The sequence below is a fragment of the Furipterus horrens genome, unplaced genomic scaffold, assembly GCF_987537825.1.
Source record: "Furipterus horrens unplaced genomic scaffold, mFurHor1.1.pri manual_scaffold_6, whole genome shotgun sequence".
NCBI classification, from domain to species: domain Eukaryota; kingdom Metazoa; phylum Chordata; class Mammalia; order Chiroptera; family Furipteridae; genus Furipterus; species Furipterus horrens.
Genome location: NW_028327176.1, coordinates 90628804 through 90759494, shown reverse-complemented (window position 1 = coordinate 90759494; position 130691 = coordinate 90628804). Strand labels below are relative to the sequence as shown.

Below are 130691 nucleotides of genomic sequence, written 5' to 3'. Positions count from 1 at the left end.
CAGGTTTGTTCCTCTTCTTAACAGAGCTTGGAAGCAGTGACTGGACTATTTATGTCACTTAAAGGAAAAGGGCATTTACTCTGGAACTTACCCAAAAAGCACATACTCCCTGGGCTGAGAGGTAAAATCTTCTCTACCTAATCTCTGAAAATGGATGCGTGACTAGTGCCTAAATTAAACAAAATGAGTGAGCTAGAACATGCAAACACTGAGAAAGCACTGGAAATATAAAGTTAAGCTTTACAGGTGAAAATATCCTAGACATTGATATGAATTGATTTGAGCAAATACATGAGAGAGCATTGAACCTGATAAAAATAGCTGCCCTTTATCTGGTGTTAATTATATTAACTGTGCTAAAGTATCTACATTTCTTTGTATTTTATTTATTCATTTTTTTTTTATTCATTGATTTTAGGGAGAGAGATGGGGAAGAGAGAAACATTGATTTGTTGTTCCACTGATTTATGTGTTCTTTGGTTGATTTTTATATAGGTCCTGACTAGGAATGGAACGCTCAACCTTGGTGTATTGAGATGGTGCTCTAACCAACCTTAGTGTATTGGGATGAGTCACCCGGCCGGGACTAGTATTTACATATTTTAAAAGATCTAATCCTCTGATACTGAGGGAAATAGGGGTTGTTATCCCTATTTCTAATGTGGAAACTGAGGCAAAAATAGGTTAAGTGACTATCTCACAGTCAAAGGCAGTTTGGGGATTCGAAGCCAACTCTTTGAACTCCCAAGTTCATGACTGTAACAGAAGCTTAACAGCCTTTCGTATTTCAGAATCAAGAATCTTGAAGCTGAGGATCCTAGAATACCCATTTTAATTACCCAGACCCTGATTACCGCTACTAAAAAGGAGTTTACTAACTCATGAGACAGCCTGTTTCATGCAGCTATATTTAAGTGGAAGATTTTAAGTGATAAATTAAAATCTGTTTGTAACTTTTCTTCAGTTGGTCTTCATCAGTGGTACCCTCTGGAGAACAAACCTACTTCTGTCCATGAAGCATTTTGGTATAGAGACAGAGCTCACGCACTCCCCTTCCCCCATCTTTGCACTGGTCTCAGTCCCAGGGGATCTCAGTACTGCTTAACTGTTCAACTGTTAGACTCACTGGTAACACAGAAGAGTCCCAAAGGGCCACCTATATCTTTCAGATATCTTGGGTCTAAATTTGGGTAATAGGTTTGATCCCAATTACCTACTCAGGTACCTGTGAAACATCACCTTAGTAAGTTGCATGACTCCCCTATAAAAGCATGAAATTAACCTAATATAGCAGATAATGGCTAACATTACTGAGCCCTTTCTATGTGCCAGGAAGAGTTTTAAGTGCCTTATAATAACACTCCCTCCTCCATGCCACTCTTTGAGGCAGGTACTGTCATTACCCCAGTTTTACAGATGAGGAAACTAAGACCTAGCTATTCTGAGGTCTTCTGCTCACAGTGGCCTGTCTTTCTTACCCTATGAGCGTGAGGAGAGAACAAAGGCAGGACAGAGCTTGCTGTCCCCAGAGTGAGACTTGCAATTTCCCATCTCTCTTGGCATATACGTTGCCTGCTCATTTTGGCTCTTTTCTTCACAAACATTTAATGAGCACAGTTTAACGCTTATTCTACAGTGATTAGAATCAGGACAAAGTATGCAGAAAAAGCTATGACACCCTCTAAATCTGATCTCTGGGTCAAGGAAGGCTTCTTAGAGGTGGTAGTACCTGATGTGGTCTTGAAACATAAATAGGAACAGAGGAATTAACAGCCAAAGGATGAAGAAATTCAAATTTCAGCAAGAAGAACAGGCATGTGCAAACAGCCAAAGGCATGAATTTGCATAAACATTCTTGTGACATTAAAGAAAAATGGTATTTTTCAGTTGGATCTGTGCCGTCACAAAAAGTACACAAAATAAGGATAGTGAAACTCATTATGTACACAACTGACTGCTCCATAGGTGGGGTTCAAATGATCACGAGGCAGTCATTTCCCAGTTGCCCCACCACCACATCCCTTTTAAAGAGATCTTCACTCTGCCCCTATTTGAGAAAGGTAGCAGGTGTTTGGTAGAGGATTGTCAATTGCATTATATGTGAAATTCACCTAATCACAGACTTCTACTTTGTGATGAGTATGGTCCTGGAGTGAAAAAGGAGTGGAGAGAAATTCAGTAGTACAGGTGACCATAGGTGATTACAAAGACCTGTGTGTGCCATTTTGATGACTATGGATTTCATCTGAATGGTGACAGTAAACTATAGAAGGGTTTTGAACAGAGCCAACTCAAGTGCCACCTTCTGTAATAGCATTCTCTGGTCACCACACTTGCTGGGGAATGTCTCTGACTCATGTGGCTATATTGTTTGGTCTCGTCTTCCCTTAAATTCAATACCCTGTCTTGCATTCTAAATATATTTGTGGTTTGAAGGAAAGAAGTGAAGAGGACCCAAGTTTTATCATCCGAAAGCTGCCTTTGGGGATATTGATTTTTAAGCTGGTTATTAAGAAACAAAAGAATCAGAAATAACTTTTAATCCTCCCCTTTTCCTGCCTAAGAGATTCAGATGGGAAAACCTGCTTCAGGAAGGGAACCTTAACATAATCACCTTTGCTTTAGACAGGAAGATTCCAAGCGGTAGCCTCTTGACTAAATTCCCTGGAGTCCCATTGTGTTCCGGGTTGCCTAGCAAAAATTTACCAGCCATGTGTTTTCTGCTCCTCTTCACTTACCTGCAAATAGCTCATTTTCACTTTCAAACTCTAAAATCTGTTCCCCACCTTTTCTCCTTTGCCCAAAATGACATATCTACCCATTTTTGCCCGTCTTTGGAATTTTCATGCTGACGTGAATTCCCCATCCCCACATATTAAATTTTTAGTTTCTCCCATTAATCCACTCCTGTTAATTTGATTATTAGCCCATCTAGAACTTAGTAGGTAGGAGAAAAAAGTGTTATTATTTCTTTAGCTCCCAGAGGAGCAAACGGAAAGGGATCTTCCGGGTTCCTCTTGTTTCACAATTCAATTCATTGAAGTTGAGTTCACAATATGGATGGACTAATGAAGTTGTAGAGACGAAACAAAAATTTTAATGTGTTTACAAATGTGAATGAGATTTATACAAAAAGTTTAATTTAAGTGAAAACTTTACCTTTTTATTTGCTTTTTCTATTGAACTCAAAAGTACTTGGGACTGTGGGGGACACAAAGTATGTGAATGTGATATAAGTATAATGTTGACCATGGATGGTTAATGCTTTTTGGAAAACTGGTGGAAGTGTTAAGATTCATATCTAGGCTTAATTCCACTGTCGAAATCCCAGTGATAGCCCTTAAACTTCCAAATCTCCATACTTCAACCTGAGGGAGGGTGCTTAGATTCTACAGAAACCAAACCAAATTGTAGGAAGAACCCACTCACTGTCCAGGCCAGTGGTTCTCAAAGTGTGGTCCCAGAAGTAGCAACAGCAGTTCCTGAGGACCTGTTTGAAATGCAGAGGTGCAAGTTATCAGGCCCCACTCCTGCAAACCCACAGTCAGAAATTCTGGGATGACCCCACCCCATTTTGGCAATCCGAGTTTTAACAAGCCCTTGGGGTGATTCTGATGCCGGAAGCTCAAGTTTCAGAACCGCTGTTTCCGGTTACTTTGGCTGGTTGCCCTTTGCTGCCCTTTGCAAGGGAACAGTGGAGATGGGGAGTGCGGGAACCTCTTCCCAGCTCTTCAGGGATCCTTATTATCTATTGGTTTGCTTTGCCATTACCCTAATACGGCTGGAACATAAGGCCCATTAGACAAAACATGAACCAGATCTGTTCCACAGAACTGGGGAGTCAGTTTTCCTTGGCTTTGCCTTCGGTCACTTCTTTAAAAAAAGTATTGCTTCATGAGCCACACTGGTCTCTGAACTTTTCCCTTTTCTAGTAAAAGTACAAATTCCAGCTGGAGTTCTTGACCAACAACATCTTTGTACAGAAGTTGCTATCTTCAATGCTTGCTGAGTTCCAGAGATAAGATAAATAATTTACCAAATGTAGGTTTCTGATTACTCACTCTATTAGCATTTAGAGCAGAGAGCTCTGGCCCCTGGGGAGTTTGACTCGTTCAGATGCAGCCCATCTGCTTTTGTTTTTTCATGGGCAATGTTTTTAGGGGTGGGGGTGGGGGTGGGGGTGGGTTGTCTGGAAAAGCCAGGGAGCTCCCAGCATCCCACACATACTTTAGGGATGAACTGCCTAAATCTTATGGGTTTTACTGGAAATTCTGGGAAATGCTATTTTCTCATTATTAAAAAAAAAACCGCACAGCTGTTAAGACTTTTTTTTCTCTTTCTCCCCTCTTTTTTAATGCTGAGTAAAAACAAAACTCCACAATTCATTTTCAAATATTATACAAAATAAGACATCTAAAAGGGTACTTTTAATGTTGTGCAATTTTAGTTATCATACATTCATTCTCCACCCTACGAGAGTAATTTCAGGGAATTTCATAGAAGGGATTAAGTAGTGCTTCTCCTAAATCAAGTGACACTGGGGAAAGAAAACAGAACAGATATTACGCCAAAGCTTCATTCTTCACACACACAGTTTCTGAACTATAATAGCAATATCAGCAATGATAGGTACAATAGGAGATTTGTCTCTGGAGTTATTCCATGGGTTCTTTTCTTTATAGTAAATGTATGTCATTATTATTTTATACAGGTCTTACGAGTGAACAGCGGTATAGAAAAAATCATAACAAACGTTAGCGGATTCTGAGGATGGTTCATAGCAAATGCAGAAGAAAAGATTGAGATGAACCCAAGAAGTGATGCATTGGATATACATTAAATGCTCTTTTATGTCCTTCAAGATGACTTGATCAACGATTTACTTCATCCCTTTTGACAAGAAACGTTGAACTATGCTTCTGGGTGATATAAATACAGCATAGTAGTGAGTGGGTGTTATTTTGGTAATCCCTACGACATAGAAATTGTGTTTAGTCTCCCATGTGAGATTTTTGTATTTTCATGGCCTTTCTTATTGCAAAATCAAGATTACACATTCTACTTTCGATGGTAAGCGCCCTGTGAATAAGTAAAACAATAACATGATGGCATCTTACTACAAACTTGACTACTGTTTTCCTCTCTGTCAGTGATTTAGTGAAAAGTTGATTGTCAAAACAAAAAACAAACAAACAAAACGTTGATTGTCTCCCGAAACCAAGTCATACTGAAAGTCCCTTGCATGGAAGTGAAAGTTGTGGATAGGTTTCAGGAGTGCACCTCACTGAGCACTTACCTCAGATACAAGAACAATATATTAGAGCTGGTGATGCCCCTAAGAGGTTGAGAGAGGTAAGGAATTCTTTGTGCTTCACAGCTCTGGGCTTGAAGCAATTAAAGAGTGAAAGGTGTTAAAAATGCTACTTGCTATCTATTTTGTGTTTCTCTGAGAGATTAACCTAGTTTTTTGGCTCATTTTCTTCTTCCTACATCTGTTGGTATAAAAGCTGTGCGGTAGCTGGCAGCCTCGGATGACTGCATCTGCATCTGGGATCATGGTTCCGGGCCTCTCTGGGACACAGAGGAATTTACCGCCATTTCCTTTGCTTTCTCCTCACAGCAGGTAAAAAAGCTGCCCTGAGTTTAGATACTTTCTCCCTTGTCATAAGAATCTGCTAAGCCAATGATGGTGAGTTAACAGTTGAGCGTGTGCTCCTCTCTCTTTTCCCGTCTTCTGACAGATCCAGGCGGTTAGAGCGGTCAATCTAAGGGTGGCATATAAGTACACACACACACAGACTCTCTCTCTCTCTCACACACACACACCTACACATGATCATGAGGAGACCTCGTACCCAGCCACTTGTTCACTTCAGCTTGCCGTCTGCTGTATTTTAGGTTTCATATTGCTCCTGCAACTTTTTTTTTTTTTTTTGGTTGGTTGGATGGCTGAATGAAACCCAACCTTCCCTGCAGACATCAAAGCCTGTCTCCAGCACAGCAAACTCCCCATCCAGTCTTTTCGTCTCTCCGGCTACATTCCAATTTCACCGGGGCTGCCTTGCATGATAATCAGGCCTAATTACCACTTTCTCCGTTGATTGTTGTGCTGAGTTTTGGAACTGCGGAGTTCTTTTCTCAGTTTGTTCCTGCCTTCCATCACTTGCCCTCCTATTATTTAACGCTCTCACCCAAATTCTCAGATTTCACCTTTATAATTAGCAAATGGGCGAAAAGGGCAGGATTGTGCCTTTGGGATATCAGCACTCTGTCCACTTAGAAAACTTGAATTCCTCTCACAACTGTGGGAAGACCTTGCCGCGTACAGGATATTCTGAATACCACAGGAGCTTTAAGAGATTACTGGGTTAAAGACTAAAACAAAGGCCATGAGAGATAATCTCCTTCCCCAGAGGTATTTTCCTACCTTCTCTCTTACCACACACCCACAGACACAAAACCAGAAGGAAAGGAATGTAAACTAAGCCTTTTGGAAAGATTTTCCCAATTCTTTCACTTGGTAAGATGCATTTTGAGGCCTTAATTTCTTTAACTGAAAAAGGAGTCACAAGCAAAGAATTGCAAAAATGAGAGATCAGATAATCCTGTTTACCTCCAGTTTAAACCGTTCAAGGAGATGATAATTTATGTTTTACTACTAACGTTCTTTTAAATTTACTATTGTATTCATTTACTGCGTATCTCTGTGTGCCAGGCAGTGTTGGTTCTGGGCATTCCAAGACAATAGGACGCAACTCTTGCCCTGAAGGGCTAGCTAGCTGAGGCTTCAAGGACTAGAAGCTGTTAGATGAAGGGAACCAAGGCGATTGGGAGGGTCTAGGTGTGAAGGTTTTTCAAAAATATAATCTAAGTCAAACAAAATTGGCCTGGTGTTGATTTGTTGAAGATGGGTATTGAAACACAATTGCTCATTATTACTCTTGTTTATTTTTCATGTGTCTGAAACTTTCCATAATAAAAAGTTAAAGGAGCGCTGGCTGGGTAGCTCAGTTGGTTAGAGCATTGTCTTGAGATGCCAAGATTGTGGGTTTCATCCTCAGTCAGGGCACATACATGATCAATCAATGAATGCATGAGTAAGTGGAAAAACAAATCAATGCCTGTCTGTCTGTCTCTCTTTCTTCCTCTGTAAAAGTCAATAAATAAAAATTTAAAAAAAAAAGTTGAAAGAAAATGTAATCTGGAGACCATAATCTGTAGAACAATGGGAGGAAGCCAGCTGAAATGCAGATGCTCTGGCCCCAATCCCATCCTACCCCATCCTACTCTGCATTTCTTGATTGGGTTCCAGAATCTGTATTTTAAATAAATTCCTCATGCAAATCCAATGCTTATTGAAAATTGAGTTCCTTGGCAAAAGAGACAGGATATGCCAAAATTGGAGGCGGAAGAAAGAAGGAAAATTATTTATCAGAGGAGAACTTTCTTGGAAACCGCTTAATGAGATCAGCCAATTTCAGAACTCCAGAGAGGACCTTAGAGATCCCCTGTCTAGGCCAGAGCATCTCAACTTGGAAAGTGCACAGGAATCACTTGGGGATTTGGTTCCTAGGCAGTAGGTCTGGTGGGGTTTAAAATTCTGCATTTCTAGCTAGCTCTCAGGTGAAACTTTGCTGCCAGTTTGGGGATTACACTTTCATTAGCAGAGATTCGTATTTTACAGATGAGGAAACTAAGACCCAGGGATGATCTAAGGCACTGCCATGTAGCTATTTTGCCACAGCCTATTATTTCTTATCTGCATCTTCTAGCTCAAGCCTCTTAAAATTCTTCTTAGAATTAATTCCATGAGACTTCTTTTATTTTATTTTTTTTTTAAGATTTTATTTATTTTTAGAGAGAAGGGACGGGAGGGAAAAAGAGAGGGAGAGAAATATCAATTGGTTGCCAAATGGGTACCAGACCCACAACCGAGGCAATGTGCCCTGACTGGGAATCAAACCGGGGAGCCTTTGATTCACAGGCCAGTGCTCAAGCCACTGAGCCACACCAGCCAAGGTTTCATGAGACTTCTTGACCCAGTGTACTAACATGTGCCCAGATTTTAGTATATTTTGGTCCAATGTTAATGAAGCAAGTCAGCTAACTATCCTGAGTTTCAAAAACCATATGGATTAATAATCTATCATATATACACCCGAATATCAGGACTGGGGAGCACTTCTTGACCCGGGAAATCCTGTTTCACACAGTGGACTAGTAAACTCAGGGACTGATTATCCTAGAGCTGGTACAGATTCAAAACAGCTTTCACACCCTCTTTGAAGGATGGATAAGATAGCTTAATGAGAGCGGAGGTTTGGGGGTACCCTAACCTTTGAGGTTGAGGTCAGAGAAGCTGTCCCTGCCCTCAGTCTCCCTTCACTGACAGAACTCAGGACAGGGCAACTAAAGAACTGACCCAGGCATGTTTTGTAATCACTGATTTCCAGGTAGTGAAAAACTATAATAGGATATTTCAACACAAGAAATTAACAGAATTAATTTGTTACCAGAACCTCTCTCCCCAGACAAACAGACACACACCCATTTTCTGTCTATGCCCTCAAATAAGCATCTTTTCCTTTGGCCTCAAAACAATTCCTATTGGAGAAAAACGTCTCCAGGTTAGAATGGCCTGTGATCTTTCCCAAAGACATGAGCGGGTGTCTTTGAAACATCACATGTTACATTTCTATCTTTCCCCCTGAGCCAACAGCACATCTTCCCTGAGCACTCTTCTCTAGAAATGCTAAGGAGGGCACAGATGAATGGTAGGAAGAACCTCCTATCCGACGCAGTCCGCATCAGAGTGACGTTGAAAAGCACTCCTTAAGATCGGAGTCCAGGGAAAAGTTCATTTTTGGTTCTGGGCATGTGGACTTCGGCTTTTGTTTCGGTGAGGAGTAAGGATATGAAATAAGTAATTGTTCTGAGGCGGGAGTGGCATAGGGAGTAGGGCCTCCCTGGAGCCCTGGCCATTAGTAATCTGCTTTGTGAATGGAGTTACAGGGGGAGGGGGATGCACATACTTGGAATTCCTTTATCTGGGTGGGCTCCTTCTCCTCGGATTTTCAGGATGTGGGAAATGGAAGATGAAAGAAGCTGCATTTCCAGCCTATCAGGTTACAGTGTGTAAAATGGAGGGGGCTAGAAGTTGGGGGTGGAGAGGGGGCCAGGACAAGGCCTCTCTGACAGGGACCAGGGAAACCTGGTTTGGGAACTGGCTGGGGTGAGTGAGAAAGAGTGCTTGGGGCGTGCAGATCACGTTTCCCATCACATCAGAGCTGTGGAATTTCCTCTCCTCTGGGGGCAGGCCGGTGAAGATGAAGTTGGTTTAAGGTTAGTCCGTGATGAATAATAGCTCAAAGGCGGCTGGTGGAGGGTGTTACTAAGTGACTGGTGTTCACAAGCAGAGATTTCGTGGTGAGGAAGGGGGGTGGGAGTGGGCCCTCCTCATTCGGAGCTGTTAACCAATTCTGTGACCCGAGAGTGGAGTCCATGTATGGATTTTATTTGTGTCTGACCTCTGTGGTATGCAGAGCCCTGAAGTGCGGGCTGAGAAGGGAATGAAAGGAATGGGAAGGTAATTAGAAAAGGCCGGAGAACCTCCTACGTGGGTGAGGGATCCCGAGACCCTGGGGCAAGCTCAGAATTTTGCCTGTGTCTGGGGCATCCTGCCTCTGCTTCTGTTCTGGTGAAGCCACGTGCTCCACACCACACAACTGTAACCCGCCCTGCTCTCCAAAGACCTTCCCTCCCAAGAGACACATTTATTTTAAAAATTCTACCCAGGCAAGTGTCTTTCCTTGTCGCCTGTTAGGAGAAAGAGAACACCCACGTCGGAACCTCCATCCCAAGCCTTGGAACAGAGGTGTGAACCTTGTGTGAGGAAGTGGTAAGTGGTTCCTAGGTCAGGGACACTTTTTTTTTTTTTTTTTTTTTAGGGAAGAATAAAAACTTGGGTTAAATTTGGATCAAAAACAAAATCCTGCTTTTGCAGAGATAAGTCTACAGGAGAGGGGATGGGAAAACATGTGTAGAGAAAAGGAGCATTAAACCCTGATACCAATCATAATCAAGCAATGTATTGTTCTAATATTATGAAGGGTAGAAAGTTGTTCTGTGGCATATAACTCACCACATACTACAGATGACAGAATTGTTCCTTGTTTTTGAAAAATTAGGATACAATAAAATACACTTGTCATAAACCATACCAAGCTTAATTTATTCTTTTTTCTGGCTATTTCAAAAGCTGTTTAGGATTTCGCAGCCTACCAGGGACATTGTTCTCAAACACCTATTAGTGCCATATTGTAGTCTTTTGAGAGGTTCAGTAATAAAGATGTCTGGTTGGTAGATTGCTAGAGCAAACAGACTTTTGCATTATCTTCTTTGAATTGCTACTGTCCATTTTAAAATAATTTTACAAACCATATACTCACATTCTCACTCTTCTCATTTCCAAATACCCTCCCCCAGCAGTTTACGATAAATAAATGAATAAATAAGTAAATATTAGAATATTTCCTTCTCTTTGAATTATTTGCTCTCAGCTACCTTTCCAACAAAAGCCTTGAACCTTTCCAGACTCAACTGAACTTCCCTAATCCATGCCTTTTTGTTGTTGTTGTTTTGTTTTTGTTTTTTATTCTAAGAGAGCGGGGAAGGGAGGGAGAAAGAGAGGGAGAGAAACATCAATGTGTGGTTGCTTCTCTTAATGCCCAAATGGGGACCTGGCCCGCAACCCAGGTGTGTGCCCTGACTGGGAACTGAACCGACGACCTTTGGATACGCAGGCCAGCGCTCAATCCACTGAGCCACAACAGCCGGGGCCTTGCTATTCTTTCCTGACACACTCAGTTATTTTCTAAATGTAAGTTGTTTTTTTTTGTTTGTTTGTTTGTCTTTTTTCTAAAGTCTCATCAATTTAGGATGGGTACTATTATTTGAACTAGTCCTTCTCGATTTCTTAGTGGTTTCCTAAGAGCAGGTAAGGGTAGTAACTAAAGTGATATTTCCTGTGTGCCCAAGTAAAGTAAGCTAACAGCATGTTTTTCTATTCTCAGTTGAAATGAAAATTAATTTTTGAAAGTCCTATAGTTAGCTTAATCCATCGTAACCTAATGTTGACCTTAGTGGTGGAGGATCTGAGGACTCAAGTGTTAAAATTAGCACTGACTTTGAGTACTGGCCCTATTTACCAGCTGGGCACTGTATTTTTATTTAACTAACACACAGCATTTACTATGTGCCAAGCGCTGTTCTAAACATTTCACAAATATTTGCTTGGTGAATCCTCATAGTAGTGTTATTATATAACACTATTATGCAATAGTGTGGTTATTATCCTCACTTTACAGATGAGGAATCTGAGACATGGAGCTGTGAACTCATCTGCCAATCTATGAACATGACTTCATCTTGCCTCCCTAGCACGTCCTCTATTGGTGGGAGATGTTTCCACATCCGGCACCTTGCACCCTTGGCCAAGTCACTCAGTAGTGCTGGGGCCATGTGGACTGTGTGAAACCCTGGGCAGCAGGGAAGACAACATTTCACAGACATGAAAAACCACAGCAAAGCCAGAAGAAAGGAAGCTTTCATAGGCTCTGCCTTCCACCCCCATCCCCATGTAGAGCAGCATAGCAGGCCTCCAACCTTCTTGTAATTCAATTCACAACCTCAGTCCTGTACCATTTCCGTTTCCTTGAACTGCATCTAGACATGATTCTGGTCCCCACCAGCTTCTGACCTCATTACTCATTCTGTTTACAGCTTGGCCTCACCCTTCAGACTGTCCTGATTTCCCAGGTAGGAATTTGGCTGCCCTCATTGACTACAATTCAGATTTTTGCCCCAGGCACATGGCACCAGGGCCTCTGTGTATACAGCCCCCTGGGCCCCCTCCTTTCCTCCTCGAAACCCCTTTCATGGGTAGAGCAGGCTCTGTGAATATATCCCATTCCTGAGAGTTAGGGCAGGGTCATGGAAGACACTGAATGAAATATGGGGGGGTTGCAGCTGGGGATAAATATTGTAATGAGTTGGTTTTAAGACAATGAGGCTGTTGAGCAGGACAGGTTGGAGGAAGGTAAGGGTCGAGGCAGGGGCTTTTGTGAATAAGGTACAAGTGACAAGGGAGGCCAGAGGTGAAGTGCTAGTGGAAACAGAATCGTGTATGGGAGGGAGACAGGAGGAAAATCTCCCCACGCTTGATTGTTGCCTGGGTGTGAGAGTGGGTGGGTGTGGAGAGTCAAGCACTATGATTCTCCAAGATCCCCATCTGAAGCATCTGGAAAGCTGATGCCTCAGTCCACAGGAGAGAGTAGAAGGGCTTAGCATAGTACCTGGCAAGCAGGCAAGTCTAAAAAATGTTTATGGAATATGATATATTTATGTGGAATCTCTACATCTTGTCATTAAAATATTAATGCCCCCTGGAAAGATAAAACCTGGATCCTGTACACCTTTGTCTTATAGGAAAGAGGGAAGACTTGTAAGGAGAGCCTGAGGAGGGGTTAACCCAGGGAATGAGGTATTTCCTACCAGGGCTCTGCTGTTTGGGTAAGAGGAGCCCAGAAGAAAAGCCTCAGTTTTGCCCTTATCAGAGCTTCCTTTAGAACTTCACCGGAAGTGCCGGATGAAGGGCTCAGGGAGGAAGGAGAGGTAGGGCTGAGAGTAGTAGGTTGGGCGTGAGGGGCGACCTTCAGTCCATCACTGTGCAGGAGTGCATGTTTGGAGGGTGCGCCACAGAGAGGCCTGGAGGCAGCACAGGTCAGACATGGGAGCCACTCTGACCAGGTGGTGGCAGCTGTTGCCATTGTCTTGCCAGGTCTGTTCTCTGCCTCTGAGATGGAGAATTAGTCTGTGGGCCTTTCCAGTTTTAGAGAAACCCCTGCTCTCTCATTCCTCAGTTATTTCAGCCTCCTCCTCCTTCTTGACGTCACTTCATTTTCCATCCACTGTCTCCTTGCAGTCATGACACTTAGTCCTCTCACCCGTGTAACTTTTTCTCTTATCTCTCCTCCTTGGACACGAAGGCCAGACATGAAAACAATCCCCCTCTAAAACTAACTTTTAAAATGTATTTTTCTGTGTCCATGTTGACCACAGACATGTTTTCTTATCTGTCTCATCTTTAACTCTGGGTTGTGAGTTATGGAGGACTGAGGACTGTCCTGCTTTGTAATGAATACATTGAGCCCTCCCTCCCTCCAGGTAACAGTTTGATTGACAGAGATGATTGTTTTGGTAGCCAGCATTTATTTTTCCATTGCTAGTTGCTTTGTTAATTGATTTATATTCATTCTCACTGAATCCTCTCAGCGACCCTGTCAATTCCAAGGGTCTCTCTCTATTACACAGATGAGGAAATGAACACTGGAGGATTAAGTAACTTGTCCAGTTATAGTTGTGAGAGTTGGTTCCAGACTGACATTTACTGAGCACCGGGACTTGCCAGGCTCTCAGTGCTTCCCACTGAATCCTCAGGAAAACACTATGAGATAAGTTTTCTTACTGTCCTCACCTTCCCGGTCAGGAAGCAGGCTCAGAGAGGTATGATAAGTAAGGTGCGAATATCACACTACTAGAAAGCAGGCTGTCGGTGTAGGTGGTGGCACTTCTAGTCTTTGCTCTTTGACTGCTGCATTTGGTTATTAAAACACCAGAAGAAAGTCTATGCAATTTAGTGTTATCCCTGAAGTGATCCCAGGGCAGGACCCTCAGGACAGAGTTACATCCAGGTTTCAGGGGGAGGCCCTGGCTGGCTGTGGAAGAGAGCTGAGGGCTGCGAGGATGAAGAGGTTAATGTGCGGAGGGAAGGCAGAAGCAGCGCCGTGGTGGTGTCGGGGCTGCCTCTGCCTGCCCTGGAAATGCACTCGGCATTTCCAGGCTGGCCTGGGTGGCTGGCGTGAAGCCTGCTGGAAGGGAAGCCCCATCTGAGGAGCCTGCGCTGGGCCCTGGAGCGGTGGCTTCCCCCTCTCCGACCTTTAGCTTGAGCTGATGAATTGGCAGCAACTGTGTGACATCAGGGAGACATTTTCTTCTTTGTGAGTTCAGCGCTTCCATTTAAAAATTCCTCAGTCACAAGACGAGACTGCCGAAGCCCAGGCACACTTGTGGCGGCAGCAGGTGACAGGCACTTGCTCCAAGTCCTGCAGCAGTCTGCGTAATCCTGGGGATGGCCATGTAAGGTGCGATCGCTGGCCTTATTTATCCCCGCAGGGCTGCCAGCTCTTAGGAGCCCTGCAGTGACGTGATCACGGTGGCTGGGCACACCGAGCAGGCGCCATCAGCCACGGCCCCGCCCACAGGTTTCTGCCTGACCCCACTCTGCTTGTCCTCACCCCTAGTGAAAACTTGCACTCTATTTAAGTGTGCTCGAAAGTTACCCAGATATGTTCTTTCTTCATTTCTCTGTGTGATATGAGTGTGTTTGGGGTCAGGGGTGGGGAGTGAGGAATCTAATGCAGAAATCTGAGTGGTAGAAGGGGCCTTTATTTTTTTTTTTTTAATTATTGTTATTTAGATTTTATTTTAATTTATTTTTAAAGAGAAGGGGGTAAGGGAAGGAGAAAGAGAGGGTGAGAAACACTGATGTGCAAGAGAAACATCAATTGGTTGCCCTCACATGCCCCCAGCTAGGGACCTGGCCTTCAACCCAGGCGTGTGCCCTGACTGGGAAACGAACCACCGATGCTTCAGTTCAGAGGCTGGTGCTCAATCCCCTGAGCCACACCAGCCAGGACAGGAGCCATTATTTTAATATGGCAGAGGTCACAATTGAAGGGAACTTAGATCTTTAAATATTGCAAGCCCCTTATTCTACAGAGTAGGAAACTGTAGGCTCAGAGAGGGGAAGTGACTTGCCCCAGGCCTCACAGCACATTCGTGGCAGAGGCAGGACTAGAACAAAGACCTTGAGCAAGTTTGTCTCCCTGCCTTAGTTCCTTCACTGATGAAATGACACAGTGGGATTTAACGATATCCAAGATTTCCCTGTAGATCTTGAAGTATAAAATTATAATTGAGTGACTCTCCAATGGTTCTTTGGAAGATCCTAGTGGCTCGAATGGAGCTGGGCCACAGACAAGGCAGGATTCATGGCTACAATGGTCAGGCCCTTTAATGAACAGATAACTCCCAGACTTTGGGGCAGATGATTTCATTACCTTGATACCCACTTCAGTCCCTCCCCCACCATCCTTGCCTTCGGAGGCCAACATGCATCTTAAAGCAGCCTCCCTCCCCCTTTCTCTCCCTTCCTCACCCACAGACACATGTTCCCTAATTTCTGCTCATTTACAGACCCCTGTTTCTCCTGCATATATCTATACCTTCTCACTACCTTTACTGAGGAATCACTATGTGCAGGGTAGTGCATACTGTCCACATAAGAAACGTCCAAATCTGTAGAGTTTTTATGTGAGTTTATCTGAGCCAAACTGGCAACATACCGGAGAGCAAGATCTCAAATGCTGTGGAGAGTAACAGTTTTGCAGTTTCTCTTATGCGTTTGAAATTAAGGAGACAAAGATTAAATGGAGGTGAGAGAAGGCAAGGTGGGGTTGGATTACAGGATAGTTAAGATTTATGTGCTCTCCTGCGGGTTAATATGCCCTTCAAAGGGCTACTACTTCTGGTTTTTTAAATGTATGTTAACCTAGATGCACAAGAGCAATGGACAGGGTTGGCCCAAGATCTTTCACAGAAGCTATAGGCCTGGGGTGTGACTATCCACCATGACCTGCCCGGTTCGGAATTCATGATCAGATCATCCTCTGAGGCCACTTTCCATAGACCTCTCTTTTTCAGGTCAACAGTACTTTATTTTACATTGTCACATTGAGTCTTCTGACCTCCATCCTCTGACTTAGGTTGTCATCCCCAGAATGTAGATGAAGAAATGAGGCTCAGAGATTTACAAACGTGCACTGCACGTTCCCATAGCTAATGAGCGTGGATTGCTAAAGTGACTCAAATCTGACTGGAGGCCAGGCTTCATTTCTTACATTACCTCTTGAACTACCCCCTGTGTTATCTCGCTGGCAGCCCTGAAGCTCTGGCTGTGGCCCTTTCGTTCACTTGGATGTAATAGGTGCTAAAGAAACTGAGGTCATTGATTTTGTTCCTGTGAGGACCCAATATCTTCGTTTTATTCCAAGACCACAGACTGCCTTTGAATTTGGCCCCTTCTCTCACAATGAATACTCAGGATTGAGCTCAGCAGAAGAACAAGGATCATTTGTGTCTTTTATGACTACTGGACAAAAATTCAAAATAATTAGTTATCATTCTGTTCCTACTTTGTTAGATTCCAGGAATCCATCAGGAGTGGTGATTCTTCTCATACACGTGTGGGCAAGGGTCTGAGGGCTGAGAGGTTGGGTGGGTGGGACTTGGTGTGAAGCCATGCAGACACCCTCAGGGACCAGCCATTCCTTTTGAGTCAGATCTGGGACTGTGTTGGATGCTGGGAATTTCAAAATGAATACTCAAGAAGTCAATATTCTAACTCCAGAGACCAACATATAGGCAAGCCATTATTATACGATATGAAAAATGCTATTCTGGAGCTATGGTTCCTTAGGAATGAGAAATTAAGGTGGTGGTGGGGTTAAAAAGCTGGTTTGGGAAGGGCTCGCTGGGAAGGTGTCCTTTGAGCAGAGTCTTGAGATAAGAAGGGTACATTTCAAACCCAGAGAAGAGCTAGAGCCTACGTGAGCACAGCTGATCCAAGAACTTGGAGCCTAGCTAGTTTCGCAGAGGGCTGGCAAAGAAAAGCTTCTGCAGGTATCCGTCTATATCACTATCGTCATCAAAGCTAATATTTATAGACCTTACCATGTGCCAGGCAGTCTGCTAAGAGCTTTACTCACATCTTCTTTTTAAATACGACAACCAGAAGAAGTAGGTGTTATCAACACCATTTTACTGGTGGGAAAACTGAGACTAAGAGAGCCGATACTAGCCCAGTTTAGGAGGCACCTACGCTATTAATTATTGCACTCTACATTCCCCATTTGTTTTGCCTTCTCTTTGTAGATTTTTTAAAAGAAATGTGCTTTTGCTCAACTCTGTGTGTGTGTGTGTGGGGGGGGTACATCCAGGCCCCTTCCTGTCTAGTGGGGCACTCTGGAAGGTCAGCAAACAATTCCACATAAACTGAACTAAGCCTGAAGTTCCCTTTTTTTTTTTAAGCTCTTTTTTTTTTAATGAGAAAATTAAACCTAAGGAAGAAATAAAACATACTCAGAAGAGTTTATTGTGCCACTGCTACTGCCAAAGGCATCTGCCTTGAGACCAAGTTAGCCAAGTTGGGGTTATTACTGGAAAGTGGTCTTTAAAATATGTGTGTGGGGAGATAATGGGGCGTGTTACAGATTGGAAGTTAATTAGGTTCAGATTTTGGAGAGCCTCATATGCCCTTTAGAGAGTTTGAACTTAATTTTATGGTGGTATAAAGAAAAAGGGATGGGAAAGGAGTGTCTGCTCTGCCTGGCACTGTGCTAGCCTTCCGCCGCTGGGGTGTGGGGGCGGTCAGTTTAAGATGAACCCGTGTTGGATGGAAGCAGAATTGGAAGGGAAAGGGTTTAGAAGCAGAGACTCCAGTTTGCAAGTCTGGGGGTGAGGGGTGGGGATAAGGTCCCTGAATGATGGTAATGCTGATAACAAAGAGGGGACATTTTATAAAGATAGTAACACATGGTAAGTATATTTTACACATAAACTCTGTTTTTTCAGTTTTCCAAACTTGATTTTCTGTTATTAGGTTTTTTACTGTGGACACCACTTGCGTCTTTATCTTACATTCTCTTGTAAATCTTTGCCTTGAGTGCAGGATGTCACTTGTTGCCTGTACCTGAATGAAACCCAGATGTGTAAAAGCTTGAATCTGAGTCTAAACTTAGCCCCTACTGACTTGGAGAAATATCTACACTTGGCAAAATGCCTTCATCTCTCTTCAAGCAGCAGTCTAAAAAGTAGCTCTTTGCACCCCCCCACTCCCCCCCCCCAACTAATGAACTATATCTAATAGCCTCTCTTTAGAGTCCTTTGAGAAAGGGATGGCGTTTGTTTTTGACCTCATTATCCATTTCAGCCAGTCCTTGATGAAAATAATCGCCCCTTAGGCAGGTACATTCCTCACATTCCTTCCTCAGCGAGCTGCAAGACGTTGTTAACCCCAGTGACCATGGGAAAATGCTGCTGTCTACTTCAGAGAGGCGGAGGGAAGTGGGTACAAGATAACAGGAGGTGAAGAGGTCAGAGTGGAAAGCCCTTTCATCTTTTCAGGCTGTTTCCAACCCAGACAAAGGATTCTGTCCAGGGGTGCAAGGCCCACGCGGCTTTATTTTATAGTCTGGCCCTGAAAGGGGGTTGGGAGGGCCATGTTATATCTAGATATTGTTTTGGAGGCAAATGCCTGGCTCCTGGGAAGTTCTGGACTCCTGGGGGAATGATAAGTGGAAGGAAAGGCCAGCAGCCTGTGCTTTGGCGGAAGCGACCACCCAGCTATCTCAAAGGAGAGTGTGAACGGCTTGAATGGAATGAGCTGTCCTGCAGCATTTATCATTCAGACAGTGCGATTAAGGGTGTGAGGCTGGTTAGAGGTTTCAGATCGGGGTAGCTCTAGGATTCACAGCAGAAAAGAGAAAGGGGAGGGGCGAGTGGAGGGGGAAAGGGAGGCAGGGTTGGTGTGGAATGAACGGAGAGGTCAGGGCAGTTTGGAAACCTGTGTGCATGCCTGCTTGTCTATGGGTGCACTGGGGGAGGGGTGAATCCAGATTTCCTCCCAGCTTGCCACTAACTTGCTTTATGACTTTGAACAAGTCATTTCCCTTTTTGTACAATGAAGCCATTGGAAAGATACCAGAAGGCGCCTCAGGGGGCTGGCTGCCTTGGAGTAAGGGGAGGGAAGGCTTATGCAGCTCCACCTCCTCCCGCATATACTTCCTCAGCTTGCCTCATTGATTGTGTTTTATTAGGAAAGCAACGTAGCCACATTATCAATAATTGACAGCCAACAACTCTATACCTCACCAAAATCCCCAACCCACTCTCCAACACCTTCAGACAATAATAATTGCCTTTTGGGTGGATTTCCCACAGATCTTTTTCCCCTAAATGTATATATATTTTAACATCTCTGTAGTATAGCTACAATTTAGCATCCTGGTATGTGTGTGCTCCCCACCTCACCCCCATATCTTCTGTTTGCCCCTGCAGGTTTCTCACCAAGGAGGCTGCTGTGCGCTCCTTGCCCTCCTCTGGCTCCTGGCTGGGTTTCAGGGCTATGTCTTCCCCTCCTCCCTCCATTCCTGAGCACCGCAGACTAGCTGAGTCCTTCCATGGAAGGCACAGCTCCGTCTGGGGGCACAGCTCCCATCTGGGGGCCGCTCCACTAGATCTCTCTCCTTGTCTCAGCAGGGCCCCACCTACTGCTTCAGGCCCAGCCTGGAAGTGGACACAACTTCCCTCTTCTCTGATGCTTTTTTCAAACACTGCCCACACCTTTGTAAATAGCCCCTTTATTAACCTTACTTTCTTTTCTTTTTCTTTTTTTTTTAAGATTTTATTTATTTACTTTAGAGAGGGGATGGTAGGGAGAAAAAGAGGGAAAGAAACATCCATGTAAGAGAGAAACATACACTGGTTGCCTCTGGCACGCGCCCCGACCAGGGAGTAGGCCTGCAAACCCAGGCATGTGCCCTGACCAGAAATCAAACTGGTGACCTTTTGCTTTGTGGGATGATGTCCAATCAACTGAGCCACACTGGCCAGGGCTAAACTTTCTTAAAATTTCCCAATTTTGATTGGGCCAACTGTTTCCTGGTGGAACTCCGACTGTTACAGGATGTATATTATTATTTTCCAGATTACTACACATGATGTACATGGGCTATATATAGCCGCATAGCATTGTGTAGAGTAGATGTATACATATATTGTAATTTACCTCACTATTCCCTTATTGGACCATGTATAATTTGCTTCCTGGGTTTTTGTTTTGTTTTGTTCTTATCAAAACCTCAGGGAAACACTGGTTTCTGTTCATTGCAGTCACTTCCTTTCCTTTCTGGGTTTAAGTTCACAGCAGGTGATTGATTCTTTCAACAAGTGAGTTTTCAGTTACAGACCTTGGCTGTCCTCAGGGAACTTACTAACTGGTAGCACAAAATTGAGAACCATGATGCCAGAGGAAAAACTGAGTCAAATTATATACTACAGCTAGAAATTCAGACATAGAGGCGTGAATGGAGATGAGGGATGGTTGCTGGAAAAAACCTGCTGGCTGGCAGGACTATCTCAGTATAGGGTCACCCAATTATCACCCTGGTCAATTTACCATAGTCCAGAAGTGGGACTTCATCTGATTTTGTTTGATTAGTATATAAAATAAGAATGCCATTTATTTCTTTTAAATTAATTTGAGAGAGAGAGTGTGTAAGACACAAGGAAATAGTGACTCCCAAATCAGTAGAAAATCATTAGTAACAAAGGATAAATGTAATTAGAGGGTCTTAAGGGCAAATATAATTAGAGGATCTCTGAGAAGAAAGTTGACAGCATTAGCATATTTACAAATCACAATAGGGGCATTTCGATAAGCCTGTTAGATTGTAACTCCCGAGTAACCAGGGGGGAGATGAGGAGGGGTGGGGGAGCTAATCGTGTTAGGGAGGGGGAGCTAATCGCATTACTATAAAACCAGTTTTCTTCATCTACTTGGCGTGCACATTCTCCTGGCTGAGGGTGCGCCCGACTCTGCAGACTCTTGAATAAACACCTCGCTTTGCTGCTCAAGTCCTGTGTCCCGGTTTTTATTGTAAGCACTTATCACAAAAGGAAGGGAGACAGGGAGAGATACAGAGACAGAGACTTCAATCTGCTGTGCGTGTGCCCTGACTGGGGATCGAACCCACAACCTTGGTGCATTGGGAGGATGCTCCAACCAACCCAGCCAGGGCAAGAATGCCATTTATTAGTTTGCAAAGAGAAAAATGTTTGTCAGATGAACCTCCATCTTTGTGCCAATATGGTTGGCACATTATATCCTATAAGCAGAAATGAAGTGGTAACTGGAGTAGTGTTTGGGGAGCACAGGCTTTTTGTAAGAAGTGGTCAGATGCCTTGGAAGCTTAGGCAAAGGAGGCTGGATATCCAGGCTCACACATCTCCACATCAGGATGACCTTGCCTGTGGGTCCTCAATACTCTTAAGTCTGTAAGCGAAGGCCCCTCCTATAGGCCTTGATAGTGCTCAGATGTGCACTGTCAACTTGAGCCTTTGTAACTCCACCTCTTCCTTGCCTTTGACCTTCCCTTTAAGGTATGTCTTACAATTTTATTTTATTTTTAAAATATTTTATTTATTTAATTTTTTATAGAAAGGGTAAAGGAGAAATAGAGAGAGAGAAACATCAATGTGTGGTTGCCTCTCACGTGCCCTCAGCTGGGGACCTGGCCCACAACCCACGCATGTGACCTGACTGGGAATCACACCGGCAACCTTTCACAGGCTGGCACTCAATCCACTGAGCCACACTAGCCAGGGTGCTGAGTGTTCTGTGTATTCCCTGGTCAAGGTCCTTTAATAGCTTCACAGTGCCAAAACTTCACCTTGGCGTTCAGTGTCTGCCATTACCTGGCCCTTGCATTTCACCATTCCTCAGCACAGCCCACTGGCCATCCACGACTTTCTCCTGATTGGCCCAGGCACTTATTGCTGCATATTTCTATGATCTGATCGAGGAATCACAGGAATAATCCTAGTACTACTTAATGCTTGTCTGTGTCACTCTACTAAGCAACCTGTCACATTATTTCATGTAATCCTCACAACTCATGTGGTAGAGATCATCTTCCTCATTTTGTAGGTGAGGAAATCAAGGTCCAGAGTTGCTAAGTAACTTGCCTTAAGTCACACAGCCAGAACATGGCTGAGTAGAACCCAGATTCAAACCCAAAGCCATCCCATTCTTGCCGTTCCATTTCACTGAAATGAGGGGCAGACAGTGGCATATGGTAGCGCTTAGTAGCTTTGTCTCCTCATTCCTGCTACTCCCACACCTGAAATGCTCCCTTTCGCCTACAGGGATCTCAGTGTTGCACCCTAGAGATTCTCCTTCCCCTTGAATCCCCTGCGTTGCTGCTTGCTCCCTTTCTATCATGTGATCGTGGATTACTTATGCTTCCATGGCCTTGGAATTGCTCTTTATTGATTTTGTTATGGAGTGTATTTGAGCCTGACTAAAAAGTACCATTCAAACTGGTGAAAATGCCAACATCCAAAATAATAACTAACAATTAATGTTGCTGAGAATGGAGACCAGTCATCAAAACACCAGCAGAGACGTATCCGGAGGCCTCACAGTATAATCAGTACAGTCATATCTTTAGGCTACAGTCTCCTCATCTGTAAAGTGCAGGGGCTCAAATCAGAAGGTCTCTGGACAACAAGAGTGCCAGGCACTTTTCTGGGTAGTGGAATTAAAATAGACAAAAATCCTTGTCCTTGTGCTAGTAGAAAGAGACCGTAGACAAACTAAATACATAAAGCAGGGAAAGGGAAAAGGAAACACCGAGGCCTGACGAGGCCTGACGTTATCTGACTTACTTTGTAAAAGGCTCACTAGCTGCTGGTGGAGAAGACTGTAATAGGATCAGCAAGTAGTGAGCCGGAAGACCAATTAGGAGGTAATTGCAGCAATCCAGATGGTGCTGGTGGCGTGGCTTGGACAAGGAGTGGAGGGGATTAGAAGTGGTCAGATTTTAGATATATTTTGAAAGTAAAGCCAACATAATTTACTGAGGGATTGTATGCTTATGTGGAGCAGACTCAAGGTTTTTAACTTGGAAGGAAGGAACATCTGGAAAGATGGAGTTGTTATTAAGATGGGAAGACAATGACAAGAGCAGGTTTTGAGGAGAAAACCAAGTGGGAATAGGGATAATCAGGTGAATATATGCGTCTAGAGTTCAAGGGGAAGATCCAGTCTGGAGATTTAAGTGTCAGAGCCATCAAGGTATAGATGATGTATCAGGCACTCTTGAGCACTGCTTTCAATCCCCTTGGCCCCACTTCTTCCTCCAGCTGATGTAACGCAGCTGACATTGGCTAGACAGGCAATGGGTACAAGCTGACAGTGCCTCACCCCTGCCTGCTCCGTGCACTTCTTGCTTCCTGCCCAAGGCGGCTATAGGACAAGGGCGGGAACTCAGTCAGCACTGCCCTATGTACAACCCAGAATTATTGGGGAAGGGGGGTATTGAAGCTCATGGGGCCACCCTTAAGTGAATGGAAGCTGATGGGTAATTGTGATCGCTTTTCATTCTTTGATAGACAGTTCTGAATCTCCCTGGAGGTTCTGCGGCGGTCAGCTCAATAATGTGTCCTGGAGTTGGTTTCCCTTTCTTCTCTGTTTTTCTTACTCTGCCTGTCATTTCTGCTCTCTAGATAATTTTATTTCTGTATAAACTACCTGCATGCAAACCTTTTATTAAAGTTCTGCTTCTAGGGGGACCTAAGCTAAGACAGGTGGCATTTAACTTCATGAGACTGAATGAGATCACCAAAGGATTGATGAAGGTCAGGAAGAGTTCCAAGGACTAAGCCCTGGGCCTCTCTCACATTTACAGGTGAAGGACTGGAAAACCTAAAAAGGAGACCCTGAAGAATACCCGAGAGAACGCAGCATTGTGGAAGCCAGGGGAAAAACATGTTTCAAGAAAGAGAAGTAATCAGCTGGTCCTTGCTGGGCAGCCAAGTAAGATGAAGAGTCAGTGGTGACCATTGGGTTTGGCCACTGTGGAGGGAGCTTTAGAGGGAGCTGGTGACCTTAGCAAAGAGCAGTCTGGGTGGAGTTGTGGAGTGACTGAAAGGGGTTTGAGAGAGAAGCTGGAAGAGAAGTAGGGTCAAGAGAGACTTTTTAAAAAGATGGGTGGAATGGTAGCATATTTACATACATTTATTGCTGATGTGAATGATTCAGCAAAAAAGGGGAAAACCGATGCTGCAGGAGAGAGGCGGGAGCATTGCTGGGGGAGGAGGAGAGGAGGTGCAGTGGCTGAGAAGGTGTTTGCCTTAGATAGGCGCCTAGACACTTTATCCTTAACTACAGGAGGGAAAGCCAATCCTCACATCCCATGACTTGCCGGGTGCTTGAATTGCAAGAGGTCGTTAAGACTTTGAGTCTGGGCTTCCCACCAGCCCCCTGCATTTTATGGATGAGACCCAGAGAGTAGTGACCCGGCCAAGCACGCACCATGGATTAGATGCATAATTGGACTCAGAACCCAAGGCTCTCCCCGCCTTGCCCAGCGCCTCGGACTTTCCCCTTGGGCAGAACCCTGACCATAGTCTACCACTCAGCCCACCTGTGCTCGAGTGGTGCACAGATAAACCAGGGGACTCCAGGAAGGACATTAGAAGAAGGAAATGAAGAAATGGGCAAGCTTCAGAATAGGATCAATAAGCCACCAGGTGAGTTTATTTGAAGGTCTACTGATGAGCTCAAGACTCTCCCTAGATGTATTTAGGAGCCAACTTAGTCACTGCAAGGAAAGCTGTAAACCTGCACATTGGGCTGAGAAAAATCTGCCGAAATGCAGAAGGAGGATATTATAAATCCAAGTACAAACAGAAGAGCATAAATCCCTTTGGAATACTGATTTCTTGTTTCAAATATTCTGTCAGGACTTGTTTCCCAATTTGGGGTTTGGAAATATGGTCCCTCTCAGGTTAGATAGAGTTGGATGTAGCTGAGGAGTGGGCATTGAGGTTCCCGGAGCGGAAGCCAAGCACACAAAACCTGCTGGTCCCGCAGAAGAGCCGTATGCTGGGCTCTGCCTTGACCTCTAGGAAACTTGCAAAACCACCGCACTCTCTTTCCCCTAATTCCATTCATTTCATAAACATTCTCTGCTAAGTGCTACAGATAAGTACGGTAAGGGAGTAGATAGGGGAGGAGATGTTCAGATCAGATAAACAGAAAGAGGTCCTGCCCTCAAATTTGTATAGTCTTATAATAAGAATGAGCTGTTCACGCATTTGACTGTGATTTCTTGCCTGCGGCTCAGTCTCCTGTTTCTGTTATCTCAACCATGGACAGAAGGGGCTGTACAGTGTGTGGGGACTGCCCCTCTAGTCACTGCAAGGATAGCTCTCTGACTCTGGATTCAAAAATATAAATTATAAACTGCTCTTGGGTACAAATTATTCCCATGTGAGCTTGTTGAACGTGATCCACTTATCTCTCTGGCTGATCGCTAGTTAAGTCCTGTGCAAGCAGCTGAAAGCCTGTTTGTTGTACGACAAACGACAAACGGGAGAAAGAGGCCCTGCTGAAACTGGGGCCTAGGCTAGAACCTGGAGCCGATGCTCTAGGGTGTTTGGGGAATACTCAAGCAGGTACAGTCAGTGACGCCTCTCTTCCCCCTTTCCACCAAAACAATGCTTGAAGAGGCGCACAGGCCGGCTCCTGACTTCTGCCACTGGGGTGCGGAGGGTGCTATGTGACAGCCAGGAAAGTTTCTATGAAGAGATAATCATGATCTCTTTATTTCTGTCATCCCTTGTGGCTATTTTAAAGCACTTGCAATAGCCGTGATTTCGTGGACTCCTCGCCTCCTCCCCGTTGTACAGCTGAAGAGACTGATGATCCAAGAACTGGTCATGACTCAACACAGGTCACATGGCTCATAAACAGTTGAACTGCAGCTGGAATCCATGTCTCCTGACAATGAATTGGATGCCCAGGTGACAGGGAGTCTCCTCAGCCCTAAGATGAAGGTGTGGCCAGGCTTTGAGTCCCAGCTCTGCCCTCACCAGCTGTATGACCTTGGGCAGGTTGTTTGAGGGTCTCTGTGCCCTCTTTTCCCGCTTTGTAAAAGGAGCAAACTACAGTAATAGTACCCCATAACCCCTAGTTACTGGAAATCTTTAATTGTGTGGGTTTCCTCTTCTGCCTTTGAAAGTGGCAGCCAGGGGACCTAACGGAATCTCTGCAAGCTCAGGATTACCTTTGAAGGGGGAACAAAGTTTTGCCACCACAAAATATGCCTTTTGGGATACTGACTGAAGCTCCTTATTAAGAAAAAAAGACTCAGAAAGAACCTTTGACCCTCCCTCCATTACCTGCCTAAAGGAATTGAGGTAGAACTGCTTCAGGAGGTAGCCTTAGCATATTCACCTTAGTTTATATGAAGTGAGTGTGGCAGCCTGGAAGGATCCAGGCAAGTCTGTTAGACTCCCCTCTGCCCCTGTCTTGCTGGGGGACCCAGCAAGAATTTGTTTTCAGCAATGTTTGCTCTTTCTCATCTACCTGTGAATTACCCGCTTCTGAATGAAATCCCAGACCCCTGTACCCCTTCTCCTTTGCCCAAAATGACATAGAAACCTCAAATGCCCAATGTGTCTTTGGGTTTCATATCTATGGCACCCCCACATGTACATCCATAATAAATTTTGGACATTTTCTCCTGTTAATCCGTCTCATGTTGATTTGATTATTAGCCCAGCTAGAACCTGGTGGGAGAAAAGGCTCTTTTGTGTGTCCCCATACCTTTCAAAATGAAAACAGTGGAGAACAAAGTGGTCTGCAGCCTAGAGACCCCCTCCAGCCCCACACAGCCTCCCTGCACATCAAAACCTGGGCCTGGGGCATTGGAAAGGCAACCCAGAGTAAAGGGCCAGTTCCAGCAGATACCCCACAAGTGGGCGAGAGTTGAAAGGTCAAAAGGGCACTGCTCCTGCCTGAGAGTCCAGCCTCAGCTCTGCCACTGATATCTGAGAACACCTTGAACAAGTCAATGTGCACCTCCACTTCCTCATCTATAACAGGAAGACTGGATTAGATAATGTCTCAGCTCCCTTCCTGATAACCTGAAAGGAACTTGCTTGAGGACAAGAGTGACACAATATGGGCAGTTTCTAAAAACGTTTTTATGAAAAATCTCAAACAAATTTAAACTCAACAAAGCAATATAATGAACCCCCACACATCCCTCGCGGACCTCGGCAATCATCTTGTTTCATCCCTACCTCCACCCCCTCCCACTGGATGGTTATTTGTGGAATTCTTTTTTGGGTGAAATTTACAAGCATCGAAATGCAGAAATCTTAACTATGTGATACTGACAAATGGATTTGCCCATGTAAGCTATACATCTATCATGATATAGAATATTTCCACTTTCCTAGAGCATTCTCTCGTGTCCATCATAGGCAAATGTATGACTGACCTTACTAAACAATAAAATTAAACAGAAATGTAAGTTGAGAATACTGGGTTTAGCTCTCTTTCCCGGGCTGTCGAGGTCAGAGTCAGATCTGCAGTCTAAGCTGTTATTCTCCTTCCTGCTTCTGTTCTCTTCTGCCATCCTGTGTGTGTCCCTGGCGGTTAGTGCCTTCTGCGTGTACTCCGTGCCCAGTTATCTATTAGGAGGCCTTTGCTGCACTGGCTGCAAATTCTCACTTTTCTTCTCCTTGTGCTAATGCTTCTCCAGGTTTTTTCTTTTGTCCTCTTCCATTTTGGCTGCTGTTTCTTTCCTTTAGAGCATTCTCACTTTTCTGTGTTCAGCCCATGTACTCTGAGCTCACTGTCCTTTGTCTTTGGACTGTTTATATCCTGGACACTAGACACTGAGTCATAACCTCAGGGTCCAGCCCAAGGCCCGCACGCAGTCCACAGTGAGTGAGTGAATGCAAAGGCTACATGCTCTACAAACACCTGCAGTCCAGTAACTGTATAGCTGCTGTCCATTAAGGAACTCCAACCTGTCAGCCTTGCCATTTCCAGACCAATCTTTCTCCCTGCAATGAGCAAGAGGCTATTTATCTGTCCTTTTGGAAGCCCCAGCATTTGAAAGGAGGAAAGCTGATTTCCTGGCAAAATGTGACCCAAAGGACCATTCTCCCCCCTACCCCCCATCATTAAAAAAAGAAAGCAGAGCAAGCTAGGCTATCAGGGATACTTCCTGTTTTCCTCTCTTGAAAGCATCCTGGATAGATGAAACTGAGGGATCAAAGGGACTATCTGCCTCTGGGGCTTGGGGACTGGTGGAATGGCTTTTAACCCTCTGCTGACTCCTAACATGTTAGTGCACAGGCAGTTTATGTCTTATATTTCCTGGGTAGATCTAACTTTCTGAGGGCAGAGGCCTTGCCATTCATTCATTCATCAGACACTATTGAGCTCTATCAGATGAGATCGGGCGCGTTCAGAGCGGTATGGCCGTAGACTACTGTGCTCTGTCAAATGCCAGGCTTTGAGGATCTGGGGATACATGGATGAATATGACACAGTCCCTGGCATCATTCATCTAACAACAGTGACCAAAGTACTAACATAATTAGGTGCTTTCTCTATGTTAGGCACTCACTACATGCTTCTTATGCATTAGATCCTCACAACAAGCTTATGGGGCATTATTATGGCCATTTTATAGATAAGAAAATCAGAGCTCACGGAGGTTGAATAACCTGTCACAGGCACATGACTAGCAGGTGCCAAGGAGGCTGGGGTAGAGAGAGTTCAGTGGTCTGATAGCTCCTACCTTAGCGGCTACACAAGCCTAAAACATGGCAATGATTCATTGCAAGTTATTTTTACGAGTTCAATTTATCCCTTGGCTTGGTCAGGTGGCTTCTGATGACCAGGTTTGTTTGCATCCCATTTACCTCACCACACTGTACTAGAACAGAGGTGAGTCGGCCTATAGTCCCCAAAGACTAGAAGCAAGGCTGAGAAGCCAAGAGACCATGTCTGGCCCTGTTTAAGGGGGCAAAGAGCATGTCAGGTTCTCGCTTCCCTCCCTCACATTTCTGGAACAGATCAGTTTCTTTAGGTTTTTTGGTTTGCTTTTCGATTTTTGTTTCTGTTTGTTTTTTTCCCTCCAAAGCCTCAAAAGACCCAAGGGACTGTTGATAGGTAATAATAGCAACCAAGTGAATATATACTGAGGAATTATTCTAGGTCTTTGCTTATATCATCTTTTGCAACCTTGCAAAAATAGATATTATTTTCTCCATTTTGGAAGGCTCAGAGTGGTTAGTTACCATATGCAAAATCACACAGCTAGACAGAGCCAGGATTTGATCCTAGGTTTGACTAACTCCAAAATAGGCCTTTTAATTATACTGTCTCCCTGATGCTGAAACTTGGCAGAGAGAGGAAGGAACTCCCTTCCTGCTGAGATTTCTGACAAATGAAAAGTGGCAGGTGAGGATACCAAGTAACCTTGAGATCATTGGGTAGGGACACCTGGCACAAAAGTATCTTAAGGTGCTTCCGACTCTGCAATTCTATCTCTTTAAGACCCAGAGCTCCCATGCCAAGCCTGCTCCATGATCCTCAGAGATTTCAGGGGTGGGGAAACCGGATTGAATGCGCTGACATACAACAAGAAAAAAAGACCTCAGCATTTTTGCTTCGCCTCAGTGGCTCCGGCCTCTCCCCGCCGCCCATTTATTTATTACTATGCTATTCCCTGGCCCTGCTGCTGTGTCAATACTGATAAAAGCAAATCGCCCCACAAACAGGTGCAGCGGGAGCTGCCCCTTGGACAGCTGCCAGGGAATGTGATCACTCAGCTGGGGTGACCTGCCCCTGCCCAACCCCCTTCTCGGGTTCCAGCCCAGGGCATGTGTCCTTGGGCAGTTAATGTCATTCCGCGTGTTCCGAGCCTGGCATCTCAGTTGGCATCACGGACTCAAGCCAGCAGGTGCAGCTGGGGTGGGGTGGGTGTGTGCAGGACAGGGGGCCTCCAGGAGTTATTGCTGTTTATTTTCTCTTTCGGTTTCTTCTGAAATTCAGATAACACCATGTCATCAAGCTCCCCGCCCCCTGCAAGTACTTGAACATTATTTCCTAAGAATATCACTGCCTGATTTTTCCAGATTAGAAATATTTTTTTTTCCAGGCCTACTCTCTTCTCCAAACTCACACGAACTCTTGCAACTTGATCCAGAAGACATTTTCTGAGTATTTCCTAGGGCTTAGCTGAGGGTTCACCTAAATCAACGTTTCGTGAGCCCACCGCGTTATCCAGAACGCATTTTGATGCTACCTAGCCACGTGACTTTGACTCTGGTATGCAGAAGATTATATTTCATCCTCCCTCCCCCATTTCTGTGTTTCGTCCCCAAGCATCATTTCCTCACCTCCCTAGGGCACCAGCCTTTCCAGAAATGTCCTAGCTCAGAGGGCAGCCTTCCTTCACCTGCCTGGGAGGTAGGACTGTGGCAATAAGGCCGGGACAGCGCAGTGAGGTCCTGGGGTTGGGGCTGGAGCCGCGGGGCCAGGCTGCCTGCCCGCCTGAGGCCGGAGCAGCGCAGCTCCAGGGGGGAAGGGAGGTTGCTATGCAAATGACAAGGCGGCCTGCGATCCCCCTCACCCTGGGGCCCTCCGGTTGCCAAAACAGACCATTCCCCAGAACAGTCGCCTAGAAACGGGCGCTGTCATAGCAGCCTCTCTGATGCGGCGGCGAGCCAGCCGGGCTGCCAGGAGCTGGGTCAGGGTGTTCAGACCTCTCAGCACCCCCTCCCCACCCCGTCTCCACCTCAGGGAAGGGAGTGGTAGCTTGGGCTCCTCCTTGGGGCAGGGGAGGCCACCAATTGGATAGGAACACTGCACAAACAGAGCCGCAGCCCCTCCCTGGGGGAAAGGGGTGCGTGTTGGGGGCGCGGTGCGGCAGCGGCTTCGGACTGTCTTTGTGCCGGGCCTCAGCCTCACCCTCCCAGCAGCCTCACCCCGACCCGGTCCTCAGCAGCCTCCACCCAGCGCCTTCCTAGGGCAAAATGGGGCAAGCTCATTGCGGAGGGGAGGAGGCAGACATTGATCAGATAATTACCAAAATGAAATTCAGCTATGATAAGGAGGGCTGCATGATGCTATAAGAATTTAAGATATGGAATCTGACCTGCTTTAGAGGGGTTAGGGAAGAATGCGGGTTTGCTGCCATCCCTCAACGCCCCTTCTTCTCAGCAGCCTCCCCTCATCTGGCCCAGCCCATGCTGACCTGGCCAACCCCAAACCCTGGGTGCAGAGACATTTTTCTACTTCATTTGGCAGCAAGAGAAGTCCTTTTCACTTCAGTTTATCTTGCCTCTTACCAATTAAACTACAGCATAAACGTCTAAAATGCAGTTTAAAATGTTGTGATGGCACACCTTGACCACAAAGAACAAGGCAGAGTCTAACAGATCTGCTTGAATTTAGTGCCAGTGATCTTTATCGCCCTGGGAAGCCTCTAGCGCTACCTTTCCAGCAATTCTTTCAAATTTGCCTTCAGAAACAACTAAAACCTCACAAAACTCTGGGATTAGGGAGGGGAGGAGATTCAGTGACAGCCTGCGTCACATAAAGCCAATAGGTGAGGTGTAGAGAAAGTGAGTGAATACTCATGATACAGCATTCCATGTGGTCCAGATGCTGCTGGCCATGGCAGCAGTGAGCATGTCTCTGATGGGGGCGGGCGCCCAGCTTTGTGCTTCTGTGCTGGGCATGGGAGTCCGCTCCCTTCATAATCCATGGAGGCCTTGGGAGTCTTACAGACTTAAATGTAAAGTCTGCATTCAGCCGTCTCTTTCTACCTCTTCTTGCTCACGTATTGAGTGCCTACTGTGTGCCAGGCCATGGAGATTCAGAGAATGATGTGATTGGTATGGAGAAATGCCATGCATAGTGTAGGGGACATTTGCCAGGCCTTATGGTCACTAGTATCTTTGATTTGTGGTTTTCCTCACACCCTAAATTCCACTTCTTCAAAGAAAGGCCAGAAATGTGCTTTTTTTCCCAGACTCCCTTGCAACTAAGGTAATAGGCATGTGACCTAGGTTCCACTCACATGAGGTTTTGATTTGGAAGAGAGCAACTAATAAAACGGTCATCCTGGAGAAGGGCACTGGAGATGGCATCTGGTCTTTCGGGCAATGAGAGGGATGTTTTGGGATCCAGTTTACACTATTGCTGAAGGGGTGGGTTGAGGCAAGTTGCTGATAGATAGCTGCCATGGTGCTTGTCTGGCAAAGTAGCTCTGGGTGGTCTGGGTATCATCCCTGATTACTGAACCTCTGTGCCTAACTTCCTGTCTGGATTTTGTGAGCCTCTTAATATTTTAAAAATAAGTTAATTTTCTGTTAGAATGGATTCTATTGTTTGCAACTAAGAACTGATACAGATGGCTGGCTGGCTGGATAGGCCGAAGGGTGGGTGGGTACATAGAGGATGGATGAGTGGGTGGGTAGAAGGGTGGGTGGGTGGCCAGGCACCAAAATATTGAGTGATTTTTTTTTTTTTTTGATGGGATTATAGGTTATTTTCTCTCTCTGGTTTTCTGTATTTTCTCCTTCTCCCTTTCTCCCTTTCTCCTCCCACTACCTTTTTTTTTTTTTTTTAAATAATGAAAGCAAGTTGTTTGTATAATGATAAACTTACAAGAAACCCAGACCTAGAAGAGCTCATAGTCCAATGGGAGATCAGAACAGGGAAGATATAAGCCAACTCTGAACACTGAGATTTCTCAGCCAGTATGAGCTCTGGGGAGGTCCAGACCCTAGATTCAGATCCCATTGTCTCACCAAGCCTGCTCTGACCACCAGCAAAAACCTTCCTTCTTTCTTGCCCTCTCCTGAACCCCACACCCAAGGCTGTGCCCATCACTCAGAAAGCACGCACTTGGCTCATCCTGCCTTATGACATTGTTCCTATTGTTACCCAACAATCCTATTTTACCTTGAACAAGGATGACACACATATCTGTGACTCATCCCATATTGTTCTTACCTCTCCCAGCTCTGGACTTCCAGTGGCACTGACTGTCCCTTGGCCAGCAAGTGCCACAACCTTGCTCTGCAGCTATTTTTATGTGGGCATCACATCCCATCACCCAGCATAGACTGTCAGCTCCATAGAGCCTGGGATGGCAACCTATGTGCATTTTGCAAGCCCCATTCTCTATTGCTATGTGGGAAGTAAAATTTTATGATACATCTATAGATATGTTCCTTTTCACCATAGTGAAATTTTAAGTTTTTGAAGGCAGAGCCCCTATTCCTTCCTTTCTTCATTTCTTTATTTATTCATTCAGCACTCAATGCCAAGTGTTACAGTTTAATAGAAACAAACATGTACAGGCAAATAAGATGGAGTAAAGCTCAGAGAGTCAAGTGTGTAGGGTAGAGAAGAGAATGATTGGTTGGGGAAGAAAAGGCTTTTTCATGGGAACAATATCAAGTGCTTCTTGTAAGATGGCTCTGTTCTCAGCTTTTTTCTTTTTTAATTTTAAATTGTTTTGAGAAAGAGAAGGGAAAGGAGAGAGAGAGAAACATCTCTTTGTTGTTCCATTTATTAATGCATTTATTGGTTTCTCCTTGTATGTACCCTGAACAGGGATCGAACCCACAACCCTGGCGTATCGGGGTGATGCTCTAACCAGCTGAAATGCTGGCCAGGGCTATTCCCAGTTTTTAGCATGCTCATTCAGTTAATCCTCTCACCACCAACAAGGCAAGTCATACTATTATTACTGTACTCCCATTCTACAGGTGAAGAAGTTAAACCCTGCGAGGTTAAATGTCTTACAAGGTCGCTGCAGAGCTGGGATGTGCACCTAGGCCTCTGGGCTCTAACAGCCATGAGCCTTACTGCTGCCCTGCACTGCCTGGAGCAGATTCTGAAGGTTAGTGATCACAAGGCATGGAGGCCTTCTACACAGACCAGGGCATGAAGCGGTTGCCTCCTGTTCAGCTCAACATGGGTGTACAGGGGAACGGTATGGTGCAGGGGGCGGCCACTCTATAACATGTGAGAACCTACTCCCCTAGCCTTGGACTTCAGTTACTCTCTTTGTTTCTCAAAGGGTAATTTCAGTGCAGAAGAGTGGTGACCTAAACATAACAGTGAAGTTGGCAGAATGGGTTTTACTCCCCAGGCTGGAGGAAAGACTTACTGGTTTTGGAGTTTTGGGCAACTGGGACTCAGTCCCTGACACTGTGAGTGACCTTGGACAAGCCACTCAACATCTCTGAGCCTCAATTTTCTCCACTATTAATGAAGAATAATAACCTCATAGTGCAGATGTAAGATTAAATGAGATAATGCACGAGATAAGTTTAGAACAGCACCCAGCATTTAGCAAGCTGGCCCAAAATGGCACCTTAAGTCCCAGTCTCTTTATCTACAACTTCAAAAGCCTAAAAACTCTGAAAACAAAATGCTTTTGGCAACAAAACCTGTCCTGAACTAATGCAAGGTCATTTGTAGTCTTTCTATAGCTCCACCAATGATGATCCATAGACTTCAGTGCAGAAATATTAATGTGCTTGAATATAGGATGCTGACCACATCCTGCTGGGGACATTACAGAATATGCAGTGCACTCACCCTGGCCCGGTAGCTCGCTGTTGTCAGAGCGTCATGCCCATATGCCAAGGTTGCAGGTTCGATCGCCGGCGGGGGCACATACAAGAATCAACCAATGAATGTATCAATAAATGGAACAATAAATCGATGTTTCTCTTTTCCTTTCTCTCCCTTTCTCTCTAAAGTCAATCAATTTAATAAATAAATAAATAAACAAATAAATAAATAAATATGTGGTGCAAGCACTCTATTGCTTTTCTCAAATGTAATAAATTCTGAATTGCAAAACAGATCTGACCCCAGAGACATAAGGGGTCTTAAGTTGCTTTATTCCCCCTCTGGACCATTCTCTCCACTTCTGGTTTGCTTCTTACCCCAACTGTTCAAATGGCTTTTGGGCGTCTAAAATCAACCTTTCCCTCCCAAAGAAATGCATATATACTCACACACCCTTTGGGCCTCCCCACAGACCTGTCTCCCCTGGCTCAGCCCCTTTGCTCCCCTGATTCCTCCACTCTCCTATTCTCCAGTCCCATCCAGCTTTGGTGCTCTTTTCCCCTGAGCCCTCGTCAAGAAGACAGACTCTGGAGATGTGTTCTGTAAACTACTCTGGCAGTATGGCCCCAGCATGTTTTTACCTGCCCGTGGGCTACAGGGTTACTGCAAGAAGTCTCTGTCTACTTGTACTCTCAATATTGCCTGCCAACTGCATAAGTAATGTCTGGGGTAAAACTGTGCATCTCCTTTGCCACTGTGCTGAAGCCCTGGTCATTTTTCCACTTTGAATTTCCCCAGTTGACAAAAGCACAAAATAATTCCTCTAATCTGCAGGATTGCAACAATTTCCACAGGGAAGAAGGAGCCCTCATGTTGGAGCAGGTTGGAAACCACTGAGATGAGCTGTCAGGCCCCAAGTCATTCCCTTTTAGCAGACAGGGAGTCAGGAGGTCTGAGGTCAGGTTCCAGCCCCACCCCCGGCTGGTTGGATGATCTTGGGGGCAGCCATATGTGACTTGGTGCGCTTTGGTTTCCTCATCCTGAAGCAGAAATAATGAACATTATTTGGCAGGATTGTCAAGAAGATTAGATGAGATAATGAAAGGGCTTGGAAAACTGTGAAGTGTTGCACAAATGTCAGGATTGTTGTCATCTTACATATATTGTCGGCTTCTTAGGGGCAGGGATGTGTCTTCTGTTTGCTTCTTCGGTTCCTTTGGTGACACCTCTCTTCCCCACCACCTCCTGCACTCAACACAGCATGGTGACCTTGTTGAAACACCACAGTGACTGGCACAGTGGCTGAGCACACAGAAGTTGCTTAAGAAATGGTAGCTAATATGCATACACATGCTGTTGTATGGCCCTTGCATCAAGTCTTCTCTCTGCCACTTGATAAGGTAATGAGTGTGACCTTGGGCAAAGTTAGCACTAATGTGCCCTAGTGTCCGCACCCATCACACATGGCTGGTGAGAATAGTGCCTAGTTCATGTGGTGGTTGTGAGAACTGAAGGAGTTTAGTCTACGTGACAGAACCAGGCACAAAGGCAGCACCGTAGGCATGAGCTGTAGTTATTATCTTACTATTATCGATTGAGTGATCCTTTAGAGGTGGTATGAGAAGGTCACCAGACTGGAAAGTTGGAAAACTAGGTCCTGGTCTTCGTTCAGAGTCAGCAGGGCCTTTAAAGACAGTGGTTAGATGCTTAGGCCCACCTAAGCATCAGGGTCAGCACAAATAATGTAGCTGTGACTATGCTTGGGTGCTCTGTCCCCCAGGGGTGGATCAGACATTGTTAGGTTAAAGGTGTGCGTATTTAACATTTAACATTTGGATAAATATCACAATTGTTTAACATGCAGCTGTTTGCATTCTCTCTAATCAGAACAAGAGGTCCTGTTTCTTCATACCCTGACATACCACCTACATTTTAAGTTTAAATTTTATTAATTTTTTTGACAGTGCAATATTCGCAGAGGACACAAAATTTAAAAAGTGCAAAAGAGCATACAGTGAGAAGTCTCCTTACCCCCGTCCCAGCCATCCAAGTCCTCTCCCCAGAAACAAACTTTGATCTCAGCCTGTCTGGTAAGTGGAAAATGGTATCTGACTAAATCTCACTAATATTTTCATGTGAAAATAAACCAGAATATATTCTGGAGTGGAATGTTGCATTTGAATGACCTTTAAGATAAAACCAGAGACTTCAAAGACATGTTCTGGGAGTGGTCTGGCGGGGGGAGCTGGTACAGCTCTGAGTTAGTCTATGAGGTGCAGGCTTGACGATGCCCCGGGCTCCTCTTGATGATCTTGGGGCTTTCCTCATCACCGCACTCACCTGTGTGCATTCCTTCCTTTGCCTCTTCCTGCTTTTGGCTTGACTCCCACCTGTCCTTGATTCAATCGCCGGTGCTCTGGGCTTCAGTTTTCCTCACTTGTAAAAAGAGGCGTTGGACTAGGCCCATTCCAGATGTAACATTCCAGAACTAATCAACTAATTCACATTAAGGTGTAGATGACTGATAGCAGCTTAATGTATTACCTCTCCTGTGGGCGGGAGCATTTTAAGAGATGCAGTTCCTCATCCCATAAGAATGAACGTGTATGGTGCAATTTCAGGCCCGGTCATAGGTGGGTAGGGGTGATGTCTGAGGAGGGGGTGCCTTTCCTGGGATTCCTCCGGCGGTCACTGGGGTGAGGGGCTGCTCCAGCCAGGGGTAGTGTGAGCTCTGAGGAGACAGGCCTATTGGTTTTCCTGCAGAGCTCACACCACACTCATTTCTCTCTGCCCGTGGGCCAAGAGCAGGGTTGTGTCATATAGAAAAATGTCTCATCAGGGAAACCCATGTATGTGGCCTGGAAAACTACCCCGTTCCCTGGGGCAAAGGGTAGGGTGGGGTTGTTTAGCAGCTTGACTTCCAGGTTGGCGGGTCAGTTCTCATATTGGGCAAGCAAGGAGACCCCCACTGGAGGGCCATCACCATTCTGCCAGAGCAGGTGGTCCGGCCACACCTGGGTCCAAGACATCTGCTCTTCACCCAGGGAGAAAAGCTGTGCCAAGCGCTGTCTGGTTTCATTTTCTATGGGAGGTTTGGTTTGGCTTCTGACTTTTCAGGGAGGGCTTGAAAGGGAGTGGCCCATAGCCACTGTTAGCCCATCAGAGGTAAGAAAGGCATTTCTCTGGCTGGTGAAGTCTAGGAAGGCCGACCTGGAATAGTGCTCAGTGCTGTAACCCAGCGGGTCTCCTCTCCACGTCCCTGCCGCGGAGGCCACCGGGGATGAGGAGTGTCAGTCTGGGTTCCCCCTAAACAGTGACTGGTGGGAATGGAAACCAGAGGCAGTGGTCAGTGGTCCCCACAGTTCTGAGAGGCTCAGACCAGACCTGAGATAGATATGCCTCAGTCTCTGTCAGAATCTCCACCATCACATTCCCTTCTCTTCTCTAGAGCGGGGCAGCTTCTCAAACCTGTGGGTGCTCAACCCATGAACCTCACATGGAGCACACAGAGCTCTAGTCCTCAGGGTGTGGCCCCAGATGGGCAGCACTGGACTATCTGGGAGCTGGTTAGAAATGCAGAACCTCAAGACTCACCCTAGGCTCCTGAATTGGAATCTAAATTTTTACAACATACCAGGTTGATTACAGTAACGCACATTACTGTTTGGGAAACATTGGTCTAGATGCTGCATGCCTTAGGGAGGGAGGGTGGAAGGAAATAGAAGCTCCCTGAGAGGGTCCTTTTCTGAGGGGAAGATTCACCCACAAGCCTGGTTCAGTGGAGGGAGGTAGACACAGAAAAAGGCAAAGAAAAATATGTGGAAATAGGTGTCTTTAATGTTTGTCGTTATATTTTAATTTCATTTTAAAAAGGCAACTCGCTTACACAGTTAAAATTCTAAAGATACAGGAGGGCATGTCAGACAGTTTCTTTCCCACACCTGTCTCTCAGCCACTTCCTTCTCGAAGGCAGCCTAAGTTACTGGGCTAGAGCTATGCAAATAAAAGTGTTTGTTTGTGTGTGTTCTTACAGACCTCTTTTAAAAAATTCAAATGGTAGCCCACAATACACACTGTCTAGACCTTGCTTTTTTCACTTACTATATCTTGGCGACCATTCTATAAAGCTATTAATTGTATTTCAGCTGAATATTATTTCACTTGAAGAATAAAACTTAGCCCAGGCCGACATGGCTCAGTTGGTTGGGCGTCATCCCACAAAGCAAAAGTCACCAGTTCCATTCCCAGTCAGAGTTCATGCCAGGGTGGCAGGTTCGGTCCCCTGTTGGGGCCTGTTCGAGGCAACCAATCAATGTTTCGCTCTTCCTCCCTCACTTTCCTCTCTCTAAAATAAATAAATATTTTAAAAAATGAATAAAACAATTTATATTGCCAACCCCTACTGATGAACTTGCAGGGTGTTTTCTTCTTCTTGTTTTGTTTTGTTTTAAATAATTTATTCATTTGTTTGTTTATTTATTTTTAGAGAGAGGGGAAAGGAGAAACAGAGGGAGAGAAACCACTCTCTGTGTGGTTGCCTCTCACTCGCGCCCCCAACTGGGGACCTGACGTGCAACCTAGTCATGTGCTCTGACTGAGAATCGAACCAGTGACACTTGGATCGCAGGCCGACGCTCAATCCACTGAGCCACAGCAGCCAGGGCTTCTTGTTGTTTCTTAAATTAAATTTAAATTTTTTTTTTATGCTGCTTAATCTTAGAATCTTAGAATAAAATCTGTAAAGTCATTTAGTCCGAGCTGCTATCCTGCTTAGGAATTCTTTCATAGCATCCTGCTGCATTTCTGTGACCCAGGTCGATGTTGCCTCCTCTGAGAAACTCTGCCTCCCTCTCCCTCCCATCACCCTTGCACAGACCTTTACCAGAGCCCTATCACATGATATCATTTAGGCAAAGGCATGCTAACATTTGTATCCTCTCACTTCTGTCCCATCACAGAGCATAGTAGGTGTTCAATTGATGTTAATGGAATTGAATTGACTATCACTGAGAGGGGAGTCCTCCGAATTCTACTGTTTGAACACTTCTAATGACAGAGCTCAGTTCCTCAAAAGCCCACCCTGCCTTTAAGAGGCTGTATCAGAACGTCCTTGGATGAGGCTTTTCCCTTTGGCTCTAGTGCATCTTCTAAAACAACACAGAAATTTAATCTCTTCCAGATATTTAAGATAACCATCTTTTTCCAAACCATCCCTGTGGGTCCTGGTTCCAATTCCTTCTCCTTCTAGTGTTTTCTTCCATACACTTTTTGGTTTGTAATATGACCCTATTAAAAGTGACATCTGGCTCACACACACTTATTAGAATGGCTGGAATTGTAAAGACTGACTATACAAACACTGGCAAGGATGTGGACAACTGGAACTCTCCGACTGCTGGTGGGAATGTAAAACGGTACAGGCACTTTGGGAAAGAGTTGAGAGTTTCTTAAGAAGTTAAACATATATCTTTCATATGACTTAGCCATTCAACTCCAAGATATTTACCCAATTAACTGAAAGCATATGTCCATTTAAAGGAAAATGTTCATAGCAGCTCTCTTTGTAATAAAATCTGAAAACAACCCAAATGTCCATCAACAGTGAGTGAATAAATAAACTGTGGCATATCGATAAAATCGAATACTACTCAGCAAAAACAAACAAAAACCAAAACAAAACCTACTGATGTACTTAACAACATTGATGAATTTCAAAATAATTATGCTGAGTAGAGGAAGCCAGCTGAAAAATAATAAGAGCCTATGCTGGATAACTTCATTTACATATAATTCTTAAAAATGCAAACTAATCGATAGTGCCAGAAAATACCTCAGAATTCACTTGGGTTTCAGAGGTAAGGAGGAGCAGAAGGAAAGATTATGAAGGGAACAAGGAAACTTTGTGGGGTGATGGCTATGGTCACTTGATTCTGGTGACAGTTTCACAGGTTTATATGTATGTCAAAACTTATCAAATAGTATACTTTAAACATGTACTCAGTTATTGTATGTCAGTGATCCCTCAAAAAAAAGGCTGTTTAAAAAAAATATGATATCTGGAACTGGCCACACCCTCTCAATGTCATTGATTGGTGTGCACAGAACAACAACTAGCTTCTTCAATTTGGTCACTATGCTCCTATTGATGGAACTCAAAGTGATGTGAGCTTTTTAAGGAGCTATGTCACTGTCCTTTAAGTTCAGCAACAATTCTATGATCTTGATGTCATGAACAGTGACAAGCTAGGTCTCTTCCAACTTTTAACATGAATTGTATCAAGGTTGCGGGTTCACTTGGGTCAAGGCACATATAGGAGGCAACGGATTGATGTTTCTCTTTCACACTGATGTCTCTCTCAAGTCAATAAACACACACACACACACACACACACATTGTTTTAAAAGCTCTGGCTGGAGTGGCTCAGTTGGTTGGACATTATCCTGCAAACTGAACGGTTGCAGATTTGATTCCTGGTCAGGGTATATGCCCCGATTTCAGGTTCAGTCCCCAACTGGGGTGTGTGTAAGAGGCAACCGACTGATGTCTCTCTCTCACATTGACATTTCTCTTCCTCTCTTTTGCCCTCCCTTTCCCTCTGTCTGGAATCAATAAAAAGAAAAAAAAATTTAATGAAAACAATCACAATCTTAAAAAAAAAAAAAAGGAAGATGTTTATTTTATAACTCCATCGCTCTTGCCTGGCACAATATTTTGAAATCTGTCTGTGTATGCCAGGCCTCTCATCACATCTCTATATTTGATCAGCAGAGCTATATACCTTTACTGGAATTTCTAATATAAACATTGAAATGGGCCAGGTTAAAACCAGCTCCATGGCATACTGTTATTAAGTTTCTTCCAGATTGATCTGCCCTCCTTGGGTGGGAAGCAGTGAGTTCGACCCTACATTTTTAAGTGTGATGGCTAATAGAATGGCTAATGTAGAGGCTGTCAGAGGAAGATGGGGATGCGAGTAATTATAGCAGCAGCTGTAAAAAACAGAATGGTTCTTCAAAAATTAGACATCGTATTATCATATGATCCCATAATCCCACTTCTGGATGTACACCCAAGAGAATTGAAAGGGGAGTCAAACAGGTATTTGTACACCCACGTTCATAGCAACTTTCTTCATAATAGCTGAAAGGTGGGAGCAGCCCAAGCATCTATTGACAGATGAATGGATAAAGAAAATATAGTACATCTATACAATGTAATTATTCAGCCTGAAAAAGGAATGAAGTTCTGACACATGCTTACAACATGGATGAACCTTGAAAGCATTATGCTCAGTGACATAAGTCACACAGAGAAGGACAAATATTCTATGACTCCATTTGCATTTGATGCGTAGATTAGTCAACTGGATGAATGGTGGTGTTGGCTGCAGAACAATGCGATTGTACTTGGTAACAGAACTGTATGCCTAAAAAGAGGTAAAATGGCATATTTTGTGTTATGTGTATTTGGTGGGGAAGGCCTGGCCTGGGCCTACGGACAGCTGAGTCAGGATGAGCTACAGAGTAGGTTGGCCTTGTCAGACTGGAGAGGAAGCTCAGCAAGCCCTGGTGAGCCTTGACGTCCTCCAGGCTGAGGAACTGGGATTTGAGCTCCTCAATGAGTCACCACCTGGGATAAAGCGTTTGTCTCCTAGTTAAAATGAAAATTTTCCTGAGGGTGCAGTAACCCAGGAACTCTATAGCTAGCATATTAAGTCAAGGTGGATGGGTTTGCTTGTCAGCCGTTAGTACTGGGTTTACGGTCAGAGTGGGGACAAGTGACATAACTGGACAGGTAAGTTTTGAGGAGAAAGGTTGGAAAGACCTTTCATCGTCCTAGGATTCTTACAACCCTCAGCTTGTATCATGATTTCTCCATTTGTTGCCACTGTGCCCTGGACTGTTCTGTGCCTTAATTTCCTCTTCTGTAAACTGGGGATAATAGTAATCTTGTGTAACAGGGATAACAGGAAAAAGGTACATGCTAGGTATTTGCCACTTTTGTCTTCTCCACTATGCCAAAGAGGAAGGCTGGCCTTCTAAGATGCAGTTTCAGGTGAGCTAGGCAAGGCAAAGCCCAGAGTGGATCAAATGTCTTTAAATAAGAAAGGATGAAAGGGGAGGGAGGAAGCCAGCGGAACCACTCCTCGGGGGAGGGATGTGAGGGCATGGGGGGGGTGGGGGGTGGGGTGGGGGTGGGGAGGCAGAGCAGCTGGGCTGAGAAGTAGGACTTGGGCGGATAAGAAATCCCTTTGTCATGTTGATATATTTCTCCTTTTGTGTGTCCTCAGAAGGTTTTTCAAAATTATCTGTGTTATTTTCCAAACTGTGTTGAAATACTGACCTTCTTTTGAATTCTGTCTTAGGCCTTGAGGTGACCCAATACAATATATCTGGGTCACAGCTACAAAACTTTTTACACACTGGAGGACTCAACAAATGCTCCTAGTTATCATTTTGAAAGGTGACTGATGTGGAAGCTGGAGAGATGAGGGCTGAGTGCCTTCAAATAGTGGAGAGAACACACTCCTGAGATTCCCGGCCACTGGGCCAGATTGCAGGAGTTTTAGGCCCCCAGCCCCTCCCTCTTTCTAGAGTGATGCTGTCCAATATGGCAGGCGCTAGTCATATACGATATGTGAATTTAAGTTAACTTTTTTCTTAAATTAAAAAATTAGTTCCTAAGTCACATTTAGCCACACATCAGTGGTTCAATAACCACACGAAGCTAGTGGCTACCACACTAGACAACAGGTATAGAACATTTCCATCAGCACGGACACTTGTATTGCCCTAGAAAGATGAGGAAAAGGCCCAAGTAGGTCAGGTTTGTTTGTTTATACCTGACTTGTTCCTAAAAGGATCTGAGGCAGCTGAGGACAGCCTGAAGCCATCAGATGAGTGCCTTCCTTCTAGTTGGAGATGTGAAGGTTGGCCTGTGGGCTGAACCGGTCACAGTCACGAGTGGAGTAGCAGGGAGAAGCCAGGCCCCAGTGGGCTGGGCTCCAGGGCCCAGATAGGAAATGGGAGGGGAAGCGGAGGTGGGCACGCTGTGGGACTGAGTGTCAAAGGCCAAGGCCGTGGGCAGTCAGATGTTGAGCAATGAGAGAGCTACAGAAAAGAAGCTCTTCGTTCCTCTTAGCAACATATAGTTATCTGACCTACTTAATCAAGGAGTCCCCTGTGCCCTTCTGTTCTGAGATACAAATTCCAAATTCCAGCTAATCAGATGCAATTAAAGGATATTGCTGGCTGGGTGCAAGTTCTGACTTGCATTATCACGGGTAGGACGCTAGACCTGGATCTGTGCTCACCACCTGCTGGTATGTTTTTTTTTTTTTTTTTTTTTTTTTTTTAAGTATATTTTATTGATTATGTTGTTACAGTAGTTCCAATTTTTTCCCCTTTACTCCCCTCCACCCAGTATCTCCCTCCCCCAGCATCCCCCCCCAAGTCCATACCCATGGTTCGTAAAAAATAACTATCCCTCCCTCTCAGATATTAAGACCCTTTGTAATCTTGTAAAGGACAATGGGCGAAGGTCTCAAGCTCCTCTAGCTGCTTCAAGCTGGACATGGTCGTCGTCCTACCTACCCTTGGGTCCAGAAATCCCTAATAAGAGTGGGGGTGTGGAGGGGAGGGTGGCCTTCCCACATGGGGAAGGATTGTGCAGACTCCAGGTCAGTTGGCTGTCTCCGGACAACGGCGTGCTTGGTTTAGCAGGCTGGCTGCTGGTATGTTTTGAGCAGCCATGCTGGAGGTGGCAGGGCTGGGCAACATCCTTCCCGGTGGATGACATGACTGGAAAGGTTGTCGCCAAAGGGAGCCAGGCCTGCGTGCTTTCCTCCTCACTTTCAAAGCAATGATTACGCTCTAGGGATGGGTTCCTTTTGAGGGCAGATCAGAGTTTTAAAAATGTTCACTCAATTTGACTTTTATGTTAAACTCATTTCTTGGAATTAAAGATGAGCCAAACATATATTAAGATGATTTTAATTTAAGCTTTGTTGGGAAGTTCAAAGACATCACAGGGTGAGGTGGGGTGTCAAGAGAGGAAGCTTCTTATTGCTTAATTTGAGATAATTTATAAATTTTATGTTTACTTTTATTTTGGGGCATAACAGAGTTACAGAAAAGTGCACTAATCTTTAATGTACGGCTTGGTGAGTTTTTACATATGTAAGCACCCAAGTAACCTCCACTCAAAAGGGATACAGGACGTTTCTAGCTCCCTGGTCAGTGTTCCTCACCTGCTTTCTACTGTCAATTAGTTGTGCCTTTTCTTAAACTTCATATAAATGAGACCGGACCTTATATATGCTGTGTGTCTGGATCCTTTCACTCATAAGCCCATGAACTTTTAAAGAAGAAATCTTATAAATACAGATCTACCATTGTTTCCCTAAAACCACTGGGCCAGACAGGTTTGAGAAGTCAGAATTTTTAGTAGTTTAGAAAAGGGCCCTGATGAGCTAACTCACTCTCACTGTATGTTATAAACTACCTCTGGCAGAGCCTGGGGCAGTGCCTGGTAAACATAAGCATTTCTGAGCAAGATCTATGAATATTCACATGCCAAATGGTATACACAGAGGCTGCAAATAGCATCAAGTCAGTTGAGGGTTTTTTTTTTTTGTTTTTGTTTTTTGCTGCCAAATGAGGTCATATCAGGTGAGGCTTTGCAGTCAAATGCCTTATGATAAAAATGATTTTATCATGCAGTTATCAGAGGTTTGGGGATTTTGAAGCTAAGAATAAGGAATAGTTGGACCTGTTAGCTCCCTTTAAGACATCAACTCTGTGGAAGGCGAACTTACCGGGCAGCATGAGTTTCCAGGGCTGACAGAAGGTCACAGAATGCAGCTGCCTGCACTGCAGCGGGTGCCGAGCTGGTGCCAAGCTGGTGCCGAGCTGAGTCCACCAGAAGGAGGCTCTCTTGGCCGGGGCTGTTGGGGCTGCCATGAACTCTTAACACTGAAGGCACATCTTTGCTCTGTGCATGTGCATTTGGACATTTTTCTGGGATCCCTATCTTTGCTTAGATTTTCAAGACATCTGCTACACATATAAGGCTAAGAGCTCAGTTAGATGGTGCCTGTGAGGATCAAAGTGGTGCTGAGTTAGAGCCCCTCACTGTAGTCCTGGGTGTCTAAGGAACATGGGATTCTGATAACAGACTCTCAGTGACTGTCCAAGGAGGGGCAAGAAGGGGTAAGCACACAGGTTTAGGCAGGGAGAAGGAGGGGCAGGAGAAGTGAGGATGAAGATTAGCATGAGCATGAGGGGAGCCAAGAAGACAATACACGCAGACCCCCCAACTCAGGGTTGAGCCTAGGAGTTAGTCCAGGGGTGGGGGGAAGGTAGGCCTTCAGTTTAGGAGCCTGTGTGAAACACCTACTTTGTGCCTGGCACTGGGGATACAAAAATGAATAAGACCTGCTCCCCACCTGTGGGGCTTGTAGGAGCCACATTGCTCCTCTCTGACTAGTGAGCTCCCTTTTGTCTCCCTCTTCCTCCTCCCACCACCAAAGAAAACACACACACACTGGAGTGGCCTCAGTGTAGCCTTAGGCTCCAGACTTTTTGGGATCTTCCCCCAATCTCCCATCAAACGCCCAAGTCCTATGTCTCATGTCTGTAAAGCCCATGTAAAGGAAGGAAGGTGGTTAGCTACCAAAGCCATGTGTTGATCAGAAGCATGGACTGGTGTCGCTGTGGTCTAGTTCCTCTCCATAACTTAATGGTGTGACGTTGGACAAGTCTTCTGCCTGGAGTCTCAGTTTCCTCATCTGTGAAATGAACCTAATAAGTCTGTGCCTCCCTACCTCTCAGGGTATTGTGAAGACCAAAGGAAACAACATGGCAGAGGGTGTAAATGGCAAGACTTGGACAGGGCTGGTACAATGGGCTTAGTGTATTCCCAGCCAGGGGCCTTCACCCAGCACCTTAAGCAGCAGCACGTTAGTGACTGTACAGACCCATTCTACCTTTTAGGCACTCTGGGGTGTCAGAGGGCTGTATGGCCTCTTCTGGGAAGGTGTTCTCTGAACGCTCTGCTTGCAACAGTTCTTTGGAAAATAACAGTTGCTCACAGATGTTCATTACAGTGTTATTTATAGTAGTCCCAAAAAATTATTTTTCATTGCAATCCCCAAGGCCCAATGAGTACCAGTGCTCAAGAACTGCATAAGTTAAAGGCTTGCAGACCCTACCACTTCTGCTCTCCAGTCCTCCCTTTTGTGATGGTGGCGTAAACCCTTTTACCACCCATAACGAGGATGGAGGAGTTGGGGCAAGAACCGTGGGGCTCCTGGAAACTGAGAGTTAAAAATGATCTTTCACATGGGCAATGGTCCTACTGCTTGGAGTGTAAGGATGGTCATCACACAGTTCTTTGTAATAGTAATGCATTGAAAGCAGCCATAATGCCCACCCACGGAGGGAGGCTGAAGTAAACTATGGTGTATACATATGGTTTCTATGCAGCCATACAAAGAATGTTGAATAGCCTTTTCGATGTGATGCTCCCTCCACAGACCTAAACCTCAAGAGGATCCTGTTCCTTTCAGGAATTTCATAGTGAAATATGTTTAGGAAACACCAGTCTCCTTTCTATGATTCAGAACGCACATTACTAAATTAAAGACTCTGAGAAACCCTCCAGGAAAGAAGCCCATGGAAGCTGGCATAAGCCAGGATGTCCCAAACAGGTGGGGAAGGACTTCCCTGTTGGTAGCAAATGGCCCTGGCATTTTGTGGGACCAGTTTGGGGTACACTGGGTTAGCAGACTCAGGTGGAAAGAGCTGAGTGAAAACCGTAGATTCTGAGAGTCTGTGGAAGCACAATTTAAACTAACACACCTACCTTTGTATATATTTGTATTTGAAAAGTTCTAGCAGGATGCATCTCAGAACTTCCATGGTGGTGGGAAGAGAGGTGATTTTTACCTCACCTTTCTTTGTTTTCATCTTCTAGTTCACTTGAGTTTTCTAAACTGCCTTTCGTGATTGTGTTTGACTTTTCTATTGAGTAAAGTAAAAAAAACTGCTAAGAAAGGGATTGAAGGACTGCTGAAGGCATGTCCTCAGCTCTGCTGCGGCAACAGGGGTTGGGGCCTCCTGCTCGCTCGCTGGCGGAGAGGCCAGGTCCTTATTTAGGCAGAGCCGTCTCCAGCTCTCGTTCCAGTGGGAATCCTTCCCAGCGCATTCCTCCTGCAGCTCCGCGGCGCCCAGCTGCACCCTCGCAGGGCCTCCCTCTCCTTTGGTAGCCGCCGCCGCCGGCCCAGGCCCGCCGCACATCTGGACCTCGTTAGGGGCCGCCAGCACCAAAGCCGGCACATCTGGCCGCCGCGAGGCGGAGTGCGCGGCAGGGCAGCAAAGGGGAAGGGGCACGTCAGGACAGGGCCGCCCGGCGCTCTGCTCCGAGGCATCTGGAAGTGGGAAGGCGGTGGGCGGCTGGCCGCAGACAGTGCACACTGCCTGCAGGGCTGGCCCCGGACCCTGGGAGTCCAGCAGAGCAGCGCCCTCGCTGGCAGTGGAGCCCGAGGCTTCAGAGGCCTCCCAGGAAGAGAGGGGCAGGCCTGCAAGAGAGGCAGGGGTTCTGGATTCCAGGCACAGTGCTTTTGCCTTCAGGGAGGCCTGGGGCTGGGGCCTGGGGGCCTGCCAGGATGGGGAGCAGAAAGCAGCTTCAGGGCCGCTGCAGAGAAGAAATAAACGGGAACAGAGTCTCTAGGCTTGAGGGGGCCGACCCTTGGGGCCTCAGGTCAGGAGGCAGGGCCTTCTACATCAGGCTGGAGAATAGTCCTGTTTGATATAAGAAAGAACAGAGGGGCAACAAGGCGTGTAGGAAATGGAGTGTTCCCAAGGCCTTTCCTTACATCCGGTAGCCCAGGTCCCTGCTCCCCACTTGGGGTGCCATTATTCGTTCCCTTTGGGGCCTGTTTCTCTAAGGCTTTAGCAGCCTTGCCCATTTTTTCCTTGAGGCATCAGCAGATGCTCTTGAGATCCTTTCCACAGTCAAGCAGAGATTTAAAAAAAAAAAAAAAAGTCAGTTAATAAAAGTACAGCCTCTGGGCTCAGCCCTCGCCCCTCCCCTTTGTCCTGCCACCTTGGACCTTGCCTGGATCCAACCTGGATGTCTGGGTTATGCCTACCTCTTCCCCACCACCCACCCACCCCTGCAGCAAGTGGCTTACCCATGGGTCCACACACCCACACTAGTGCCTTTGGAAGAATTCTCAGAAAGATCTAGTGGGGGCCACCTGTAATAGTAGAAGCCAAGGAGAACAGCACAAAGCTCAGGACTTCAACCCAACAGACCATTCAGAATCCTACTGTTTACCCCCTCTGAGCATCTGCTTTCTAATTTGTAAGATGAAAGTAATATCTTTTAGAGAACTGTTTTAAGCTGTCTGATAGAAATATACAGTAATAGGATCTGGTTGGTGTGGCTCAGTGGATTGAATGCTGGCCTGTATACTGAAAGGTCACCGGTTCCATTTCCAGTCAGGGCACATGGCTGGGTTGCAGGCCAGGTCCCCAGTTGGGGGCGTGTGAGAGGCAACTGATCAATGTTTCTCTCCCTCTCTTTCTCTCTCCCTACCCCTGTCTCTAAAAACAAATAAAATCTTTTATATATATACAGTAATAGTATTATATATTTCCCCAATAGAAATATAATGTAATTATAAGTTACATTTTTCATTCTGGAATCATTTTAGATTTATAGAAAAGTTGCAAAGATTGTATGGTGAGTTCCAGTAATCCCTTCACCCAGCTTCTCCTAAGGTTAACATCTTGCATAACCAAGGTGCATTTGCCAAAACTAAATGATTAGCATTGGCACAATATTATCAACCAATGGACTTTATATAGATTTCACCAGTTTTCCCAAAACATACGTAATTAAAAATTTTCTACTAGCTATATTAAAAAAGTAAAAAGAAACAAGTAAAACTGATTTAATATATTTTAACTTGATATATCCAAAATACTGTCATGTCAGTATTAATCAATATAAAGTACACTATGAATGAGATTTTTACATTTTGTTATACTAAGTCTTTGAAATCAATGGGATTTTACTCAAGCACACCTGAGTTTGGACACTAATTTTCTATTGGATTTTTTTTTTAATCATTGGAAATTTTTGATCTGTAGTTAGATTTACACAAAATTTCAGTTAAAACAATAGATTCACATACTCAAGTTGTTTTAAACATATTTAAAAGTTTTGTGATAACTGAATTGAGTATAAATTTAAATTTTTTATATTAAATTAAATTAAAAATTTAGTTCCTTGATGGTACTAGCCACTTTTCAAATGCTCAATAGCTGCACATGGCTAGTGGCTACGCTACTGGGCAGCTCAGATTTGAGGGGTTAAAAGTGATCACATATTTCCTGGCTGGTGTGACTCAGTTGGTTAGGCATCGTCTAGGAAAGCAAAAGATCACTAGTTCAATTCCCGATCGGGACACATGACTAGTTGTGGGTTTGTTCTCCTGTTGGGCACAGGCCAGGGCTCTAATGTTTTTATTAAAGCTTAAAGTTGCTGTTGGTAAAATTAATTTCTAATTATGTTATGAAGACTCTTGCACCCACTTACTGTCTGATGTAATGGAAGGAAGGAGAGGAAGGTATTGGTGTGGAGAGAGAAAACGAGGGCGAGGGACCAGATGGAAGGACCCCATGCTTCTTAGCCCAGCCATGTGCTGCACTCCCACTCCATCAGCCCCTTCCCCCTCTCGCATTCAGTGCTTTTGACAGTCTTCAGAGCAGGTTTTATTACTTCTGTTCACAGGTGAGAAAACTGAGACTCTGAGGCTGAAGCAAGAGAAAGGCAGGAGCCCTGAGTTCCTATCCAGCCACCTTGTCTCATTTTGAGGTCTGGGCGCTTTTTTCTTCTCTGGGCCCCAGTTTCCCCAAATGGGTTAAGTAAATGAGATGGAAGTTGGTTTGGGTTAATAGGTCCATCTAGGACAATTTAGAATTATTTAAATAGGGGACATTTGGCTAGCCCTCACTTCTCAAAATTCACCCAATTCTGATTTGTTAATAAGTAAATAGATAAGAAAGAGAACTCATTTTTCGATTCACAGTGGGGGAAAGGGGGACCTGCCATGTAGTTAGTAATATTTTTGTCCACAGGTTGGGACACCCTCTCACAGTTGCGAGGTGCCTCAGAAACCTAATTAATTATGGAATTAGGGGGCACCACTCTTGCTAATATAGAATCAGGGCCAAGGGAGTAGGGTGTCTCAGGGGATATTTATAACTAGCTGTGGCCGTCTGGTGAGTCACTGCTCTGTTCTCCAAGAGGACACACCTGCCTCCCAGGAGTGGGGGGCTGTTGCTCTCTGGTCAGACCCCCTTCCCTTACAGGGCTGAGGACACGCGCACTGTGGGGAACCCTGTCCCCTGCCCTGGGCTCCCCTGGGACACTGATCAATACAATCCATTCCCCTCCCCTATTTTAGTATCATTTCCCAACAGCCTCCCACTTCCCAGACTGAGGCTGTCCTGTCCACCAATGATACTTCAGACTCTCTGTTCCCTGGGAACATCTCATTCCAGGGGGATTCCTTCTGGGAAGGTTTACTACGGTCAAGCCCAGCTATGCAGCTGGACTCTTGAGCAGCCTCTATCCAGGGCCAACTCTTCCGGGAAGCAGAGAGACGAAAGCAGAGAGAGGAGGGAAACAAACATTCACTGAGCCCCTTCTCTGTGCCAAGCCCTGGACAGGGCAATTGGCATCCCTTAGCTCACTGAAGTGTCACAATAAGCTGTGCGATGGGTTCCATCACCCACCCTTTGTAGATTGGGAAACTGAGACTCAGGAAAAAGTAGCTAGAAAGCAGCATACAGCTAGAAAGTGCTAGAGCCAGGGTTCCCACCCAGACCTAACTCCAAAAGGCTTGTTTTTATAAGATCATCTCAAGCTATCAGACTAGTGGTATAAAATACACACACATATCTATATCTATATCTATTTTTTTCCCCCACTTAACTTGCGAAACAGAGAAAGATGAATAACCTCAGAAATAATATTCAGAATGGATAGAGGACAAATCCTGACTCTCTGGGGCTTACAAGAAATACATCCAAAATATAATAATATTCAGAGTGGTTGGGGACAGAGCCAGAGTCTGAACTAGGACCTACTCACAGCCACTCTCAGCCTCCAGTGTCGCTTTCTCACCTTGGCCTCCACTGTCCCCTGAGTGAGCTCTTGCCAGGCATGTGATTTAATGGGAGGCGCTCTTATATCAGCACTAGATGATTCAACCATGTCACCCTGGACTTTCTCAGGTGACCTCAGTGTTCTCCTCTGTAAAATGGAACAACAATTCATACCTTATAGGGGTGTTGTAAGAGCTAGAAACATGTTCATGGCACCCAGTACACAGTAAAACTATAATTATGTTTATTTTTGTTTACATTGTGGAAATTTTACATGTGCCTGTGTAATTTGTAAGACTATATGGACTGTTGCTGTCAGTCCGATGGAATATTAAAATGTTTTTCTTGTGTGTTTTTGGAGGGGGTGGGGTGTGGTGGGTGGGAGTAGGGGGTGAACTCTTCTTCCTTCCAGGCTGGAAAATTCGAGTGCTGCCACAGGGTGACCCCTAGAGGCCCTCTTCCTGTTTGTTTGCAAGCCTGGCCAATCTGTCACTCTGCCTCCCATTAGGTCACACTCTTACTCAGGCCCTCACCTTGACGACTTCATACTGTCTGTGTGTCAGGATCCCTCCTGTCCCCAAGGCCTCTGATAGCTTGCTTTCTGCCCTCTCCTCCCGTCTGTGGACTTGCCCCCGCAGCCAGACAGCCACTCAGCCCCTCCCCGGCACCCTGTCCTCTGAGCCTGGCAGGCCCTCCCCACTGTCCCCACCACGGCTGCCACTCCTCCTTTGTCATCCAGGTTTCACATTCCCTTGTCTGTAATTTTGAACTCCAAACACTCTAAAAACCAGACTTTTAAAAATAAGTTGGATATAAACTCATTTGGCCACAAATCTGGCCTGCTCTGATGTAAGGTTATTCCAAGTGTTTATTATGTCTCGTACAGCTCGTACGTTTTGCCACAGCAACTTCGCTGTGTTTAATTAAGGGTGCTGCCCCGGACCCTGCTGGGTGTCCTGTAGTGTCAGCACATGCATCATGTGACTGATCTGCAAGACAGAAAGCTCTGAAAACCCACATGCGCCTGACCTCAGGGCTTCAGGCAGTAATGACAGCCTGTGGCCTGCCTTGTGCAGGCCCTTTGGGTCCTTATCGCTCATCCTACCCACAACCTTGGAAGGTGAGCATTAGCCTCTCTAGTTCACAAATGAGGTCCAAGGTTATATAGCTGGGAAAGTGGCCAAACCAAGTTCTTCAGAGTGCCCGGCTCCTCCCACTTCATCTCTCCTCGGTACCAAGTTCCTCTGCTTTCCCCTGCCCCTGTCCTCTGTCCTTCTGATGCCTCATTTGGCAGTGTTCATCTGGGGCTTCTCAATGTACACATAAAATCTTAAGATACTGGTTTGGATTAGATAGTCCTGGGGGTGATATTCTGCATTCCCGACAAGCTCCCAGTTGCCATCAGACCCCACTTTGAGGAGTAAGGGGCTAGGGACAAGGGAAGATGCAGAATAGAGTAAGACTCAATCCTTGCCCTAGCTGGTGTGGCTCTGTTGGCTGGAGTGTTGTCCTGTACACCAGAAGGTTGCGGGTTTGATCCCCAGCCAGGACACATACCTATTTTGTGGGTTCAATCTGGGTCAGAGCACATGCAGGAGTCAATCAATCAATGTTTCTCTCTTACATTGATGTTACTCTCTTCCTTTCTCTCTCCCTCCCTTACTCTATCTCTATAATCAATGCACATCATTTATTTTTTTTAAAGACTCAGTCCCTGTTGTTACCACTCTCATGTACAAGAGCGCTCTATGTACCTGTTCCAGAGGTGGGTGCAATTATTATCTTCATTTGACAGGTGAAGAAACAAGCACTGAGAGGTTAAGTAATTTGGCCAAGGTCACACAGCTCAGAAGACACAGAGCCAAGACTTCAGCTGGTGAGCCTGGCTCCAAGAGTTTATGCTGTTAACTACTACACTACACAAGTTGGAGAGATGGAACCTGTCAGAGTAGTGTGGCGAACCAATCATGCAGGCAGGACTGGCCATAGCAGAGCACTGGGGTGAGGGCTGGGCTTCTTTTTGATACATGGTGAATTTTCAGGGTAACTGGAACTCTCCCCTTTAAACACCCAACCCCATTTTCTTCAGAAGCTCTTTCTAAACTGGTTTGTACATCTTTCTGCTGTATATAATTTAACCTTGTCTTGATAACTCAGGCCACTATTATGATTACTGATGTTTATAACCACAGCAGATCCTCAAAGAGCATCATGTCATTTGATGTCATTTTGTTATAACATTGATGAGATGCCGTAGGCACTTAACTCTTGTTTATATGTTGTTTCACATAAAGTTGCAGAACCTATTGACGATGTTGAGGACTTACTATGTTCCAAAATATTAATTCTCAAAGCATCAGCTTTCAGTTTCTCGTGGCTTTTCCTATGCATGCTTCCAATACACGGTGGGCTGAGAAACAAAATGACCAGCTTCGTTAGGGTTCTGTGCAAAGTAAGGGTTTCTAGGTGGAGAGTGAGGCTAGAGCAGGTTCTTTAAGACAAACAGGCTTTAGCCTTTGCACATGGAATTTATGAGATTCAGTTTGGGTGCTCATTTACATGTTTTTGCTTAGTTCCTGGTTCATGGCTGTGTTTTTGAGAGTTGAAGGGATTGGATAGGCACCCTTCATATCTGATTTACAAACTGGAATGTGATCGGATTTCCAGGGGAATTTTTCAAAGCTGCCTGGAGTCTTAGTCTGTACTCTCGGTTCGGATGTGGGCCTCTGGATTTTGAAAACTGCATGTGGAACCATCAGAACTTACTGAGCACCTACTGTATGCTCACATGTGCTGGGCACTATGCACAAGGAAACCTGTAAGCCCAGCCTCGTGCATTACATCAAATTGAGTAGGCAAGTTGTAACGCAGGGAGTCTACCTCCCCTTCAAACAGAGAGGGCTAGTAACAGTGGCACTGCAGCACAGTGAGGGCATCTGTGGTGAGAACCGCCTGGGGTCAGCAAACCTGGCTCCGAGCGTCTGCCCTAACCTGCCAGCAAACTCATATCCTCTCTAAACATCAGTATGCCCATCTGTAAAATGGGGATAAGCCTTTCTCCCTCCCACTGTTGTGATGAGAGAATGCCTGGGAGAGTACCGTGTAAACTGTAAAGTACTGTCCACACGTGTGCAGTGAGACTCCTGCAGGTGGCAGGGAACACCGACCCACTCTGGTCACTTCCAGTGAGGAGGCTTTCTTGTGAGGTTGGGCTGGGGAGGTAGAAAGACTGGGAGGGGTCTCATGAGGCAGAGAGCAGCCCTCCAGGACGACCGGCCCTCGTGCCAGAGCCCATGGACGCTCACACCAAACCCGATTACAGACTCTCTGCCTGATGTGTTCTGCGGCCTCCTGGCTCCTGCTTGCTGCCTTCTCCTCATGTAGTCCTTACCTTCTGCCCACTTAATGGTCCTCTGGCTTTCAAGCATCCCAGTGAGAGAGAGCTGGCATGGTGGGCCACTGTTCAATACAGAAGGTCCCCACGGGGCAGGTTGCAGGGCTGTGCTACCCCTCCTCTGTGTCCCTCATGCGGAGCCAGCCTGTAAATGGCGGCCTGTGTGCCAGGCCAAACCTCGGCCTGGGCAGTTGCAGCTGGAGTGTGGGCTCCTGCGCCCAGCAGCACAAAGTTGCGCCTATGGGGTCTGTGGCTGTGGGTGCCCTCGGGAAGGGCAGTGCACACTGTCCACTGTAGAATGCAAGCTATTGTTACAGAGGGAGGACCTTGTTAAGGGAGTTCATCTGGCTGGCAAGCAGCACCCGCCTGTCATGTCTCATGTGCTGCTCCGTAGGGGCCAGCCACAGGCCACGCTGTGCAATCTGGGAAGGCTGTAGTGTCCCTGTCTCCATTGCTTCAGGTTTCTCTGGTGGATGACATCCTTCTCAATGACCCCGGCCCCCAGGCTTCGGCATCTCTGTGTGTGCACCCAAGCCCATGATTAAAACCTGCTTGCAGGGTGGTCACTGCAGCATCGGACATAGTGGAGAAGAGTTAGAACCTGCTTGCATGTCCAACAGTGGGGGGACTGTTTACCAATATTTGGTGTATTTAGATGACAGTGTGCATGTATGCATTGAGTTATGTGATCAAGGAATACTAATGACAGGCTATAATAGCAATGTGCCAATTTGGCATTATTTATGTGTATATGTGAACATGTTTGCATACATTCATCTAACATATTCAGTTACATAGGAAAAAGACTAGAAAGTTTTTATGTAAAAAATGTTAGTAGAGGTTATCTCTGGGTGCTATTTTATGGGCACATTTTATTTTCTTATTTATGCTTTTCTCTTTTTCTACATTTCCTACAACAGATGTATTATTTTTATAATCAGGAAAAAAGAACCATAAGTATCATTAAAAACAACCAACCAACTAAACCCTGTCCTCAGAAAAGAAACTTATAACTCATTTCTCTTCCAGACACTTGAAGATTCATAGTTCCCATGAGGAAGAGCTGTATTTTCTGGAAAAATGAAGTTTTTCATTAAGGATCTGACGATCAGCCCTGCCTGGTGTGGCTCAGTTGGTTGAGTGTCGTCCTGTAAAGTGAAATGTTGCCAGTTCACTTCCTGGTCAGGGCACATGCCTGGGTTGAAGGTCTGGTCCCTGGTTGAGCGCTCACATGGATATTTTTCTTCCTCTCTTTTCCCCTCCCTTCCCCTTTCTCTAAAAATAAATGAATAAAATCTTTAAATAAATAAGCAAATAAATAAATAAATAAAGGTCTGACGTTCTACCGGTGGAGTGCAATAGGGAGATGTGGTGGGCAACAGGTGTCCTTCTCCAGTGTTCCTCTGGGGAGGCTGTAAAGGTGGCCAGAGGTCAGGGAGGTAGAAGTGTCCAGAGTGGACAGAGCTAGGACACTTCACAGACAGATCACCTTGTCACCAACATATCTAAAAGGAATTGGAGTGAAGTGGACATTCATGTTGTCAGTTACAGCAGTGACCGAGTTCTTGCTTCCCTTCAGGGAAAATCACCGTACTTTCTCTCCAAAGGGAAGAGAAGGCGAGAGAAGGAGCCTTAACAAACACTATCAAACTGTCACCATTGATGACCTCGGGGTGTGTGGGGGAGAGGAGAGGTGGGAGGGGAGAGATGAGGGCATTTGCCTTTTAACTTTGTCTTTTATACAGTTAAAAAAGAGAGCATCACTGGTATGTGGGTTTTTGGTAGTCTTCAATTTGTTTATTGTGAACACAAGATACCTTTTTAATCAGGAGAAAAATGTCATAATGAAAGGACCAAACATGTGGTTGGCCCCTGGGTGGCCATCCTGCTGTTCCCACCTGCAGACCACTGACCACCCTCACTGTAGGGCCAGAATCCTTGGGCTTGAAGCTGCCCATATTTGGCAGAGAGTGGGAAACAGGGTGGAGAGCAAGAAGCCTTGGTTCTCCACTCTGCCACCCCAACCCCTCTGGGCAAATCTCTGAGCCCAGAGCAGCAGACCTGGTTAACTCATTTCAAAGTCATGGTCTTAGCTGTCTCCCCAAGCTTGACCCCATCTGTGCCTTTCTGCCCTCTGCCAGCTGCCAGGGCTACCTGCTTAGCTGGACTCCAGCCTGACCCCTTCTGACCAATGCTTTCCTGGGGCTGAGACTGCCCAGGCATTTCGCCCACTGCCACATGGTACTTGGCTGAGAATTCTAGGCTGCAATTGCAATCTCAGGAGCGGCACCTCCAGCACTCACAGGGACTGTCAGGAGTTCACTCAACCTTGGAGAGAGATCAAGGCTCACCTGCTCAGTCAGCAGGTGAGCACAGCACGAGATCCACAGAGAATCCTGAGCAAGAGAGGGTGCCTGGCCCTAACTTTATGAGACCACCTGCCAAAGCATCACAGACTTGGGGCTCCTGAGACACCTGTCAAGTCGTGCCTCCTGTAAGTGTAATCCCAGCTGCGGGACTCTGAGCTGCGCTTCCCTCACCTGTAAAATGGAGATGGTAATGATTTATCCTGGGACTCCATCAGGAGCAAATAGGTTAATGTATGTGAAAACGCTTTGTGAGCTGGAAGTGCTTAAATGGTGTTTTCTGTGAAAACCCATTCTGGCGCTTTGAGAAGTTAAAAAAAAAACCCAACTAGCTCTCAAGTGTTTGTTACCCACTAACTACGCATGCTCAGTACTCAGCTCAATTCCCCGAGCAAGTCAAGAAATAGAAGGTGCATGTGGCTCATCACCAAGGAACTTGTGCTCAATTGGGGAAATGGAGCACTCACATTAAAAGTTCATTTTCTTTCTGTCAGTGATCGGGAGCTTCAGTTAGGAGATCCTCAGCCAGCCCCAGTAGGGGAGGGGCGGGTAGCAAGTGCTTTTAGTTCAAAGGTAGACAAACCTGAGTATAAATTGGAGCTCTTCCCCTCACTAAGTTCCCTGAGACTGTGAGTCAGTTTCTCTCACTGGGCCTCAGCTTCCCAGGGTGTGGGAGAAAAATAGTGATGGCTACCAATTAATTCATGGTGAGAATTAAAGAAAACAACGTCTATAAAGTAACTACCTTGGGCAATATTATAAATGTCTCTAAAGTAAGGAAATCAACAAGGTTCCCCCTTTTTTTAAATTTTATTTTTAATTATGGTGAAAAACATAAAATTTACCATCTTAATCATTTTTAAGTGTATACACTTCAGTAGTGTTAAGTATTTCACATTGTTGTACAATAAATCTCTAGAACATTTTTTATCTTGCAAAACTAAAAATCTGTACCCATTAAATAATAATTCCCTATTTCCCCCTCCACCAAGTTCTCAGTAATAGCCATTTTACTTTCTGTTTCTATGAACCTGACCACTTTAGCTACCTCCTATAAGGGAAATCATGCAGTAAATTTATCCTTTTGCATCTGGATTATTTCACTTAGCATAATATCCTCAAAGTCCATCTATGTGGTAGCATGTAACAGGATTTCCTTCCTTTTTAAGGATGAGTAATATTCCATTGTATGTATAGACCATATTTTATTTATTTATTCATCTTCAATGGACATTTAGATTGCTTCCACCTCTTGGTGGAATTGTAGATAACACTGCAATGAACATGAGTGTGCAGATATCACTTTGAGACCTTGCTTTTAAATTTCTTTTAAATATTTCACTTATTTACTTTTAGAGAGAGGAGAGGGAAGGAGAAAGAGAGGGAAAGAAACAGCAATGTGCGAGAGATACATTGATCAGTTGCCTCTTGCATACCCCCAACTTGGGACTTGGTCCATAATCCAGGCATATGCCCTGACGGGGAATCGAACCTGCAGCCTTTTGGCTCACAGGCCAGTACTCAGTCCACTGAGCCACACTAGCCAAGGCTAATTCTTTTAGATATATATCTAGAAGTGGGATTGCTGGATCATGTGGTAGTTCTAACTTTTATTTTTTGAGGAACTGCCATATTGTTTTCCATTTGCAGCATTTTACAATCCTACCAATGCTGCACAATGGTTTTACATTTCTTTACATCCTTGTCAACACTTTTTATTTATTTATTTTTTTTTGAAGAGTAGCCATCCTAATGGGGGTAAGGTGGACAGGGTCTCTTTTTGCAAAACTATTAAAATTTTCTCTCAACACTTCGGCAACACTTCCAATGAGTCTGATTATGGGATTGACCCAGCCTTTGGTTAATGGAGTGCATTTTCTCTGTGATCCTTGCAGAGCCAAGAGCTGGGCAGGGGACCAGCGCTTCCGACCTGCTGATAGCTGTCCACCCATGGCCTGTGTCTGGAGAGGGCACAGAAGCTGCAAAGGCAGGCCAAGTCTGCCACTATATTTCCTTTGGCTGAAAAGATGTCACTTGCCAGGATGGCCAGGTTTTCTGTGTGGCCACTGTCACCCTTTGCAGTGGCCTCTCACCACTGTTGCCTTGCTTCTGACATCTCTCCCCAAGGTTAGCTTAGGTGCAGAGATAGTTGAAAGTTTAAAGCCAGGGCTGTTTGGCTCTGTTGAACGGACTCTGGGGGAAGGGTCTTGAGGCACAATTGAGGGCCAAGTAAAGAGGTGGCCTGTGTTGGGTGCTGTATAGCTAGAGGAGGTCCCTCCCCTGGGGAAGCTGGAACAAAAGCTCAGGTGCTTCCCAGGAGAAAGAGACCAGCAAGAGAAAATTCCAGATAGGCGGCTCTGCAGAAAGATAACACGAGCTGACAGTTAGGGGTGCAGCTGAGTAGGACTCACAGTGTTTCCCAAAAAGAGACAATGGGTGCAGTGGTTAGACCCTGGCTTGTAAAGTCAGGAGACTCAGAGTCAGACCCAACCAGTCTCCACCGCTGTGTGGTCTTGGACAAGCTATGGAAACTCTCTGAGCCTCAGTTTCCTTATCTGTAAAATGGGAACAATAATGCAAACTCAGTGAATTGTTGTGGTCAGAATTGTTTATCAAACAGCTATTGTTGTTCATTAAGCACTTCTTATAAGCACGCAGACCTTGGTTAAAAATCCAGACATGCTACCTATTAACTGTGGGACCACAGGTGAGGTTGTTAACCTCCCTGGGCCTCAGTCCCCTCATCTTTAAAATGGGATGATAACTAGGAATGATAATGCCTGTATCCCCAGGTTGACACAGACATCGGTGAGGTATCACACTGTGTTTTCATGCAACAAATGTTCATGACATGCCTACTATGTGCCAGCACTCTGCTTGGGGAAAGAGATCAAGGGTGAATTACACCAGCCCTGCCTTCAGAAAGACATTTTTTTTTTTTTTTTAGTATATTTTACTGATTATGTTGTTACAGTAGTCCCAATTTCTTTGCCCTTTGCTCCCCTCTTCCCAGTACCCCTCTTCCCTCCAGCAATCCCACCCCCCTTAGTTCATGTCCGTGGGTTGTGCATATAAGTTTTTTGGCTTCACCCTTTCCTATATTATTATTGACTTTCCCCTGTTTATTTTGTACCAATCAATTATGCTTCTTAGTCCTGCACCATTTCCCCATTTCTCTCCCTTCCCCCTCACAGCTGATAATCCTCCAAATGATCCCCATACCTATGATTCTGTTCCCACTCTGATTGTTTGCTTAGTTTGTTTTTGTTTTTATTTTTTAGATTCAGTTATTGATAGTTGTGAGTTTGTTGTCATTTTAATGGTCATAGTTTTGATTTTATTTTTCTTAAATTAGTCCCTGTAACATTTCATATAATAATGGCTTGGTGAGTATGAACTCTTTTAACTTTACCTTGTCTGGGAAGCACTTCATCTGCTCTTCCATTCTAAATGATAGCTTTGCTGGATAGAGTAATCTTGGTTGTGGGTCCTTGCTTTTCATCACCTTGAATATTTCTTGCCAGTCCCTTCTTGCCTGCAAAGTGTCTTTTGAGAAATCAGCTGATAGTTCTTATAGGAACCCCTTTGTAGGTAACTCTCTGCTTTTCTATTGCTGCTTTTAAGGTCCTCTTTTTATCGTTCACCTTTGGCATTTTAATTATGATGTGTCTTGGTGTGGTTCTCTTTGGGTTTAGCTTGTTTGGGACTCTCTGTGCTTCCTGGACTTGTATTTCTATTTTCTTCACCAAATTTGGGAAGTTTTCCTTCATTACTTTTTCACGTAAGCTTTCCATTTCTTGCTCTTTCTCTTCTCCTGCTGGCACCCCTATGATTCGGATGTTGGCATGTTTAAAGTTGTCCCAGAGGTTCCTAAGCCTCTCCTCATTTTTTTCAATTCTTGTTTTTTCATTCTGTACTGGTTGACTGTTTTTTTCTTCCTTATGTTCCAAATCATTGATTTGAACCCCAGTGTCTTTCCCTTCACCATTGGTTTTGTGTGGATTTTCCTTTGTTTCATTTAGCATAGCCTTCACTTCTTCCCTTATGTGTCTGCCATTCTTAAGCAAATCTACCAAGTCTGTGAGCATCTTTATCAACAGTGTTTTTAACTCTGCATCTGTTAGTTTGGCTATCTCCTCGTCACTTAGTTTTCCCACTGGAACCTTGATCCGTTCCCTCTTTTGGGCCATACTTCTCTGTCTCCTCATCTTGACAGGCTACTGTGTTTGTTTGCCTCTGCATCTTAAGTAGAGCTGTTGCACCTGTTATATTGTAAGGGGTGGAGCCTTAGGTACTCATCAGTATAGGGTGACCTGTTTCCCCACGTTGTGGCACTGTGTGTGGGGGAGGGGTCTGAGAGGGAACAATGCCGTTTGCTCAGCACTCGCCCCTTTTCCAGGCACTTCTCCCACTTCCATATGGGACTGGTGCCTCTCTAGGTGTTGCCCTGGCCGTCGTTCCCAGAGTAGGTGGGTTTGCAGATGTTCTAGGACTGTGGGGTCCCTTTAAACAAGTGGACTCTGCTGAGAGACCAGCAGTTACTGCCTCCGCCCCAACCCCCACTAGTTTGCACAGTCAGAAGCAATGAGGCTTTATTGTCCCCGGTGCAGGAACCATGAGCTGTGCGATCTGGTCTGGTGCTGGGAGTGCTCCCCAGGTGTCCCTCTTGACTTTTTAAAATGTTTGACTGCGCTTTCCATCAGCCTGCCGCTGTCGCAGCTGCTGCCACCACCACACCGCGTCCTCTCCGCCCTGGCTCTGCCAGGAAGTCATCTTTAATGGACAAGGAAACAGCTCATTTTAATACTGAGGTGGGAAGGCTGGGGAGCAAGGCTTTCCATGGAATTAGAGGCTTAAAGCTGCATTTTCATAAAATAAAGGTGGTTTGATCCAAGCATGGTGGAGCTGATGGAGATTGGAACGTTGTTAGCTTCCAGCCCTCTCCTGTTGTCTCCCCTGTTTTTCTGGATTCCTGTGGCTCTTGGACTTGAGAAGAGCCCTGCATTCTATCAGTTCCATCTTCCCAGTGCAGATGGGAGGGGGTATCCTGAGACTTTGAACTCATCTTGGCGTCTCCTAGTCCAGAGCAGAGGCTCCATGCAACTGGTGAGTGGACAGGTCTCCTCTGGTTTAGCATTCTGATATGAAGATGCCCTCAGACTGAGGGCAACCATGGTGGCAGAGGTGGCCTGTGGCTCTGGAAGAACGCTGGCTTGTCATTAGGGTTCAGGAGAGAAGGCAATTTTACTGCCCAAAAGGCCTCCCAAGAAACCCACTGCTGATTCTCAGTCCCTCATTTTCCCTGGAAGAGTGTCCTGGGAACACTTTTTCTGCCTCTTATCCAGCTGAGAGCTCATAGGAGCAGGCACATTGGCGGGGGGCTACTTTCAGCCCCAACTTCCGCAGTCTCCCGTGTGCCTGCTGCCTGTGCATGGTCATGTTCCTACATGTTCAGGTTCACAACCTCCTAACCCCAGGAGTGATTCTGCTCCTGTCACCAGAGACATGTGGGAGCCTGACAGGGCAGGGTGGCCCTGTCAATACAGTCACAGCAGGAGAGAATAAGAGCTGGGGTGGGTGCCCTAGCTGAGCCCAAAGGGATGCAGGTCTGGCCTGTGGCAGTGTCCCCAACCCCAGCAGCAGCACCGCAGAGCACCCGCCTGGGCTGACTCTCCTTCCCTCATCCAGAGGGTGGCTCCGTGAACCAGCCACTCAGTTCCTCCTCCTCCTCCAAGCCTGTCACCATTTCCACACACAGCAGGGTCTGTGGGGGTGGAGGCTTTTTCCAGACATGTATTTAAGTGAGGAGAGAAAACAAGGCGAGTCGCCCAGGATTTGCCAAATCAGTAGGCAGGAACGCAACCCAGGAAGGAGGCCAAAAATAAGACGCCAGTGAGGGTCACCCTCCTCTCCGGCACAGCAGCCTGTGCTGAACACACTATAATCACACTTTTGTTTGAGTCTGACCCTTGATCCCAGGGCATCAGTCTCCTGGTCAGAAGGTAGCAGAGCCCTGTTTGTGGGCAGTGAGTAATGGTGACTCAGGGAAATTCACAAGGACACAGGGAACACCCCGAGTCACCGAGTCACCGGGGACATGCCCTGCTTCCCCCTGCTGGTCGGGGAGCCAGGAGTTCTGGCCCCACCAAAGAGGAGGAATTTCTCAAGTTTTTCCTGGAACTTTGGCAGAATTCAATGGGATCTTTCAGAGGAAGCATTAGACTTTGGGTGTTTTTTGGGGGGAAATTACTAAAAATTTTTCACCTTTATGTCTATTTATGAATTAGCTCCTTTTCTCTTTTAGCTCCAAAGTATATCCATCTCTCTATTCTGTTGGGGCATTTGTTACCTCATGCTCCAGAGAGCAAATAATGACAGTAATAACACATTTATTCAGCCCTCACAACATGCCAGATACTGGCTTCCCCACGGATTTTGTGTCTCCTCAAATCTAAGGCTCCATTAGTCTTCAGATATACATTATTTATGTACCACTAAGGAATGCATGACATGCCATTGATTTTAAGACTCACCTGATTTCAGAACTGTTAAAAAGGGAATCTTAGAATCAATAAAATGCAGTAACTAATCCTCGCCTTGCAGATGGGTAAACTGAGAAACAGAGAGGCTGAGTAAACCTGCCCCAATGTCACGTAGCAAGTATGTGGTGGAAATGGGATCTGAACCCAGACTTGGGCTCCAAAGCCTGTGCTTGTAACCACTGTGCTGTCGTGTGAGTAAGTGTTATCTGCCTATGGGCAGGGCAAAGGGAAGGACACAAAAGAAAAGAGGGAAAGTTGGGCCTCACCCTCCACTCCCTCTTCTTCATCAGCCCCAGGCCCGGTGTTGATGTCCTGTTGATGTTTCTTTCAAAACCTGCTCCTTGCTCTGGCTCCTCTTCTCACTCCCAGAAGCTGACACCCTGGTTCTGTGCTTCCTTGCTTCTCTCTTGCTCCTGCTGGGATGATTGCAGTAGACTCTTAGCTGTGACCCTCCTCCAATCCCTCCACCCCCAGCATGCAGAGTGAGAGCCATCTTCCCAAAATGTGTTGGTCCTGTTACTCCGTTCCAGGCGCTCTGAGGCATCCAAACCCCAGCAAGCATTTTTCCATTCACCCACCTGTACCAGCACCTACTCTGTGTCAGGTTCTGGGGATATAAAGGTGAGCAAAGTCCAGTGTGGTCCACAGCCATGGTCTCATGGAGAAGCTAGACCCCTCAGAGGGCATATGTGATCCAATGTGAAAATGCTTCAATGGGGGCATGTGCGCCCATGGGAGGAGCCCCTGCTCTGCAGACTCAGAGACCACTTTGTGGAGGGTGAGTGGGGTTCACTAGGCAAAGAGCAGCAGGGATCCCAGGCAGGGGGGTATTGTATCGGATCTATCTCCGATGAGTCTGGAAGGGCGGGCTTGGGGTGGGGGGCAGCTGGCAAGGCTCTCTCTTACTGGTCCCTCCTTCCTGTTTCAGCCTCTACTCCCCTGCCCCCTCTTCCTACAACACCCCTGTACCATAGACGCTTGTTTGCCCAACAGGCACCTTCCTCTTCACTCGTCCTCCACAGGCAGCAGCAAACTCATCCTTCCAGACCCTCCCCAGTGAAAACCCCCCTGGCCCTAGACTTAGCTCTCTGGGCTCTGAGCCAGGTAGAAGCCTGAGAACCTGTCTCAGGTTCAACAGGGGGATTCAGGAGCATTTCGGCAAAATTCAGCTGAGTGAAAGCCAAAATTCTTACAAAAGCCTTTAAGCTCCTAGACCACCCCCACCTCTTCAACCCCATCTTCCACTGCTCTCCCCTTCGCCAGCACTGCTGCTCTACTGGTCTCCTCGCTGGTCCCTAAATACCTGTCCCCTGCATTCCTACTGCAGGTCCTTTGCACTTGCTGTTCCTGGTACACCTTTTCCCTCCCTTTTCTGTGTACCTCCCTTCTTCATCTTCATCTTCATCTTCATCAGATTTTGCTTAAGTATCTCCTTAGAGAGGTCTGCTCAAATGCCCTATTTAAAAGTACAACCCCAATATTGGCCCTGGCTGAGTAGCTCAGTTGGTTACAGCACCATCCCAATATCCCAAGGTTGCAGGTTCATTTTCTGGTCTGGCACATACAAGAAGCAACCAGTGAGTGCATAAATAAGTGGAACAACAAATTGATGTCTCTTTCTCAAATCAATTAAACATAAATAAAATAAATAAAATTGTAACTCGTGTCACACTCTTCCTTGCTTTATTTTTCTTCATTGCTCTCACCATCTTCAAGAGCATCTATGATTCACTTATTTGTTTACTGTCTGTCTCTCCCCATCAGAATATATGTCCCCAGAGTGCAGTGATTTGGGTCTGCTTGATTCACCCTGCATCTCCAGCACCTAGCGCAGTGCCTGGCATATGATAGATGCTCAATCGCACCTTGTTGGGTGAACGAATGAATTCTGAGTTCTAACTGTGTGCTTGGCGGGCTCTGCCCCGGTACCAGAGGGGATGGAGAGCTGAAGAGAAGAGGTCTCTCGCCCCCAAGGGTGCCGGTGGAGCTGGTTTTGGCGGGCCGTGGGGCAGGTCCCTGACAGCCAGGTGAGTCCTGGGTGAATCACTGCTAATGAGACGGTGAGGGCCACGCCAAGCTGCTTCCCACACGGGCGGCCCAGCCGACAGGTTACTGCCTGTTGCCAGGAAACACCTCAATAAGGATTGAACAGGACCCTGGGCTGGGGCGGAAGGAAGTGCCCGCCTTCCCTCAAGACCCCACCCATTCCTGAGGACTGAGTCGGCTCACCTGGGCTCCTCCACCCCCAGGTCTTGGCAAGATGCTGGTTTCTCAGCCTTGGCTCTGAGAAGAGTTCCTTCCTAAAAGGAGTTTCGCTCACTGCGTCCCACGCCCCTCCCGGGCAGGGCCTGTTTGTCAGCTAGCCCTGTCTGGGTCACTGAGCCTGCAGAGGGAAGGCAGCTGGGCTTGGCAAACCCCAGGACACCCCTGGGAAGCCCTAGGGACAGCCGGTTGCCCAATTGACCAGATTTTATTATGTGTGGGGGTAGGATCAATGTTTTTTGTTTGTTTGTTCAATGGTTTTTGTGTTTGTTTGTTTGTGATCCTCACCTAAGGACATACTTCTTGATTTTCTAGAGAGAGCAGGAGGGAGGGAGAAAGAGAGGGAGAGAAACATGGATGTGAAAGCGAAACATCGATTGGCGTAGGCTTCCCAACTGAGGATTGAACCTGCAACCCAGGCCTATATCCTGAACGGGAATCAAACCCGCGACCTTTTGGTTTGTGGGATGATACCCAACCAACTGAGCCACACTGGCCAGGACAAATCAATGGGGCTTTTAAAGCCTGACTGGATAGTATGAGGTAGCCTCCATGACCACATTCCACCTGCCCCATTGGGGTCTTGGGCCCACTAGAGTGCCATCAGGACGGGGCATCAGTTTCTGTGAGCCTCCATTTCCTCAGCTGCAGAGTATGGCAAAGCCTCCTGCCTCACGGGCAGCAGTAGGGCTCGGATGAGATCATGGGCAGACGCGGAGAGGAATGCAGGTGGGTAGCCAGGCCTCCACCCCGCAGCCTGGAAGATGTGGTCGATGTGGCAGATGTTGGGGAGGAAGCTGTCCAGGTCCTGTCCCAGTGTGAGCAAGGCAGGTCCCTCATTCTTCCCTGCCTGTATCTCAGGCTGGCACCCTCAAGCACCCAGAAGGCCCTTCTGCCCCAGAACCCAAAGAGCCCCCAGCTGGGAGGCCTCACCCAGCTCTCTGTCCCACTCTGAATTCCCCACCCTTATTTATTTCTATCATGGTAACTGTCTATAGCTTTTAACAAATATATCTGTTGACCATCCGCCTGGCGGATGGAAGCAGCAATGATGCAGGTTGGCCTCTGACTCCAGGGTGCACAGTCCAGGGTGCTCAGACAAGGGAGTGGGGGTGGGGTGGGTTTCAGGTAGAGCCTCATACAGAACCTGCAGCTTGAGCAGGGCTGTCTTTGTGCTTTGCTGACTTATATTTGTCATTTAATCCCCACAGCAGCCCTGCAATGCCAGCAGCACAGGTATCATTATGACCATTTTATAGATGACAAAACCAAGGTTCAGGAGGCAGGAGTGTACTTGGATGATCTGAGTATGAGGCATGAGGGAAAGTGAGGGGTCAAGATGATCCTGGCTCCGAGAACAGGAGGACAGCTCTGCCCGGGTCACATCTGGCCTGGAAAGCAGCCGGGGCCTGACTGCCCGGGAATCCATGGCTGTCAGAGAGTGCTGGGACCTCCTTCCCTCCCTGCGGCTGCTGGAGCCTCCGCAGTTCATCTCAAATCTTCTGAACTGGGCCCAGCAGCTGCCATGACCTTTCCACCCTGGGTGGAACTTTCACACACACAACCTTTTGGTGAAGCAGTCTATCCATATGTATTGAATTTTCTTAAAAATATTTCTGTAGTCTTTATTCTGTTCCATTGATCTATATGTCTATCCTTATACCATTATCACACTTTCTTCATTGTTGTTTTTGATAGTAAGTTTTGAAATAAGGTAATGTGAATCCTTCAATTTTTTTTTTCAAACTTATGTTGGCTATTTTAGGTCTTTTGCACTTTCATGCACATTTTAGGATTAATTTGCTAATTTCTCTCTTTTAAAAAAATTAAACATTTTTTCCATTACAGTTGACATATAATATTATATTAGTTTCAGGTGTACAACATAGTAATTAGACATTTTTATAACTTATGAAGTGATCACCCTGATAAGTCTAGTACCCACCTGACACCATACATATTAATTTGCTAATTTCTACAAAAGCAGTCCTGCTTCAATTTTGATAAAGATTGCATTTGAATCTATAGATCAGTTTGGGCAGAATTGCCATTTAGAAGTATTGAGTTTTCCAACCTATGAACATGGTACGTTTCTTCATTTATTCAGATTTTTTAAAAGCATTGTTCTGAAGTTCTCGGTGTATGGCTCTTACACTTATTTTGTTAGTATATCCCTGGGTGTTTACTTTTTATACCCTTTGACCCAGTGAATCTCTTTCTAAGAAGTTCTCCTGGGGAAGTCACCTGAAATGCAGATAGGCCTTCATGCATCAAGATCCACTATGTAGCCATGACTGGTTGGCTCAGTTGTTTGGAGCGTAGTCCCATACACCAAAAGGTTTTGGGTTCAATTCCCAGTCAGGGCACATGCCTAGGTTTTAGGTTTGTTCCCTGACTGGGGTGCATGCAGAAGGCAATCGATCAATGTTTCTCTCTCACGTCTCTTTAAAATCAATAAGCATTAAAAAAAAAAAAAAGAAAAGAAAAAAGATTTTCACTTATTTGAGCTGCCCCTAAATTCCTGTGCCCTAAGAGTTAAGTGGATGCAATGTTGTGCATGAGACACGTATATGAGAGAAGAAACAGACAGTGATTATCTCTGAGGGGCTGACTCTTGGATTACTATTTTCATTTTTGTCTTTATACTTTGCCGTCTTGTATTAATGTTCTAAAATGAACGTTACCCTTATGATAATTTGATTAACAAAAGAAAGAGAAAGTAGATGTGAGTTCCCAGAAGCTGAGGAAGCACAGCGGAGGCCAAGCCAGAGAGGAAAACCAGGGACCCATCCCTTCCAGGGAAAGGCCGAGGCCAAGTGGAGGGAAGCAGGCCTGGAGGCAGGCCTAGTGCCCCGCCAGCTAGCGCTGGGCTGGGCTGGGCTCACCTCCTCCCGCAGGGCGGTTCAGGGGGCGGGGCTGAGATTCTGGCGGGAGAGAGCAGAGGCCCCTCTTTCTCCCCAGGCCACGGGGGTGGGGGTCCCCCTCCTTGGGCCCCTGCAGCCCTCACTGTTTATCATACATTGCCTCTGCTTCCATTGCTTCTCCCGGGAAGCCTGCTACTTTTGTTCTGTGTGTATAACCTTGTGTGTCTTCCCTGACGACTACGAGCATCTTATAACGATCGATTCTCAAAGCAAGGTCCCCAGATCGGCAGCATCAGCACCACCCAGGAACTCAATGGAAAAGCAAATTCACAGACCTCCACCCCAGAGCTACGGAATCTGAAATTCTGGAGGTGGGGCCCAGCAATCTGTGTGGGTTTTTTGAAAAGATTTTATTTATTTGCTTTTAGAGAGGGGAAGGGAGGGAGAAAGCGAGGGAAAGAAACATCAATGTGGAGATACATTGATCGGTTGCCTCTCACATGTCCCCAACTGGGCACATGCCCAAATGGGGACCTGGCCCACAACCCAGGCGTGTGCTCTGACTGGAAATCCAACCGATGACCTTTGGCTTCACAGGCTGGCGTTCAATCTACTGAGCCACGTCAGCCAGGGTGCAACCTGTGTTTTAATGAGCCCTCCTGGTAGTTTGAGAACCACTGCCCTATGCTACAGCCCTAATGTGATCCGTGTTTTACATGGGTTATTTCTTTTTACTGATTGCCATGATCCCTATTTAATAGACATAGAAACAAGCTCAGAGAGGTTAAGGGTTTTGCCCAAGGTTACACAGCCAGTCAGAGGCAGAGCTGGAACTCTGAGGACATGCTTTTGTTTTAACTTCTGTGCTCTGCAGCTGCCTGGACTTCAGGGTCTCCTGTAGGGTGCAGTGGGTGCTGGGCATACAGAGTGCCATGGGCATGTGTTGAATTGAAGTTTGGGTACTGTGGGGTCAGAGCCCTGGCCCCTCAATCGGAAAACCAGACTGATTTCCGACGAGACCCAAGCAGCTCAGGTACCTCTGTGAGAAGGAGGTAGGCCAGGCCCTGTGTGCCTGCTGAGACCCCTCCTGTAATGAAGGTGGTCCATCAGGACGGACAAATGCCACAGAGGAGGGGTGCAGCGCCACCTGCTGTCCAAAGTTGTCAGTGATGCTGGTGGGTAAATAAATGCAGGGACTCGGGAACACCATGGCAGCCTTGCACTCATCTCCTCCCACTGCACATGGGCATACACATCCACACGTGGATGTCTGGGCCTGTGCGCACATGGGGCTCTCAGCCACACAGCCTGGCAGATGGAACTAAATTCACTCATTTATTCATTTATTCCCTCATCAAATGTTCGTTAAGATATGTGAAGGCCACAGTCGCTGCACCTTGGGGCCCTAAATGCTGGGTGATGGTCAGGAGACTAGGCAATCACAAGGTGATGTGGGTAAGAGATGCACCTGGTGAGGGATGCACCGGTGAGGTCACAGAGCCAGTCCCTAACGCATCAGGACTGGGAACGGGAGTAGGGAAAACTCTTCCAGCAAACCCAGGCTCCACTGGGTCTTATCATGTGAGCCAGAGATGGCTGGGCGAAGGAGGCAAAGGCTCCTCAGAGCAAAACCCAGAAGAGGAACTAAAGAGGAACGCTGGGACCTGTTGCAGAGGGTCTTATACATGGACCACAGAGTCCCTGAAGGCAGTAGGGAGCCATGGGAGGTTTTCAGCAGAGGATGCCATGGCCAGACCCTAGTGCATGCCATGCTGACATATTTGTACTAAGTCTTGGGGCCTGAGTGTCTCAGCCCCTTCTGGGGCTGACCTTGCGTGTGATTTGTCCCTGTGCGCTGTTTCCTCTTGTTGCCTGTGGATGTGTCTGGGATGGGGAGAGCCACCCCCAGTCCCCAGAGAGAAGCAAGCTGGTGTCTCATCTAGAAAAGAAGCACACAGGAAGTCGCTGTTAGATCAGGCACCACTGGGTGCCCAGAAGATGCCCTCTTTTCAACTCACTAGGTCATCCGAGACAGCTCAGAGGAGAGACTGTTCCAAAATACAGTTCCCTGTGCCTGCTGGAGGGTCAGTGCGTCTCTGAGGGGGTGGGAGCTGGAAGGGTGAGTATTGGCGGGCAGTGGATAGAGTAAGGGGTCTACACCACTTGACACAAGGACAATCCTGGGCAGGGAGTGGGGAGAAGGGAGGGCACCAGGGCCGCTGAGAGGGAGGGGAGCACATGAAGACTTCCCAAAGAGGAGGTGGCGAATGATGCTGAAGAGAAAATGTTGGCCGCTTCACAGTTCCGTCTGCTTCTGTGAGCTGAGCTGCAGGCCGTGACTCTGTCAATGGCTGGTTCTCCACCAGCCCGGCCCCTGGCCTGGCCTCCGGCCTGCGGTTTTCCTCAGTAGAGCAGTGGTGGCTGTTTCCGAGAAGCCCCACCAAGACTTTCCTGTAAGGGCAACTCCAAGTTCCTCTTATTGAGGAAGGGGAAGTGGTGGAGTTTCTCCTCAGGGCTTTCAGTTTCTTTCTAAGAAGCTGGAGTGTCCCAACACCAGGGCCCTTGGCAGAGCCAGGTGTTAGGGGGGGAAAGCTGCAACATCAGGGGCTTCCCCACCTCAGTTCCAACCGAAGCTCAGTCCCGTCATGGACCTTCCAGAAGAGGAAATGAGACGTGTGCACTTCGCAGGCCCTTCCCCTGCCCGGGGACACACCAACGCCACCAATAGGCACGCTCACTCCACGTGGTCTTCCTGCCCTCAGACATCCCTGGTAGAAAATGAGCTTCCTGAGCCCTTGAAGCCAACATCTTCTGAGTCCTCTCCTCGGGGCTCTGCTGGGAGACTGGAAACCTAACCCAGATGAGGAACTGACAGGTGACACTGGCTTTATGCACTTTTCCGTTCAGGGGACGTGCCCATTTTGGAAGCCTGAAGCTTCTTGAGGACAAGTTTCAGGAGCCCAGAGAACTGAGAACATGCCTTCTCAAGAAGACCCACTGGCTTGGTGGTAGAGAAAAGGTCCTCACACCATAACGGTGGTCACTGTTGACAGTAAGTGCTTACAGTGTACCAGGCACCCTGCCAAGCATTTTGCATCAGTTTCCTCCTATAATCCCACAATGGTGCCGTGAGGAAGACACGGTTGTTATCCCCCAAGTCAAGCACCCTGCCCAGCTCACACAGCCCACCAGCGCCTTCTTCCCAGTAGACATTTTCTCAGAAAGGCAGGGAAGGAAGAATATCTGCCCCTCAGAGGAGTGGTTGGGAAGGTCTGGTCTCGATATCCCCACAATCTCAAAGCAGCTGTACCACCCTGGGAGGTGGAGAGCAAGCAAGCTAAAGCCACTCCAAGGCATTAGGAACTCCCCTTGCCTCTTCTGTTTTCCTCTCACAGGCATTGTTTTGGGGTTTCTGCTTTGCCAACACATGCAGTACGGGGACAGTGGGGGGATTTCCCTAACCCATGATGCTGTTCCGTTCAAAAACATTTGCCTAGAGGTTCATAACCGTGACTCATGCACTGTTGAGGTGACAGGAAACCTCACAGCTGCAAGGTGAAGGGGACAGGGGACAATAAGAGGGTGGCCGGGTTCAGAAATAAACACACAGGACACCCACTTGAAGTTGAATTGCAGAAAGCAACATTTAGGATATCCTTACACTAAAAAAAAAAAAAAATTGTTGTTATTCTGAAATTCAAATTTAACTGGACATCCTGTTTTGTGTCTGGCAACACTGGGCTCTCAGCACCTGGGGCAAACTTCCAGCCTTCCCCAAGGCCCCAGAGGGGTGTTACAGAGACAGCAAGGCCGGAAGAAGACCACTGGCTTGGGGTGCAATAAATCCGGGGGTATCAATGGTCAGAGAAGTGTGGAAGCACCCTACTTCAAAGCTTTCTTCTGAGAAATCTCAAAGTCTCAGTCTCAGCCTGGTAGAATTCTGCACTCTAATTGCACAAAAGTGCATGGGTGTTCCTAAAGGAGACTTCTTTCTCTGGGCCTCAGTTTTCCCATCTCTAATAGGGAGGAGGCTTGGATTCTATGATGGATAAGGACCTCCTGCTCTTGGCTTCTCTGGCCTAGTGAACTGGCCAATGGGCAAGTTTAGAGGAAGGGGGGCAGTTCTGCCATAGGGTCCCCTATGGCACCTAAAGGGGACTGGGATGCCACAACTGGTCACTGGGTGCTTGGCGGACTCCTCTTGGGTCAGGCACACCCAGTGCACACTGGACCTTCTTGGAAGGGGTCCTGGGGCTGACCTGCAGCTGGACCCACAGCTGTGGTGTCTGGAGTCAGCCAGCTTTTCAAACACCCATGGAAACACCTGAGCCATAGTGGGGATCACTGGTAGCTCCGACTTTAGAAAATTATTCTGTTGTTTCTTCCGGCCACGATGAAGGCCTAGGCAGACATGCTGTGTCTCCCTCCACAACTAAGAAGGAATACAACTACCTCAAAACTAGAGACAACCTGAAATTCCAGAAAATCAAGCTGCATGGAAGTCCAACAAACAATGATATAAAGAAGAAATACTCATCCAGACAGATTTAAAAAATGTCCTCATAGGGAAACATTTTGCTGACATGGAAAAGGTGAAACAAAAAATGGCAGAAGCACTAAAAGGCATCAAAATCAACAAGTTCAAAAACTGTTTTGAGCAGTGAGAAAACATCTCGATAGGTGTATTGCATCAAATGGAGAGTACTTTGAAGGTGACTGAAGTTTAAACATGTAAGAATAAATACACAATTTTTAATAAATAAATTCCAGGTTAAAAAAAAAGTATACTGTTATAAAGATGAAACGGTTCAATGTCTGCAAAACGTTGACTAGACAATTGCAACTCAACTCCTATAGTTTATGTAAATTACACGTGATGTGGTACGAGGGTTCCTTTGAATGTATTTGAGGGAGGTGGTCTTTGAGAGTAAGAACGTCCAGAGCCTTTCAGCCCACAAGTGACAGTCCCAGAAGTGTAGAGACAGTGAATACCCTCCAGGCCACAACCATTTTTTGAGTCTGAAGGCAGAGTGGGGTGAAGTTTAACAGCCAGAACCTCTCGGGTTAGAGATGGGGGTGGTCTGAGAGGCAGGCAATGCCCCCTCTGAGAAGAGTGTCAGAGTCCCAGGTGGTCCCTGAAGAGGGCGCCGGAGAGACACTCAGGGCCAGCCTGCAGTCTTGACGGAGAGCTGGAAGCCACACTGCCGGTGGAGTCCTGGGCACACCTCTGGCTGATGGGAAATGGGATCACTTGTCAACCTCTGGAGAGGGGCCAGAGAATGCTAACTAACGGCCTGCAGTGGTGGCAACTAGGAGGTCAGGGTACCCAAGGACCCCACAATCATTATCAGCTGCATATCTCAGAGCCATCACAGAAGATAATAGTCCTTGTGGTGGAAAATGGACATTTTCTCAATTTAATGTAATAGTGTATCTCTGGGAAACGGTACATTTGTTCGTTTGGGCTGCCATAACAAAGTGCCACTATCTGGGAGGCTTAAACAACAGAAATTTATTTTCTCACAGTCCTGGAGGCTGGAAGTCTAAGATCAATGTCTTGGCAAGATTGTTCCTTTGAGGCCTCTCTCCTCTTTGCCTTCCTGTGGCCCTTTCCCTGTGCCAATCTGTGTCCTAATCTCTTCTTATAAGGACACACTGGATTAGGGCCCCTTACTGACCTCATTTTACCTTAATTACCTGTTTAAAGGCCCTATCTCCAAACATAGTCACACTCTGAGGTACTAGGGATGTCAACACATGAATTTTGGGGGCCAATTCAGCTTATAACATGCGGTGATTCTTAACCTGCAGTGCAAGGGAAAGCGATGTGCCTGCTCTGGAAGTGCAGGCTGGAGACAGGTCCCAAGACCACTCCTCAGAGTCGGCCCCCTTCTTCCGGAAATTCTGGAGCCTCCCCTGCCTACCAGTTTTGATCAGGGGTAGTTCGGGGATGCAGCTTCTGGATGTGGTCCCCACTGGCCAGTGGGCTGTGGCGCTGGGGAGTGGGGGGTTGGGGTGGTCGGCATTGTGACCAAATGCTGCGCAAGCAGCTCTCTCTACCTGACAATAAAGGTCTGGTTATCTTTGTCCTTGAGAAATTGCTGTCTTTAAAAACAAAGTTTCAAATTCCCTACCTGGAGCTGCTATCTATAGGCTCATCCGTAAGTCTTTTAAGAAAGAGACAACTTTTAGCATTTGTGTTTTTACAAAAGTAACCCATTTATCATTGAAAACTCAGAACAGAAGAAAACAAAATTGAAGATAATCTGAACTGGCAGAGATAATCACTTGTTAATACTTCAGGGTCTATATCTCCTGTATTTCTCTGTGAGTCTTCATCTCCATCTCCATTCACCTGGTAAAATTTACTTTAAAGTTAAGATTAAACCATACCATTTCATAACTTCTCATAGCTAAGTCTTTGTCATGATTATTTACTAATTATACATGTCTAGAAGTAAAATATCTGAATTGAAGAGAAAGCAATACAAATTTTAAACTTTATTTCCCAAGGTTCAAAATTTAAAAAGCATCCCCCAACCTCTGATCTCCTCCCCAGGGGCAATCTCTATGACCAACGTCTACTGTTCTTCCCACAGATATTCTGTATATACATAATACATGGTGTGTGTGTCTTCTCCATAACTATGCATATGTACATATAAATGACTATATATATATAAATGACTATATGTATACACATAACTTTTTCAAAATGATAGTATCTTCTATATACCATTCTGTACTTTGCATTTTTCAAAAAAGATTTTATTTATTTATTTATTTTTAGAGAGAGGAAAGGAGGGTGAAAGAGAGGGAGAGAAACATTGCTATGTGAAAGATACATTGATCTGTTGCCTCTCAACCGCCCTTAAGTGGGGACTTGGCCTGCAACCCAGGCATGTGCCCTGACTTCGAATCAAACCAGGACCTTTCGGTTCACAGGCTGGTGCTCAATCCACTGAGCCATACCAGCCAGGGTATGCACTTTGCATTTTTCACTTAACGAATTATGTTGGAGAACTTTCCATATCATAAAAAACTTATTTATTTTTTTAAACAGCTGCAGTGTTTCATTATAAGTACATACTGTAATATACTTAAATAGTTCCCTACTGATGGACATACAGGTTGTGTATTAATTATATATGGCCATGTAACAAATTACCCCAAAACCTAATGACATAAAACAATAAAAATTTATTTCTTTTTAAAATTGTTTTTCTATTATAATTGTCCCATTCTTTTCCCCCATTGCTCCCACCAAAAAAATGTGTTTGTTTCTTATGGTTTCTGTTGGTCAGAGATCTGAGGAGTCAGCTGGGCAGTTCTCACTTGGGGTTTCCATGGGGCTGCAGTAATCTGGGACTGGAGGATCAGTTTCTAAGGTTACTCACTCATAGAGGGGCATGATGGGGCTGGCTGTGGGCTGGGAGCCTCAGTTCCACTGCATACAGATGTCTCTGCAAAGCTGCTTAGGTGTCCTACTGACCTGGATGCTGGATTTCACAGTGCGAGTTTTCCAAGAGGCCAAGATGGAAGCTAGCCTTGGAAGTCACAGGCCTTGGCTTCTCTCGGTTGTGGCAACTCCTAAGGTCTATCCAGGTTCAAGGGGGCGGGGAATAGATGCTACCCCTCAATGGAGGACTGCCAACATCACCTTGTAAGAAAAGCATGAGACATGGGATATATTGGTGCTTCCATCTTTATAAAATACAACCTGCCACAGGTTATTTCCAATATTTTGCTATTATGAAAAAATGATGGGAAGTACATTTTAAGACCTTTGATTTGTATTACTAAATTCCCTCTAAAATGCGAACCAATTTAGACTGTTGCCAGTGGTGATTGAGAAAGTCCATATCTCCACATCCTTCCTACTACTAAGTTTATCTTTCAAAACTCTTTGACAACTTGTTATGCAAGAAATGGTATCTCATTGTCTTAAGAAAATTCCTTCTAAAAAGGTAGAAGACCTAATTTGATAGATCTGCATCTGTATTTGTTTGCTAAGGCTGACATGACAAAACACCACAAACTGGGTGTCTTACACAACAGAAACTTCCTTTCTCATTGTTCTGGAGCCTGGAAGTCCAGGTGTGAACAGGTGTGGTTTCTCCAGAGGCCTCTCTCCTTGGCTTGCAGACAGACACTTTATTGCTGTGTCCTCACTTGGTCTTTCACCTGTGCATGTCCTCTTACATTAATGCCTACTCTCTGACCGCATTTAACTTTAATTACCTCTTTAAGGGCCCTGTCTCAAAATACAGTAACGAGGGGGTTAGGGCTTCAGCATATGAATTTTAGGGGACATAATTCAGTCCATAAAGCACCCCGAATGACTTGCTGAGCATTTAGGGGGCAATCACATATCATTCTGTGCCTCAGTTTTCTCAGTTGTTTAAGGGAAATACGCCACATTCCCTCTTCCTCTTCCTCACTGTATTGTCATGACAGTTAAATTAGACAGTACATATGAAGGGGTTCTGGAAAATATAATTATTAACATATAAGATATTTGTAATTCTAGGTCTCACAATTCCGAGTTTGCCTAACATGAAAGACCCTTTGTAGACCAGGCAGTAATTTATAAGGTAGAGAAATGTATCAGTTATCTGTTTCTGTATAACAAACCATCCCTAATTTAATGACTTAACACAATGATCTATTATTTCCTGCAGGTCTGTGAGTTGGCTAGATAGTTACCCTGCTTGTCTTATGTATGAGCTGCAGTCTGCTGACAGCCTGGCTTGGCTGAGATGCCTAGGCCTTTCTGTGCCTGTGGTCCTCCATGCTGGGCTTCTTTACATGATGATAGAATCATTCCAAAAAAAGAGCCCAGCTTCAGAAGTTGCATAGCACTTCTGCCACATCCTATTAGTTAAAGCAAGTCACAAAGCCAACCCAGACTTAAGGGGAGGTAACATAGATTTCACCATGTGAGAGCAGAAACACAAAGTCTATTGCAAAGGGACAAGGACACATGAGGGGGATAATTCTATTGGGAGTCATTATTGTATCAATTCTCTTTAAGGATGGTGTACAAAGTCCATATGCTGAGTCAGCATGCCCCACATATGCACCCATAGACCAATGAACTTTGGTTTTGCTCTTGGCAATGACCTGGTACCTCTCAACTTGTTCCTGATTCCATTCTCATCAGTCCAGCACAGCAGCTCTGCTGGTTGGCTGTGTCTCTGGTTTGGGGCCCTATTTATGCCCTTTGGCTTTGCTGATGCATCTGAGGACTTTGACTGAGATTACCCTTTGAGCCTTCGTGCTCCTGGCTGGCCTCTCCCTGTTTCCTGGAACTCACAGCCCAGCCCAGCCCTCCCAGCTGCCCTCTGGCAGGGCTTGCCCTCCCTTTGGGGAAGTTCATTCTCTTGACCCATTTCCCAGGAAAACTGCTTCATCTACCTGAAAGTACAAAATATTTCTCTCCCCTTTTATTCAAACCAACCTAATAAGCTCCAGTAATTCAGGACTTTGAGAAATTCTGCAATTTATGCTCCAAATTTTTGTCACTTTTTCTTTTCTGTCTCTCACAACTGTCATTTAGAGCTCATGAGTTATTGAGAATATAAACCCATGATACTGTTATTAATAAGAGCTATAAAAGGGGAAGATACTACCAATAAGACAGAATCTCCTAGAATGCTTTATTGGATGGGATGTCAACAAGTTACATGAATCACATTTTCCTAATTGAATTGTATTTCTTTCTTTTTTAAAAAAGATTTTATTTATTTATTTTTAGAGAGAGGGGAAGGGAGGGTGAAAAAGAGGGGGAGAAACATCAATGTGTGGTTGCCTCTCGCACACCCCCAACTGGGGACCTGGTCTGCAACCCAGGCATGTGCCCTGACTGGGAATCGAACCAGCGACCCTTTTATTTGCAAGCCAGCATTCACTCCACTGAGCCACACCAGCCAGGGCTGAATTGTATTTTTTGATGTAGCCCCAGAACTTGCTGCCTAAGGACCCTCAGAGGTTTGTAAGGCAGAGCATAGAACTATTTGGTAATACAGTTTGGATTTTTTTAATAAACCAAGTATTCTGTTAAGAGGCAGTTTTTTGGTAAAGATATTAATTTGCTAATTATTAAAATGATTCTAGTGTTTTAAGATGTATTAACTGAAAAAAACCTAGGTACATAACAATTTCATGGTTAAATACCTTTTGTGTAAAAAGGGGAGAAAATATAGAATATAACAACACATGCATGTGTATGTACTTATCTCCTTTCTTTAAGAAGTATCTATAAGATCTCTCTTGGGAGAAAATAATGGCTGTCTGGAAGCAGGATGGCGGTAGATTTTTCAGTTTATCCTTTGTACCTCTTAAACTTTTGACCAGAAAGAAATCAATATTGCAGGGGTACAGGGGACCCTCCAGGGTGCTGGAAATATTCTGGGTCTTGGTCTGATGGTGGTTATGTGGGTGAACACATGAAAAGTAATCAAACTGTACACTTAAGATCTGTGCACTCTGTTATACTTTCAAGCAAGTGGTGTCTTTTTTTTTTTTTGCATTAAATAAGATTTTATTGCTACATTTAATACTTATAATAAATCAAGAAAAAGTCATATTTTTTACCATTTAACAACTAACATAAAAATGCTTAATTTATTTTGAGTTAATTATATAACATAAAATATGATTTTTCAACAAATAGATTTTAAAATGACTTACCTCATGTTTGAATTAGGGCCTAAATATTTATGATACCATAGACTAAATTTAACTATGTGTTCTGGCAGAAAGTGATGTCTTTTAATGAAAAAAATTAAATATATTAAAAATAGTGTTTTTTTTAAAAGTCAGACCAGCATTTATTGCCTTGCTCCACAAAAGTAGATGTGTTTCTGAAAAGTTTACTTAAGCCAGTTTCTGTAAAGTGAAGCATAATTTCCAATTGGCCTCCATCATAATGTACTTATTCCAGTGCTGGTCTGGATCTGAGTGTGAGAAGCCAGCTAGCGTGAGTCGCCAACCCCCTCCCCTCCCCCCGCCTCGTGTCTGGGCATAATGATAGTGACGGAAGGGGCGTGGTGATCAGTCCCCATGAAAGCTTGAAAAATAAGAGTCCAGTGGAAGACAGAGGCCCCTGCAACCGGAGGGAGCCTGCTGTGTGCTACGCATACTGGTACCACTGAGGCAGACAACCCTTCTGAGATGCAGGAGAGAAATTAAAATTGTGAAACAGAACCATTTACTAATAATCCACTAATTTGCTGTCAAGGATGTGAGCAATGGGAATGCTCCTCATTGCCAATGTGCATGCGAAATGGCACAGCCACCCTAGAAGACAGCTTGGCAGTTTTGCGAAAGTTAATCATACACTTGCCATATGATCTAGTAGTCCCGTACTAGATATTTACCTTAGAGAAATAAAAATGTATGCATTGGTGCGGCTCAGTGGGCGTCTTCCTGCAAACCAGTTGATTTCCGGTCAGGGCACATGCCTGGGTTGAGGGCCAGGTCCTGGGTTGGGGGCATGTGGGAGACAACTGATCAAAGTTTCTCTTGCATGCACATTGATGTTTCTCTCCCTCGCTTTCTCCCTCCCTTCCCCTCCCTCTAAAAATAAATTTTAATAAATCTTTAAAAAATATATTTTCCAAAGTATTTCAATACCAGGTATTAACAAGAGATAATTATGGTCAAAATTATTATGTCAAAACTTATAATAAATCTTTGAAGGTAGTCTATATACAATTCTGTTTTTGGTGTAAAGTTCTTTGGCTTTAAGAAAGAACATTTGGTTTACTTCACTAATAGGAATATCTCCTAATGCTGGGATGGATGGCCTCTTCTTGTTTGTTTGTTTTTAAGTATATTTTATTGATTATGTTGTTACAGTAGTCCTAATTTTTTTCCCTTTGTTCACCTCTTCCCAGTACCCACCTTCCCTCCAGCAATCCCACCCCCCTTAGTTCATGTCCATGGGTCATGCATATAAGTTCTTTGGCTTCACCATTTTCTATATTATTCTTAATTTCCCCTTGTCTATTTTGTACCAATGGATTATGCTTCTTAATCTCTGCACCATTTCCCCATTTCTCCCCTTTCCCTCTCCTAGCTGATAACCCTCCAAATGATCCCAATGCCTATGTTTCTGTTCTTGTTCTGGCTTGCTTAGTTGGATTTTGTTTTTATTTCTTAGATTCAGTTGTTGATAGGTGTGAGTTGTTGTTAATTTAGTGTTCATAGTTACCTTCTTTTTCTTAAATAAGTCCCTTTAACATTTCATATAATAATGGCTTGGTGAGTATGAACTCTTTTAGCTTTACCTTGTCTGGGAAGCACTTTATCTGCCCTTCCATTCTAAACAATAGCTTTGCTGGGTAGAGTAGTCTTGGTTGTAGGTCCTTTCTTTTCATCACACTGAATACTTCTTGCCAGTCCTTTCTTGCCTGCAAAGTTTGTTTTGAGAAATCAGCTGATAGTTCTTACAGGAACGCCTTTGTAGGTAACTCTGCTTTTCTGTTGCTACTTTTAAGATTTTCTCTTTATCTTTCACCTTTGGCATTTTAATTATGATGTGTCTTGGTGTGGTCCTCTTTGGGTCTAGCTTCTTTGGGACACTCTGTGCTTCCTGGACTTGTATGTCTATTTTCTTCTCCAAATGGAGTTCTCCTTCATTATTTTTTCACATAAGCTTTCAATTTCTTGCTCTTTTTCTTCTCCTGCAGGCACCCCTATGATTTGAATGTTGACATGTTTAAATTTGTTCCAGAGGTTCCTAAGCCTCTCCTCATTTTTTTCAATTCTTGTTTCGTCATTCTGTACTGGTTGACTGTTTTTTTCTTCCTTATATTCCAAATCATTGATCTGAACTCCGATTTCCTTCCCTTCACCATTGGTTTTGTGTGGATTTTCCTTCATTTTACTTAGCATAGCCTTCACTTCTTCTCTTATGCATTTGCCATACTCAAGCCTGTGAGTATCTTTATCACCAGTGTTTGGAACTCTACATCTGTTAGGTTGGCTATCTCCTCATCGCTTAGTTCTCCCACTGGAACCTTGATCCATTCCCTCTCTTGGGCCATACTTCTCTGTCTCCTCATCTTGACGGACTCCCGTGTTTGTTTGCCTCTGTGTCTTAGGTAGAACTGTTGCTCCTGTTACATTGTAAGAGGTGAAGCCTTAGGTATTCATCAGTACAGGTGACCCATTTCACCACGTTATGGCACTGTATGTGGGGGAGGGGTCTGAGAGGGAACAATGTTGCTTGCTCAGCACTCGCCCCTTTTCCAGGCACTTCTCCCACTTCCATATGGGACTGGTCTCTCTAGCTGTTGCCCTGGCCATTATTCCCAGAGTGGGTGGGTCTGTGAACATTCAAGATAACAGTATGAAGCCAAATTGGGAGTGTAAGAAAAGAATAAAGACATAAATTGCTCTTTCTGGCAAAGTGACGGTGAACTTCCCACTACTTTCCCTGTGGCTCTGAGACAATCTCAGCGCCGAGTTCCCTGGGCAAGTGCTGACCTGGGAGGCAGCGGCAGGGAGGAGAGCAAGGAAAAACTGAGAAACTGCGGGTCGATGGCACACACCCCACCACGCCCCCGCCTGCCCAGGCACAGGTGCACCACGCTCCTCACTTGGCGGGCTAAATAAAATACTTAAAAAAATGTATCCTCACACGAAACCTGAATGTGAATACTTAATAGTTCATAGCGGCATTGTTTATAATTGTCCAAAGGGGAAATAATCCGAATGTCTTTCAGCTGGTAAATGGGTAAATGGGGTACACCCACACAAGGGAGTACTACTCAGCAATGAAAAAGGACAAAGACCAATCTATACAACAACGTGAGTGAGTCTCAAATACATGATGCTGTGTAAAAGAAGCCAGACTCGAAAGGCTACATACTACCTGATTCCATATATATGAAAACTATAGGTGAGAAAGATCGATGGTTGCCAGGGGCAGGGAGGAAGGAGTGACAACAAAGGGGCAGCACAGGAAAACTCCTGAGGGGATGGAGTTGTTGCATGTCTTGACTGTGGTGGTGGTTACATGACCTTTGCCCAAACTCATAGAGGGTGGGTTTTACTCTACATAAATTATCCCTCCATAAACCTAACTCATTTAGCACCTTAGTAAGGCCCATTCCCACATCCCAATGTAGACTAACCCCCCTGGGAGCCCTTGGGACCCAGAGCCAGGGCTCCTGGGCTCAAGAACTGGTCCTGCCCTTCCTGAAGGGGCTGTCCATCAGAATCACTGGTGAGCTTTTAAATGCAGATGCCACAGCCCCAGCCTAAATAAGGGGTTCTGATTTAATGAGCTTGGGGTGCAGCCTGGGCATTGGGAGTTTTTCAAAATCTTTCCAGGTGATTCTAATGCTTAGACACTGAGGTAACAGCAGGGGCTATGATTTATTCAACTTTGTATCCCCTAGATATCCCCTAAACATATGCATTGCAGCGTATGGAAGCAGACAGAACAGTGCAATAGAGCTGACCAGTGAACACCAGCAATAATCATGTAGGGCCGCCTCTGTTCTCAGTACTGAACACATATTCATTCAGTGGCCCCCCCCCCCAACACCATCATCCCCAGGGAGGTAGGAATGTGGTTATCTCCGTTTGACAGGTGAGGAAACCTGGGCACAGAGTACTGAAGTCTTGTCTAAGACAAGATAGTAAGTGGCAGAGTTGCTTGGTGGCCTGGAGCACTAACCTCTGGGAGATGCTGCCCCCTAGTGCCGGCTGAGGCAACATTTTGGAATCGAATGGGTCTGAGTTTGAATCTAAGTTCATTACTTAACAGGCTGGGGGATCATGGACAAAATATTTAACCTTGCTTGGTTTCACCTTTCTCATTTGTAAAACACGGACCCTTGAACTGATGTCAAAAGGCTGTTACGGAAGGAAATGAAATGTCTGCTGAGAGCTCCCTGCATAGTAAAATACTCAATGCTAGCTATGATGAACATGGGAAGACATGAATGAATGAATGAATGAATGAATGAATGAATGAATACTGTTCCCAGAGCCCCAGTGTGCCAGCAGCAAGATCAGTTCCTGGGAAGAAAGTTTCCCAGGAAAGGAAGGCAAGGAGAAGCAAGGTCTTCCCGCTGAGTTGGGTCCTCCAGAGATGCTCCACCCTGGCATCTGCCAGCCTTCCTTCCTCCCCCACCCCTGAACTCTCCCTCCAGAGGCAGCCACCAGACTGTTGTGGAGCCTCCAGCCATTTAGAAGTAAGAACTTTGAGTGTAAAACTTTGAAGCCCTTCAAGCCTTTGCTGCCTGACGCAGCCTGAGCCTGGGATGCGCAGTGTCTCTGGGCGAGTGGACCCAGGATGAGGTGCTGCCAGGGACGGTTGGGGCTCCCCCAGGTCATGCGGGCCCCTTGGGGCTCCCAGTAGAAGGACTTCAAGGGCAGCACCCTTTCAGTATCCACGGCCCTCCTCTCCAGTGAGGCCCTGGGTACTGCCAAGCCCAGGCTCTGCTCTGCCCCTGGTCACTCCTTGTTTTCACATCTCCACACTTGATGGTGGAGTAACAGGAGACCCCAGTCTCACTGGGTGCTTCCCAGCGGCCCCTGGGACACACAGACTCTTGCTCTGGCACTGATGCTTTAGTGACCCCAAGGTGGCAGGTCAGGCCTCTTGGGCAGGGCAGGTGCATCTTCCTTCGTTTTTCCTTTATCTTCCCCCTACTGTGGGAAAGGCACTTTTGTTCTTGTGGTTATAGAATACAAGATGTTGAAAAAAAAAAATCCAAATACCATAGAGCATCTAAAGAAGAAAGCAAAACCACCACTCCTGCAGTGCGTTGTGTGCCCCTCTAGACAGGGCAGAACCAGAGCAATTCCACAGCACAGCGTTCGGAACTCTGCCTCTTCCCGCATTACGTGGCCACAAACAAATTACTCAACCATCAATGCCATTGCCTCAGTTTCCTCATCTGTACAATGAGGATCTGAACAAAGCATCTACTTCTAATGTTATGAAGAATTAAATGAAATAATCTCCACCAAGGCTGCATTACAGGGCTTGACACAATGAGTGTTTAAAAATGTCAGCTCCTTCTATAGTTACTACTTGCCTTCCCACATCAGCACATTAAAATCCTTGAACAGCCACACAATTCTCTGTGTGTGAATATGGCCAAGGTTCCTAGGACCTCCCTCTCCATGGGTATCAGTTCATTTAACAAGTCTCCTTTGGATGGATATTTATCGTTTCCAATTGAGGGTACTGTTGTAAACAACGTGCTTGGGTCTTGTCACACTGGCCTATCTCCTCCGGATAAATTCTCAGAATTTTAACTGCAGGGTTAGAATGTGTATGTAGCTAGAATGTCAGGGTGTGTGTAGTTAGAATGTCAAGGTGTGTGTAGTTACAATGTCGGGGTAAGTATAGTTAGAATGTCAGGGTGTGTGTAGTTAGAATTTTGAACATGTGCATTTAAAACGTTTGGGTGCACAGGGCTCGGTCCTTGGACCTCTTCTGTCTCACACACACTTTAAACCCCATCTCTGGGATGACAGCTCCCACATCTACATCCTGGCTCAGACCTGGCGCCTGAACTCAGGTACCCCACTGCTGGCCGTGACCGTGAGGGGCAGCTCTGCTGTAACTCATTCACAGCAGAGCTCCTGACGTGTTGCTGCTCACAGCCTGCCCTTCCACAGTCTCTCATCTCGGTCAGTGGCAGCTCCGTCCTCCATGTTCTCAGGTCAGAGGCCCCATGTCACTGCTGACTCCTCCTTCTCTCCCACCACATTCACTCTGTAAGGGAGTCTCTTTCATCTGCCTTCAAAATGAACCCAGAATGCTGTCCCTGCCCACTACCTTCACTGCTCCAACTCTGATATAAGCCACTGCCTTTCTCACCTGGATTGTTGCAGTAGCCTGTAAACTGCTTCCACCCTCACCCCCTCGATCTCTTTATTGCAACAAGCAGAAGGAGGGTTTGTTAAAATGAGTCAGAACCCTCCAATGACTCGTCCTCTCACTCAGCCCTCTGAAGGCCTCCCATCTGCCTCCCCTGATCCCTAATCTTAGTTTAGTGATGATGAGCTTCTTCTCCTCTGATCTCCTTTCTGTCTCCCCTGATCCAGTCACATTCACCTCCTCATTCCTCTTTGCAGACACTAAGCAGGCTCACACCTCAGAACCTTTGCACTGGCTATTCCTGCCACCTGGAATGCTCTTTTCCCCCAGATGTCTGCCTAGCTACCTTCCTTTCTTGAGGTTGTTTTCAAACATCAGCTTCTCAGTGAGGCGTTCCTTAATTTTCCTTTTAAACACACATACACACACACTCTCTCTCTCTCACACACACACGAATGCACACACATCCCATTCTCCCTCATTCCCCCTCTTGTTTTTTTTCTTCCATTAGGGTGACCAGCTATCCTGGTTTGTCTGGAACTGAAGGGTTTTCTGGGACTTGAGCTTGGTTGTAAAACTAGGAAAGTCCAAGATGGTTCGTTATCATATTTAAGCACTTATCACAAGTGCTATGCTCTACATTTTAGATACTTATCTTGTTGATTATCTCCCCAACTAGAATATAAACTCCATGAAGGCAGAAATTTTTGTCTGTCTTGTTGACTGCTGTATCCCCAGTACAGGAACTGCATTTGGCTCATAGAAGATGCTCGAGAAATACTTGTTGAATGAAAGGATGAACTTGTGGCCAGCCTGGTTCCCAGAGATTGTGCCAATGAGGTTTTCTTGGGCTTTAAAAACTCCCTACAAAAACCCAAAACAATCAAACAAAAAAACACCCTACAGGAAGGAGATAGCCTTAGGTTAGGTGCAGGCAAACTGCTGGGCCTGGAAGCAAGCAAAGATCTATGACTTGTCCATTTGCTTTCTTGAATGGCAGAGCGTGGCAGTGTCTGGACCTGATGGAAGTGGCCCAGGGTGTCAGGGCCCAGGGTGGGGCCACAGCATGTGGCCTACTGACCATTGCCACCCCCTGGTGGTTCCTTATGAAATAGCAGCCTCACCCACCAGCCAGGGGGCCCAAGAGAGGTACCTGCCCTCCCCTCCTCCTCCCACCTCTTCCCTCCTGTCTCCCCCACCTTTTCTTCACTCTTTCCCTCCTTTTCCTTTTCTTCTTGACTGCCCTCTTTGCTTGCCCTAAAGCTCTGCTACCTGATAGTTTTGACCTTAGTGTAGCAGGTTAAAACCTGGCCCTGGCATGCACTAGCTGCATGACCTTGAGCCAATGATAAAACCATTCTAAGACTCAGTGTCCCATCCAGAAAATGAAGGTTTTAACTCCAGAGGGTAAAATGAGATAATCCATGGTAGGCACCTAGCATGGTGCCTGGCCCAGTAGATGTTTATTATTATTTAATATTATTATCATGACTGACACTTGATAGGTGCTCAATCGGTGGTCATTCACTCTCTTCCTTCTTCATCTGGGTAACCCAGGTTGCACATTAGACTTGTGTGGGTGCTCCTGAGATATCCTGTCCCCCCGCCCCCAACCCCAGACCAATAAATCAGAAATCTTTGGTGATAGCTACAGGCATTGGTATTTTTAGTTTATTTATATACTTCTATGGGCATATTTTAAAGATCTCAGGTGGTACTAACGTGCAGCCCAGGGTGAGAACCACACTGGTGACCAACAGTCCTGGGTGAACTGGGACTTTCCTGGTTATACCACTGAAAGTCCCATGTCCCAGGAATCCCCTCAACCGCGGGCAAACCGGAATGCTCGGTCACCATGCCCCTTTCCCAAAGGACACACGGTCTGGGCACAGATGACTAGAAATTAATTGTGTAAAGCTCAGTGTGGATGGCGGGTCACAGAGGCCACAGGGGCAGCCTATGGTGGAGCCAGGCTCTGAGGGGAGCAGCCAGCCTGGCTCAGTCAGACAGGTCCCCGTCACCAGGTTCCCCGGGGCTCCAGCCACTGGCCGCCCGCTCCATGGCTTTCACCCAGCGGCCTCTCAGCTCGTCGGTTTCGGCCTTGAATGTGTAAAGCTGACCTGACTGTTGCAGCTGGAAGATCCGGGGGTCTCCCTGGGGCCCGGTGGTCACCTGGTAGCCCAGCAGGGGGATGGAGGTGTGGGCTCGCATGTCCTGAGGGGGAGAAGAGAGCCGTGGGCCGCTGTCCTCCCAGTCAGCCCCACAACCTCAGACAGTCATTTGAGGATCACAGCCACACACCCGACTCCCACTTCCCACACACCCATGAGGCAGGCGGGCTGGCGGAAGGGCATCAGGGCAGAGAACTGGCTGCCCCTTGAGGACAAAGCATTTGTGCCTTGGAGTCTGGGCCCAACTTTGAAAGCCACTAATCCTGTGACTCCAAGGAACTATGTCCTCATTGGGCCTCAGTTTCTGCATCTGAGATAATGGGGCCAACAATACTCACCCTCCCCTACCCCCACCCCATGCTGTGAGAAGGCCAAGGCCAGGGGAAGAGGGGCAGGTGAAGGCATTACCTGAGGAGCAGCATAGACATAGAGCACAAGGGGGTCATCCCGGGGGATCACACACCAGCCCCGGGTGCTGCTCTTGCCCCACTTGTCCCCAATGAGCTGCAGGAAGCTGCACATGAGGTTCTGCTCAGACCCCGACGCGGATCCTTTCTAAAACCAGAGAGAACAGAACACCCACTAGGTGACAGACATTGGTCTGGAAGCTTGACAACGACTATTTCTAATCCTTGCAGCAGTCCCTCAAGGAGGGATTATTTGTCCCTAAGGCTCAGAGAGTTCCCATCATGAGCCTGTGGTCACACAGCAGGCCAGTGGCAGAGCTATGGTCAAACCCTGGCCAGCCTGAACTTGAACTTTGGGCAGGTGCTGGGAGAGCTTATTACCTGAAAGTTCCCCCAGGGAATACAGCTGGGGCCTGAGAAGGGGCTGACCATCCTCTCTCTCCAGGAGTAGGCTGTGCGGCCTAATTGTCAGCAAGGGCGTGAGTAGGGGCTGGACCTTGAATAATGGGGAGGATGGCAAAGCAGGTAGATGCCCATGGAAAAAAAACCAACCGGAAACCTGGGAGCCATGTACAGCTGGACTAGGCTGGGGTTTTCTCCCACCTCCCAGGGATGGTAGGATGTCCACTTGGCCTTTAATGACAGAGGGGCAGAGAGCGTGGTAACCAGTGTCTGGGTGGGGTTACATTGTATTTGTAGCACAAGGCTGAACACAGCTAGTGCCCCATACGTGCTGACCAGCAGCAAGGGACCAGCCTGGGGAGCACCTGTGGGGTGGGGAGGGGCTCAGCCAGGCCCAAGGGCAGCAGAGAGGACATGTGTGGCTAGGCCAGAGAATTGGCTCCTAACTCACTGGGTGACTTTGGGCAAGTCACTTCTCAGGGCCTGGGTCTCTATGGGATAGGTCCTTGAAGTCCTTGTTAGAATGGAGTCTCTAGTCTGCCTCTTTCCAACAGTGGGACCCTGACCTGGAGCCTCAGTTTCCCCATCTGTAATATGGAATCAGTAACACCAGCTCTCTTCATCTCCTAGGACTATGGGGTAGGGGATAGGAATGTGAACAAAGACTGTCCAGAAAGGCTGTGCTGTTACTGGATGGGGACCCAGAGGGGAAGTGGAAGAGCCTGGATGGCAGCATGGAGTCAAAAGTTGCTTTCCTTTGGTGACAGGCCCAGCTCTGTTGGGGAGAGGGGATGAAGGGTGTCTGTGAGTAGAGAGAGAAGGGAGAATGTGGCCACTGGCTGGCTTTTCCTCAGCACCTAGGACAGTGTCAGCATGTGGTGGGAGTCCTGTAAACGTCTGCTGAACCTGAATGGGGAACAGGGACCCTCACCTCCAGGATGCCCCGCCTCTTGTCCTCCTTGTCCTCAGGGAGCACGTTTCCGGTGAGGAATGAGTAGCAGTCGAAGCAGACTCGGTTGGGCCTGTTGTCATCATATTTGAGTTCAGCCCTGTAGTCCGAGCACCTGGCACACACCACCTGCAGGAGGAGGGGCAGGAAGGGCTTGGGGCCTCCAGAGAGGCAGGGGAGGACCGTGTTTGTACCTTGGCTGGGTGGGGGAGTGAGAGCAACGAGGGGCAGGAGGAAGAAAAAGCAAGATTCAGGAGAGGAATGCAGGCAGAGAGGGGCAGTCCCCTGTGCTGGCAGAGAGCCAGCTGCCAGGAGGCCAAGATGCAGGAGAAGAGCTCAGGCTTCAGGCTTCCCCAGCTGGGGGCTGACATCTGGCCCCCTCTGCAGATGCCTTGACTTTTCTCCCCTTCAGCTTCCCCTTCAGTGAAGGCATCTGTTAATCCCGGGGGGTTGCCCTGCACACCCCCTTATATCTGATTCACTTCTCCAAGGGCCTGCTGTCCCCTCTGCCATCTCACTGGACTCCCAGCAGCTAACCAGTTGCACAGCACCGGGGCCTTTATCCTCTCGAGCCTTGCAGGGAGTGCAGTGCAGCCCAGAGGGCAGCCACTTGCCAAGGGTCACCCAGCTCAGGGGCAGCAACGCCCCCTCCATAAACAGGACATGTCCTTCAAGTTCCCCAGTTTGGCTTGAAGGTTCATGCAATTTTGCATTCTGCTCCATCCTAGAGTCAACTGTGGTGTTTTAATACAAAAATGATGGGCGTGTTGTTTTTGCCAAGAGGACCTGCCATGGGCACTTTGTGGAGTGGGCCCACCCCCAGCCCACCATGGAAAGGCCCCCAAGAAGGCCCATGTGGATCATGCTGGGGAGACCCAGTGAAAGAGGCATCACAAGACTTGGGTAGAAAGATGGGGTGCTGCAGGATGTGACTTCCAAGAAGACTGGGGTGTCACTGTAAGTCCAGGATATGGGCTTGGAAATGAGAGCAAGAGATAGAGACGAGGGCGGAGGGCTATTCATCAATGAGCTCCTAGGTGTGCCCAGCACAGCACGTGACTGGGAGGGCCCCACAGGAGGAGGCCTGGGCTGCCCCACCTCGCCAGGTTCCCATCTGGCAAGCGGGAGACAGAAACTGGGCACCAAACCACTGAAAGGATGACTCACAGAAAACAAAGGTAAACATAGGCAGGAGAAACCCCCAAATCAGGCCAAGGACACCTCACACCCTCACAGGGGACTTCAGCTCCCTTGGGAGTTTTTTATTTTTCTATTTTAAATATTATTAGTATTTCTTTTCTCCTTCACCCACTTTTTATTTTGAAAAATTTCAAACCAGCAGATAAGTTCAAAGAGTAATACAGTGATACCCTACCACCACTCAATTCCCCAATTGTTAACATTTTTTCCATACTTGCTTTATCTCTCTCTAAACCATCTGAGTATAAATTACAGTCATCATGACACCTGATCCTTAAATATATAGCCGGTATCTCCTAGGAATAAGAACACTCTCTTCCCTATACACAACATCATGATCACACTCAGGAAATTTAATGTTGATACAATATCATTATTTACACATGGCTCATAATAAAACTTCCCCCAATGGTCCCAATAACTACTTCTGTAGTTGGTTTTGTTTCCCAATTTAGGATCCAGTCAAGGATCATACATTTCATTTAGATGTCAGAATATTGTATTTCTTCCATGCACCTGCTTTCCAAGTTGTTATATTATTCTTGTAGCTTTTTGTCTTTTTTAACTATTTTATTTTATTTTGTTTTTTTAGGAACTATTTCACTAAATCACCAATGTGAATGAACTAAACTCTTATTTACAGAGGTAAATCACCAAGAACAGTTGCTAATCCCCAGATCCAGGATGTAACTGATCATTTAAATCTCAGCATAGGTATGTCCCCAGTCCTAGACATTAACTCTGTGTTCTTATTGCATTTTAACACAATTTGGGGACACCTCCTTGACGCAACCTGCCCAGCTGGCCCCTGTCCCTCAGAGTTCATTAAAGACTAAGGTTGTAAGGGCTTCTCTGTTTGCAGAGTAAATGGAGGGAGTTGTGATGTCAGCAGAGAACAGCTCAAGTGCAGCAGGTGGTTAAAAAAGCCAAGCAAACTCAGCCTGGAGTGGACAGGTCCCTTCCTCAATCAGCTGGTGACTCGCTCCTCTAAGTAAGCCCCGACTGAGCTCTTGAGGAGGGGGAAGGAAAAGAGAAGGAGAGGAAAGGGTGCACCTTCTTTTGTCGAGTCCTCACTACCACCCTGGAGGTAGGTATTATAACCCCCATCATACTGGTAAGGAAACTGAGGCCTGAGCCTGGTGGGCAGAGTTAGCAACAGAACTGATGAGATGCTGCAGCGCTGAGGACTGGCAAAGCAGAGAGGACAGTTAGCAGAGGTCAGTTACAAATCGAGGACAACGAGGGGCAGGGTCACAGGCAGGGGTTGAGGAGGTGGTGACTGCAAGGCTGGACCAGGCTGAGGGGTCTGCATGCCCCTCACCCTGAAACTGGAGACCATTCCTGTTCTGGGTCTGGGGGCCTTGGGAAAGAAAGCAGGTGAATTCCAAGGGTCACCTTGAGGAGTGTCCTGAGCAGGTCGTTTAGACTCTCTGGGCTCACCTCCCCATCTGTAAAATGGGGATAATGCAGGTCCTGCTTCATAGGTGGGCACCGTGAGGTCCAGAAGGGGCAGCTCAAAAACCTGGCACGGAGCTGGCGCCAACGCCCCCGGGCTGCACCGGTTGAAGCAGGCCGAGTTGGGAGGAGGCAGGGGTGCTGGCAGGGGTACTCACATAGCCGCAGGCCCGGCAGTGGTGGCGACGGCGAGTCAGGGCGTTGAAGGGCTCCTGGCAGCGCATGCACATGGTCACCATCTTGTCTCGGACCCACTGTGGCGCCCGAAGGCCCAGCTCCTCTGACTGCAGCTGTAGGGCAGGAGGACCGGCACTTCATACCTTCTTTTGCCCACTCCCTGAGTGCCGGGGCCCCTCCCCGCCTGCGTGTGGCAGGGATGCTGTGCGCGGTGCTTTCCTGTGGCTTCCACATGGAGCTGACTGAACTGAGCAAGGCCCTATGGGAGGCCAGTTACTATCACTGTTTTATAGGTGAGCAAACTGAGGCCCAGAGCGGTCAAGTGACTCAGCACAGACACTCAGCAAGCCAGAGTTCAAGCTCAGGTTTGAAATCCAGTCACAGACACTCCCTGACCCTGTCCCTCCTGCCTCCACTGTCCCCAGGTCTTACATTTCTCAGGCACTTTCAAACACAAACCTGCAAAAGCCCCACAGCCAGGGCTGTAGAGACGGATAGTCCTTCCTACAGGTAGTTGTGTATGGAGACTCCCATAGGAATTGTTTGCTAATGGGGAACCTTTGGCACTGAGTCTCCAAGTAGACTGCCGTTGGGGTGGGTGAGTGGGCTTCCCTGGTCCCTTCAAACCCTGTGAATCTCTGGGGAGGAACAAAAAGTCTTCATTTACCTCCTGCCCCTGGGTGTCTCCCTCAGGGCCCTGGACAGCAGCCTTGAAGGTTTCATTCCGCTTCTCAATCTGGTCAATGGCTGCTTGGCAGGCCTGGGCAGGGGCACAGGGAGGTGATCAAAGGGGCGGCGGGGGGGCTTGTTCATCTGTCCATCCATCCACACATTCAATAAACGCTGCCGAAAGCCCCCTGGGTGCCAGGCACTGGATTCTAAGCACACATCGGATGACTTAAGGGAGAGAAACCCCCCGATTACAGATGTGAAAACTGAGGCTCAGGGATATTAAGTGACTTGTCCCAGGCCACCCAACTAGACAGTGATAGACAGCAAGACTTGGACTCAGGGTTGCCTCTAAACTGCCACAGAGGTGTTCCTGAAGAAGAGCAGGGCAGCTAGGCAGCAGCAGACGCGCAGGCGCACACAGTCCCGACCCCACCCCGACCCCACCCCCACCCCCGCATGCAGGCATATACCCCTCCCTCCTCCTCATGGGGCGGAGGGGGGGGTGGTCAGAATCCTAGGGGCCCTGGATTGGTCTGATACCTGCATCCAGGAAATCATTTCCTCCTGGGACCTGCTCGGAAAGTGAACACAGGTGTTGCGGAAGCGGTCCCTCCCGGTTTTCGCCTCCCCGCCCCTAGCCCGCCGCCTACCGCGCCTGCAGCTCCAGAGTGCGCTGCTTCCCGGAGACCAGGAAGGAGTGTGGGAACTCCGCATCAGTCAGCTCCCGCACCTGCTCGGAGATAGGAGGGAGGCCGTTCAGACTTGTCCGACCCGCCCCCAGGCCCTGTGGGGTGGAAGGAGGTGGATTGTGCCCAAGGGACAATTCACATTCCAGGGATAGAGAGTTTGTTCATCACCTCCCTAATCCAGAGCCAATGCACCTGCACTGGACTGGGCCTTGCTCCCCAGAAGTGGAGCTTAGGGCTCCTGGAATTTTAGCAGCAGCGAAACTGGCCCAGTGTGAGGCAGGGGTGACAGTTCCTGACAAATGATTCACCAGAAATGAAAAGTGGGTCGCAGTTGGGCTCGGGGACACAGCTCTTGCAAGAGCAGACCTAAGGCCTACAGGAAGACCCTCTACCCCAGCGATATTCAAGCTTTTCATTTCATACCATACATAAACTGATTACTAAAATTCTGCAGCACACCAAAAACATTTTTTTGCCCATCTGACAAAAAATAGGTATGATTTTGACTTATTCACACTGGATGCCTATGTTGTGTTGCCTGCTGTCATTTTTAATTTGACAATCTAAGGGGAAAGAGGTCAGTGTCCCTGATTAGTCAGGTATTGTATGTTTTAAAGTTTTTTGCAGCACACCAGTTGAAAATCGCTGCTCTACCCCTACAATGAATGAAGGAATTGACTATTCAATTCATAGATCATAGAGATCCACCCTGAAAGAGATCCATGACTTGGGCAATCAGTTCCTTCTTGTCTTTCACCATCCTCTTGCCCAGAATGCCACAGGGTCCCAAGGCCATTATGAAAGCAGCCAGTCAGAGAGAGCTTACTAAGTGACAGCCACTGAACTGAGTGCAGGGCTCTCCATACAAGTTCTCATTCAATCTGCACAACTGCTCAACCCACTGATCAATCCTAACACTTAAAAGCCATTATGTGCCTCCTGAGGGCGGTGTCTCTCTCCAGCTATGGCTTCCTGCATAGCTGAATCTGGTCAGGTCTGTGGGTTATCTACCAGTTTACAGGAAATATGTGAGGCTGTGGGACATGTTCAATGACACCACAGGGGTGCAACCAGCAAAATCCAGACTATGAAAACCTCTACCAGAGAAATGGTCTGATTTTTTTTCAATAAATAAATGAGAGAGAGAAAAAAAAGGGAGATGAAAGTATAATGGATCAAAAGGGATATAAGAAGCATATCACAAATGATTCAAATAGATCAGCTGTGAGAAGACATTTATGAGACAGTCAAGGAAAACCAAAGGATCTTAATGTTACTAAATAATTGTTATCGATTTGTCAGATGTAATAATGGTACTGTTGTCATCATTTAGGAAAACAACATTCTTACCTTTGACAGACATACTGAAGTATTTAAAGGTGAAGTAATTATGTGGCTGGGATTTGCTTTTAAGTAATCCAATGATAAAAGGGAACTAAGAGGGGAAATGCTGAGGAAACAAGACTGGCTTTGAGTTGGCAATTATTGAAGCCAGGTGATGAGTATATGGGGGTCCTATTTTCTCAGTTAAAATGTTTATAAATAGTTAAAGAGAATCATCATAGCAATCTTGTGAGGCAGATATTATCACCCTCATTTAGGAGATGAGGAAATGGAGACTCAGAGAAGGCAAGAGACCTGCCTGAGGTCACACAGCATCTAAATGGCAGAACAAGGATTCAAACTCAGGTCTTTGGCCTCCAAGGGTAAAATGGGAGAACATCTATTTCCACCTAACACCAGAGTCCTGTAAATACAGACCTCTTCCAGGTAGTGTAGAGAGTCCCTGAGGGAAGCTAAGACATAAACTTAGAGCCCAAGAGCCCTGGCATGGGAGAACTTTGTTGTCATTGAACCCATCTGTTACCCGAGCTCCTCTGCTGGCCCCCTGCCACATGTGACCTGTCACATGTGACTTGCTATGTGGGATGAATTTCAGGGTGGCCCACCACATCCCAGAGATCATGGACTCTGGGAACACCCTTCTTCACGCTAGGCCTCGTCTACCTATAGGGCCCATGAAGCCAGTCTGTCCTACTCTGTAACGGTCTGATGGGATTTGGACTCAACACTCTTGGCAATGGGGAGGCTCTGAGGGCTTATAAATGGAGAGGCTCATGTGGAAAGAGGTGTTTGGAAAGTCACTTCTGCAGTTGAGTGTAAGGGACGAAGGACTGTATCTGGGGAAAATGGAACAAACAAGTACCCAAAAGCCAGTGTGGAAGTCATACTCTAAATGGTGGAGGCCTGCCTGCACCTGGGGAGGAAGAAGAGGTTTCTACCTGAGGAACAATATTAGGAAATCTTGCAAGACTCCACGACTAATTGAATGAGGGAGGAAAGAGGGAAAAGAAGGGAGAAATCTAAGGTTTGGAGTCCAGAGGTAGGAAGAAATATAATGCTTTTAATAGAAATGGGATGGCTCCTGACCTGGGGATCCAGGACCACCTACTTCTGCAGAGAGACAGGATGAAGATTTCTAGAGGACACTTTCCTGAATGGCCAGGTCTGGGCTGGTTCAGGCCTCTTCGAGCCCGTACAGTGCCTTTGTGCTAATTAGCAAAAGACACCACTTCCTCAAAACACCTTACTGACATCCTTTGGCAAACTGGCATAATAGTCAGGTGTTGCTGGAACAAGACACTTGACTGCCCTCTGGCGGACAATGAGAGTTGTGACTATGCCATCCATGCTGGCTGCTGTGGATGAGGTGTGCTCATCTGAGAAGAGGTGTGCTTGTGCTGTGCACAACATGCACAGCTGTACATGGAAATCCTGGGTGTGTGTCTCACATCTCTTCCTTCTTTCCAGGCTGGCCCTGTGCGGATGGCACAGCATTAGGACCAAGTCGAAAATCAGCAGCTGAGAGCTAGGCCTCCCTGACACCCAGGAAGGAGGAAGACAGGGGCTCATTGGCCAATGGGAAATGTCATGATGGTCAAAGGCCAGATCTGCCTCCAAACTTCAGACATGGGTGGGTGGACCTCTCTCCACCTGCCAGGCCTGTGCCATCCAGGAGAGGGTGCTGTGTGGCCACCAGAGCAACGAACAGTCACTGCGGGGAACATGCTCATTGGGGCTGGGAAACGCTAGGCCTATGAGCCCTAAGTGTCTGACACTCTCAGGCCCATCTTTATGTGTTTTTTTCTGATGACTCTGTTTTAGTCTCCATATTTCTTGACTTTTCTATCTGTCAACCTCTGACTCTTCTTTTTTATGCCTGGGTTTCTGCCAGTCCTAATTTAGGGCTGCCTATCTCTATTTGTCTGTCTATGTAACTAACTCCTCATAAACCTACTTTTCTTGGTCTCATTCACCAAGATAAAGACACTACAAAGAAAGAAAATTACAAGCCAATATCCCTGATGAACATAGATGCAAAAATTCTCAACAAAATATTAGCAAACTGAATTCAGCAATACACTCAAAAGATCATACACTGTGATTAAGTGGGATTTATTCCCAGGATGCAAGGTTGGTACAATATTTGCAAACCGTTTAATGTGATACACCACATAAACACAATGAAAAATAAAAATCATATGATTCTATCAATAGATGCAGGAAAAGAATTTGACAAAATGTATCCCCCATTTATAATAAAAAACTCTCAGCAAAGTGGGACTAGAGGGAGCATACCACCCAAAAAATAAAGGCCATATATGACAAACTCACAACTAATATCATATTCAATGGGGAAAAGCTAAAAGTGTTTCCTTTAAGATCAGGAACAAGACAAGGGTATCTGTTTTCACCACTCTTATTTAACATAGTACTGGAAGTCCTAGCCACAGCAATCAGACAAGAAGATGAAACAAAAAACATCCAAATTGGAAAGGAAGAAGTAAAACTGCCATTATTTGTATATGACATGATACTGTATCTAGATAACTCTAAAGATCCCAACAAAAAAACTACTAGAAATGGTAAATGAATCAGTAAAGGAGCAGAATACAAAATAAATATTCAGAAATTGGTACTTCCGGTCAAGATGGAGGTGTAGATACACACTTTGCTGTCTCATGCCACCATAGAAAGAATTACAACCAGATCTTAAAAACGAATAACAACCACAACCATCAGAAAACCAAGGTATGTGAAAGTCCAATAACCAAGGATTTAAAGGTGCCACATTCATCCACATGGGTAGGAGGGATGGAGTCATGGAGATGGGCTGAAGAGGCAGCGTGGCTTGGACAAGTGGCAGCAGTGGCAGTGATGGAGCAGAAGGTCCCAGATTCACATGCGGTGGATCAAAATCTGGTTGGATGCCCTGGGAGTGAGCAATCCCAGCTCCAGGCCAGACCACACAGTCCAGGATTCCAGCACTGGGAAGATAACCCCCCCTTACCTCTGGTATAAAAACCAGTCGGGATGGGATGGCAGAAGAAACTGCCAGATTTTCGCTGCTTAAAGGACCCGCAGGGTCTTAGAATGTACACAAACCCCAGGGGGGCTAATAGAAGGGCACCAATCACACACAGGAAGTGGGTGAAGTCACTGGAAATGAGGTAAGCGCGGGGCAAATTACCAGAAGCCAGGCAGCCCCATTGTCCCCTCTCCAAGCCCCCCACCACAAACAGAGCCAAAAAGCAGTGAAGCGGGTGGCCCCACCCTGGCAATTACCTAAGGCTCTGTCCCACACAATTTACTACATAGGTGCCTTTGCTACACAGGCCACGCTACTAAGACAGGGCATAAAAGCAGCTCTGCCTAATACACATAAACAAACAAATGGAAGCTACTAAATTGAGGAGGCAAAGAAATATGGCCTTAATGAATGAACAGAACAAAACCCCAGAAAAAAACCTAAACAAAACGGGGGTTTCCAACCTATCAGATGCAGAGTTCAAAACTCCAGTGATAAGGGTTCTTAGAGAACTGATCGAGTACAGCAAAAAAAATAAAGGAAGAAATGAAGGTTACACAAAGGAAAATAAAGAAAAGTATACAGGGAACCAACAGTGAATGGAAGGAAGCAGAGATTCAAATGGATGATTTGGAAAAAAAGGAAGAAATAAACATTAAATCAGAACAGAAAGAAGAAACAAGAATGCAAAAATAAAAAACACAGCAAGGCTTAGGAAATTCTAGGACAACTTTAAACATACAAACATCCAAATCATAGGGGTGCCAGGAGGAGAAGAGGAAGAACAAGAAATTGAAAACTTATTTGAAAAAATTATGAAGGAAAGCTTCCCTAACTTGATGAAGGAAAGAGACATACAAGTCCAGAAAGCAAGAGTCCCAAACAGGTTGGACCCAAAGAGAACCACACCAAGATACATCATAATTAAAATGCCAAAAGTTAAAGAGAAAGGGAGAATCGTTAAAAAAAAAAAAATGCCCTCAGAGGTAGTCTTCTTCTTCTTTTTAAAAAATTTAGAAGATTTTATTTATTCATTTTTAGAGAGAGAGGAAGGGAGGGAGAAAAAGAGGGAAAGAAACATCAATATGTGGTTGTCTCTAGCACACCCCCAACTGGGGACCTGACCCCCAACCCAGGCCCATGCCCTAAATGAGAATCAAACCAGAGACCCTTTGGTTTGCAAGTCAGCACTCAATCCATTGAGCCACACCAGCCAGTGCCAGAAAGAGAGAATCTTAAGAGCAGCAAGAGAAAAGCAGAGTTACCTACAAAGGAGTTCCCATAAGACTGTCAGCTGATTTCTCAAAAGAAAGTTTGCAGGCAAGAAGTATTTAACATGATGAAAAGCAAGGACCTACAAACAAGATTACTCTATTCAGGAAAGCTATTATTTAGATTGGAAGGGCAGATAAAGTGCTTTTCAGACAAAGCTAAAGGAGTTCATCATCACCAAGCCATTATTACATGAAATGTCATAGGGACTTGTTTAAGAAAAGAAAGAAGATGAAAATGATGAATATTAAAATGACAACTATCAACAACTGAATCTAAAGAACAAAAACAAAAACTGAGCAAACAACCAGAACAGGAACAGAATCATAATCATGGGGATCATTTGGAGGGTTATCAGCTGGGAGGGGGAAGGGGGATAAAGGGGAAAATGGTGCAGGGATTAAGAAGCATAATTGGTGGGAACAAAATAGGGGGATGTTAAGAATAGTATAGAAAAGGAAGAAGCCAAAGAACATGACCCAAGGCCATGAACTAAGCGGGGAGGATTGTTGGAGGGAAGGAGGGTATCTGATGGAGGGAACAAAGTGGGGAAAATTGGGACAACTGTAACAGCATAATCAATAAAATATACTTAAAAAAAAGAAATTGGTTGCACTTTTAAACACCAATAATGAAATATCAAAAAGGAAAACTAAGAAAACAATCCCATTTACAATTGCAACGAAAAATACCAAGGAATAAATTCTACTAAAGAGGTAAAGGACCTGTACTCAGAAAATTATAAGACACTGAAGAAAGGAACTGAAGAAGACACAAATAAATAGAAGCACATAGCATGCTCATGGGTAGGAAGAATTAACATCATTAAAATGTCCATACTACCCAAATCTATATAATCTATAGATTATCTATATGGAATTCCTATCAAAATACCACTGGCATATTTCACAGAACTAGAACAAATAATCCAGAAATTTATATAAAACCACAAAAGACCCCAAATAGCCACAGTGATCTTGAGAAAGACCAAAGTTGGTGGTATCATGCTACCTGACATCAAATTATACTACAATGTTATAGTAATTAAAACAGCATGGTACTGAGATAAAAACAGACATAAATTGATAAAAGAATAGAGAGCCCAGAAATAAACTCATGCCTATTTGGTCTATTAATATATGACAAAGGAGGCAAGAACGTACAATGGAGTAAAGATAGTCTATTCAATAAGTGGTGTTGGGAAAATTGGACAGATACATGCAAAAAATGAAACTAGACCACCTTCTTACACTGTATACAAGAATAAACTCAAAATGAATTGAAGACAAATGTAACACTTGAAACCATAAAACTCCTAGAAGAAAACATAGGCAGTAACATCTCTCTTAGCAATATTTTCTCTGATCTTGTATCTCAGACAAGGGAAACAAAAGAAAAAATAAACAAATGAAACTATATCGAACTAAAATGTTTTTGCACAGCAAAGAAACTATCAACAAAATGAAAAAAAGAACAAAAACAAAAAAACAATCCAATAAGAAAATGGGCGGAGGACTTGAACAGACACTTCTCCAAAGAGGACAACACAGATGGCCAACAGACATGTGAAAAGATGTTCAACATCACTAATCATCAGAGAAATGCAAATTAAGAGCATAGTGAGATACCACCTCACATCTGTCAGAATGACTATCACCAATAAAACAACAAACATGTGTTGGCAAGGAGGTGGAGAAAAGAGAACACTTGTGCACTGTTAGTGGAAATGCGGAGTGGAAAGCAGAATGGAGTTACCTCAAAAAATTAAAAATGGAACTGCCTTATGATCTAGCAATTCCATTCCTGGGTATAGATCCGAAAAACAAAACAAAACACTAATTCATAAGAATATATGCACCTCTATGTTCACTGCAGCATTATTTACAATAGCCAAGATATGGAAGCAGCCCACATGCCCATCAGTAGATGAGTGGATAAAAAAGTTGCAGTACATTTACACAATAGGATATTACTTGGCCATAAAAAAGAATGAAATTCTACCATTTGCCACAGCATGCATAGACTTAGAGGGTATTACACTAAGTGAAATAACTCAGAGAAAGAAATTAAGAATTTCACTTGCATGTGAAATCTAAAGAGCAAAATAAATGAACAAACAAGATTGAAACAGACTCATAGACACAGAGAACAGACTGATGGTTGCCAGAGGGGAGGGGGCTGGGGGACTGGGAGAAAGAAGTGAAGGGATAAGGAAGTACAAACTGGTAGTTATTATGCAAAATAGTTACGGGATGTAAAGTACAGCACAGGGAATATCGCCAGTAATATTGTAATAACTTTGTATGGTGCCACGTTGGTACCAAAAATATCAGGGAGACCACTTTGTGAAGTTTATGATTGTCTAACCATTATATTGTACACCTGAAACTAATACAAATACTAAAATAATATTGAATACAAACTGTAGCTGAACATTTTTTTTAAAAAGAGCTTGCACATGCTTCTTCCAGCCCCAGCCTGCAGGACACACCTGGACTCAGGAGGGATTAAAGAGGAGTGACCAGGAAGGTCCGCCACCATTTCCTCCACGGGGCCTGCAATTCCACCATACGCTTCATGCCTCTGGGTTGAAGCCTTAATAGGAGTCCATGTAGTATGGTATTAGGTAGAGGGACTCTGGACTCTGTTATACCTGAATCTTCAATCCTGGTTTGACTCCAAGCAAGTTACTCAACCTTTCTGGGCTTTGATTTCTTTATTTAAAAAAAAAAATTTAGAGCAATTTGAAGTTCACAGCGATTCCCCTGCCTCTACACGCATCACCTGTCCCATTATCAACACCCCCCTACCAGAATGGAGCACGCACTACAACTGATGAACCTACACGGACGCATCATTATCACACAAAGTTCATAGTTTACATCAGGGTTCATGCTTGGTATTGCATGTTTTGTGGGTTTGGAAAAATGTATGATGACATGTATGTGCCATTGTAATATACAAAATAGTTTCCCTGCCCTAGAAATCCACTGTGCTCTGCCTATTCACACCTCTCTCCCCATAGCACCTGGCAACTACTGATCTTTTTACTGTCCGCATAGTTTTGCCTTTCCCAGAATGTCATATAGTTGGTATCATGCAGTATGCAGTCTTTTCAGATTGGCTTCTTTCACTTAGTAATATGCACTTAGGATTGATAGCTCTTTTTTTTTTTTTTTTTTTTTTTTATCACTGAGTAGTATTCCATTGTCTGACTGTATCAGAGTTTATTTCCTTATTTTAAAAATAGAATTAAGTACAGATATACCCACACACAGGCCAACTGCACAGAGTCATTCAATTCATTTGCAGAGACTGACAAGTGAAAACAGTGTGCATGTCCCTGCGGAGGCCTGGCTGAGTGAACCACCGCACACCCACACCTGGGACACCGTGCAGCTGAGCAAAAGGAGGGTGACCCCCTGCTGTGCTGAGACAGCACACTCTCCAGAGCCAGGCCATCCACTTAGTCAAAAAAGCAAAGTGCAGAATAGTGTACATGAAAAACAGCTTCACTGTTTATGTGAAACAAAGGAAGCGATGGTAAATACAGTATTAGTTTGTGTAGAGAAAGATACCTCTGGAAGGCCTCCCAAGAAGCCAGGGCTGCCTCCAGGAAGGGGACCTAGGGGATGCGGTGGGGAGGAGACTTTCCATGGTGTGTATTTTTGTATTGTTTGATTTTGGAATGTGTATTATTTATATTTTTAAAGTAATAAAATTAGTATCTTCAAAAGATTAAAAAATCCAAAATGCAGGGAATAATAAGAGCCCCTGCATCACAGGGCTGTTACAAGGACCTGACGATGCAGGGCCTGGATCCACGCTGACCGCCCAGGCAGCAGGCACCATGATGGACGGCTGCGGCCCTCTCTGCCTGGGGAGATGACGGTGCGGACCCTTCCTACTCAAAGCGTGGCCTGTGGGCCTGCAGCGTCAGCACTGCCCGCGAGCTAGCTAGAAATGCAGAATCTCAGGGGCCCCCACGCCTACTGAGTCAGGACCTGAATTTTAACGAAAGACCCCCAGGGGACTCCTGCACGGATGCAAGGTTTAGAAGCACTGATGTAGACAGCAGGGAAAGCCGAGTGGGGCCAGGCTGGGGCGGGTGCCCCCAAGACCTCTGGGGCTGGGAAGGGCCCTGGGCAGGAAGGCTGGAAGCCCAGACAGGACAGCTCTAACTCCTGATTCTCCCAGGCCCACGTTGGCTCGGGCCCTGCCACTCCCCACGCATGGGCCCGCCCTCGGGGTGAAGCCCTACAGTGGCTGGGGCGCCTCTCACCTTCATCCCGGCCACGTCGATGCGGGTCCGCACCTGGAACTGGGCGCCCACCTGGATGACCCTGGGCACACAGTAGAGCAGCATGTTGTTGAACTGCAGGAAACACAGCAGAGCACGTGGGCGGCGGCGGGGCGGCGGGCTTCCCGGGGGGGCCAGCACCGCTGGTCTCCTGCCCCTCTTGCCACGCTCCGGGCCAGCTCCCACTGTGTCACAGGTTTTGAGGAAGGGGTTGTCTGGACCCCAATCCAGCTAGGATGTCACTGCACGGTTGCCCTGCCCGTGGGCCTCCAAGGACCACAGCAGAGCTCAGAAGCCTATGGGGCCTTTCTCATGGGTCTCAGGGGCACAGGGGCTTATGGAAGGGTAGCTCCCTCCCCCTGATCACCAGGCAGGACCAGTTTCCAGATCTCCAGGAGACCCCTGGCTCCTTCAGTGCGAACCCAGGCAGTTCTTTCCAGTAGCTAACTTAAATCCCTCCTGTTGTGCACTCCTAGAGCACAAATAATACCATAGGCTTTGGAGCCAAACAGACTGGGTTCAAATGCTGACCCCGTGGCTTCCTAGGGTCTGTCTGGTAAACCCCTCAGTTGGAAATCCGTGAGGCCTGGAGGAGCACTAGTTCAAAGTCAGCCAGGTGCCAATGCAGAGGAGGACAGAGAAGCAGGCTCTTCTCTGTTCCCCCTGCAGCACCGGGTAGGCCCAGGCAGGCAGGACCTGGGCAGTGTGGCCCATGACTTCCCTCCCCAGGGCAGTGTGTCCCCCAGCATCTCCCTACCAAGAAAAGGTATCGCTCCAGGGGGTCTCTGCGGCGGAAGGAGATCTTGAGGACGGGCCCCTCGCGGAGCAGGGTGTTGGAAGGGTCCACTATGTCGTCCTCGAGGCCCAGGCGCTGGTACACTTCCCACAGGTCCTGCAGCCGCTCCTAGGGACAGGGGTGTACCCTCAGCCAAGGCCAGGGCAGAGCCCACCTCCTTCGAGAAGGTTTGCTTTGTATGAACAGGAACAGGTCGTGAGGGGGTGAGCAGCAGTGGGGCCGGTGACAGGGACCAGGGGATGAGTGGGTGCAGACCTGGGGGGCTGGGGGAGGCTGAGAGTGACAGGGAGGAGGTGGCAGGGCCCCGGGGATGCCCCTGCTCTGCCCCGAGGGCTGGGCTGCTCACCATCTCCGTGATGGCGGCGTTGGAGTGTTGTGCAGCTGAGAAGATCATGTCAAGGGCTTCTGAAGAGGAGAGGGAGCAGAGCCAGCGTCATCCCCTGAAATCTGGAACTGGTGGCTGAGGCAGGAGGCCCACGGGGCTTGACAAAGTAGCCTCAGGGCCTGCCATGAGCGCCGGGGAGTAGCCCTGCCTGTGCAGCCCAGCACGTGAGGTGTCTGGATGGTGGGGGCCATCTCCCACCCATAGCGGAGAGACCGGAAGCCACCAAAAGACGGGGCTTAGGCATTTGGCTTCTGTGTCTCTCACTGCTCCCCAAACCAAGCAAGACCCAGAGTGTGCAGTGGAACGGCCTGGGCTTTGGCCTCCTACAGGCATGGCTTCAAATCCCAGCTCTCCTCCTTTCTGGTTGTGTAACCGTGAGCAAGTCACTTAGCCTCTCCGGGCCTTGGTATCTTTGTGGAAAATGGCTAATGGTAAAGATAGTGTCCACCAAGTACCAACAATCGAAGTTGACGGCTGATCCTCATTATAACCATTTTAGCAGGTGCTCATTAAATATATGGGAACAGCTCAGGCCTCCCCAGCCCCCTGAGTCCCCTGGGGGTGTCCTCACTCTGGGCATCAGCCCGGTCTGGGGACTGGGCTGGCAGCTTCTGGACGTATTCCTTGAGCAGCAGCTCATAGCGCGGGATCCTCTGCACAGGCTCCAGCATGTGGTGCTGCAGGGTCAGGCTGCCCGAGGCCTCGCTGCTCTTGGGGAGGGATAAGGGGAACAATAGTGTGGGCTGAGGGCAGGGAGGGGTGGGGGCATTTATGGGGGCGCTGAGACTGCGGAGATGCCCCCAAAACATGGGAAACTGAGCCACTGCACGTGGGGGTGGCAGTGCAGGCTTTGCCCTGCCCCCACCCCAACCTCACCTGAATTCGAGTGAGAACCTCTTGGAAGGGGGGAGACTTGTCAGTCCAGGTGGCCAGCAGCTCAGCGGCTCGCTCAAAGTTCTTGACATACTCACTGTACATCTTCAGGAAGGGAGCCAGTTTCTGGATCACATCACCGATCCGGGGGGTGGCTGTCCTGCAGGAGGGGCGCCCAGGTATTGCCCTTGGTCTGAGGACCTCCTCTCTTGTTAGGCCAGGCTCCCTGAAACCCCTGAAATAGCCTTTCAGCTGCACTTCTGGGCGCAGTCATCGGGGGCACGTCATCCTCCCACCCGTGTGTGAGGGCAGATGCTGTTCTTTCCCACGGACGGGGCTCCCCCAAAGGCTCAGCACTGTGCTGCGCCCAGGACAGCTGTTCAGGAACCACTTCATACTCGTTCTTGTAACAATAACGAGGGCCACGTGCCAAGCGCTGCAGGTCTCATCTTATTCAATTCTCACAACCCTGCAGGCGGAACAGTCCTTGGCCCATCTTAGGCAGGAGGAAATTGAGACTCAGAGGGGGAGGAACATATCCAGGACCATCCTGTGGTAGGGCCTGAAGGCTGTTCAGCCCGGGGACTGTTGGAGCGGAGCGGTAAGGAGCCGGCTGCCTGAGTTTGATTGCCGGCTGCACCGCTTACTCTAGCTGTGTGTTCATGGGCAAGTCAACTAACCTCTCTATGTTTCGATTTCCCCACCTGGAAAAATGAAGATGATGGTAGGTGACCTCACAGGGTTATCTTTAAAAATAGACACACTATGAAAACTTTTCAGCAAACAAAAGTAAAAAGAATATAACAATGAACTCCTATATATTCATCATGGGATTTAACAATTACTAACATTTTTCTTTGCTGAAGAATTTTAAAGGACATCCCAGACACTGTGGCATTTCTTTGGCAAAATACATAAAGCAAGTAATTTTACCACTAAATACTTTGGTGGTCAATTCTGAAAACAAAGAGGGTTTCTTGGATAACCACGATGCCACCATCGCACGGGGGCCTGATCTGAAGCTTGAGCTAATAGGTGTGAAGTACACGGCCAGGCATGTAGGAAGCCCTCAGTTAGTATGGCCTCCTAAGTCACGCAGTTGAGCGAGGACCTCACCAATCACCTTCCCAGGACACACACATGCACACATGCGCGCGCGTGCACGCACACACACACACACACACACACACACACACAGAGCCTCCCAGGGCTCATTCATCCAAGCCCCTTGCTGTGCAGACGGTGAGCCCAGAGCAGGAGATTGTCATGACCACACAGCAAGAGCCCTGGGAGCTGCACCCCGATCTGGCCAGGGCTGTGGTCAGGGGACTGGGGGCTCCTGGTGGGCCTCACCAGTCATCCAGCCGCCGCTGCAGCTCTGGGAGGAAGAACTGTGCATGGAACTGGTAGATGGAGGAGATGTTGGAGAAGATGAGCCTGACCACATCCTCAGGGAAGGCCTTGCTGCTTCGGGCCTCCTGCAGTAGCTCCTGGAAGAACACCTGCAGCCGCCACAGGGTCACTGGGCCTGTGGCAGAGGGAGAGCCGCCCACAGCAACCAGGGGGAGACAAGCATAGCCCCAGGGTCAAGTTCCCAGCACCAAATGCTTTCACCTCCCTAATCTCCCATCATCCTTACAACAACCCCAGAAGACACAGGCAGGGAAGATTGTATTCTGGCCACTTTACGGATGGGCAAACCCTGGCCTAGAGATTCAAGGACTTGGCCAAAGGCTGACAGCTGATGAATGTCAGCAACGGGCCAGTCCGGGGTTTCTCAGGGCCTTAGACTTTGTCAGGCTAAAGATTTCTCTGCCGCTGCTTGGCAATTAAACCCTTTACCCTTGGGGCTCCTTAAGACAGTGTGAAGGGGTGATAGTGGTGAGGACGTTTGCACTGGGATGACAGATGAGGGTGCTATGCGGGGTGTGGAAGGATGGCTGGTGTGTACTCTGCTCAGGTGAGGGCCAGGGACTGTGATTGGAATGGGGAGTGGTGCTAATGGACTATTCTTGATCCCCACCCCAATTCCAGCCAGCAGGGTTAGAGGACTCAGGCTTCCTAGAATCGAAGTGAAGGGTCCTAACTCTCAGCTCTGGTAAGGTGGGTAGGGAGGGAGAGCAGAGTGGGGTTGAGGGGACCAGGTGCTAGGGCTCAGGCGGGGGCATCTTAGCCACTGGCCTGGTCTAGCAGGTGGAGTCGTGCCACGTAGGCCTGCTCCGTCTCCAGCAGCTCCTGGACGATCCTCTTCTCCTCAGGCTCCTGCAGGAGTTCGGGGGAGAATGAGAGGGACAGCTTTGGTCTCCTCTGCAGGGGAAATGAGGTACAGTCTCCAAAAATGCCCCTGTGAAACAGCTCCCCCCCCACACACACCAGCGTTCATGCACTCCCACAGTGCATCTGGGCTGGCACTGGGATTGCTTTAACTGAGAGAATGGGGCAGAAGTGAGGCCAAAGCCTCAAATGGCCTGGAAGCTTCTGCCTGTGCTCTCTTGGGAGCCTTGACCACCCTGTCTGAAGGTCTGGTTGCCCTAGGGGAGAGGCGTCGTGGAGAGGAGATGCCCTGCGTCTTAGTGAAGAGAGAGCTAGGGGCCTGGCCGCACTGCATCCAGTTGAACCCAGCCTTCGGCTGTCCCAGGCTGGAGAGTTGAGCTTTTTGGACATGTCGGCCCCAGCCACCATCTGACTACAGCCACACGAGAGACCCTCATGGACTAAGTTGTGTCGCCCTCAAGTTCATATGTTGAAGCCCTAACCTCTCGTGTGACTGTGTTTAGAGATAAGGTCTTTAAGGAAGTAGTTAAGTTGAATTGAAGTCATAACGCTGGGGCCCCAATCCACTGGTGTTTTTATAGGAAGAGGAAGAGACACCAGGGAAACAGTGCACAGAGAAAAGACCACGTGAGGACATGGCAAGAAGACATCCATCGGCAAGCCGAGGAGAGAGGCTTCACTAGAAACTAACCCTGCCAGCACCTTGATCTTAGACTTCCAGTCTCCAGAACTATGAGAAAATAAATTTGTTGTTTAAGTCATCTAGTCTGGTATTTTGTTATGGCAGCCCTAGCTGACTGGGGCAGACCCTCAAGTGAGACCAATACAAAAACCATCCAGCCCTGAATAGTGTGGCTCAGTTAGTTGGGCATCATCCCGCAAAGTGAAAGGTCACTGGTTGATTACCAGTTGGGACACAGACCTGGGTTGTGGGTTCAGTCCCTGGTCAGGGTGTGTACAAGAGGCAACCAATTAATGTTTCTCTCACATATCAATGTATCGCTCCCTCTTTCTTCCTCCCTTCCCCTCTCTCTAAGAAAATAAATAAATAAAATAATTTTTTTAAAGAAAAACCAACCAACAGTATTTCAGTCAACCCACAAAATTGTAAGAATTAATGAATTGTATTTGGCTATGGCATTGCGGGGTGATTTGTTATGTAGCAATTAACAACCTAAACATACTATTATGGTCATCCAAAGAAGTTAAAGTGACTTGCCCAATGTCACACAGTTAGTAAGCAGGAGCACTGGGACATGATCCCTGGCAGTCTGGTCCCAGGTCCAGGTATCGTGCAGCCTAACCTTTGAACTACACAGACAAGGAAACTGAAACCCAGAGAAAGGAGTGACCTTCCCAGGATCCATCTAAGGGCAGGAATTAGTACTGACCTCTATTTCTAGTTGGGATTGTTGTCTCCTTCAGTGGGTAAACTGAGGCCACACCTGGAAAGGGTACCTGGTTTAGAAGTGGAGACTGTTCCAAGCTGTGTGGCTTCAGACAAGTTCCTTAAGCTATCTGAGTTTGCATTTCCTTGCCTAAAAGACTCCTACACTGAAGAGCGCACACTGGACACAATCAAAAGCCTTTAACGGAGAATTTAGCTTCCAGCTGGGTAAGTACTGGCTCTGGCTGGAAAGAGTATGTGGGGAGGTCAGTGAGGGGGACCCCCCAGATCCTTACTTCTACCCCAGCCCTCAGGTACCTGTGTCCCTGGCCTGGGGCAGGTCCTGGGCTGGCAAGATTTCCTCCAGGCCTCACTGGACAGCTTGTTCTTTAGGGAGCTTAGGTACCCCCTGCTAACCGTCCTGGGCCCAGACCCCAGGGCCTCCTCCATGTTGGGCTTCGTCCATGGTCCAGCAGGCGGGGGAGGCCTGCACCCAGGGTGGTGATGCTCAGCCTCCAGCGTGAGGGCTCCGGGCACTGCTCCCTGTGTCCTGAGAAGAGAGCAGACCTGAGGGTTTCCTGTTTGTAGAGTGAGAAGAATCTCTGGTCAGGATTTCAGGGTGATTAACGCAAATCACAGGGATGCCATGGCCCCTGAGTGCCTGGCCCTCAGGAGAAGTTTGCTAAGTAAAACATCCACTTCCTTCCCAAGACTTTCTTGGAGGGAACTCTAGTCTTTAAAATGAGTCAGCATGAATTGCGTTTGGTTCTCTGGGGAACTACATACTTCCGCTTAAAATGTAGCCAGGAACCCCTCTTTCTGTATATAGAGGCTTTTAAGTGCCCCACACCCCCCGCCGCCAATCACCCTCGCTTACGAACCTCACCTCTGTTTTTAGTCTTTGCAGCAGGAGAGGCCTTAGAACCTTAGTAACTGATACACTGAGGGAAGGTGGGAGCCATAGAACACTGTGAGGCTTTTCAGTGGGAGCTATGCCCTACACACCTGTAGTGGGGGCGGGGGGAGAAAGCCTCTCTGGGAGCAGTTTACCTGTGCTCCCAGAGATGGGCCTTCATAGGGAAGCTTTGTCAGTCCACCTACTGGGTCTGCAAGCCAGTTAAATCCTTTAGCTAACAGAGGCCACCCTCACAGAATATATACGATGATTTGGGCTGTATCCCCTTCCCCTCACTGTGGAAAGGCTTGTGAGGACAGCAGAGATAGGCATCCTTATGAGAAAGACAGGCTGGGAAACGGACAGCCAGCCAGGTACAAAATTTCCAACATTTGGTGAGAAAGTTTCATTACCCCCATTGTTCAGTTAAGGAAACTGAGGTACAGAGAGGATAAGTCACTTTCAGCTAGGGGGTGGCAGAGGTGAGATTCAGATCAGGCAGGCTGGCTCCTGAGCTTTTGCCCCAAACTGCCCCTCCCTATCTGAGTCAAGGAGAAATAGATCCAGAGAGTCAGTGCAACCTGCCCCAAATCACACGGCTGGTTCGTAGCAGAGAGAGGGTTGGGGCCCAGCCCCAGCAGCCCCTCACAGCTCTTCCACCCTCTCTGGTGCCCCAATGCCCGGTTTCTTGGCTCCTGGGTCTGCAGCTCATGGGACTAGCCAGGCCTCAGGCTTTCTTTTCTACAAATGGTTTCAGCTTCTGCATTTTCCTCCAAGCGCCCCAGGCCAGCTTCTCTTTCTGCGTCACCCCTCAGTTTCAGATCAGCTAAAGCACTGGAGGACCTCACAAGAAAGCCCAGGCCAAGGCAGCAGGCATGGGGCCCCTCACACAATGAGGGGTGACTTTCACCCCCTTGACAGGGTCTTCTCTGACCACATTCTGGCCTGAGGGCTGCTCCTCCTGCTAGGGATGTTGCTGGGCAGGGTGCACACGCTGCCGGTCTCCACTGGGTGTGCCTAGGGTGACGGATGGGGTGATGCCATCTCTCCACACCCAAGGGGGTGGTGGGCCACAAAGGTGGCTCCTAGAGCTGTCCTTGGTGCTGAACAGGACATGGGCTCCTGGGAGAGGCAGGGTGAGGTCAGTGTGCTCTGGCAGTTGAACTGCCCCCTAGGTCCACATCTATGCCACTTCTGCCAGGAAGTCTGCTCTGAGTACCCTCAGCACAGCATCTAGGCCCCTCCCAGGATATTTATAGTCCGTGAGCTTAGCATCGGGAGACAAAAAATCTTCCTGACAGGGATCATTCTTTAGGCTCCTACATCTGCTACAGTCCCTGTAAGATACTGAGCTGTGCCACCCACACGGCCCCTTGGGATAGCTGCTGGCAGTATGGCCGCTGATGGGTTATTGACTGGGTTTCTTTCTGGGAGTTGACCTCCCAGAAGAGAGCTGCCTCACCCAAGGTTAAGTCCACATCCAATGACTAGTCCATGTAGGGTAGAAAGACTCAGCCCTTTGCTTCAGTAGGAACAACCTAAAGGGCAGCCCAGTCCTGAGCCAGGCTGGGGCCTCTGTTGCAAGTGCATGGTGGTTCAGCTTCTCCCTCTGCCCAATGCTGCGTTCCTCCAGAAATCTCCTGAAGTAAATCTCTACCTCAGAGCCTATTTCCAGAGAACTGAACGTATGACAATCCCTGACATGCCTGCAGAGTGGTTTAATGTCACACACACATGCATGCACAAACCCCTGCACGCAAGCAACACCCCTGCCAGAGCCACAGATGACCTCCACACATCTGACCCAGCCTTTCTCCTTCTGACAGAAGCCCATGCGTCACCCTTTGCCAGTAAACTTAAAGCACTTAAAGCCTCCCCACCTCTCTGTGACTTTATTTTCTCATCTAAGATAAGAATGGAAATAGAACCTCCCTCCGCCCCCATTGGCTGTTAGATGATTAAATGAAGTAACAAAATACTCTTAGAACAGTTCCCCATAGCTAAGCAGACCATACATCCTGGTTTGCGTGATACGGTCTCAGATTTTCCTATTGCCCACCCCCACCAAAAAAAGTTAATGGCATTCATGTTCAGTGTCAAGTGTGACCTGGTTTGAGTGATAAATTATATGGCTATTCTAGTCATAAGGAGTAAGTGCTTGATAAGTATTAGCCCTCATTTCTGCGGGAGGGGCAATGGGTGAAGTTCTGCAGCCCACTCTCACTCATAATTACACATGTCTGGACTCTCCCCAACACATCAACACGCACTCTCATCCCTGCCCAGCTCCTTAGTGCCTGAACGACATTCTCCTGGGCTCTGAGGAACGCATGACCAAACGACGTGGGCGGTGCCCAGTCAGGAGGGGGTGCCTGGGACAGGGCCCAGAGGGAGAGCTGCTCACTAAGGGCCCAAGGTGGCCCTGGTCCTGTTCCTCAGCCTGTGCTGCCCGAATGCCCCGGGGCGGGCAGAAGAGCCGAAGGGAGGCTGCCAGTTGGCCATCATGATCCCTCCCACCCCCACCACCCCATACCTGCTGTTCTCAAATATAGTCACCAGATTGGACACAGAGGCCGGCTTCTCCTTACTCGCCCCCTCCATCTTGCAGGCCTCCAGGGTCCCCTGAGGCAGGGAGAGAGGCCTCCAGCCAGCACACTCAGCCACTCCCACTTGGGGTCACAGGTGGTCTAATGCATCAGGCATCTGCTCCTGGCTTTCCCAAGGGCTCTGCAGGCCCGCTCCTGGCTTCAGAGTGAAGAAGGAGGAAGTGGTTCCAGAGCCGCAGCCCTGAGGGGGAAAGACTGGTGCTCCCCACAGAGGGAGGAGCTTGCTCGGCCCCACCCCACCTCCCAGGGGCTGACCTTTCACTCCTGTAGACCCCCACTTCCAGGGGCCCAGAGGTAGTTTCTGAGGCTGGGCCCTTGGCTGGACTCTTGGCCAGAGCATCTCTGGCCAACCACACTCTCTCACAAGGTTTAGTGGATTCTACTTAGTCTTCTCTCAACAACTTCTTTTCTGAATCTGACCCTGTTCACTACTGTAAGAACATAGCTTTTTTTTTTTTTTTTAATTAAAAAATAAGCAGAAGCCTGTTAAGGGCTGGCAGGGAGGAGTACCTGGTGTTCTCACCTCCCCACTGGGGTTTCTCTCATTTTAATGGCTGCTGTCTCCACCTCTTTGCCCCAGGGGAGGGCAGCTTCCTCCCTGAAACTGATGATAATAATAGCTAGCACACACTCCTTTTAGCTTTTTACAAATACTTTCTCATTTAATCCCCTAACGGCCTATGAAGCGGGTTCTATTACTATTTCCATTTCACATAAGAAAAAGGTGATGATCAGAGAGGTTAAAAGTAACTTGCTCAAAGTCACCCAGTAAGAACACACAAAAAGTCATGTTTCCAAAGCAAAGGTGAATGTCCTACAGTTCCAGCAAAGATTCAGTTGGCAGCTCTGCTCTGGCTCCCCTGATCTGAGCACATGGGGTTGTCTCTGCCTGATGTCTCCCTACCGCCTGGGCTTCCAGCCTCTCTAGCACTGCCTCTACCCCCTTCTTCAAGCCTCTTAGGCCCTCAGGGCCCGCCCAGTGTTTCTGGTCTCTTTCTTCCTGAGCCAGGGCCCTCTGCTGAGATTGGTCTTTGTCTGACAGTGTAAGGACTTGGCACCCAAAGTGCAGGGCACAGCTTCAGGCGCCAGTGCCCATGCACCACTGGGGCCCACAAGCCAACAGCTCACGCTCTCAGAGCTTCTCCTGAGCAACTCCTGCCAGTAGATGCCTGGCTTCTCCCCCACCCTAAATTTTACTAATCCTCCTCACTTTTTGATTTTACTTTTTATTATAGGATAATATAATGCACCCCATGAAACTACAACCCAGACCCAGCAGCTACCAACTCAGAGCCAGTCCTGCTCCATATGCAGCCACATTCAATTCCGTTTCCCACATCATTTGAAGCAAATCCCAGACATCAGATGATTTCACCCATAAATATTTCCTGTGTACCTGGAAGATAAGGACATATGCACACACATGCATACATATATTGGTAATGTATTCTGTATACGAATACATACATAAATTTTATACGTCTTATATACAGTTGACCCTTGAACAATGCATGTTTGAACTGTGCTGGTCCACTTATACACAGATAGTTTCAATTGACCTTCACGGTTCAATTGACTCTCATAGATCAAACCCACTTTGTTCAAGGTTCAACTGTATTTTCCACCATCTATGTGGAGGGCCAACTTAAATTACATTTGGATTTTTTACTGCGTGGAAGGTCAGCACCCCTCACCCATGCATTGTTCATGGGTTAACTGTACATGTATATGTATATATATGAAACAATATTACCATGATCGTACCTCAGAGATATTTAGCAATAGTTTCTCAATACAACCAAATAGCAAGTCAGCATTCAAAGAGCCAATTACTCATGAATTCCACCTGCTATGGATTGAGTTGTGTCCTCCAAATTCACATATTTAAGCCCTAACCCCAACGTGGCTGTATTTGGAAAAAGGGCCTTTGGGAGGTAATTAAGGTAAAATAAGGTCATAAGAGTGGGGTCCTAATCTGATAGGACTGGTGGCCTTATAAGAAGAGCAGTGATCTCTCGATCCACACCCCTATACCCCCACCCCTGCATGGCTCCAAGGAAAGGCCACGTGAGGATAAGTGGCCGTGTATAAGCAGGAAGCGATCTCTCGCCAGAAATGGAACCCTGCCAGACCTTGATCTGGGACTTCAAGCTTCCAGAACTGTGAGAAATAAGTTCTGTTGTTTTTAAGCCTCTCAGTCAGTGGTATTTTGCTATGGCAGCCTGAGCAGAGTAATTCATCATCATTTTCAAAACATCAGGAACCAGCTAAGGCCCACATGTCACAGTGAGCTTTCATCCACAGGTGCACCTCACAGTTTCCCTGCACAGTACAGCTGAGAGGACACTGCTTGCTGGCCCTACAGGTCCCTCTTTCAGGAAGATGACAGCGCTAGTTCCTGGGTTTTCTGCTTATGATGGTTAGACCCAAGGGCTTGACCAGATTCATACCCAAATACCACTTTTTTTCTGGACGCCCTCCCAGGTCTGGGGGGGCCTCCTTCCTTGGTGCTCCTCTTCCCTTTATAGTGCCTGGTTTCCTTTTCTGTCTCCAGCAGACTGCACGCTGTCTCCCTGCAGGCAGGGCCAGGGCACACATGCTTCCTGGCTGGTCCCAGCCCAGCCTAGTGTCCCACACACAGTGGGGCCTCAGAAGGCATGTGGAATGGACCAATGTCACACCCTGAGCCCAGAGGCTTATTGCGCACTTTAGCATCCAGTGCCTGAGCTTCAGGACCAGCCCCTCATACAGAGGCAGAAGAGTGGGTAGAGTTTCCTACAAGAGGCCACCTGCTAGTCCAACTCTTAATACAACATGAGCGCCATTAAAGCCTTATCTGCCCAGGAAGGAGGGCCAAGATGGCCACAACCCCAAATAATATCTCAGGGCTCTACCTCCCCGTGCCTCAATCTCTCTGACTTTGGACCCTCACAATTCTGCCAGTCTTCCTGCCTGATTTGTGCCTCACCTGCAAACATCACCTGAGGCTCAGTCACAGCCTCTCGTCTCCTCCTTCACACACACCCAATTCAGAATCTATCCCAAGGTTCCTGTCCTCCTGCCCCTGACTGAGTGTGCCCAGTACCTTCAGGACATCACCAGGGACATGTCTCATCTTCATTTCCAACTTAACATGCAGTCTCTAACACCAGCCCATGACCCTACAGAAGGATTCCCAAATTCCTGGTCTGGCTCTGATCAACCCTCTCAGCCATTTCTTCCTCAAACCCAACTGCCTTCTCCCCTGCCCCAGGTATGGATTGTGACCTAAAGTAGGGGCTCTGTGCTGCGTCAGCTGAGCCAAGCTGAACCACTGTTCCAGACCCCCTTTTCCTGCAAGTTGGCCATGGTTGCAGGAGGGGACGAAGCAGCTGTGATGGCTCTTGAGGTGGGTGCGGGGCTTCAGTGCAATTGCACCTCACACGGGTGGAGGCAGGCCTCTGGACTCCCCATGCATCTCCTCTGTAGCTTGTCTAGCTCCTGGGCCAGGTGTGTGTTTAGTTTCAGGACAAAGGTTGCAACTTCTTCTGCAGGTCACCCGTGTTGGAAGTAATTCCTGTTCATCCTTCAGAGTCCCAGCTCTTCCTCACTGGTTCAGTTCATTATTGCTTCCCCCACTTTACATCCGTCTTTCCTACCCCACTGCCTACCTTGATTGTAAACTCACAAGCATCAATTATTTAAGTAGCTTCCCCACTGTATAAGATCAAATCTCACATTCTGTCTCACTCTGGGTGTTCTGTTTCTCTCATCAAATCTGATCTATATGATAAAAACTCTCAGCAAAGTGGGAATAAAGGAATCATTCCTCAACATAACAAAGGCCATATAAAAAAACCTACAGGAACATCATACTCAATGAGCAAAAACTAAAAACGTTTCCCTTAAGATCAGGAACAAGACAGGGATATCCATTTTCATCTCTCTTTATTCAACAGAATAGTGGAAGTCCTAGTGATCAGACAAGAAGAAGAAATAAAAGGCATCAGAACTGGAAAGGAAGAAGTAAAACAGTCATTATTTGCAGATGACATGAAATTGTACATAGAAAACCCTATAGATGCCACAAAAAACTACTAGACCTAATAAATGAATTTGGCAAAGTAGCAGGATACAAAAGCAATACCTAGAAATCTATGGCATTTTTCCTACACCAATAATAAATATCAGAAAGAGAAACTAAGAAAACAATCCTATTTACTATTGCAACTACAAAAAAATAAGGTACCTAGGAATAAATTTAACCAAGGAGGTAAAAGACCTCTACTCAGAAAACTACAGAATACTGAAGAAAGAAATTGAGGAAGATACAAATAAGTAGAAGCATATACCATGCTCATGGACTAGAAGAATTAACATCATTAAAATGTCCATACTACACAAAGCAATCTATAGATTCAATGCAATTCCTAATAAAATACCAATGGCATATTTCACAGATCTAGAGCAAATATTCCAAAAATTTATATGGACCAAAAAAGACCCTGAATTGCCTCAGGAATCTTGAGAAAGAAGGACAAAATAGAATGGGTCACAATACCTAAGATCAATCTATACTACAAGGCTACTGTAATCAAAACAGTCTGGTGCTGGCCTCAGAACAGACACATAGATCAATGGAACAGAATAGAGAGACCAGAAATAGACCCATGTCATTATGGTCAATTGATATTTGACAAAGGAGGCAAGAGCATACAATAAATGGTGTTGGGAGAACTGGACAGGTACATACAAGAAAATGAAACTAGAACACCAACTTATACCATGCACTGGAATAAACTCAGGATGGATAAAAAACTTAAGTACAAGTTGTGACACCATAAAAATCCTAGAGGAAAACATAGGCAGTAAAATTTCAAATATCTTGCATAGCAGTATTTTTGCTGATATAGCTCCCAGAGCAAGGAAAGCCAAGATAAAAATAAACATCAAATTAAAAAGCTTCTGCACAGCTAAAGAAACCATCATCAAAATGAAAAGAGAACTCACTGTATGGGAGAACATATTTACCAATGATACATTGGACAAAGGTTTAATCTCTAAAATGTATAAAGAACTCATAAGACTCAACACCAGGAAGACAAACAACCCAATTAAAAAATGGGCAAAGTATATGAATAGACACTTTTCCAAGGAGGACATACAGGGGCCCATAGACATATGAAAAGATGTTCAACATCACTAGCCATCAGCGAGATGCAAACTAAAACTACAATGAGACCTGGCTGGTGTGGCTCAGTGGGTTGAGTGCCAGCCTGCGAACTGAAAGGTCACTGGTTCGATTCCCAGTCAGGGCACATGCCTGGGTTATGGATCAGGTCCCTTGTTGGGGCAATTGATGTTTCTCTCACACATTGATGTTTCTCTCCTCTTTCTTCTTCCCTTCCCCCTTCTCTAAACAATAAATAAAACTTTTTTAAAAAACCACAATGAGATACCACCTCACACCTGTCAGAATGTCCGTCATCAATCAATCAACAAACAACAAGTGTTGGAGAGGATGTGGCAAAAAGGGAACCCTAGTGCACTGTTGGTGGAAATGCAGACTGGTGCAGCCACTGTGGAAAACAGTATAGAGCTCCCTCAAAAAATTAAAAATGAGCCCTGGTTGGTGTGGCTCAGTGAGTTGACTGCCAGCCTGCAATCCAAAGGGTTGTGAGTTTGATTCCCAGTTAAGGCACATGCTTGGGTTGTGGGCCAGGTCCCCAGTTGGGGGCACACAAGAGGCATCAATGTTTCTCTCTGTCTTTCTCCCTCCCTTCCCCTCTCTCTAAAAATAAATAAATAAAATTTTTTTAAAAATTAGAAATGAAACTGCCTTTTGACGCAGCAATTCCACTTCTGGAAATATATCCTAAGACTCTCAAAACACCAATTCAAAGGAATATATGCACCTCTATATTCATAGCAGTATTATTTACTATAGCCAAAATCTGGAAACAGCTTAAGGGCCCATCAGTAGATGAATGGATAAAAAAGCTGTAGTACATCTACACAATGGAATACTATGCATCAATGAAGAAGGAACTCTTACCTTTTGTGACAGCTAGATGGAACTGGAGATAATTATGCTAAGTGAAAAAAAAAACAGTTAGTGAAAGATGAATACCATATGATCTCACTTATATGTAGAATCTAATAAAATAAATCAATGAGCAAACAGAATCAGAGGCAAAGAAATATGGAACAGACTGACAGCATAGGAGGGGAGGTTGAAAGAAGGTGAAGGGATTAGCCAAAGAACATATTATGACCCATGGACATGGACAACGGTGTGGGGACTGCCTGAGTGAAGGGGGGGGGGCTGGGTGGAGGGGAGCAAAGGGGAAAATTGGAACAACTGTAATAGCATAAACAATAAAACATTTAAAAAAAAATCTGACCTATATGCCTTGGCCAGTAACTGAACTTCGCTTTCCTCATCTGTGAAATGGGGATAATTACAATGCCAACATCCTGTGGTTTTGTGATCATTAAATGGGATAATAACATGTGTAAGGGCTTAGAGTAAGGGCTGGGACAGAGAAGGTGCTCAGTAGATGTTTGTTACAAACATTCCTATTCCCAGCAGAAGACCTTTCCCATGGCTCTTCCTGCCTTGACCAATTAGTTCTTTTGCTAAACAGTTCTTTACCATATCAACAGCCTGTTCACTTCCTCCAGGAAGACTTCTTTGATATCCACCACTATAAATTCCTTTCCTTCCTCAAAGACTTGGCACTCCTCTTTGCTTACTTTCATCTCTTCTGCCCTATTCATTACATTATAAATTCATTTGACAAGTATTCTTGAACACCTACTATGTGTCAGCCCTATGGTAGACGTTATGGATTAGTCACAGTCCCCTGTCCCTTAGGTCACAATGTAATGAGGAAGATGGGCTTGTTAACCATGAAAATTTTTGAAAAGGGAGTTGTGAACACCCAAGGAGGGGACGTCAAAGTCTCCAGAGAACAGAAAGTGCTATTAAGGAAGGCTTCCTATCAGAAGCGAATTGAAGGATAAAGGCTGAGTTGACCTTTCAGGTGGACAAAGTAAGAAAAGGCATTCAAAGCAGAAGGAACAGCATGTGCACAGGGAAGTGGACTGGAGAAAGCAGGGTAAGACCAGGAAGAAGAGCAGGGAGTCCAGCACATCGAGATGTCCAGGGGCTGGGGAATGGCAGAACATGGGCTGAGGGGGCCCTTGGAGCCTGCCCCTGGTAGGTTTTGTCTGCTGAGTTGAGGTGTCTACCAGCTAAGGGGAGTGAGTACAGAATTTTAAGCAGAGGAGCCCCTGATCTAATGGGGGTGGACTCATGTTCCTCTAAGTGGGAGCAATGTCTCCATTTCAGGGCTGTTGGGGTTCTTGGTGTGGATAAGTCTCATGCTCTTTCTCCTCTTCTCTGCTTTCAAGCCCTAAAGAGGATTGAAAAGCTAAGTTCCCTGCAGCACAGAGGTGGAGAAAGAGGGAGAGAGTGAGGTGTGGCGGGGAGGGAAGGAGGAGGGAGGGAGGCCCATGCACAAACTGTAGGGTTGGGCAGTCAGTGGCTGGCTGGCTGGCTGGCTGGAGCGAAAGTGCTGCCCTGGGATGCAAAGAGGGCTTTGTGTGCTCACTGGGGACATCCAGCATGCCTCTCCCTGAGAACCTGGGGCAGCAGCAGGCATTTGGGGTCTGCCAGGGAGGAGGTGTCAAAATTTGGGCCCCAGATGCTATGTGTGGTTTGTATGTCTCTACATGTGATTTGTATTGTGTGATATGTGTGTGTGGTATGCAATGCATATTTATGTAGTGTGTGTACCTGTGTGCTGTATGTGGCATATGTGCAGTGTGCACGTTTGTGTATGCATGGTATATGTTGTATGTGGCATGTTTTGTGATACAGGTGGTCTGTGTCGTGTGTATGTATGTGATGTGCGTGGTGTGTGTGCATGTGGTGTGTATATGTGATATGTTTGGTAAATGTGGTTTGTGTGGTATGTATGTCTGTGTGATGTGTGTGCAGTGTGTGTAGTATGTGTTATGATGTGTGTGATGTGTGAGTGTGTGCAGAGGTTTGTGAGGGTGTAAATTTTTCAGGGGAGAGTGAGGACTCCCCAGAGGAGCATTTATCCCCAGTAAGCCAAGGCCCAGGAGGAGACAGGCGGGCCTGGCGTGTTCCCTAGGCTTCCCTTGCCCCAAAACCCCACTGCCTCCCTGGCAGCAGCCTGAGCCAAGCATAGCACCTGCCAGAGTTTAATGGCCTGTGACAGACAGGCCTGTGAGCAAGGGATGATGACATGGCTCCAGGGAAGATGCAGGCAGCCGGCTAAAACCTGTTCCTCTGGCTGGTGTAGCCCTTGCCAATTACCCCCTATGCCCGCCTCACAGCGCTCCCGCCAACCCCTACTGGTTTTAGGAGGCCCCAGCAGGGTAATCACGTGTGAGCAGAGGTTACACCCCCAGTGCCAAAGGGAGTGGTGGGCGTTTGTCACCAGCCCCTGACTTGGAGGGTGGAGGCTGAAAAAAGCTAGCCACCCTCACAGATTAGACAGGCCTGTTCCCTCACCCACAGCCAGAATTTCCCCACTAGGTCCCTCTGGTGCATTCCACTTGCTCAAGTTGTCTTCTGGGAGGGCCTGGGGCTGCCCCTGCCTCTTCAGAAGGTCTAGGTCCAGCCTGAAGGCTTCCTACCTTCCTGTCCTTCATCTTTTTGAGGATGTTTCCTAATTTTGGCTTCCGTATGCTCCTGCCCCTCAGTGGTCTGGGTGTTCCTAAATTGTATTGTCGGTCTGAAGGCTGCGATTACTCAGAGCCATTCTCCTCTACAAGGAACACAGGGATGCAAAAATCAACCTCCCTCAACGCACTAGCCAAGGGCTGGCCATCAAAGCAGAGAGTTCCCTCAGGGGTGCAAAGACAGAGGAAAGACAAGACAGCAAATGTGTCAGTCCTGACGTGGGTGGCCTGAGGACGTCAGTGAAGAATGTAAACAGCTTTCTTCTTTGGCGGCGTGTGAACGATCTAGTTTCAAAGTTGGCATTCTCAGAAATGGGCAAGGCTTGTACTAGACCCTGGCTTCTGCCCCACTATTTACGAAGGACTCAAGGTCACCAGAGGCAGACAGCAGGTGGGATTCAGGGAGATGTCCTGGGAAACCGGGAATGAAGAGGAGCGGCAGCGTATGGCGACTGTGAAAAAGCAGCGCGGCTGGACTAACAATCAGCCAATGTGCAGGAGGCAGAAGCCATACGCCACCCCCCTCCCGCAACCCCCCCCCCCCGCCACCCCCGCCCCGATGCCCCGGAGGCTGGGAGAGGGCAGAGCGAAGGCTGTGTTTCTGGGGAGGAGAGGGGGCCCCGCTGAGCCGGGCCAGGGTCTGGGCAGGAAGGCGCCAGAAGGGAGCCAGCAAGGCCAGGCCAGAGCCCGGGAATGGTGCCAGGTCGCGGCTGGAAGGCGCCGAGAGAGCGCTAGCACTCGGCCGGCATGCGGGGCTCACTCCCCGCCCCCTCAGGTCAGGTTCCAAACAGCTGTGGGGCATTCTCCAGGACCACTGGGGCCTCACAGCAGCGCACAGAGAAACATGAGCAGCTTGGAGTCGAGCGACAGGTTTCCAGCTGGAGAACAATTGTCCTATACAGCCGGCTGCCCTGCCCACTGGCGACCTTCCTCCCATGACCCACCTCCCAGTCTGAGCCACCTCTTCCCGTGTTCCCACACAACAGCAGTTCTCTACCTGCAATTCCACGTTAATGCACCTTCTCTAAGCTCCTCTATCACCTATTTCCAGGAGAGCTGTTATGTAAGCAACCACTCAGAAGCCCACTAAAATCAAGTTCTCCCAGCAGAGAGCTGCAGCTTCCTTCCTGCCTGTGTGCCAGGTTTCTCCCTTCCTCTTTTCTTTCAACAAGTAGCCCCTGTGCTTGGAACTTGGGGAATTACGACAAATGATACTCATAAACCCGGCCTGAGGCCTTAGTCCTCATTAGACCCTGAGAGGGCAGGGCCTTGGCTTATCTCTCCCGGTGTCCCCAGATGTTAGCACAGTGCCTGCCATATATTATAGCAGGCCCTTCACAAATCTTTTGTGAGTAGGGAGCAGATGGAGGGATTGTGGGAGAGTGTAGCATTTTCTTTCCTCCATCTTTTGCCTTCTCTGAGTTTAGCTTTGGTGCCCCCCAACTTCACTGTCCACCCTGACTAGGTTCCATGAAGGCCTAGCCGTCTCTCCTCCCCCAGGGCCCAGCCCCTTGAGCTGGAGCACACTCTTTCCCACCCTTGGAGCTCAGTGAGAATGAGCCCCACCCTCTCCCCTCACCATCCCCCACAGGGCAAATGAGAAAGATTTGCCAGCTGAATGGCAACTCCTGTAGCCTCAGTTACCCCCCCCCCCCCTTGAAGTCCATCTTCTTGTGGTCTACATTAGGAATGTATCTAGTTTATGTCTTGCTGGGTGTGATAGCCAAGTCCATAGCCAATGGCCTCAAGACCCAACTCCCTGGCCTCATTTCCACCAGTCACCCCTCATTCACTCTGCTCTGGACACTTGGCCTCCTCTCTGCACTCCCACCTGCCAGACAAACTTTGCCTCAGGGCCTTTGCACTTGCCATTCCTATCTAGAACTTTCTTCTGCTGGATAGCTGCTTGGCTCACCCCCTCACCTTGTAAGGGACAAAGAAACTGGTGACTCAATCCAGTAGGAAATAATTAGCAGCAAAGAACAAATGTAATCTTGAATCAGTGGGTCTCCAGTCAGAGTCAAGAGTATTAGCACACTTACAAGTCAGGAAGGGGCATTCGACAGCTCAGCGCAAATGCCTCTAGATCAAAGAGTGAAGATATTCATCACCAAACACAGAGAAATGGAAAAATGTAACTAGACAGCCCAGCAAACAAGTTAGGGAAACTTCAAGGGAGAGCTGGAGACAGATCTATAATAAGATTACCCTGAGTTAATTACTACCCTCGGTTAATTTAGATAATCGTGTTAGATTGTAACTCCCGAGTATCCAGCATGGAAAAATGGAGGGGGAGGGCGAGGGGGCTAAGGGGGGGGGTTACTTGTGTTAGGATAAAACTAGCCTACTCCAATTGTTGGCGCACACCTTTGATTTGGCTGCACGTGAACCTGCAGACCCGAGAATAAACAATGCCTCATCTACTGTTTAAGTCCTGTGTCCCAGTGTTTTATTGTGAGCGTTTCTCACAACCTTTACTTAAATGTCACCTTTTCACCAAGACCTTTCCTCACCCCCATATACTTCACAAATTGTAACACCACCAGGCATTTCATTCCCAGTCCTCCTCCCTGCCTTATTTTTCTCTTATCACTTTCTGATATACTAATTTCTTTATTATGTTTATTGTTTGTCTCCTCCATTAGAATGCCAGCTCCATGAAAGCAAGCGTTTTTGTCTACTTTGCTTACTGCTATATCCCCAGCATCTACAACAGTACCTGGCACATAGTAGATGCTCAATAAATATTATTTGAAGGAATCAGGAGGATTTTTACTCTCTGTCCCGTATGAGCTTTCACAGGGCAGGAGCTCCAGGGTGCCCAGCTTTACTGTGAGCCAAAGTTCATTCTGCCTCTGGCTCCTGCTGGAACTCCCAGCCCCGGTTTCCAGGATAGGATTTGGCTACCACCCAGTCCCCATCGGGGTGAGAGGGAGCAAGCCACACCTCCCTTACTGCCCTGCCACTTTGTTAGAGGCAGGAATGGGAACTACAACATGGGGTGAGATGAGACTTTACACTGATCCTCCCTGTGACTTCTCCCTTAATATAAGGAAAAAGCACCTTAAATGGGGACTTCCTAAATAAAATTAAATGAAAATAAGAATAGCCCTGGCGATTGTGGCACAGTTGGCTGGAGCATCATCCCATAACCAAAAGGTTGCAGGTTTGATTTCCAGTCAGTACACATGCCTGGGTTGTGGGTTCAATCCCCACTCGGGGCACATACAATCCCTGGTCTGGGTGTATTGAGGGGGTGGCTGGTCAATGCTTTTCTCTCACACCGATGTTTCTCTCTCTCCCTTCCTCTCTCTCTGAAGGCAATGAGAAAGTGTCCTCCAGTGAAGATAATAACTAACTGAATAATTAATTTAAAAAATTTAAAAAGGTGACATTAGAGTCATCATTTGTAGGGTGTCTCTAAAACATTTTATTTTCAGATTCTGTCATAGATTCTTAGCCAACTGACTGCGCTGAGGCCTGGGTTCTTTTTTTTTTTTTTTTTAATCCTTCAGTGCTTCTCATATTTAGCCAGGATTGGGGATGAAGGGGTCTGGACAACGTCCCAGCCAGGTTTTGTTATCCCTTAGTGTCCCATGAGTACCCAGAGTGAGCATGGGTACCCTAGGATGCCAAATCTGGTTCCTCTAACTGGGGGAACTATGGGTGTGCATAGATATCTTTCAGTTCACAAGGCAGGTTCTCTCTCTTTCTCTCTCTCTCTCTCTCTCTCTCTCTCTGTGTGTGTCTCTTACACACACACACACACACACACCACACACTGTTCTACCAGAAAGCAAACAAATTCTGAGAGATGTCACAGTAAATCAAGGATTTACAAACTCAGATGCCGACTAGAACCACACAGGTAATACAGCTGGTTGCAGCCACAAGTGTGTTGTTGACACGTGGACACTGGCAGAGAATCCGTGCCCTCCTCCCGGGGCACCTTCACTCTGCTCTGATCTGCTCTTGTCAGGAGGGAATGCAGGCCCTGTAGTACCAGGTTTTCTTCTTTGTTCTCCCCAGGAGAAATTAGAATCCAGAAATCTTAAATAAAATAACCCAAATCCTCACTGACAAATCCAGATGCTGCTAACAGGTTGCTAACCCCAATTATACAGTTGCCAAACTGCCATATTTTGCAAGGCTGACCCCTATTCCATTGGGGTCAGTTTTTCAGATGACCACTTCAGGGCAGGGTTCGTCCCTCCCCACCTCCGTTCACATTCAAGCTAATAGGAAATGGCTGCTCGCTTCAGAGCCTCAAGCTGCTTCACGGAGGCTCCCTCAGCTCTGCCAAGACTCCTCAAAGCTTTGAAATAGGGCTTGACGCAGGGCTGTTGCTGGCACCAGTACCTCCTGGTATGAGAACGTCAGCTGTGCCCATTTCTTTCCCACCCCACGCTCCATGACATCACGTCAGTAGCTTGAGGTCAGACACAGTGAGAATATTTATACCACATGAATCAGCAAGTGCTACAAATCAGAACTTGTTTTTCCTAGAGAACCAGTTATTAAACACTTTGGTAAGTGTTTAATTCCAGCACACCACTACATGGGAGGATTCAGACTCTGCCAAGCGCTGGCAGGGAAATCAGTGGAGAAGGGAGTAGATGCATCTTTCTAGTTGTATAAGAATCCACATGGACGTCTGTGTGTGTGCAGTAGGCATTTTAACAGAACCTTCTGTAAATCCCTGTATACCCGCTAAGAGGAAGCTACAAGAATATTAGTCCTGAAATATTTTTTCTATAATTAATGAATAATGGTCACACAATAAAGTGTCCATATTTTGAGAGTACGGTTTATTGAGCTTTTACTAGTGTATCCACTCACATAACTACCACCCCAATCAAGATTAAGAATGCTTTCATCTGCCCAGAAAGTTCTTGCCTCTATCTAGTCACTCCGCCACCACAGGCAACTGCTGTGCTGACTTTATCCCCAGATTAATTTTGCCTGTCTTAGAACTTTATATAAATAGGACCGTACAGCAGGTGCTCTTTTGTGTCTGTCATATTTCATTTTTTAACAGTGTTCTTTTTAATTTATTGACTTGAGAGAGAGAAACATTGATTTGTTGTTCTATTTCTTGATGCACTCATTGGTTGATTTTTGTATGAGCCCTGACTGAGGATCAAACCCACAACCTTGGCATATCTGGACAATGCTCTAACCAACTGAGCTACCCAGCCAGGGCTGTGGCTGGATTATTTCACTCAGATTAATGTTTTCGAGACTCATCTGCATCATTTCCCAGAGCAGTAGTTCATTCCTTTTCAGCACTGAACAGTCTCCCACTGAATGAGCTCCTCTTGATCCCCAAACTCACCCAAACTCTGGACAAGGGCCCATTAATGTTTCATTTTTACTGACTGCTGCAGGAGAAGAAAACTCCTCCCCACCTCTTAGCACAAACAGACATCGAACACAAGAGATCTAGATGGACTCATCTTTCTCCACCAAGAGGAAAAATAACAGAGCAGAACACAAAGTAGGCATTTGATCATGACACCAGGGTGAGTGAGTGCTCACTGTGACATGCTCCATTTCCCCAGAGCGCTGAGGCCCCATTTCCCTTAGATTTGCTAAATTTAATCCCAAGACCTTGGGGCCTTTTAGTCCCAAAGCTGTCTTCCACGTTTCTGCCAGAAGGCTTAGTGATTCCTCATGCCAATACATTTCTGGTGTATAATGCGTCAAATTCTTGAGATGATCAGTTACAATGTACCTTCTTTAAGCATAATCAAGACAAGAGGTGTTTCTCAGCCCCTTGTAGCCTGCAAAGTTTTTGCTGAGAAGTCAGCTGATAGTCTTATAGGACCCCTTTGTAGGTAATTCTCTTCTTTTCTCTTGCTGGTTTTAAGATTCTCTCTTTTTAAACTTTGGCATTTCAATTATTGTGTCTTGGTGCGGTCCTCATTGGGTCTAGCTTGTTTGGAACTCTCTGGCTTCCTGGACTTGTATGTTTATTCCCTTCCCCAAATTAGAGAAATTTTTCTTCACTGTTTTCTCAACTAAGTTTTCAATTTCTTGCTCTTCCTCTGCTCCTTCTGGCACCCCTGTGATTCTGATGTTGGTACTTTTCAAGTTGTCTCAGAGGTTCCCTAAGCCTCTCCTCACTTTTTACAATTCTTGTTTCTTCATTCTATACTGGGTGACTGCCTATTTCTTCCTTATGTTCCAAATCATTGACTTGAACCCCAGCTTCCTTCCCTTCACCATTGGCTTCATGTGGATTTCCCGTCACTTCACTAAGTACAGCCTTCACTTCTTCCTTTATGCGTTTGTCATACTCAAGCATGTCTGTCAAGTCTGTGAGCATCATTATCACCAGTGTCTTGAACTCTGCGTCCACTAGGTTGGCCATCTCCTTGTTGCTTAGTTCTCTCACTGGAACTTTAATGTGTTCCCTCTTTTGTGCCACATTTCTCTGTGTCCTCAACTTGATAGCCTCCTGTGTTAGCCTGTGTCTTAGGTAGAGCTGTCACTCCTGTTATGTTGTAAGTGTCGGAGCCTTAGGTATTCATCAGTGCAGGGCAACCTGTTTCACCACATTGTGGCGCTATATGTGCGGTAGGGGTCTGAGAGGGAACAACTCCACTTGCTTGGCACTTGCCCATTTTCCAGGTACTTCGCCTGCTTTCCATATGGGACTGGCACCCCTCTATCTGCTGCTTTGGTTGTGGTTCTCAGGGTGGGTAGGTTCACATTCTAGGATTGTGGAGGCGGGCCCTCTAAACAAACGGACTCTGCTGTAAGACCAGCAGTTTCTCCCACTGCCCCAACCCCCATTAGTTTTCAGAGTCAGAAGCAATGAGACTTTATTTTCCCTGGTGCTGGAGCTGTGAGCTGCATGGTCTGGTCTGGTGCTGGGATCGCTCCCCAGGTGTCACTCCCATCTTTTATAACGTGTGACTGTGCTTTTTGCTGGCTGGCCATAGCCCCTACCTTGCTGCCACCGCCACACCAAGCCCTTTCCGCCCTGGCTCTGCCCCTCCTATCTGTCTGGATGAGTATTATTTCTTTATATCTTTTTTGTTGGACTTCTATGCAGTTTGACATTCTGGAAGTTCTGATTGTTTTTAGTTTTGAGGTAGTTGTATTCCTTATTAGTTGTGGAGGGAGAGATAGTGAGTCTACTACGCCTCCATCTAGGCCGGAAGTTGGTACTTATTATTTTGTATTCTCTTTTCATTAGTTTCCCACAGGATTCCAGGGACTGGTGGTTTATATATGAGGCAATTCTCAAAATCTTTAAGAGTCTTATTTCTTGTTAATTTTCTGTTGTTTGTTGGATTTTACTTTGGGGCATATGGGTCTTGCTAAAGTTCTCATTCTGTCAATGTTGTTACAACAAATAATTTTGTTAAAAGTATTTTTTTTCCTTTTCATATATTTTCTAGGAAACATTTAGTGAGTTCCTGCCATGTTCCAGGTACTGTGCCAACTATGAATAGGACCGTCCCTGGACTCCAAGAACTTACATTCTGACAGGGGAGACTGACAAGGCAACCACAGCACAGTGCGGCAAGCTCTGTGGTGATGACTGCAGCCAGATGGGACCACAAGGGGGCACTAACCAGCCCAGAGATAACTGCTCTAAGTACATATGCACTGCCAGTTGCTCAATTCTGAGCAAGATTTTCTTTTTTCTAGTACTTTCTATTCTTTATCTTTGCTTTTGTATGAAAACTACATTTTCTCCCTTAAAGTTTCTTTCAGATTGCTCTACTATGTGACATTCCCAGGAGTAGTAATCTCCCTGTTTTGCCCATTCACTGTCATTATGGAATGCTTTTGAGTGGTTTATAATTTCTCTCTTCCTTTTGGTGTTCCTACGAGCCCTGGGTTGTGGAACTATAGCCATGGTGCAATTCTATATTTGCTTCTGTCTGGTTTCCAAGAGTGTCTAACTGCTTGAACTGACCTATTTTTACTTTAATTTCTTTGCTTAGGGAAATTATTCAATTACTTAAGAACAATTTACTGAACATTTACTATATCCCCATATTTGGTACTGTGGAAGATACAAAATGATGTAAGACAAAACAATGTAGCTGCCTTACATGGAGCCACTGTCTGAAAGGACCAAATATACACAGAAAGTTAGGTGACCATGTAAGGCAGAGTAAGTGAAAGGGCTAACAGTGGACCCACAGACAAGGTCAGAAGGAAAAACAAACAACCAGGGGAAAATGGGGAGGCAAAGTCCCAGGAAGAAAAGGTTTGTGTGAGGGGGTTTCAGAAATCTGACCTCTTGGTGGAGAGTTAGTGTGCTGCTATAATGTTATCGATAGATGAGGCTGTGGATGATGTTCACTCTGAGGTCCAGGTGAAAGGAAGTCATTTAAAGTGCTCCTAGGGCAGGAGGTAGGTTTAATGAAAGTTGTGTTTAAAGGAGGCAACAGAGTAACCTGAAAGGATTAGGAGGTTTGCAGTGATTTAGACCAGTACATATCTGGGTTAGGGAAGCCAGTGTGGGGGAGGAAAGGAGGCAAGGGAGGTAGATCGGCAAGATTTGGATGTGGAAGGTGTACAGAGTATCTGTCAACAGTGGCAAGTGGAGAGGGGGCTTGTTAGGAGGTAGGACAGGGAGTTGGGAAGGGCAGACTGCAAGAAACCTGGACTAAGTCTTCAGAAGGCAGATGTTGCTCTGGCTGGTGTGGCTCAGCGAATTGGGCGTCATCCTCACGGATGGAGAGGCCGCTGGTCCCATTCCCAGTGGTCCGGGCACATGCCTGGGTTGTGCGCCAGATCCCCAGTTGGGGGCGTGCAAGACTCAGTCAATAGGTTCTGATGTTTTTCTCCATCTCCTTCTCCCTCCCGCCCCCTCTCTAAAAAAATAAATAGTATCTTTTTTTAAAAAGAAGGCAGATGTC

General features: G+C 46.6%; 1 protein-coding gene and 1 long non-coding RNA gene across 3 annotated transcripts; one reads left to right on the top strand and one right to left on the bottom strand.

Annotated features, from left to right (window-relative positions):
• Window positions 1–33562: 33562 nt before the first annotated feature.
• LOC150006939 (uncharacterized) lies at window positions 33563–108928 on the top strand. The gene is made up of 3 exons (XR_016512009.1): window positions 33563–33689; window positions 36334–36459; window positions 108803–108928. It is a non-coding gene; the product is annotated as an uncharacterized LOC150006939 (long non-coding RNA).
• FGD2 (FYVE, RhoGEF and PH domain containing 2) lies at window positions 87480–113279 on the bottom strand. Of its 2 annotated transcripts, XM_090282323.1 has the most exons (16): window positions 113037–113278; window positions 109927–110158; window positions 108129–108209; window positions 107301–107449; window positions 105951–106107; window positions 105646–105784; window positions 105036–105094; window positions 104651–104797; window positions 103876–103968; window positions 93914–93993; window positions 93804–93834; window positions 93259–93351; window positions 92573–92704; window positions 89742–89888; window positions 88410–88556; window positions 87480–88044 (listed from the first exon to the last, which is right to left on the bottom strand). In XM_090282323.1, the coding sequence occupies exons 1-16, from the start codon at window positions 113102–113104 to the stop codon at window positions 87829–87831; spliced, it is 1971 nt and encodes a 656-aa protein (XP_090138449.1). In that variant the 5' UTR covers window positions 113105–113278; the 3' UTR covers window positions 87480–87828. The 2 variants fall into 2 exon arrangements, with proteins under 2 accessions (XP_090138449.1, XP_090138450.1); XM_090282324.1 differs by lacking the exon at window positions 88410–88556 and having other exon boundaries at window positions 113037–113279.
• Between the last annotated feature and the right edge of the window lie 17412 nt (window positions 113280–130691).

Excerpts from the sequence above, each read along its gene's own strand:
- FGD2 (XM_090282323.1), bottom strand. The coding sequence starts at position 113,104 with ATGGAGGGGGCGAGTAAGGAGAAGCCGGCCTCTGTGTCCAATCTGGTG. Across the intron at positions 107,450-108,128 it reads GACTCCACCTGCTAGACCAG|GTGTTCTTCCAGGAGCTACT; the intron begins GCCAGTGGCTAA and ends TGGCGGCTGCAG. Across the intron at positions 103,969-104,650 it reads TGGAGCGATACCTTTTCTTG|TTCAACAACATGCTGCTCTA; the intron begins GTAGGGAGATGC and ends TGTTTCCTGCAG.